At 37.0% G+C, this 144179-nt stretch overlaps 1 pseudogene; it reads right to left on the bottom strand.

Moving 5' to 3' along the window:
• Positions 1 to 25953: 25953 nt before the first annotated feature.
• LOC123607220 lies at positions 25954 to 117077 on the bottom strand (annotated as a pseudogene).
• Between the last annotated feature and the right edge of the window lie 27102 nt (positions 117078 to 144179).

Raw genomic sequence — 144179 nt, 5'->3', positions numbered from 1 at the left:
GTTTGGAGCAGAAATCACGTGGGATTAAACTCGCAAATATTTGATTGGAGAAAATGGTCATGTGAGAGATAAAGGGATGAGACTTGAAAAACTGGAGCCAAAGGACCATGAGGCAAGTTGGACTCTAGAAGGAAGGTTGGGTGGGAGTGCCCTTAAGGGCCATACAGTCTAACAAAGTTTCAACAGGCTGAGGGAGTGTCCTGGGGCTATACTCAGTCATTAAAGGAGTCCCATCTGCCTTAGAATCTCTGCCATGCTCAGTCCTTCACCAGGAGTCACCCATGGGAGATGCAGCTCCAGTGCACCCGCAGCGAAGGATTTCAGAGCTCACCAGCTGGAGCCCTTGATCAGTTACACTCCTCATAATTAGAGGTCTGCCAGATTCATGGTCATGGATGCCATGTATTATGCATAATGCTTCAAACAAATTAAGGTCTTATTATTATTATTAATTATTATCATCCTCATTATAATTACTAGTCTTATTCATATGCCAGCTACGCTATGCAGCCGCCCCCATGTGCTGGCTCTCTTCTGAAATTCTATAGCACATACTGTTTGCATCACCTTCTTCGCATTCATTAGACATCTCTACAAGGACATCTCATGGGAATCCCAAAATTAACATGTCCAAAACAATACCTTCAATTCTGTCTACCTGGCAACATCTTCCTTCCCAGTCACTGCCATCTCATAAATGGGCACCATCATCCAATCCAGTTGCCCAAACCTCTGGAATTATCTTTCACTCCTCTCACACACCACATTTGATTCAAAAGCAAATCTTGTCACTTGGCCTCCTGAATCCAACTCTTTATTTCTTCCCCATGTTCTGCCCTTCATTCCATCTGCCATCTTTCCAGAGTAACAATTTGCACTGAGAAATAACAAATGATTACACTGCTTGAGCCCAACTGCTAACATTGTTACCTATGCCAGAAGCTGGCAAATTTTTTCTTAAAAGGCTAGATAGTAAATATCTTAAACTTAGCAGGACAAGAGGCAAAATCAAGGATTTTATGTAGGTACTTATAGAATCATTTAAAATATAACCATTTTAAAACACAGAAATTATTCTTAGCTCTCAGACTAAAAGCAGTCAATGAAATAGATTTGGTCACGGGTTGTAGTCTGCCAACTACCAGCCCAAACTATCATCTCTCAGCACATAGGTCATCTTTCCTACTTTTTGACTTCCAATAAACACTATTCTTTACAAGACAGCAGGATGAGTCTTTTATAATGAAAATAAATTATATAACTCCATTTCCCTCAACCTTTCAACAGCTTCTTGTAACAATTGTTACAAAATTCAAAATCCTTACTTTGACCTTTAAGAGCTTATTGATTTATCTCCCACTTCATCTCTTTGATTTCATTCTCCATCACACTGCCTCTTAATTTCATCCTGCAGCCACACTGGTTCTTGAGTTACTTCAAATGCTATTTGCATGCTCTGCCTCAGGGCCTTTGCACTGGTGTTCTCTTCTGCTGTCCTCTGAAAGAGCCACCTGACATTTGTCTCTGCTAATATCTTTATTTCTCAGAGAAGTCTTTCCTTAATCCCATATCTAAAATGTCACTGTTCTGTCACCCTCTCTCTTCTTACCCTGCACTGTATTTCTTCACACTCACTACTGCCAGGTAGGATGTTCATTTGTTGGTAGCGTATCTCCTCCACTAACATGTTAGCTACAAAAATACAAGGATTTGATAGTTTGAAGACACCTCCACGTGAGAAGAGTTCCTGACACTGAATAAAAAGGGCTGTAATAATTTTTTAATAAAAAATAGAGTTATATGACTTTTGAATCATTTATTGCATCATGTAGGTTAATGCAAAGCACCTGAAGATTTGAGACCCATCTTTCATTTCTTTCTATTCTGTTACTCTTATTACTTACACATAATTGGTACTAAACATTTATCACCATTAAACCCATCAAGCATATCTCACAGTTATCTCCTTTCTTTCACTAAAACAGATACGTTTCTTTGTTTTGTTACTAGGAAAACAAGTATTTATTGTTTTTCTTTTCTGATAATAAAACTAGTGCATACTGTCCATTAAGAAAAAGTACAGAAACAAAATATATACAAATTAAAACTCCCCTAAACTCTCAGTTCTAAAAGACAATCAGTAAATGAGTTGACCAAGCCCTTTATTGTTTTTCTATGCACAAATTACATCATTTTTACTGTAATAAAAACCGGATCATAGTCCCCATAATGCCTTAATGCTTTGTGACCTTTCGTTGTCATTGTTGTTAACACTAGGTCTCTGATATATGTCCATGACAAGAATTTATAATTTGAGATTTTGCCTTTGAAAAATTAACAAGGAAAATAATTGTCCTATTAATTAGGACATTTATAGATGAAATTATTGCAGAAGTGACAAATAGGGGATTTTCAGTGAGTAAGATGACATTGGGAAGTCAATGGTAGATGGTGAGGTCTAGATATAAAGTAGACATCATGTCATCTGCAGGTTAACAGATTATCTAAAAGACACAGATTAACAGTCTAAATTTTACAGGAGCAGGAATAAGATTGAGAAGTATAATAAAAGAAGTAGCAAAATTGCAACAGAACAGTCAAATGGATATGCTTTTTGGCAGTAATTGTGAAAAGTCTGGAAATGAGTAAGTGGGAACTGCTAGTGGCTGCTCTATAAAGAGAATATAAACAAGATTAAATAGATCAAGTTATAGCATGATGACTTCTTTAACAATCTGGAAAAGGTTTGGGAAACATTTAACCAAAGACACATACTTTATCTGCAAAATTAAGATCAGAAAACCTATTTTCTGGTTAACATGAACATACACATTTCAAATGGTCTGTTACTGCATTGTAGAACCTAAATTATTATTGCTGTTATCTTTTTCCAGGAACCTTAATTTTCAGTTAGAGATGTCAAACATTTTCACATGGCAGAAGTGATACATTAACAAGATAAAGGTCAAAAAAAATTTGTTATCATTTTTAAAGTGAGTTGTTTACATGCAATCATTTTTGGCATGCATGGGGTTATTAGTGTTTATATTGACCAATCTTTTTGCTGTGTGTTTTCTTTAAACTTTTCAATTGCTTTCTGCTCAGATGTTGAGTTTTTACCTTGATTTCATCTCTGTTCAGTGATTCTAGACTAATCCTTTGAGCCAAAAGCTATTGCTGCTAAGGCAGTACTTATGATATGCCCATAACCCCTGCTTGAGATGTAGCCCTTCTCTGTATTTATTCCTCCCCTGGCTGTTGGAGCCATGTGGAAACATTCTAAGTCCCATTATAATGATTTTTTTAATGTTAATTTATTTTTTGAGCGAAAGCAAGTGAGCGTATGTAAGAAGAGGAGGGGCAAGAGGGAGAATCCCACAGATTCAGATCTCAGCACAGATCTCAGGAACCTTGAGATCATAGCCGGAGCCTAAATTACCAACTGGATGCTTAACCCACTGAGCCACCCAGGCACTCCCCCTTTTTTTTAATAATATTTTTTTAATGTTTATTATTTTTTGAGAGAGAGCATGCATGTGAGGGAGCGTGCCTAGGGGGGAGGGGCAGAAAGACGGAGAAAGAGAATAAGTCCCTTTAAATGAAAGCATGCTTAGAATGTGTGGAACCATACATCACTCTTTTCAGCACAAACTATCAAAGGTGGCTTTATGCTTTATTACATGACATCTTATGAGAGCTGTTAATTTTCTTAAGTTCATTCCGTTTACTTTGAAATTGAAATATGTTCTCCACATGTAATCTAAATGGGTTTGAGAATAAAGTTAAGGCAAAATATATTAGCTTAACATGTATAAGTCTAAGATATCCTCACCCTGCATCTCTTAATATTTCTCAATGGTGATCATGGCTTTTGGGGTGATCTCCTGAATTTCAATAACTTAATCTATACGGAATCTCATTTTTAAGTGGCACTCTCATCTGTGGCTATATATAATAATTACAATTAATATTAATAATGTACTCAGTATAGATGAGACACTACTTTTAAGCACGTTACACATACAAACTTATTAAGGCTTTAGAACAAAGATGAATATTATTATCTCTATTTCAGACAATGAAGGTGAGCCTCAGAGAGGTTAAGTAACTCTCCCAAAGCCACACTGGAAGTAAATGGCAAAACTGGGAAATGAACCATGAAATCTGGCTCCAACACCCATTCTGTTAATAATTATGCTCTATTTCTTCTTATTAAATTAAATGATCTGTTGATCATTGGCATCTTTTAGCAGCTGCAATATTATTAATGCAAGATCAGTAAAAGACTAATAAGGTGCGACAAGGGGAAAACAGAGATTGGCCCTGCTTAGTATTATCTCAAGGCATCAAGAATTAGTTTATTTGAGGCAACAGCTGTGTTTAATATTATTATTGGCACATGGCCCATGGCAGGAACTCAATAAAGGGAGGATGAATCCATTCAGTCAACAAATACGCACTAAATTCCTGTTATTTTGAAGCACTGTGCTAAGGTGCTCTCAATATTAGGATAGATAAGCCAACAGATGCCTGTACCCTTAAGGAATTTACATCCCAATGAGAGAGAAAAAAATTCACAAGCCAGTATCAGATGGTGATGAGCTCCATGAATGAAATCAGCAGGGTGACAGGTCTGAGAGGATAGGGTATAACTTAAAAGAGAGTATGTACTCAGAAATGGCCTCTTGGAAGAGATGACATTTCAGCAGACCTGAAGAGTATCAATTTTAACTTGATAAAAGAGCAATGTCTTGCAATACGAGTAGTATGTGATGCGAGATGTCACATAATCACAGGTGAGCCAATGGTTCTTCTCTCTCTGTCTGTCTCTCTCTGCGGGATTGTGGGTACTAGTCTCCCGTGCTTGGATGCTCAGTCTCAGGCCATGGTGTCTGGCAGATCTCAGTGATTTTTCAGAATATTGGAAGGTGCCCACAACTGGCACTAGTGTAATTTTTGTCACTTCCAAGCACCTATGGACAGTCCTTTGCTTTTCCATACAAGAGTAAGCTTAGGAATGTTTTGCTTCATTCTTTGTCAGGCTGCCTGCATATATAGACCCTTTCCTCTGCCAACTTATTGCCAGTTACATTAAATACATTATATGACAAGAGCTGATTATTACTGCACGTTGGTCAAGATGTGCGCAAGTGTATACAATGACTCTCATGCAGAAAATGATGCCACTGAGCCAGGAGACAGCAGTGATTCCGTTAGTGGTAGTGAAAGTCGTCCTACACAATAACCCTCCTCTCTCTTGTCTTCCTCACACCAGCCACAAAGGTTTTCAAAGGTAAGTGCAGGTTGGGGAGGAGCCAAGATGGCGGAACAGCATGGAGGTTTTTTGTGTGTCTCGAATCCATGAAATACAGCCAGACCAACACTAAACCATCCTACACACCTAGAAAACTGATTGGAGGATTAACACAACAATCTGCACAACCTGAACCACAAAATTCAGCAGGTACATGGCACGGAGAGGTGAACTTAGGGAGAAAGAAGCCAGCGGCGGGCAGGGAGCCGCCTTTGCAGGCAGAGAGAGGATGGAGACTAGGGCGGGGGAGAATACGGGAAAAGCACTCCTCCCCAAAAGCAGCTGGAGAGAAAGTGGAAAATTGGAAACAGCCATAGGGACTAAACTAAAAAGGGAAAAAGGAGAAAGGAGAGGGTTTAAATTCCAATAAGACTGTAAACAAGGGGAGCAGCTCCATACCTGGTGGTGCTCTGGTAGGAAGGGCGAATCCCCAGGAACAGAGTGGGGTCCGGGAGGTTCTCAGGCCACAGGGAAAAATCAGTTCCACTGCTGGAAGGACATTTGGTAGAGACTGTTGAAGCCACCTGGTCCCAGCAGACCCCAGAAAATGGCCACATTTGCTGGTGCTGGAACAAGGATGTTAAGGGTGAAACCTGATGCCAGATGTGTGTTGTGATTTTCCATAATCCCTGAAAAGCTGCTGCTACACTATCTCGCGAACTTTTTCTGGGGCTGGCTGGCACCTGGCCACAGTCTTGGGGCACCGGTGGCAGCAGAGTCCAGCAGGTGTTCCGGGGTGCAGCCGGCATCCGGCCATTGCTTGGTGAGACCCTCCCACAGAGGGGCAGAATGGGTCAAAGCCGCAGTCCTTCAGAAGTAAGGGGCCGGGGAAAACAGGCGCATCTGAGACAAAACTCGGTAGAGAGGTACTGCCTGGCGCTTGGTCACAGACAGTGAAGAAGCAGAGAGTGGACGAAAGCTGAAGACAGAGGACGGGTGCCTCAATGCTGATCGGAGAGAACAGAGTTCCCATACTAGAGACTGGGTAGCTGGGTGACACCATTTTCACCACTCCTGCACGTGCGCATATGCACCTACCAGCACTGTAACAATTCACCCCAGTAGGCTAGCAGCGCCACCTAGTGGAGAGCAGACCTGTTACACTGAGCCCCGCCCAACTGGGCTAACTTTGCTCTTCAAGAACACAAGTCTCACCACCGGCTTAGAGTTTATGGACTATAAAGCGCTACCATAGACAGACTTCTAGAGGAAAATGAAGTAATTTCAGTCCTACTTCAATCTGTCAGCAGGTTCATCTATTCAATTTTCTTTCTTTATTTAATTTTTCTCTTTTACACTTCTTTTTCTTGAACACAGAAAGAAAAAATTCATTTTTATTTTCAATTTTTATTAAAAATATTTTTCTTTAATTTTTTTACTATATTTTTTACTTTTGTATAAATTTTTTCAAATTCTATCTTAATTCCATCATTCTATTTTAGACTACTTCAGTGTATTCACTTTTTAAAATTTTCAAATGATTTCCTTGTTTTCTTTTTGCTTTTCCTTTTTCCTCTTTTTTGTTTCTTTTCTTTTTCTTGAATGCAGAAAGTTAAAAACTTCATTTTTAGTTTCAATTTCTATTAAAAATATTTTTCTTTAATTTTTTTACTATATTTTTTTCTTTTATGTAAAGTTTTTCAAATTCTATATTACTTCCATGATTTTATTGTAGCCTACTACAGTGTATTCACTTTTTCAAATTTTCAAATGATTTCGTTTTCTTTTTTCTTTTTCATTTTCTTCTTTTTCTTGAATACAATAAGAGAAAAAAATTCATTTTTTAAAAATTTTTATTAAATTTTTTTTATTTTTTTCTACTATATTCTTTATTTTGTGTAGATTTTTTCAAATTCTATTTACTCCCACCATCTCATTTTAGTCTACTTCAGTATATTCATTTTTTCAAATTCCCAAATGATTTCCTTTCTTTCCCCCTTTTTTTCCCTCTAATCTGTCAAACCACTTTCAACATCCAGACCAAAACACACCTAGGCTCTTGAATCATTTATTAGTTGTGTGTGTGTGTGTGTGCGTGTGTGTGTGTGTAATTTTTTAATTTTAATATTTTTTATTTTAATTTTTTAATTTTAATTTTTCTACTTCATTAATTCCTTTTCTCCATTCAAAATGACAAAACGAAGTAATTCACCCCAAAAGAAAGAGCACAAAGAAACAACAGCCTGGGATTTAACCAACACAGATACAAGCAAGATGTCTGAACCAGAATTTAGAATCACGATAATAAGAACACAAGCTGGAGTCAAAAACAGATTAGAATCCCTCTCTGCAGAGATAAAAGAAGTAAAAAAATAGTCAGAATGAAATTAAAAATGCTATAACTGAGCCGCAATCATGGATGGATGCAGTGGTGGCAAGGTTGGATGAGGCAGAACAAAGAATCAGCAATACAGAGGACAAACTTATAGACAATAACAAAGCAGAAAAAAAGAGGGAGATTAAGGCAAAAGAGCATGATTTAAGAATTAGAGAAATCAGTGACTCATTAAAAAGGAACAAGATCAGAATCATAGGGGTCCCAACAGAGGAAGAGGGAGAAAGAGGGGTAGAAGGGTTATATGAGCAAATCATTGCAGAAAACCTCCCTAACCTGGGGAAAGACACAGACATCAAAATCCAGGAAGCACAGAGGACCCCCATTAGATTCAACAAAACCGACCATCAAAAAGGCATATCTGTCAAATTCACAAAATACTCAGACAAGGAGAGAATCATGAAATGAGCAAGGAAAAAAAGTCCCTCACCTACAAGGAAAGACAGATCAGGTTTGCAGCAGACCTATCCACAGAAACTTGGCAGGCCAGAAAGGAGTGGTGGGATATATTCAGTGTGCTAAATCAGAAAAATATGCAGGCAAGAATTCTTTATCCAGCCATGCTGTCATTCAAAATAAAAGGAGAGATAAAAAGTTTCCCAGACAAACAAAAATTAAAGGAGTCTGTGACCACTAAACCATCCCTGCAAGAAATTTAAAGGGGGACTCTCTGAGGGGAGAAAAGATCAAATATATACAGAGAGAGAGAAATACATACATACATACATACATACATACATACATACCAAAAGCAACAAAGATTAGAAAGGACCAGAGAACACCACCAGAAACTCCAACTCTACAAGCATCGTAATAGCAATAAATTCGTATCTTTCAGTACTCACTCTAAACATCAACAGACCAAATGCTCCAATCAAAAGACATAGGGTAAAAGAATGGATAAGAAAACAAGATCCATCTATATGCTGTTTACAAGAGACCCACTTTAGACCTAAAGACACCTTCAGATTGAAAACAAGGGGATAGAGAACCATCTATCATGCTAATGGTCAACCAAAGAAAGCCAGAGTAGCCATACTTATATCAGACAATTTATACTTTAAAATAAAGACTGTATTAAGAGATGCAGAAGGGCATTATATCATAATCAAGGGGTCTATCCACCAAGAAGCCCTAATAATCGTAAACATTTATGCACCAAATGTGGCAACACCCAAATATATAAATCAATTAATCATAAACATAAACTCATTGATAGTAATACCATAATAGTAGGGGACTTCAACACCCCATTCACAGCAAGGGACAGATCATCTAATCAAAAAATCAACAAGAAAACAATGACTTTGAATGACACATTGGAGCAGATGGACTTAACAGATATATTCAAAACATTTCATCCTAAAGCAGTGGAATATACATTCTTCTCCAGTGCACATGGAACATTCTCCAGAATAGACCATATACTGGGACACAAATCATCCCTAAGTAAGTACAAAAAGATGGAGATTATACCGTGCATATTTTCAGACCACAACACTATGAAACTTGAAATCAACCGTAAGAAAAAAATTGGAAAGGTAACAAATACTTGGAGAGTGAAGAACATCCTACTAAAGAATGAATGGGCTAACCAAGCAGTTAAAGAGGAAGTTAAAAAGTATATGGAAGTCAATGAAAATGATAACACCACAACCCAAAACCTCTGGGACGCAGCAAAGGTGGTCATAGGAGGAAAGTATTTAGCAATCCAGGCCTTCATAAAGATGGAAGAAAAATCTCAGATACACAACCTAACCTTACTCCTTAAGGAACTGGGAAAATAACAGCAAATAAAACCCCAAACCAGCAGAAGACAAGAAATAATAAAGATTAGGGCAGAAATTAATGCTATCAAAACCAAAAAAAACAAACAAACAAAAAAAAAAAAACAAAAAAAAAAACAGAACAGATCAATGAAACCAGAAGCTGGTTCTTTGAAAGAATTAACAAAATTGATAAAGCACTAGCCAGTTTGATCAAAAAGAAAAAGGAAAGAACTCAAATAAATAAAATCAAGAATGAAAGAGGAGATATCACAACACAACAGAAATAAAAACGATAATCAGAGAATATTATGAGCAATTATATGCCAATAAAATGGGCAATCTGGAAGAAATGGACAAAATCCTAGAAACATATATACTACCAAAACTGAAAGAGAAAGAAATAGAAAATTTGAACAGACCCATAACCAGTAAAGAAATCGAATTAGTAATAAAAAAAAATCTGCCAAAAAATAAGAGTCCAGGGTCAGATGGCTTTCCAGGGGAATTCTACCAAACATTTAAGGAAGAGTTAATATCTATTCTCTTGAAGGTGTTCCAAAAAACAGAAATGGAAGGAAAACTTCCAAACTGTTTCTATGAAGCCAGCATTACCTTGATTCCAAAATCAGACAGAGACCCCACTAAAAAGGAGAACTATAGACCAGTTTCCCTGATGAACATGGATGCAAAAATCCTCAGTAAGATATTAGCCAACCAGATCCAACAATACATTAAAAAAATTATTCACCACGACCAATTGGGATTTACACCTGGAATGCAGGGCTGGTTCAATATCTGTAAAATAATTAACGTGATTCATCACATCAATAAAAGAAAGGACGAGAACCATATGATCCTCTCAACAGATGCAGAGAAAGCATTTGACAAAATACAGCATCCTTTCTTGATAAAAACCCTCAAGAAAGTAGGGATGGAAGAAGCATACCTCGAGATCATAAAAGTCGTATATGAACAATGCTAATATCATCTTGAATGGGGAAAAACTGACAGCTTTCCCCCTAAGGTCAGGAACAAGACAGGGATGTCCACTCTCACCACTGTTATTCAACATAGTACTGGAAGTCTTAGCCTCTGCAATCAGACAACACAAAAAAATAAAAGGCATCCAAATCAGCCAGGAGGTCAAACTTGCACTCTTTGCAGATGACATGATACTCTATATGGAAAACCCAAAAGATTCCACCAAAAAACTGCTAGAATTGATTCATGAATTCAGCAAAGTTGCAGGATATAAAATCAATGCACAGAAATCGGTTGCATTCCTATACACCAACAATGAAGCAACAGAAAGAGAAATCAAGGAATGGATCCCATTTACAGTTGCACAAAAAACCATAAAATACCTAGGAATAAATCTAACCAAACAGGTGAAAAATCTATACACTGAAAACTACAGAAAACTTATGAAAGAAATTGAAAAAGACACAAAAAAAATGGAAAAAGATTCCATGCTCCTGGATAGGAAGAACAAATATTGTTAAAATGTCAATACTACCCAAAGCAATCCACATATTCAATGCAATCCCTATCAAAGTAACACCAGCATTCTTCATAGGGCTAGAATAAATAATCCTAAAATTTCTATGGAACCAGAAAAGACCTGGAATAGCCAAAGCGATCTTGAAAAAGAAAACCAAAGCAGGAGGCATCACAATCCCAGACTTCAAGCTGTATTACAAAGCTGTAATCATCAAGACAATATGGTACTGGCACAAGAATAGACACTCAGATCAACGGAACAGAATAGAGAACCCAGAAATGGACCCACAAATGTATGGCCAACTAATCTTTGACAAAGCAGGAAAGAATATCCAATGGAATAAAGGCAGTCTCTTCAGCAAATCGTGCTGGGAAAACTGGACAGCAACATGCAGAAAAATGAACCTGGACCACTTTCTTACACCATACACAAAAATAAACTCAAAATGGATGAAAGACCTCAATGTAAGACAGGAAGCCATCAAAATCTTAGAGGAGAAAGCAGGCAAAAACCTCTTTGATCTTGGCCACAGCAACTTCTTACTCAACACGTCTCCGGAGGCAAGGGAAACAAAAGCAAAAATGAACTACTGGGACCTCATCAAAATAAAAAGCTTCTGCACAGTGAAGGAAATAATCAGCAAAACTAAAAGGCAACTGACAGAATGGGAGAAGATATTTGCAAATGACATATCAGATAAAGGTTTAGTATCTAAAATCTATAAAGAACTTATCAAACTCAACACCCAAAAAACAAATAATCCAGTGAAGAAATGGGTAAAAGAAATGAATAGACACTTCTCCAAAGAAGATATCCAGATGGCCAACCGACACATGAGAAAATGCTCAACATCACTCATCATCAGGGAAATACAAATCAAAGCCACAATGAGATACCACCTTATACCTGTCAGAATGGCTAACATTAACAACTCAGGCAAAAACGGATGTTGGCGAGGATGTGGAGAAAGAGGATCTCTTTTGCATTGTTGGTGGGAATGCACGGTGGTATAGCCACTCTGGAAAACAGTATGGATGTTCCTCAAAAAACTAAAAATAGAACTACCCTAAGATGCAGCAATTGCACTACTAGGCATTTATCCACAGGATACAGGTGTCCTGTTTCAAAGGGACACATGCACCCCCATGTTTATAGCAGCACTATATGTAGCCAAAGTATGGAAAGAGCCCAAATGTCCATCTGATGGAGAATGGATAAAGAACATGCGGGGTGTGTGTGTGTGTGTGTGTGTGTGTGTGTGTGTGTATGCAAGTCTTGCAGAGGCTAAGACTTCCAGTATGTATGAATGTATACACACACACACACACACACACACACACACACACACACACACACACAATGGAGTATTACTCGGCAATCAAAAAGAATGAAATCTTGCCATTTGCAATTATGTGGATGGAACTGGAGGGTATTAAGTGAAATTAGTCAGAGAAAGACAAAAATCATATGACTTCACTCATATGAGGACTTTAAGAGACAAAACAGATGAACATAAGGGAAGGGAAACAAAAATAATATAAAAACAGGGAGGGGGACAAAAGAGACTCATAAACATGGAGAACAAACTGAGGGTACTGGGGGGTTGTGGGAGGGGGGATGGGGTAAATGGGTAAGGGGCACTAAGGAATCTACTCCTGAAATCACTGTTGCACTATATGCTAACTAATTTGGATGTAAATTTAAAAAAATAAAAATAAAACAAGTCAAAGGTAAGTGCAGGTTAATTTGTTTATTTTTCTTCATACTATATTTTGTATTTTATTTATTATTTTTTATTTTATTTCAGTATTGTAATCATGTTTATAGGAATATTTTTGGGTTGTGGAACGAATCATCTGAGTTTCCATTATTTCTTACTCGCTTTGATATACAAATGCTTTGGATTACAAACATTTTCAGAATAAACTATGCTCACAAACCAAGGTTTTACTGTACTTATCTTCTCACATTAGCTCTATTTTAAACACTGTATTTCATTTAAAGGTTTACTTTTGGTCTTCATTAGAGATTCTATGCCTCTGTTTCTCTTTTTCATCTAGAAGAGTTTCTGTGTCAGTAAAGATTGTGTGCCTCCGTTTCTCTTTCTAAACATGTAAAAAAATACATGTCTTACTTACTTTCAAGGGGTTATACAGGGATTGCAGAAGGTATTAGGTGTGAATTCTTTTAGAAAATATAAGCATGGCTATAGCATGCATAGAAGTGAAAACGTTCTCCCTTTTTACACTCCCAGAATGGTCCCTCACCACTTTTCCTCCCAATATCTGGGCAGATATGGTCCAGAAGAACAGGATCTTTGCAAGTTAATGCACATCTTTAAAAAGCTTAGTGATCCTGATAATTGGCAATGATGAGAATAGATGCTTTCCCAATGCTGTTGAAAAGAAGTCTCTCAGAGACCATTGATTTCATTTCGCATTGTCACTTAGAGTCTCATTAGCATGTCCCTTTATCCATCAACTTCCTTGATATGCCATGACAACAGAATAATTTACAGCAATCCTTTGTCTGACTCACAATGAATTCAAATTCAGTGGAGGCATTTGATTTAACACTCTGTCAAAACACTTCTGGAAACAGAACTGTCTTCACCTGACCCCAAATTCTCACATATCCCAGTACCTTACTAATGACACTTTATATCTGTAAATCCCTTTAATCTTTAGCAAAGTACTTTCAGATTCATTGATTTATTTGTTCAATTCAACGTAGGCTTACTATGTGCAAAGCACAGGGCTGGGCGCAGAGAGAAACAACAAAGAAATTATGGTCCTGCTTAACAGGGATCTAACTAGCAAAAGCTGAAGCAGAAGTGCTGAGCCGTGATATTGACAATTATTCTCAAAGTGTGGTCACCAAAACAGCAGTAGACACATCACTGGTGGCACGTTACGAAATGTGTTAGAAAGGTGATGCATTGGGATCTCACCCAGACTGAGTTAGAAACTTGAGGAAAAGTGGGAGGGGGCCAGTGACTGGGGTTTTAATAAGGACCACCCCACACACAGATGACTACAATGCTCATAAAACCTAAGAAACACTGAGATACAGAAGAATATTTTCCAAAGTAAAAACTGGAACAACGTGCTCAGGTATAAGACTACCATAAAACTGGGTTACAATAGATAAAAGACCAGTAACTTTCAACCAGAGGTGGTTTTGGTTAATAGGGGATGTTTGACAATGTCTGAAGACATTTCTGATTGTCACTACTGGGGAAGGAGTGCTACTGCATCCAAGGAGTAAAGGCCAGAGATGCTGCTAAACATCTTTTAATGCAGAACAGCCCTAAAAAAATAATTACATAGTCCAAAATATCAAGAATGCCAAACTAAAAAACCCTGAAATAGAAGTAAAACAAGAGAGTTGTGGGAGCAGAGAAGAAGAAATGATTAATTTGTTAGGCAGTAATTGAGAAACCCAAGGATAAATCAGGGGAAGGTGGATCTTATACAGAACCTTAAAGGAGCAGATTTCTACCAGCTAAGAGAATGCAGTGGGAGGTGAATGTGGGGAGAGTGGAAGAATGGGAGGTTGGAATGGGAATTCTAGGTTGAGAAAACCACCTGAGGTAAAGCCAGGTAAGTAGGAAAGGATGTAATTCTGTTAGCCAATCCCAACTTCTCTCCCCATCCCTTTGACATATGTCTCTGGGCCACTTTTCCTCCTTCTTCCATGGGTAGAATATACCTTTGGATTTCCCCATGTCACTCGTGTCTTGCTTATTAATTAAAGATTCAGGCTACGCATCTATTTTAGGAACACTAACTGTCTGTACTATAAGCCTTATAAGGCTTACAAGTCTGTACTTGTAGCCTTATAAGTAATACTGCTATATTTCAAAATACTTAGATATTTTACCTCAATTGATGGCAAAGAGTATTGGAGAGGAGAGTTAATTGAGGAGAGTGAGAATGAGAATCAAAATGCCCAGTTTGAATCACGGTTCTACGTAACTTCGGATAACAGGTGTAAAGAAACTAACTTGTGACTGGTAAGTCACAGTAACAGCTAAATACATCCTAAGTATTTTTTTTTTTAATTTTTTTTTCAACGTTTATTTATTTTTGGGACAGGGAGAGACAGAGTATGAACGGGGGAGGGGCAGAGAGAGAGGGAGACACAGAATCGGAAACAGGCTCCAGGCTCTGAGCCATCAGCCCAGAGCCCGACGTGGGGCTCGAACTCATGGACCGCGAGATCGTGACCTGGCTGAAGTCGGACGCTTAACCGACTGCGCCACCCAGGCGCCCCCTAAGTATTTTTAATGAAACACTTGTGTGGATATATTTCACCCCAACACTATGAGGAAATAATGGATTTTTCTTTTACACATGCAAAGAAACCAAAGCTCTGAGAGAATAAGCAGCTGATCCCGGATAACAAAACAGGCTTTTGTGGCTCTAGACCCTGGGGCTTGGTAACCTCAAGGCTTTGACTTCTAGTCTACTTTGTCAGGCTCAAACAAATATTCACCATAATTATTCAAATGAAGATTTCAATCTCAAGTAACTCATGTAACTAAAGAATGGATATTGGGCAATCAATAGAAAATGCAAGTGGCTCTCTCTAAGGCAATGACAAATGATGGCAGGGAATGGGGAATTTCATATTGGGGGAAATTGTTTAGATACAATTATTTTACCAACACTACCTGAGCTTCACCTTGTGTCTGGAACTACAGTGGCTACTGGGCCATACTCAAAGAATTTGGAGTCTCATTCAACACAGAGTCTGGCACAAGATGCTGTGGGAACAGGAGGGGTCATCTAACCTGCCTGAAAGTGTTGATCTGGCAAGAAACAGTTTTCCAAGGGAGTTACAGTTGAAGCTGGGAAAGAGGTAGTTACAGGATGAAGTGTGTTTGGCTGGAAACAGATTCTGTTTAGCCTCACCTTATCTTCAGTGCTTTTCTGTCCACTTCTCCAAGATGTACAGAAGGAGAATATGGGCCCAAACTTGCACAGTTTGGAAACACCCCTTCAAGTTCACACTTACCACAATCTCCAGAAAGTAAAGACCAGAAAGGCCACCCTAATGTGTGAATTCTTTTAAACATCTAATAGTTTAAACTATGCATGAGAGAAAGCTTTGAATATATGTTCCAACTGATACTCCTTTGTGCAAAGGTTTATAAAACAAAATTGAGTAAATTTCTGCCTTAGATAAATACAGTGAATATATTTTGGTGATGACTACATAATATATATAACTAATGTTTGCTATGGTCACATTTTTGTTGTACATATAGGAATAGCAAAATGTCCACAGGGAGAGCATATGGGGCAAATGGATTCCAGTCTAAGGCCAATCAAAACTGGGTGTCCTGTTCTGGGTTCCGATGTTTTCTTCTATAAAAAGAGAAACCTATGACTTGATATTCTTTTAGCAACATGTTATTATGCATGGAGTCAGATGCAACATGTAATGATCCTAGAAACAGAGAGTTAATTCCTCTTTTCTTCCCTCTTGTTCAGTCTCCATTCTCCCTTTCCTAAATAACATTTTCATCCCAGTGTATGAATTTTTAGATAATGCTTTAGAAAAAATATTGGGTGTCTGAAAATTATGCCCACTCAGAACTTCTCCACATTCATTTATAAAATATTTTGATTATATATATACATTTCTTTCTTTCTTTCTTTCTTTCTTTCTTTCTTTTCATTCATTCATTCATTCATTCATTCATTCATACAGCAGTGAGTCTCTGAGGCTGTGCTGTTGACAAAGCCAAGGGCCTTTCAATTATGTTTTTTTTTATCTGTGTATATGCTACCTGTGTCAGTATGTGAAGAAGGGCCTGCCTCATAAGGGGCATAGGTCTTTCTCCCAGCAATCCTGGTCTCTCTCACCCATAGTTGTCTTCAGCATCAAATAAAGTCTTGTACTCACAGGTCTGAGCCTGCCTCCTGCCACCTGTCAACCTCCTTTTCCAACAGGCCCAGATGTTTCTCTCACTGAGTCTGGCATATTATTTTGCTGGTAAATGAACCTACAGTATAGATTTACCATGGCAGCCTCCTGTACAAGTTTCTCCAGAGAAACCCCACAGGCTCTCCAGTCCACGAAGTTTCCTTCAACAAAATATTTATTTTGAAATAGAAGTTGCTCTGTTTGAAGACAGAGGATCATAGAAGGTCATATAACAGAAAAGCAAATGGATGCTATAATTCTGTACCATACAAACATGAGCAGAGACACACATCCAAATGCACGCACGTAGCAGCTGCTGTGTGAGAACAAAAGGAAACGTGGACATTTTCTATGTGCACAATCGTCATTACAATAGCATTTGTATTTGAAAGACAATGTAAAATGTCTTACGCTCGAGTGGTGACTCAGCTTCTATCTACCTAGATTTATTTTTATATAAAGAGCAAATGGAAATCAAGATGAAATATTTGAGCAAACCATACTGAAAAATCACTTGAACGATGGTTTAATCTTATCCTCTATTTCAAATCATCTAAAATATTTTGTCTCCATCCTGGGCTTGTCTAGAAGACTGAACACTGAAGGGGGGAAAAATCCCCAGCAAGGAGAAGTAACTAATTCCTGATTTCTAAATATTGAACACTGGCAAATTTTAAAACTATTTTCCACATCACTTTATATTTTCACCTTTATATCTTCCCAGAAATAGTGTCTTTGAAGAGAATGACAGTCAGAAAAGGGATTAAATAGCACATTTCTTTCCAAATGCTGATGCTCATGTCTGGAAGAGACTATATAGTGCTGTATAAATCAGCTGTTGGTTTGAGTTATGGGAAGGAGTTGGTCTTGTTTATATATCTTAGATATCAATAAAACAGTCAAAAGGAGGCAATCAAAGTCAACATTACAGTGATAATATACTTGCCACAGTTTGTTCCAGCACCTATACTATCTGTTCCCCTTTCCTCTCAAACACAGAGGAAAACAAGCCACAAATAAAGCCTCTGAAACTACAAAGTTTCCAACATGTGTCTCAGCCCTGCTCTGCTTCCTGCCCCAGCCATCAATTCTTTTCCCAACATTCACATCATGAGCCCTGGGAAGACATCTGAGACCTAACAGAAGAACCGGGAGGAAAAAGTTTCATGTATAAGGCAGAAAACTACAGGACCACTACAAACGTTAAAAACAGGACTAACCATTCAAGAGAGGGCGAAGCTCAGACAAACAGAAATTCTCATTTTAGTTTCCACAGAAACATGAACTGGGTGAAGAAAAAGAGAAAATGAAAGAGAGAGAGAAAGCAAGCATACTTCTTTGATACTTGGGCCTTACTCCTCCGAGCTAGTTTATCAGGGTAAAAATTGTGACTAAGACTCATTGACTGTATAGTAATAAATACTGGAAATCTTTCCAGACCAGTGTGCCTCCAAATTTAGATTTACCAGTACTACTTTCTTGATTTGGCTTTACTTACATACAATTTATATTACAACCATTTTTTTAATTTAAAAAATTTTTTAATTATTATATATTTTAGAGAGAGATAGAATAGAGCACGAGTGGGGGAAGTGCAGAGAGAGAGGGAGACACAGAATCCAAAGCAGACTCCAGGCTTTGAGCTGTCAGCACAGAGCCTGACACGGGGCTTGAACTCACAAACCAAGAGATCATGACCTGAGCCGGAGTCAGACACTTAACCAAATGAGCCATCCAGGTGCCCCTATATTATTACCATTTCTAAAATCTGGGCTGAGCCTTCTTACTAGATTGATTTAAATAAATATATTTATAGAAAGATACTTCATATCTTCATACATTTCATTACTTTAAAGGCAAAACCACCATCATTCTGGTATAAATTGAATACACCTCTAAAATTAAAGGCAAAGAAAGGAAAATGGTGCTCAGAGAGTCTACATGTGGACAGAAGGCTCTGAGCCTCAGGTCTGGGTCTTTAAAGGATTAACCATCCCCTTTCACCAGAGATGTAGGGGTCAATGCTTAACAACAACTGGAGGAAGGAGGGTGACTTACAGTATTTTATGATTTCTGTGGTGTAAATACTCCTACTATGGATAATTTTAAGGTCTCAAGGTGACATCACTGAACTAAAGGAGAGAAGCAAAGCATCAGCTCTCAAGACATCAACAAGGCAGCTTTAACACAATGCTGCCCTCAAATAATCAGGAGAACCAAAAAGAGAATTAAAACAGTAACATTTTCCAGATTATTTGTTTCCATTTAGTTGAATTCCATTGTAGTATTATACCCAAGATCATATTTAGTGCTCTGCTATATACCACCGCTTTAGAAAACAGAAGTCTTAGGTAACCTCCCAGGCTCTACTTCTCAATTATTTTATTTATTTATTTATTTATTTATTTACATTGAGGCACTTTAATAGTAAGATCTTTCTTTGGAAAAGGTAATTGTTTTCTTATCTCAAAGCCTGATTTCACAGGTAAGATTGTACGTGATACTCATTCCACCTTCTCTGATACACTAAATTTGATCCATAAAGAGTACATAATAAATAAAAATATGAATGTCACAGGAATCAGCATCCGTTTCAACTTTATGAAATACAAGGTAAACACAAGCTAAAAGAGAAAATATCTTAACATCTTTAATATTAACTTTTCCTTTTTTGGAAGGAAAGGGGGGTTTCTCTCTGAACTTATCCGAAATTTTCAAAATGTTGGCATGAGACAAAGTTTTCAGGCAAGAAAATATGTACATATTTTATTCTCATTCAATTCCCCCACTTACACTGTGCATCCTCTTTAAACTTCCTTTACCCTTCCCACTACTTTTCCTATTGTTCTCAGACAGAAAGTAAATTTTAGGAGAGTTTTGTTTATTTAGATGAATCCTAATGGCATTTTCAGCCACCAAATGACACAGCTGAGAATAATGAAGCTCTTACATTAAATCAAAAGGCTCATGATTTCATCCCAACAATGCAGATTCAGCAACTAAGACCTTGAAAGCATCTATACGGAATTCAAATGTGTAAAAGCAAAGAAGGAAAATGTCCTGAATTTCTTCAGAATGCCACATCAAATCAAATAAGAAGAAAGTTACCAGATTTGTAAGAATCTGATGTTCCTTTAATGGGCAAAGATTCAATGGCATCCAGAAATGAGATGTGAACATTCAGAATATAGTAGGGGGAAACTCTGTCCTGTCACTTCCACTTTATGAATTTATGTGGAGATTAAATTATTACAGCCTGCTTCGGTTCCCAACCAGTTCCTCAGGAATACAGGAGAAATTTAAGGGTGATTTAAAGGAGCATTTACATCGACAGAGAGAGGGCATAATTTGTCAGGGGAGACTCTTACTTACTTCCTTATTCTCCATAATGTTCAAGTGAACTGACATTTTAGCAAATTGAAAGGCTTAACTGTTTAAAGAGAGGTTCTGGATTTCAAAAAAATGGGTATAAGCATCGTGAATAATGACTTGTTTGCTCACTTACCATCTCCCTACCTTGGACGCTCTCTTCTTTGCTGATAACCTGGTCTCAAGCAGGAATCCACATGACCCATGGATCACATCTCTGCAATATCCCCCTCCAAAGAATATCCCCCATATCAGCATGATTTCCAGGTGCCTAAAGATGACATTCAAGGTCACAGTGATCTGGTCCCTGCCAGATCATCACTTGTCATTCTCCCCTTGAACTTCACCCAGTAACAGAGCTCTTTTTCTTTTCCTGCCTCAGTAAACTTGTTTACCTACGAAGTTCTTTTCTTCTTCCTACCGCTCTACCCCAATTAATAAGATATTAGCTTATATTTATAGTGTACTCACTACACTCCAGGTATTATTCTAATTATTTCACTTAAACCTCAATCAACAATGACAGGTATGGGCTATTATAATTACTATTTTAAACAAGTTAAATAACTTGCCCATGGTCATGCAGGTAGTTAGTTTTAGAAACCGAGATTCAAAACTAGTGCTTCACCACTAGGCAATATTCTTTCTATTTTCCCTTAAGCACAACCCATCTCTTCAGACTCAGAGTCACCAACTCCAGCAAGATTTCCCCTTTTTCACTCTCCACGTGGGGGTATATAGTCTTTTTCTTTGCCATATATATATTCTTTTGCTTTCTATACTGCATTTGCCACACTGTATTATAACTAATCATTCATGTATCTCTCTATATTTCTAGATCATCAGAGACCATGGCTCATTTATTTTTATAACCCAGTGTGTGCCACCTAATAAATGTAAGTTGAATGTCAATGTAAATAAATATTTCACATTACAGCAAAAAAATCAGAGGCTTGTAAGGCACTTCAGAATATGATATTTACATGTAATTCTCTGTTCCACTATCTTCTATTCTATAGTGCATACACCCAGAGCTTAAGTAAATATTTGTGAAGTGAATGAAAAGGTCCATGATAGAATTTTAGTGGAAACTAAAATCTTTGTAGTAAATATTCAGACTGTTCTAAAATAAAGAAATAGAGTATCAAATTAAATCCAGATAGATGAGAGCCTGTGGGTTAGATATATCTTGCATACAAATTAAATGTTTGGAGGATTTATTAACTGGCCTATGCAAATGGGCTGCATTCAACAATTCTGAGTCAAATATAAACAGGTAAGCCTGCAGGAAATGGTGATTTGATAACTGTAGTTTGGGGGAAAAAATCATCTTCAATTTTTTCCTATCTTACTAAGTATAAATAGGCCACCAAATCAATGCTGGAAAAACTGATAACTTTTTGATTTGTTAACTATTTTGGAAGTTTGTGTGTAGTCAAACAATTGAATATGTATATTAGCCTCCAAAAATTAAATAGAACTATTCCAATAAACAAAATCATATAACACTAAAGTTTTAAAGGAAAATTTCATACTGTAAGTCAGTCAGTATAAACACTACTTATGAAGGGCCTCCTACAGCCCTTGCATTTCCATTATGTTTTCTTCCATTTCTTTTTTGAATGACTAACACATGCACATGGTATACCATCAAAACTTACAAACACGAGGCATCTGGGTGGCTCAGTCAGTTAAGCGTCCCGCTTCAGCTCAGGTCATGATCTCACAGCTTGTGCGCTCAAGCCCCACGTGGGGCTCTATGCTGAGAGCTCAGGGCCTAGAGCCTCCAAATTCTGTGTCTCCCTGCCCCTACCCTGCTCGTGCTGTCTCTCATAAATGAATAAATGTCTAAAAATAAAAAGTAAACTTACAAACGTAACATCCAGGAAAAGTAAGATGCCTTCTTTCTTTGTTCTCCTGTTAGCTTTCTTATATATAAGCACTATTACCCTTTTGTGTGAATTCTTCCAGATATAATCTAAGCCTATACCACCACAAATAGTGATATCATCAAGCTATACCACAAGACTGAATCCAGGATCTTATTCAACATTGAAAGTAGTTCTAACTATTGCAACAAATGTTTGAGTAACGATTCTCATACATATGTCTTTCCGTATTACCTATTAAATTTTAAATTTTAGAGTGCTTGAAGAAAAAATAGAATTTATTAAATCAAAACATACAAGGCTCGAACTCACAAACCATGAGGTCATGACCTGAGCTGAAGTTGGAAGCTCAACTGACTGAGCCACCCAGGTGCCCCAGAAGTTTCACAATTTACTATTGTAACAATGAAAGAGAATGTTTCTTTTTCTATGCCTCTCATGGATGAATGGAAAAAGGCGGTCAATGCAGCTTTCTATGTTTCTATGTTGTAAGTAGAGCCTGGCATCTTCTCAAGTATTCAAAAGCCATAATTTATTTTTCTGTAAACATTTTTTCATCCTACACCTATTTTTTCCCATTGGTTTGGTTTGTATTGTTTCCCAACACATAAAAAAAATCTTTATGTAGTAAAAATGAGTGTTATCTGTATTTATGCTATTTGTTGGAAATATCTTTTCCTAGTTTGTACTCTTGCCTTTTAACACTGCTAGTGGAGTTTCTTCTGTTTTTCTAGGCAAAATGTTGATATAGTTGAATGTATCAATTTTGGGGTATGGTTTTTACCACTTAAGCCATTCTAAGAAAAGTCTGCCTCACTCCAAAACAATAACGCTTCCGTGTTTGCATCAAGTATAACCACATTTTCATTTATATCTTTTTTATATTTCACCCAGTATTCTCCATGGTATTTATCAAATGATCTATCTTTTCTTCCTTGATATATGCTCCATTTTTGAAATACAAAAAAATCCCCTATTTATATGGGTTTATATGTGAACTCTATTCTGTTCCAATAATTCATCTGACATTACTTCAGGTGGATAATGTCTATAGTATGATTTGGAGAGTTGATTCTCATATCTTTCTAGTCTTTTTTTTTTAGAACTTTTCTATTATCTAATGACTATTTTCCAATATGATCTACAGAATCTGTCTAATTCCAAAGGGAAAAACATCCTGTTGTTATTTTTACTGGATTTGCATTAAATGTATAGATTAATTTAGGGCAAATTGAAATCCTCACTGCATAGAGTCCACCTACTCAGGATCAGTATGTTTTTCCCTCCACTCAAGTTTCCTTTTAGGTATCACTAACATCTATAGTTTCTTCAAAAAATATACCTTCAGTAGTTTTTGGTTTATCCATAGTGATTTCATCTTTCAATTTCTATTAGAAGTAGGATCTCTTCTGCCACTTTAAAATACAGCTGTTTGCATACAGCAAGTCTACTGATTTTTTAATATTAATTTTGTTATTTTCTGTATTCTCTCATTTGGTATAAGTTCCCAGCTGATTTTCTTATGTTTTTCAGGCATGCTGTATTTCTTGTCCTCTTCTTTCCAATTTTTAATGCCACACTGATACTTCTAAACAGAACCATCCTTGTTTATATCTTAACTTCCAGAAAAAGTTACAGTATTTTCCAATTAGGCTAAATATAGACTTTGGGGGAATATACAGTTGCAAATACTAATTCTATCTTTTGACTTGCATATTCAAAGCGTTTTGATTTTCATTCCACCTGTATACAATGTAAATGTTTAAGATTATATATTTTTCTCTGAGCACTCTTTTAGTTGCATCTCATACATTCTATATGTATTACTTTCCTTATCATTTTTTGCTAAATGCTGATTTCTTTGCTAAACCAACATTAAGGTAATATGCTCACCTGATCTCTTTCTCTTCATTCATCTCTATCGTATCCTTGCCAGTTATCCTTGATTTTTTTTTTCTCTCTCTCCCCCTCGCTCTTTCATTTATTTTACCAGGTTGTCAGGCATGATTTACAATTTTGATCTTAATTTCTAGTTTTGTTGCATTGGAATTACAGTTGTCTGTAATATTTTGTCATTTATTCTTTTAGTAAGTAATTTAATTGGCACTAGGATACTAGGTACTATCTCTTTCAGGGTATAGATGTTGATATATTTAAATTACATCTACTTCATCTACTTCAATTTGTCATTTATTTTTCTGTGAACTCACCTTTGGTATACTTGATCTTACTTGGCCTGAGATAAATAATTGATTGTTTCCTATGACCAATGTGTTTTTCCTAATTTTCCACTGAACTGCTGTACTTTTTATGAATTGTATTAATCAGAATTTTGTTTCCCCAGTGTATTCCTAGGGCTGCGGTAACAAAGGACCACAATGTGGTCATTTAGAACAAAATGACTGTATTGCCTTTCAGTTTGGGAGTTTAGAAGTCCAAAATCAAGGTGTCAACAGAGCCACTCTTTCTCTGAAGACTCTAGGAGAGGGTGCTTCCTTGATTCTTTCCAACTTCTCATGGTTGCTGGTAATTTTTGTTTGTGGTTTGGTTTGTGACAGGTAAACTGCAACCTCTGCCGTCCATCTTCAAATATCCATCTTCCCTCTGTATAGCTCTGTCCAAACTTCTCTCTTTTAAGAACCAGTCATGGGATTAGAGCTCATCCTAATCCAGTAGGACCTCATCCTAACCTGATTACATTTAAAAGACCTTATTCCCCATGAGTAAGGTCACATTCACAGGTACAGGGATTAGGACTTTAACGTCTTCCATAGGAACACAGTTCAACCTACATCATCTTTATTATGCAATGCTTTTCAATGTTGTGATTTATATTTGTCTGTATTAAGAGCATAAATATTGTATTATATGTGTGGGCTCAGTATGCTGTTACAGTCCTTTTATTTTTAATCTTTCTGCTTTGGATTTATCACACACATACAGTACTGTTTTGCTTGTGCTTTGTAATACAGCCTGAGACTCTTTCCTTTCAATAAGTGTATCCCATTTATATTATAATATATTATTTATATTCATTCCAGCATCATATTTTATGATATGTTTCCTCTTTTATTGCTTTATTTTTTCTGTGTTCTGTATATTTCTTTGCTTTGTTGTGCGTGACTTGGGTAGCATACTATGTTTTGGAAATTTTCTTTTCTCTTTTGGGTCATTTTAATGTTTTATTTTATATCTAAAACATTATTTTGTACACTTGATCTCCTATTTTGTACACACTAGAAACAATGATGGATTGATATATCCAATTCCTTTTTTCCAACACCAGTTTAGTAGGTATTGCTATAATCATTAGTCCTTCTAATGCTTACTCTATGCCTTAAACTATACTCAAATACCAAGTGTTACCAGCTATAAACCCATTAGAGAAATGGACAATTTGGGTCTGTAACAAAGTGCTGTGTTTTAAAGCACATGTCAGTAATTGTATATGAGAGTATACACAGCTATACACAAATTAAATGATCAAAGCACAACTTTTCAACATTCAAAACAGAATAAACTTCCCAGCAAAAGCAGTACCTTGCTAACATTTTTAACCTTAGTATTCCTCTTCCTCTTCACTCTCTCTTTCAACAGAATCCACATCAACCTCTTCAGAATCCTTTGTCAATGGAAGCCATGTCTTCATGAGCCTCAAAAAACTCCTTCCTCCATGCTCTCAACCACATACCAATGAACAAAGGCACATTTACCATACATCAGGCCAAATCTGTGGTCTAGGTGAGCCCAGGCCTCAGCAATGGCTATGGCTTTGCCCAGCATGCACACAGCTCACTCTCCAGACCTTTGGTCAGGTCTCTAAGTACCACAGTGGGAGGCTGTTATTTAATGCTGACTTTGAAGCCAGTGGAGCACAAGCCTACAAACTGGATGGTATGCATGGTCTTGATGGTGACAGTGGCAGCACTGACACCTCTGGGAACCACACTGCCATGGTACAACAGGCAGCAAGCCACGTATTTACCATGGCAAGTCAAATTTTGCCATCTGGTTGGCTGAGTCAAAGCATGTACTGGTAGGCTTTTCATGGTACAGAAAACTGTTCATGGTAGGCTTTCTCAGCAGAGATGACAGGAGCATATGTGGCCAGAGAGAATGGATACAGTGATAGGGTACCAGGGTGGTCTGGAATCCTGTCTGACCAGCATTCAGGGCTCCATCAAATCTGAGGGAAGCAGTGATGGAGAACACAATTTGACCTATCAACCTAATTCGGTTAGTATAGGTTAGGCATTCAATACTGAGGTTTCTATCACAGATGTCCTAGATGACCTTGTTGTCTACCATGAAGCCACAGAGTGCTTCAGGGTGGTGTGGGTAGTGAGGGCTCAACAACAGCTGTGGAAATCTGGGGGTGGGGGAGCGCTGGGTAAATGGAGAACTCCAGCTTGGACTTCTTGCCATAATCAACAAAGAAAAATTCCATCAGCAAGGAGGTGAACCTTGAACCAGCGCCCCATCTAAAGCTGTAGAAAACCAAGAAGCCCTGAAGACCTGTGCACTGGTCAGCTAGTTTCCAAATTCAGTCCCAGACAAGGTCAGTGATCTCCTTGCCAATGGTGTAGCACCCTTGGACATAGTTGCCGGCAGCATCTTCCTCACCTGTGATGAGCTGCTCAGGGTGGAAAAGCTGGCAGTAAGTGGCAGTGCAAACTTCATCAATAGCTGTGGGTTCCAGGTCTACAAACGCTGCACTGAGCACATGATTGCTAGCACCTGTCTCACTGAATAAGGTGTTGAAGGAGTCATCTCCCCCAATGGTCTTGTCACTGGGCAACTGACCCTTGGGCTGGATGCCATCCATGTTCCAGGCAACACAGCTCCCAGGAGGCGTTGCCAATCTGGTTGCTGCTTTGGAGCTGCCAAGCAGATGGTGGAGAGAAAGAGGAGAGGTGGTTGCTTCTTACAGCAAGACTCAGGTGGTCAATAGAAGAGAATCTGCTAAATGATATTTTTAAACTTCTGATTATAAAAGATGAAAAAATCAATATTCTTACATAACTGTCTAATTTCCGTCCGAACTTTTACCAGTCACGTTGTTTCTTTGTTGTCATTCTATTCACATTATATACTGAAACTGATTCACAGGGTTATTCTTTACTTAGTTTTAAAGTTAATTGCATTTTTATGCTCACTTCTGTTTTTTTGTTTTCTTTTGTTTATTTTTGCTACATATCCCTATTCAGTTGATGTTCAGCTGAGGTTTAATCCTTTAACGGTCTTTTCAGAGTAGATTTATAGGAAATAAATTCTCATAGTACCTGCAAGTATCTACTCTTGCCTTTCTATTGAAACAATTTGTCTAGATATAATGTTTTGCTCAACTTTATTTCCTGGATGATTGTGCATTTATCCAAACACTGTTTTTTAATGATGTATATTGTTGGGAACTTTAAGGATAGCCTGATATTCTTCCCTTATAAATTATCTGACTTTTGCCAGAATGCTCAAAGAATTATATACTTATCTTTAAAAGTCATAACTTTACTAGGTTGTATTTCAATTTTAAACATACCTTAAACTCGTTTTTCTTTAGTCATCATGTGCTTTCCAATCTTTACTTCTAGATTGTATTCTTAAATGGTATTTTAGAATATGTTTTCAGTTTCCACCTTGATAGGAGGTTTTTATTCAAGGATACAAAATGTATACTGACACTCCTTTATCTGTTTTTGGTATCCTTTTTTTTTTCCTTATTAAATCCATTATCAGTTTCTACTCTATGTGTTTACTTTCTTTAGCGTGTCTTGTCTTCTATATTTGTATTGTGTTTTAAAAAGTCCCTGAAGTCTCATTAGTTTGATTTTGTTTTGCTTTCAGATAGTGTCTTAATTTCTGAGATAGTTTTATTTTTCACTTATTTCCTGAGCTCTGCCAACTCAGTTTTCATCTGTTTCTGTTGGGCATAATTATAATTTCTTCCTAGAAATCATCTATGCATCAACTTACTTTTAATCTAGGATTGTTTCTTTAAATTTTTCTGGGTTCATAGCAATAACTTTGGTTGTAATATTTTGCAACTCATGGGATTTTGCCATCCCAATGGCAACATTTTTCTGAAGTATGTTCTCTTTTTGCCTTTTGCTTTTCTAGATCCATTCCTCCTTTTCTCTAACCTCCCCCACAGCCTACGCCTGCTCCTTATAATATCTTTATACAGATATTCCTTTTACAATATTGCTTACTTTTAATTAGATGAGTCTTAGTAGCAACCTGTGCATTTCAATCATTTGTTACAAAGTATTGCTATTTGGGCCCCTCTGTATCTTCTTAACTTTTGCTGCATTCTGCTCCAAGAATGATCCTCTCCTGGCACCCCATCAGATCCTTTCTTCCCATGGCACTCCTTCCTAACCATTTATGATTTTTGTGATTTGAAGTGTTCAGGTATCTATTAGTTTGTTTTTTGTTAGTGTCTTTTGTTTTCAGAGTTGTTCCAGATAAAAAAGAATAGAGGTATCCTCATTCTGCCACCCTATACATTATCTTATTGATGTTCTATGTCAAATGCCCAACACATATTACTGAGTACTTTCGCTGCTGATAGCAGAGCAGTAGGAAGAAAACAAAACCAACAAATGAACACAACTGACACATATCCCTTATCCCTGCCCCAATGAACTAAGAATAACTAATTAATACAAATAAATCAATCATTTAATTACATAGTGCCCTCTGCCCTGCATGTATTTCATTTGGCTTGCATAAAATATAATTTCAGTGGAGAAAGATTCGCAAACACACCCATACAATGACTATTCTATCAAAAGTACATTGGGGCGCCTGGGTGGCACAGTCGGTTAAGCGTCCGACTTCAGCCAGGTCACGATCTCGCGGTCCGTGAGTTCGAGCCCCGCGTCAGGCTCTGGGTTGATGGCTCAGAGCCTGGAGCCTGTTTCCGATTCTGTGTCTCCCTCTCTCTCCGACCCTCCCCTGTTCATGCTCTGTCTCTCTCTGTCCCAAAAATAAATAAACATTGAAAAAAAAAAAGTACATTAATAACTTTAAAATTAATGTCCTTGAGTCTAATTTCACCCCCCCAATCCATCGTTGAAATAACAGCCAGAAATATATTATCATACAGCTTGTTTATCTGTGTAAAATACATTTAAAATAATTACCAAAACTGTGTTATTTCTTCCTGAGGAAGAATAATAAAATAGAAGTTGAGGAGTAAATAATGTTTTTTTTTTTAAAAGAAATATATTGAAGAATTTTATATTTAAATGGTTGTAATATGTATCTTCTAGTTTTTTTCATACCATGTATTAATGGACTTTATTGATGTGTCACCTGTAAAAGCTCCAGGATACAAAACCCTAGTTTAGATTTCCCTATGATGACTTCACAAATGTTTGTTTGCCTATTATTTTAATTTTACTGCCAGTTAAAGGGCTGGCTGGAATTCAGATTGTGAGTTGAACTACCTGGCCTCATCTAGAAATTTCCTTGTAGTTCCATGAACTCAGTTTTGCCATTGGCTTTCATGGGGATCAAGCCTGAACCAACCACCTGGGATGCAAGTAAATGTCTCTGGTAATTCAACCTTAGTAATGTCCCTCTGCTTTTTTCCTTTTAAAGAACACTGGAGGTGACTTTTGTTTGTTTGCTTTTATTTTTGAAACTAGTACAGCACTAGTGATTCTTAAAATTCAATTCCTTTTCTAATAAAATTAAAAAGAAGAAAAAAGCATGGAAGTTATTTCTGACAGAGAATGAAGCTATTTGGAAGTATGCCCTGGAGAGAAGATGATAGAAAATTTCCCCCACACTAAACCTGAAATTTTTACATAAATTAACTTCAGGCAATTTAATTTTTTTTTCTGTTGACTTGCATTATCATCATGCTAGGCTAACAGGAGGCTAATAATAATGGTGGTGGGGTTTATTTTTTTATTTCATTTAAAATTTTTATGTTATTTCATGTTTTTAAATAAGATTTTATTATTTTCAGTGCTAACAGTGTCTAATTATCATATTACATGCCATACAAACATTGTTTCATCCACTCTCACAATGAAAATAACCTCATTTTAGAGATTAAAAAAAGTCACAGCTTACAGGAAACAAATAACTTATTCAAAGTTGTATAGTTACAGTTAGTAATGGCAGAACCAAAGTTCAAATCCAGGTTTGTCAAATACCCAACCCCACACTCCCAACCTTTACCTTATACCGCCTCTGTTCTAGTCCCAGACATTGTCACTCTGGAAACTGGGAAAGCATATGAATGCTTGGGCCCCATTTCTAGAATTTCTGACTTGGCAGGATGGGGAGGGAGCCCATTTGTCTGTGACCTCCAGGTAATTCTCTTCTGTATCACTGCTTTAGGAAATAGCTTTATTGAACTAAACACTATAATTTAAAAAGTTTCATATTGTTTCTACACATGAGTTCATTTTTCAACTAAGTTTAAAATAGTCTTTAAAATATAAGACAAGACAAATTTTAAAAATCTCAAAAAAAATATTCCCTTTAACCTCACCACTCAAAGACAGCTATTTTTCATATTTTGATATGTTTTCTTCTTTTTAGGTATAAGCATATATTTTTTATTGTTTCTTTTATGCCATCTACAATAATGTTCTAGATAAGACATTTTTGATTTCTGTATTTAATGTTGTAGTATAAGTAGTTGTATGATAACTATGCTCCTTATAAAGCTTGCATCAGTTAGGGTTTTCTAGTTGTTAAGAAAACATGAATCCAATTGGAATTGGTTTTTATAAAAGTGAGAATATATTGGTTAACGTACTATACCACAGAAAGAACAGAGTGAAACTGATTCAGTGACAAAACACCATCAGATTTGCTGTCTTTGTTTTTTGTTATTTTCTCTTCCCCCTGAATTTCTCTCACACTGCTTCTTGCTATGTTTTGAATTTGCCTCTCAGACTTCCTATTCCCATGATTTCCATGTGGTCAGAACTACAGGCTCCCATCTTAAGAGCTCAATGCTCAAAACAGAAATTTCCTGTGCTTATTTTGATATGGAAACCTATTTTGGCCTTTGTCTTGGGTCAGGTGTCCATCTCTTAGGCCAGCTGGCATAATCAGTAAAAGTAAAGTTTTATGATTCACATAACTTGGTCCCGTGCCTACTTTTGAAGTTGGGAGATAACGTTCTACAACATAACCACAAAATGGAGGTCAACTTACTGTTTAACTTTTTCCACATGGAAAATATATATATGTTGCCAGAAATAAAATTGATAAACCAAAGTTTAAGGATTTGATATAGTTTTCTTAATTGCTTACGACAAATATTTTACTAATTTACATTGCTACAATCACTGCTTAAAAGCACCATGTTTACCATATACATGGTAATTACATTAACAGCTTAATGTAAATCATCTGGGTATATGTACTACAAAAATAATTTCTAGTCATTAGGGCAGACAAAATATTTAAAAGACTATGTAGTTTAGTTATTAGATGATTCCCATGTGTATTTTGTTTATGGATTTTTACATACATGATTATTTTTCCTGAAATTTAAAAACTAAAGGTATATGAATTATTCATGAGTGACATTATTTCATCTAGCTTAAGCAAAGTTCAATTGTGTAGTAGAAAATTGTTTCTCAAATTTTAAGTATTTTGTGTTATTTATCTTGTAGTATGTTTTATGTTACAGTATGACTTTGTGTCATATGTGACAATGTATATAACACAGACAAAGATGACTACACAAAAAAGAGATGAGTCTGCTAGAAAAAAAAAGATATAAGAATATAAAGGCACTTGGTAAAATTCAGATAAATTAAAAATATCAACAGATGCTCACACTGTCAAAAACAAACAACAAAAATGTAATTTTTCTGTTCTGCCATAAATTTGTTAGGAGTCTGTGTTACCTAACTTACATATAGTGCTCATAGGAAATTATGTAATATACATATCTAACACGTAGATCAATATCTGTATATTAATAACCAGTCAAAGTAACTAGGGCTGTGGGAAATTTGGGGGATATAGGAAAATTCAAGATAGACCTAGTGCAGTAAACAAAAGCAAATTAAAATATATGTGGAAATCGTGGTAGAGGAACAAAAGAACTGACTTCAAAAAAGCTTTCATTCTCCAAATGTTAGCAATGAAAAACATTAAGTATTTAATTATTATAATCAACTGAAAATCAATCAAAGCTGTATAAAGCTTCTATGATAATGCACAAGAGAAAAGAGTTTCAAATGTAACTCACACACAAGTTTCCAAGAATTTTCACACACACTTAAATTGCAACTAAATTACATGAGTTCTACACCCAGGTTGTTTTGGTCAAAACTTAAGTTGGCAGTTAAAGATGGCTTAGTTTCAAAATCATAGAATTCAAAATATAAATAAAGAAGTTATATATGATGAAATAAAAGTGTACTGAAATACCACAGCAGTTGGTATTAAAAAAAAATTTTAATGTTTATTTTTCAGAGAGAGAGAGCGCGCGCGAGAGAACATGAACAGGGGAGGGGCAGAGAGAGAAGGAAAAAAAAAGAATCTGAAGGAGGCTCCAGGCTCTGAGCTGTCAGCACAGAGCCCAACACAGGCCTCGAACTCACAAACAGTGAGATCATGACCTGATTCGAAATCGGATGGTTAATCAACTGAGCCACTCAGGTACCCCAATAGCATTTGATATTTTAAATAAAAACTCATAGGTGTCATTCACAAATAAGTAATCTTAACATGAAGATTAAAAATTGCTGAACAACCATCAATAGAAAAATACACAACAAAACACTAAAATCAACTGGGAAATAAGTTATTTATACAAATGTGTGTACACACACACATTGCTTCAGGATATTTCTTCAGCACTACTAATTCCTACAAACTTTTTAAAACAGACAGTTATTTAAAGATGGATAAGGGTCATACTGGATTACACCATCCACTGAAAATAGTCAAAGTGCCCAAATCCAGTGGGTGCACTGAACCTGACTACGAGAGGGTTGGGGGATGAGGAGCTCATACCAAAAGAACTGAAATAATAAATTATATATTAATACTCATCAAAATATTAAAATTATATTTGTAAGATTTAGTAAAAACTAAAAAGACTAAAAATCATAATGTTATGTCTAAAGGTTGTGTACGCTTATAATTTCATGATTCAAGAAACATCTCTCAGCTTATAAAATCTTCTAATCTCGATAAAATTTAAGTAAAGCATCTTCTTTGCCAATATATAACTTCTAAAAAATGGAATATCACTAAAATTAAAAATGAAACAATCCAGAAATCAGGAAATAGATTTTACAACTTATAAATAAAACTGAAACTTAGAAATTCCTGCCTACAAGGGGCACCTAGGTGGCTCAATATCTTGAGCGTCTGACTCTTGGACTGTTGATTTCAGCTCAAGTCATGATCTCATGGTCTTGAGATGGAGCCCCTGGTCGGGCCCCATGGGGCCCAACATGGAGATTTGCTTCTTAAGATTCTCTCTCTGCCCTTTCCCTCTGACCCTCCCTTGCTTGTGCATGCTCTCTTTCTGTCTCTCTCTCTCTCAAAAAACAAAAACAATGACAAAAAAATATTGTGGCCTACAAATTGTAATTGATAGAAAACTTTAAATTCTAGTGACTTTTACATTGTAACACTGTGGTCCTCTCTGGATTGTTACCACCAAACTCAAAGCATACAATGAATCAGCACCAGGTACCCATATTTATTTTGCCTTCAGTAGGTCAAGGAAAATATTAATTTTTAATACCTTGACTCTCTCTATTCAATAATGAGGGGGAAAAAAAAGATTGTTCCTGAAGACCATCGGAAAGACTTCCCTTTAAAAAACTAATTTATTAGCCTTGTCAAAAGTAGTTTCAGCTGGAGGGTGCTGAAAAATAAAAGGGGAGAGATGAGCATACATAGCAGGTATAGAAAACATTTTCAAACATTTTTATTACAAATCAAAACAAAGAAAAGGGGTAACAGTTGAAAGAAGTTTCAGGGTTTAAGATGGGATTTATTTTTAAATATGAGAGGTAGTTTTGTATGATTCTATGTTGATGGGAGTGAAAAAGGAATAAAGAATGAGAGTCTAAAGCTTTCTGTGAATAAGCACAATGGACTGGAGCAATGTATTAATGTTGGCTGTACTTGGGGACAAAGCAAAATCCATTCATTATAACAGGAGGGGAGACAGGTTCAGGAGCAGATCTGGGAAAGGGATGGTGAGGAAGAAGTGGAGGAAGGGACAAAGAAGATGGAATAAAATGACTATTTCTCTATAAAAATGAGTCAGAGAAGGAGAAAGAAGATACAAAATTGTCCTCTGAGAGAGCAGGAGACCATCAGAAAAATGTTAGCTAAAGACCCAGTTGAGATCTGTGGGTAGAAATGTAAATGGCATCAATCAGCCAAGTCATTCGCTCCCTCAGATGTTTAGCAGCACAAGCAGAAATCTAGAAGCAGTGAGGGTTGAAATCTTGCTGAGTGAATACAACAGAGAAAGAGGGGTACAAGGGAACTGTGGGTGTGTACAAACAAATGTTTATCTGAAAGACCATGAAATCTGTACTGGAAAGGAAAGGGGCAAGAAAAGTATGAGAAGCAACTGATAAAACCTCTGATGAAACATTTTGCTGGTGGAGCAGGTACCGTAGAGAGATTACTGCCCTTAACCAACAACAACAACAACAAGACAACAACAGAAAAACAAAAAAACAAAAAAGAACCAGCAATGGCTTTGAGAGGGTGACACATGGTCCAGCCATCAGTTGGAGGCAAGTTGGATATTCATCCCACTTCTAGATCCTGTGCTGTGAAACATCAAGGGGGACAAACAGGCTCCACTGTAGAGGACTACGGAGAAAGGAGAGAGACCCAGGGACAGCAGATTTCAGTTGGAGTAAATGTAACTGGAAAAACAGGCAAGTTTGTCAATGACAGATTGTGAGTGCCAATGGGCACAGGGGAAGGACCATGGGGCTATAGAGGTGTGGAAGATTGGATCTGAAAAACAGTATTAACAGCTTACAACTCACGAATTTACTCAAGGAAGTTGCATCAGGAATGGTGCATACTTCTCTTACACACATAAATTCCCCTTTGTGAAACAAATGCAATAAGGAATAAACCTTTCCAGGCTTCTGGGAGAATTCTGGGTTCACAAACACTGTCACTTTACAGTTTAAATAATGGTACCAAGGAACAGAGAAGAACCTGCCTAGTGGAGCCGCCTTAAATGGACTAATGTTGAATGTCATGACCACTTATCTATGAACCCACAGAATGATTTTTAAAAAGTCCCAAATTCCCTCCCAGACACAAATGACTATTATGGTGAGCAAAATATGATTCTACTTAGGCAAAGAGAGATTCAGACCAGAGAGAGAGAGAGAGAGAGACAGAGACAGAGAGAGACAGAGAGAGAGACAGAGAGACAGAGTTGGGGGCGGGGGGAGAAAGGATATGTGTGTGTGGAAAAGGAATCTCACAGAGGATGAAACAAGCATTACTTTGAGTAAACAACAAAGGTATAATGTAACAACCTTTTCATATTCTCTTAGCCTTTGTTTCCTGCCTTTATTTTAAAGTTTTTGTTTAAATTCTAGTTAGTTAACATACAATGTAACACTGGTTTCAGGAGTAGAATTTAGTGATTCATAACTTACATATAACTGGGTGCACCTCCCAACAAGTGCCCTCCTAATATACCATCGCCCATTTATCCCATCTCAAACCCAACTCCCCTGCATCAACTGCAGTTTGTTCTCTAGTTAAGAGTCTCTCATGGTTTCCCTCTTTCTCTTTTTACCCCTTCCTCTATGTTCATCTGTTTTGTTTCTTAAATTCCACGTATAAGTGAAATCATATGGTATTTGTCTTTCTCTGGCTGACTTATTTCAGCCATAATATATTTTAGCTTCATCCACATCATTGTAAAAGGTAAGATTTCATTCTTTTTGATGGCTGAGCAATATTACATTGTGTGTGTATACATTTACATAAGTATATGGATATATACTTTATCCATTCTTTATCCATTCATCAGTCGATGGACATTTGGGCTCTTTCCATAGTTTGGCTATTGTTGATAATTCTGCTATAAACATCTACATTTTGAATCTGTATTTTTGTATCCTTTGGGTAAATACTGAGTAATACAATTGCTGAGTCATAGGATAGTTCTATTTTTAGCTTTTCTGAGGAATCTCCATACTGTTTTCCAGAATGGCTACACCAGTTTGCATTCCCACCAAAAGTGCAAGGTTTCCTTTTCTCCACATCCTCGCTAACATCTGTTGTTTCTTGTAGTGTCAATTTTAGCCATTCAGATAGATGTGAGGTGGTATCTTATTGTGGTTTTGATCTGTATTTCCCTGATGATGAGCGATGCTGAGCATCTTTTCAAGTGTCTGTTAGCCATCTGGATGTCTTCTTTGGAAAAATGTCTATCCACAACTTCTGCCCATTTCTGCAATGGATTATTTATTATTTTTTTGGGGGGGTGTTGAATTTTGTAAGTTCTGTATAGATTTTGGATAGTAACCCTTTATCAGATATGCCATTTGCAAATATCTTCTCCCATTCCATCTGTTGCCTTTCGGTTTTGTTGATTGTTTCCTTAGTGATGCAGAAGCTTTTTATCTTGATGAAGTCCCGAAGGTTCATTTTTGCTTTTGTTTCCCTTGCCTAAAGAGATGTGCTAGTAAGATGTGCTATAGCCAAGGTCAACAAGGTTACTGCCTGTGCTCTCCTCTAGAATTTTAATGGACTCCTGTCTCACATTTAGGTATGTCATCCATTTTGAATTTACTTTTGTGTATGGTCCAAGAAAGTGGTCCAGTTTGGGGCAACTGGGTGGCTCAGTAGGTTAAGCATGTGACTTGGGCTCAGGTCATGATCTCACAGTTCCGTGAGTTCAAGCCCTGCGTTAGGCTCTGTGCTGACAGCTCAGAGCTTGGAGTCTGCTTCAGATTCTGCGTGCTCCCCTTTCTCTCTGTGCCTCCCCTGCTCACACTCTGTGTGTGTCTCTCTCTCAAAAATAAACATTTAAAAAAAAGTGGTTCAGTTTTTCTTTGCATGTCAATGTCCAGTTTTCCCAACACCATTTTTTGAAGAGACTGTCTTTTTTTCCATTGGATATTCTTTCCTGCTTTGTTGAAGATTAGTTGACCATATAGTTGTGGGTCCATTTCTGGGTTTTCTATTCTGTTTCACTGATCTAAGTGTCTGTTTTTGTGCCAGTAGCATATTGTCTTGATGCCTACAGCTTTGTAATATAGCTTTAAGTCTGGAACCATGGTGTCTCCAGCTTTATTTTTCTTTTTCAAGATTGCTTTGGCTATTTGGGGTCTTTTGTCATTCCAAACAAATTTTAGGATCATTTGCTCTGGCTCTATGAAAAATTCTTTGACAGGGGTTGCAATAAAAGTGTAAACTGCTTTGGGTAGTACAAACATCTTAACAATATTTGCTCTTCCAATCCATGAGCATGAAATGTTTTCCATTTCTTTGTGTCATCTTCAATTTCTCTCATCAGTGTTCCATGGTTTTCAGAGTATAGATCTTTTATATCTTTGGTTAGGTTTATTCCTAGCATCTTATGGTTTTTGGTGTAATTGTAAATGGGATCTATTCCTTGATTTCTCTTTCTGCTGCTTCATTACGGGTGTATAGAAATGCAACAGATTTCTGTATGTTGATTTTGTATCCTGCAAGCCTGCTGAATTCATGTATCAGTTGTAGCAATTTTTTGGTGTAGTCTTTCAGGTTTTCTACATAGATATCATGTCATCTATGAATAGTTAAAGTTTGACCTTTTCCTTGTTGGCCTGGATGCCTTTTATTTCTCTTTGTAGTCTGACTGCTGAGGCTAAGACTTCTGGTACTGTATTAAGTAACAATGGTGGGATTGGACATCCTGGTCTGATTCCTGACCTTAGAGGAAAAGCTCTCAGTTTTTCCCCATTGAGGATGATATTAGCTGTGGGTCTTTCACATATAGCCTTATGATGTTGAAGTATGTTCCATCTAGCCCTACTTTGTTGAGGGTTTTTATCAAGAATGTATGCTGTAATTTGCCAAATGCTTTTTCTGCATCTATTGACAGGATCATATGGTTCTTATCCTTTCTTTTATTAAAGTGGTATATCACATTGATTGCGAATATCCCCTATAGCCCAGGAATAAAACCCACTTGATAGTGGTGAATAATTCCTTTAAGGCACTGTTGGATTCAATTTGCCAGTATCTTGTTGAGAATTTTTGTACCCATGTTCATCAGGGATATTGGCCTGCATTTTTTTTCAGTGGGTTCTTTTTCTGGTTTTGGAATCAAGGCAATGCTGGCCTCATAGAAGGAGTTTGAACATTTTCCTTTCATTTCTATTTTTGGAACAGTTTGAGAATAGGTATTAACTCTTCTTTAAATGTTTGGTAAAATTCCCCTGGGAAGCCATGTGGCCCTGGACTTTTGTTTGTTGGGAGATTTTTGATTATTGATTCAGGTTTTTTTCTGGTTATGGGTCTGTTAAAATTTTCAATTTCTTCCTGTTTCAGTTTTGGTAGTTTACATGTTTCTAGGAATTAATCTATTTCTTCCGGATAGTCCAGTTTGTTGGCATATAATTTTTCATAATATTCTCTTATAATTGTTAGTATTTCTGTGGTGTTGGTTGTGACCTCTCTTCTTTCATTCATGATTTTATTTATTTGGGTTCTTTCTCTTTTCTTTTTGATAAGTCTGGCTAGAAGTTTATCGATTTTGTTAATTCTTCCTCCTATCCATTGATCTGTTATACTGTTTTGTTTTTTCCATACCATTTATTTCTGCTCTAATATTTATTAATTCCCTTCTTCTGTTGGCTTTAGGCTTTATTTTCTGTTCCTTTTCTAGCTCCTCTAGGCGTAAGCTTAGGTTGTGTAGTTGAGACTTTTCTTGCTTCTTGATGTAGGCCTGTATTGATATATCTTCCCTGTTAGGACTGCTTTTTCTGCATCCCAAATGGCTTGGACTGTTGTGTTTTCATTTTCATTTGCTTCCATATATTTTTTTAATTTCTTCTTTAATTTCCTGGTTAACCCATTCATTCTTCAGATTATGATGAGACCGATGTGCTGCCTACTACACTAAGGAAGCAGGTAACCCATTCATTCTTTATTAGAACGTTCTTCAACCTCCATGTATTTGTGGTCTTTCCAAATATCTTCTTGTGGTTGACTTCAAGTTTCATAGCATCGTGCTATGAAAATATGCATGGTATGATCTCAATCCTTTTGTACTTGTCAAGGCCCAATTTGTGACCCAGTATGTGATCTATTCTGGAGAAAGTTCCATGTATACTCAAAAATAATACATATTTTAAACCAAGAGTTGAGCTCATTCTGAAAGATAGAATCATCCTTGTTTTTTGGAAAGTGTACAGTATGCTTCTAATGCTAAAAACATTACAGATTCTTTCTGCCAAAATTTATAATAAGTAAATAAAAGTTGCCCCTAATTCTACCAATCTGTCTACCACACTACTATAATTTTAAGGTGAACTCTTTAATCTCTTTTTATATGTATATAAACATGATGTTTTCATTGACATCATATCTGTACATAATGTTAATAGTTTTCCATATTTTATTTTGTTGTTTTATTTTTTAACGTCAGTTTGTGCAACTTTTCCCATGTCACTTCTTGTCATCAAACTCATAATTTTTAAGGACTGTGGAGCTTACTATAGAAAATCCATATTTATCAATTTCTTATTAATGGATACTTTGTTTCTCATGTTTTTGCTACTATAAAAAAGAAATATACTTAATACATCATTGAATGTCTGATTATTCCCTTGAGTCAAATTCCTAGAAATGAGATTCTGAGGTCATTCTGAACTCAAAAGGTTCATTCTGAACATGACTATATCTCCTCTTGATTTATCGATTTTTAAAGCCTGTCATTGTTTTTAAAGCAGGTGACTCTTAGGGCTCCTGAGACTAGCTAAAAGCAAAACCTTCAGTGGAAATTATTTTCACTAGGACCTTAAAATAGACCTATAAATATATCTATTAAATTTATAAGTAGTCTTATTTCAGCAGCTGCTCAACTTTGGAACAGCCATGATCTGGTTCAGGGTAGTTCAGAGGCCAATGAAAGAACTGTTAAAAATTAATTCAGATAAAACTAGAATCTCATGGGGTGTGTGGGTGGCTCAGTCTGTTAGGTGTATGACTCTGATTTTGCTTCAGGTCATGATCTCGTGGTTAGAGTTCAAGCCCTGCTTCAGTCTCTGTACTGACAGTGTGGAGCCTGCTTGGGCTTCTTCCTTTCTCTTTCACTCTCTCAAAAACAGAAAAAAAAAAAAAAACTTAAAAAAATAGAATCTCTATTGTACATAAGGAACATGACCCCAGATAATACGAAAACATTATGACCTTTGGTACCTACAATTTTTTTTTTATAGCAATGGTTTTGCTTTTAGGACACAAATAAGATGTTCCAATTCACTGTTCAAGTAACCATTTACCTGGTGTCACATAAAATGTCCCCAATTTCAAAAGGAAATTAATAATAAATTTCAATTTGAGGCAAGTCAAAGGTACATATATATTATGGAGCTAATTTCAAAACAATGACACAAAATTAAAATGAAATAGCTTCTAAAATTTGAGAGCCTTTGGACACAGTAAATCTTAGTTATGGGAGAAAGTGAAACATCTGATGATAAGATCCAGTCTGATAAGATGCAATAAAAACATGAAGCATGATACATAAGGTCAGAAGGATCAATATAAAATGTGAAATGAACACACAAATTGCATAGTCCTAGTCACCCAAAGTATTTGGAAGTGACAGGGGAATTAAATACCAAGTAAAGTGGAATATTAAATGAGGTTGAACACACCATACATCATTCCTAAATCTATCTAGGTATTCCTAAAATGTGTGCCACTTTTTCCCTGGAAATAACTAAGATCTAAGCCAAGGTTAAATAAAAACTAAAGTGAGAACATGGATATGATGAAATTTAAATGATGGCAGTGTGTATATTTGAGGGGAAAGAGATGACAAGATGGGGTGATTGGCAGCAGTAAAACAGGGTTTAGAGAACAACAGATATTTATTCTTATAAAACACAGTCTGACTTACTGGCTTACTCTTACACCTAACCTTGAAATTATTATGGCAAAACCCAGAGGAATTCAAATTGGCAAAAAACTACTGACAATGAATCACACAGCAGCATGACATTTATCCCACAAAGACCTCTGACTTACTCACATAACTCTTTAACAAGCACAAAGGCACTTTTTAAAATTTTTTTGCAACATACTCCCTTGGTAGTAAAAAGTGACTTGGAAAGAATACCTTTGCAGTTTGTCATGGCTGGATTTCAGCTCTGTCTTTGCTACTTGCTGGTTGGTAAGCTGGAACAATTTACAGACTCCCCTGTGCCTCAGTTTCCTCATCTGTAAAATGGAGATAAGCTAAAATATAAGCATAATGTCTGTTAACTTCCCCCAAACTGTTAATTTCTCTTTTTTCCTGCCACATTTTAACCTCTAGAAGCTGCAAAAATATGAATTGATTTTAATTTAACTGTTGTCTTTAATTTGAGGATAAAATCAGTTTCTGAGATGAAATGTAAAGGGAGGGGGAGGTGATGAGAAACATGGATTAATGGTACAGACTATAGTTTACATGGTGCTTTTCAAGCCCATCTCAAAATCTCATGAACAGTTAGAAAATGTAATATTATACCATCTTCTATACACAAAACCTGAGGTTGTAGGTGACAATGACTTTGAGACTAATGTTCTCCTTCTCATACTAATACTGTCTTACATGCTCTGTTATGAATGAGGGTAATGTTTAAAAATTGTTTAATTTCTCTTACACTTTTTACAGTACCTGGTTTTCATCTTATTGACAGAATTTCTAGGTATCTATCTGTCCGATAGAATTTACTATAGAAGAAATGCCAAAAGGAGACACTATCGCTGACAGTCAAAATTCAGTAGGACAACAGCCTGGAAAAATATGTTACCGTCCTCATAACAGATCTGCTACATTATTTTCTGTCTTTTCATTTCACGTGACTGACCTAGTCAGACTCACTGCAAAATTCACCCACTGTGTAGAGACCAAGACCTTCCAAATTGCTTGACTACAGAAGGTACCATCCTCACTGTATTCATTGTGTAGAGATCAAGACCTCTTAGTTGCTGAACTACAAAAGGTAGCATCCTCACAGTAGTCAATGGTTTTCTCCAAAGAATGCCATTACATAGAAAACATAAAATGCAAGGAGATACTTCTATCCCACATAAAGTCAGATGGATTTAGACCAGAGTCAAGAAGATGGACGGGAAATGAAGGGAAAACAACTTCTGCTGTCCACTTAGGTGATGCAAAGGAGAAGGCCAGGGCAGAGTCGTTCACGAAGGGAATAGATCAGGTGTCCCAGATGGGAAAATGCATCTGATAGTTCAGGAAATCATGAATGATAGGAATGATTGCCCTATTAATCTGGAAGGGGACTGCCTTGTAGAGTGCTCCCACAACCATGTGGAGGACAGGAACATAAAAACAGAAGGCTGTAGAGAGTTAGGTTCCCGGATGGCCCTCAGATCTGATATGGCAAAGGTATATCTAGAGCAGGTAAACAGGTGGGATGTTGAGCAGATTAGGGGTTCTGTTCCCAGGACTGCAGACCAACTGGGATTGACAGTTAGACAATCAGGGCATGGATAGCACCAGCAAGAGCTCACATGTTTCTGAGGTAGCCAGAAAGTATCACAGGGCCCTGTCTATACCCAGAGGAAGGATGATGGCTATAGTCCTAAATGCCAACAGGGCTGACAGTTCCAAAATGGACAAAGGACATCACTCTGGAGGCCAGGGCAACAGAACAGTGGCAAGAGGAAGCATAAGCAATCCCTCTCCTGTACCCAGACATCTTTTTTAGGAAGGAAGCAGGGATATTTGGGGTAGAGCAGTCTTTGAGACAGAGTAAGGGATTATGTTCAAATAATCTAAACAATTTCCAAATACCTTGAATAAATTTGTATTAATAACTTGTAGATCAGGTTGGAGGAGGCAAATACAAATAGTTACAGAACACAGACAAAAGTTGCATTTTTCTCTCCATAGCTAAGATGAATAAGAATTACCTGAGAAATGCTACTACCCATGAGCTGTGCACTGTTTACATCTGCATGTCTCCTAGAATTTACAAAACACCTCCAAATACATTGACTTTAGAATCAGATTATCAAGCTAGAAAATGTGGATTTTGCCAAGAGGTCTGAGGCTACATAAAACAAGAGAGTCAGGAAAGAAAGATAAATGGGGGAGGTTAGTTATAATAATCTTGAAATGAAAGAATAAGACTGAGATCTTGCTCTGCCACATATGGGAACACACTCTAAAGCTGCAACAATTACATCAGTACAGTGCTGAAGTAGACATGAGACATCAGGACAACAGAGTAGAGTCTGGAATAGACATACATATATATGAATTTCCACATATATACAAATTCTTATATGAAAATATAGAATTCCAGATTAGTAAGTGGAGGATGAACCATTCAGTAGTAGGAATATCTATAATAGGTTATCATCTTGTGTGGAAAAAAATGTTAGATGACTACCTGGCATTCCCCTCCCCCACAGACACACCTTCCAAAAGGAATTTATGACAGATATACATTTTAAAATACTGAAAAAAGGGGTGCCTGGGTGGCTCAGTCAGTTGAGCATCCAACTTCAGCTCAGGTCATGATCTCACACTCCGTGAGTTCGAGCCCCGTGTCAGGCTCTGTGCTGACAGCTCAGAGCCTGGAGCCCGCTTCCAATTCCGTGTCTCCCTCTGTCTCTGCCCCTCCCCCACTCATGCTCTGTTTCTCTCTGCCTCAAAAATAAATAAAAACAGTAAAAAAAAATTTTTTTTAAATACTGAAAAAAATACATATATACAAACACACACATATACACATATTATTTGGAGAAAGCATACTTCCTCAAGAATAAAATAAAAGCCACAAGCTATAAAAGAATTAAATAATTTTCATTTTAATTGAACAATTAATATTCAATTTAATTAAAACATAATTTTTAAGAAACAAAAATTAAATTCCTATATGGCAAATAACACTATAAATAACTTTAAACTCGACAGATGAATCAGCAAATTATTTACAAATATAAAGACTGATGTACTCAGATAAAAACTATTAGATAGAGTATTTATTAGTGTAATTTGTTGTAGGACAATTTGGTTATAATAGTTAACATTTTAATTTAGGATACATAAACTGCCCCATTCACTTACACCAAGACAATACTTTGAGAAAGAAGGGACGATGTTAGGGAGGGAGGTATTTGTGAGAAACTAGGGATTTACACTCAAAAGAGACTTTTTTTCCTAAATGCACTGAATTACATGCTGATTTAAATATTTCTTACTGTTAGCCATCTGGATGTCTTCTTTGGAAAACTATCTCTTCATGTCTTCTGCCCATTTATTCCTTAGATTATTGGTTTTTGGGTGTTGAGTTTGATAAGTTGTTTATAGATTTTGGATACTAACCCTTTATCTGATATGTCATTTGCAAATATCTTCTCCCATTCCATTGGTTGCCTTTTGGTTTTGTTGATCCAAATGGCTAAGAGACACATGAAAAGATGCTCAATATCACTCATCATCAGGGAAATACAAATCAAAACCACAAAGAGATACCACCTCACAACTGTCAGAATGGCTAAAATTAACAACTCAGGAAACAACACATGTTGGCGAGGATGTGGAGAACACTTTTGTGTTTTGTGATGGGGAACACTTTTGCACTGTTGGTGGGAATGCAAACCACTGCAATCACTCTGGAAAACAGTATGCAGGTTCTTCAAAAAATTAAAAATACAGCTACCATATGACCCAGTAATTACACTACTGAGAATTTATCCAAAGAATATAATAATGCTGTTTCTTAGGGGCACATGTATCCCAATGTTTATAGCAGCACTATCAACAATAGCCAAATTATGGAAAGAGTCCAAATGTCCATCGACTGATGAATGGATAAAGAAGATGTGGCACATGTACACACACACACACACACACACACACACACACACACACACACACACACACTGGAATACTAGTCGGCAATGAAAAATAATGAAATCTTGCCATTTGCAACAACGGACAGAACTAGAGGGTGTTATGCTAAGCAAAATAAGTCAGTCAGAGCAAGACAGATATTGTACAATTTCACTCATGTGGAAATTAAGAAACTCAACACAAACATGGGGTAAGGGAAGGAAAAATAAGACAAAAACAGAGGGGGAGGCAAACTGTAAGAGACTCCTAAATAGAGAAAAAACTGAGGATTGCTGGAGGGGAGATGGGGGAGGGATGGGTTAAGTGGGTGATGGGCATTAAGGAGGGCACTTTTCAGGATGAGTACTGGGTATTATATGTAAGAGATGAATCACTGGGTTCTACTGTTGAAGCCAAGACTACAGTATATGTTCACTAACATGAATTTAAACAAAAAATAAAAATAAAAACCTAAGATAAATGAATAAATATTTCCTACTAGTAATCAGTAGGTACATTATTAGGTTTTTGTCACATGGAACAAATGTCTCTACAAATGCATACAGATATGCACAAGGATAAGAAGTGAAGTACTGTTTAACAGGAAAAATAGCAGTTACCTATTACTGAGTAAAACTAACGTAGATTTCCATGGTCTAATGTGGACAAAGTTCAGTAACATGTTCCCAGATTAAAGGAAGTAAACTGTAGAAATGTACATGTAGTATAAAATAGTTTCATAAAAAGTGACAATACAAAAACCCATTATATATATATATATATATATATATATATATACACACACACACACACACACACACACACACACACACACACATTTGTGATTGTGTTTTGTATATGCATATAAAATCTAGAAGGATCTTCACCAAACTTTTAACGGTGTTTACATTTAGGAAGTAAAAATGGAAAGGAGAAATTACTATTTTAATTATGCCTTCTTCATTCTTTTCATTGTTTACTTTTTTTATTTTTCTTCCTTCCCTTCCTTCCATCCTCCTTTCCTTTTCTTTCCCTTCCTTTTCTTCATAATTTAAAACATGAAAAGGGCTGCTATTTATTTTATAACATGTTAAATGACTAAACCATCTTTGTATAACAAAGCAGGGTGTAATCCTGTATGCTGATTAGAATCACAATTTTGTTTAAGAAAATTAGTAAACACACTCAAAGATTTAGTCTTGATTGCAGTTGGGAGGGGGGGAATTGACCAACATATGAATAACTGCTATGGATAATTTAGTTTACTTAATCTTATTTCTAACTCAACACTGATGTGACTACTTTTATTATCCAGAAAAAAAATGCTATTAAAATGACAAAAATTCAAGTCAACTACCTATTTTAAAATATCTCTTTTTGTACCTAATCCTTAGGCAATTTTGAATTGATGACTTAATTTGTTACTTCAGCAAACACTTAAGAAGGTACCTGTCTTAGGCCGAGTCCCCTAGGAGACCCTGAGATCAGGGTTTGATTTGGGTGAAAGTGATTTATTTATTAAGTGCTCCCACAGGATATCAGTAAGGGACTGTGGGGAGAAGAGGAAGAGGAAAGGGAAGAAAGCCCAATAAAGAGGGGGTTTCAGACAATGTCTCTCTGGAGTTTCTAAGTCTATTTCAGCAAGAGATCTTAGGAGCTTTAACTAAATTCAGTTATCCAGCTCCAGACAAAGTGGTTGGGTTTCAGTTATTAGTTGACTAAGGGCCACTGCTGAAGCTGGGGGTAGGTGGGAAATAAACTAGGCAGCATGTGGGTAAAGGATTCCAAAGCCCTAAGGCAGGAGAGGGATGCACCTAAAGAGAGAAAGAGATCCAAGGACATCTGGGCAGAGCACAGGGGTACCCATTTCAGAATTTTATTTTATTTGCAAATACTTCATTTGTCCAAAATATCGAGTTAAACAAAAGACTTTTTTCCTGTTATTGCACAACAGGCCAAAAAAAAATTTTTTTTTTCAAAAACTACCAGTTAACAAAGCAGCAGAAGCAGCAGTTCTAATTTAGGGAGGTTTCTAAGAATTCCCAGAAAGGCAAACAATTTAACACCTTCAAATTTAGTCAGACCAAAGTTCAAAGTTCTTAATATTTCATGGACTTAAGCTTTCCAGTTCTAAGATCAAAACAGTTTCTACTGTTTTGAAACAGTAGCTCCTATTTCTACTTTTTCTTCAGGATCTATTTATTTTTTCAATTGTCAGCATTCTATTCTACCGTCTGGGAAACTTAGTAAACAAATAATGTAAGTTTGTTTTAGAAAACTCTAAATATTTCACAGAGATAATCCCAGTTATTTATTGTTTAATTATCCTAATGCTTCCCTGGACACTAGGGAAAATGAGTGCTCTGAGGCTGATTGCATGCAAAATTTCAACTACAGTGCAAAGGAAATAACTCAAAACAAGATATACCCGAAGATGGAAAGTAAGTGCTCAGAGACCCTACTAGTCGTGATGCTACATGAACATGCTTTCGTTTTCCCCACAGAATTCTTATATTCTTACACATTTCTCCTTGTCACCTTGGGCAAGTCATTGAATCTCTTAACTTCAGTTCCCCTATTCATTTCCTGATAGGGCTGTAGCACGCAGTGAGCACTGAGGAAAGGCTCATTCAGTCTACGAGTAGATGAAGGATATACCAATCTTATTTTGATCTCTGCATCTTAGTGCATGTGGCTCTACACATCTAGAACATACTCATCTTTTTTCTTACCCATCTATATTCCTTTCCGTTGCTACTTAACACATTTCACAAATTTAGAGGCTTAAAGCAACACTCAGGCATTATCTCACAGTTTCCATGGGCCAGAAGTCCAAGCATAGCTGAGCTGAATCCTCTGCTCAGGGTTTCACAAGGCAACAAATAGAGTGTCAGTTGGGCTGCACTCCTTCTCTGGGTCTTCTTCCAGGCTCATGTGGTTGGTGGTAGAATTCAGTTCCTTGTAGGTATGGAACTGAGGCGTCTGTGTTCTTGCTGTGTATGGGCTGGAGGCCGCTCTCCGTTCCTCGAGGGCACTCACAGTTCCTTTCACAACACAGCAACTCACTTCTTCAGAATCAGCAAGGGACGACACTTACCTTACCTCTCACTCTGTAGTGCTCAGATGCAGCATACATATATATGTGTGGGGTTAGAAGCAAGTGAGTCACAGGTCTGCTCACACTCAAGAGAAAGGATCTCCCAGGAGCATGACTCTCTTTTGATTGCCAAACACCAGAATCTAAATAGGACAGAACTAAGATATATCTAGAGTGCTATTTTTCATCAGTTATCACATCTTATAAAACACACACACAGACAAAAACACACAGACACACACACACCACGCATTTACCACTAAGTGGTAAGTGGGTACTGGTTGAGATTTTTCCTACCCTGGAATCTTGGAAATACAGTGGTCTTTACACGTCCTTTGGTCATGCTACCCATCAGCAAATGATGCTAAATTTTCTACAGAGAGACTGAGAGGATTCTAAAAGGATTCATTTCTTCCCGATTCATGTGTCTTCACTCTATTCCAAACCACAAATAAATCATGTCTGAAAAAGCCTCTTGGTTGTATTTCATGCTTCCAGTCTTCCGTAACTCCACTGAACGATACCCATGCTATGCCCTAGACTATTAACACACAGCAATCTCATGTGATCCTTATGGACAGGCCAGATGATTTCTTTGCTTAAAACATTTGAAAGCACTTAAATATCTCCTATTTCAACAGCAGATATATAAAGAGTAAGAATGGTTTATACATTATTTTTTGTTTGGGTAACAAAAACAGTATTAAAATAATGTTTTCAAAAAGTTAAACAGGCAAAGTGTCAAGTGCATATGAATGAAGGCAAGTGACTTATGGTGAAATAAAAGTACATAAAGCTTTGTTTTTAAGATGTATAAACAAGACTAGCTGAGGGCATTTTGTTTTTAATTTTAATTTTTCTTAAAATTAACATGTATAAGAAAACCTACGTTTCTGTAGATCAGTGTGTGGAGCACAAAAATTACTAACCAATCGAGTGTTACCTACAGTCAGCTACGATCTAAATGGGAAAAGCGATTCTACTGAAGTGTGCTGTTTTCCAAGGCTGTCTGCTGAGTCTGACAAAACTCACGTCAGTCCCTCACACTAAGGAAGCTCATCTTAAATACTGATGTTATGAAGTAATTAGTACTGTAATTAGAATAAGTGAAAATTAAATTCTAAGAAGGAAAAAAAAAACCTTTAAAACAGGATCATTGATAGCCAAGACCTATACAATTTGACATAGCGAACAGAACTGACCATTTTCTTCCATCTGTTTTAGGAGTATTAGGCTTTAGCTGTAGTTTTTAAACATGCAAGAAATCGATACATGGTTAAGTTCAGATTTGAAAAACATGGAGCTATTTATTCATTTATTATTATTTTTTTTTTACCATGTGTTTATTTTTGAGAGACAGACAGAGCATGAGCGGGGGAGGGGCAGACAGAGAGGGAGACAGAATCCAAAGCAGGCTCCAGGCTCTGAGCTGTCAGCATACAGCCCAGTGTGGGACTCAAAGTCACAAACCATGAGATCATGACCTGAGCCAAAGTCAGATGCTTAACCTACTGAAAACCCAGGCACCCCAACTATTTATTCATTTATTAACAAACAATATGAGCCTTTCTTGGGGGCTTTGCTGAATTTGGAGAAGTCAAGCAGGGATGTTTAGTATTCTGATGATTCCCCAAAACCTACTTTGGTGACTAATGTTTATTTAAAGCTAAAAAAGATAGGGGTAAATTTGTTAACAAATTAGCATGCCTTGCCCAAGGAATTATACAGAAATGAAATAATTGATTCTCATTCTTCCACAGCTCAAACAAAATTTCTTTTATTAGTATTCATTATTAAATATTTCTAACTACTGATTATCCTGTGGTACATTAGCATATGACTCTAGCAGCATTTCTTGCCCATGGTTAAAGAAAAGTAATCCTCCAGACATGCTAAAATAAAATGCAGCTAAATCTTTCTGGACAGCTGAAAATATTCTTTAATGATCAGTAAATAAATATGTGTGGTAAAAATTGTAGTATCTGATGGTGTATCCTAATAATCTTTTGTGTGTTCATTCTATTTTGTTTTATTTACCGTACCATGAACAATACTGACATTATACCATTTTGGCTTAAAAGGCCCATTCTTAGACTAATGTTTCCTTTTAATTAAATATAACAGTTTTTTTAAAGAAGTGGCCAAAATCCTCTTTATTTTATTTATTTATTTATTTATTTATATTTAATTTTTTTAACATTTATTTTATTTTTGAGAGATAAAGAGACAGAGCACGAGTGGGGAGGGGCAGAGAGAGAGGGAGACACAGGATCCAAAGCAGGCTCCAGGCTCTGAGCTGTCAGCACAGAGCCCAATGCAGGGCTTGAACCCACAAACCATGAGACCATGACCTGAACCGAAGTTGGCATTCAACTGAATGAGCCACCCAGGCGCCCCCAAAATCCTCTTTAGATGTTTCCTTTGCACCATTTATACTATGCCTGATTCAATTTATTTTAGATTCTAATATCCAAGCCTTAAAAATCAGAAGTCATTGTCTTCAACAGACCTGCTCCAATAAGCAGTTTGACTAAAATGTCAAACAAAAGTAAGTCATGGCATGCCTTGATGTTATTACCAATCTACAGGAGTCATCATGCTTGCTTGAGCCACACAGATTTTAAGGGAAACTGTTCTGCTTACCCTTGTCATATCTGAGCCATGTTTTATACCTTGTGTCACAGTCCACTCCTTGGCCTCAGCTATAGAGCTCAGGTGAGTAGTTAACAAAAGATCCGCTATCTATAAATCAGTCAGTATCTAAAAGAAATGAGGTAGGGTAATCTGATCATTCCTTAGGAATTTGAACTAGGAAACACAAAGTAATAGGAACAATTAATAGTAACATAAATGCATAAAAGGAGAAGGGAGAACAGAAAATAAACTCCTGAAAACTAAGAAAAAAAAAAAACAGAAAAGAAAGAAAAATTATAAGGAAGCTGTGACACAAAGGTAGTGTGTCAAGATGATAGAGAAACTCCATGGAAAGGATCCACATGTGTTCCAAGAGAAAAATGAGAATAGCTGATTCACAGAATTGGCAGTTTCTAAAGCTTTTCATCTATGGGTATCTCACAGTAACCTTATTCTTCCTCTGAAGTTTCTTGAATGTCTGTTTAAATCCATACATCAACAGAAACAATAACAAATAATTTGATACTCGTGTCTTGGTGTAATATTCAAACTATTAAATAATCAGTTAGCAACCCGAATGAATGGATGCTAAATGTAAATACGTTTACTCATACATCCAGTGGCCTAAAATATTCACCCTGATAGCTCCATGTAATATATATATATATATATATGTCTAAATCAGAGCTGGTAACATTATACAAATCATCCTCTGTTCACCTTTGCCTTTGCCATCAGTGCAAAAATGATCATAAAGTTTGAAAGTAGCAGCAGGATTCCAATCTGGGCCTCTTTGATTTCTAAGTCATATTAATTCTAATTAAAGATTAGATTAAAAAAACAGGACTAGCTGTCATTTATGGAGTAGCTGTAATATATGCCAATCACTTCATTTAGTGTTTACAACAATTATTACTGTACCCATCGTAGAGATGAAGAAACTGAAAATTTGAACAACTGGCTCAAGGTCACATAACTAATATATTTTGGAAGCAATTTTTAATGATGGTCTAACTCTTGAGCTGCCATTTTTAACTGTGACATGATACTGCCCCCACTAGAAGATATTACTTATGATGTGGCTTCCAAGAAAGTCTAACACAAAACGAGCAATGTAATAATTGTATATCATCGCAGTAGCCACACAGCACTATCAGGGAAGGCTTTGTTTGTATAATTTGACTGCTCTTCTGAGATCAAGAGTGAGCATTAACTGCCAAGTGCACAGTGAACCTAGCTTTGAGTTGTTACTTGTAAGCTGGCACCTATAGTTTATGGGACATAATGCTAAGACATAATGTGACGAGATGGCTCAGCTGCCCCTAAGCAGTCTCAGAAACTGAGAGTCACTAGGTAGCCTAAATCATCTAGAACATTTGAATCATGAGTCTAGAGAGAGCAATAAGAGGTGCAGAGCACAAAGGGAAGAGCCGTTCAAGGAAAACCAACAATCAACAGAACACTTCTTTGTCTTTACCACAATAAAACCTGCATTTTTCCCCCAGTAAGTTGTTCCTGTAGCTTTATGAATTAATGAAGAGTTCCAAAGAGCTAAGATAAAGAATGTCAGGAAATAAATATCCATTATAAACCAAATTTCATCAGCACTTATTTAATAAGTGTTTACTTAATTTAAATATATAATGATGCTGCTGTGTGTCACATTATTCTTAAAGTTCAATAAGGGAAAGGGCAGAATTTTATTTGCTTTCCAATTTTAACATCCTATGGTCACTGAACCAATTCAGTTCAACAAGTATCAGATTAAGCTCCCACCATTTATGCAGCGGTATGCTAAGTGTCCGGGAAAAATGCAGGAGTAAAATCAGACATCATGCCTGCCTCAAGAAGCTCATATTAGAACACTGTTACTACTAACAGCTACTCTTAGTAAAGCATCATCACCAAAGTCCATTCATTTACTCATTCATTTAACAGTACGCATCTCCTTTGTACCAAATGCAATGCTACAGTTTAAAGCAAAACTAGAGTTTAAAAAAGAAATGACAGGTCAGTGAAATATCTGGAAGAGCCAATGAAATACCTGGAAAGTCGAAAGTGAGATTTCTGCTTCCCTAGGCTGACAAAGCTAAGAGCCTATCCAAGTTAAGGGAATTTCACCAGGGACCTTTTAGAAATCAGGGAATACTCTCTTTCTCAGCAAGTATCATGGTCCACTGTGGGAAATGGGAAGCTAGTCAAAATGCCAGTTATCCTTGGAGCCCTGACCCTCTGACTGAGTCAATATATTTCGATTGATAAGATTTGATGAGAATGGAAAAATCAACTGCTATAGTCTTCCACAGTTATTGATGAAAAGAGGTGGTGAGAAGATGGTAGCCTGCCAAGGACTGGATTAATTTGGTTTACAGGGCCCATTTGGTCCAATTAGATTGGCTTACAGAATAATATTCTAATTTCTTCATGCTAGCATAGAAATAGTCCCATTAATCGTGTCTATTCTAGCTAATTTGACTTTATTTCTTTTTATACTGCTCTAATCACATAGATCTCCAGATTACCTCACTAAATTTTCAGCAGTGACAAACTAAAATTTTTGCATTTATTATTCCCTTCTCCTGGAATTTCATTCTGGTTCTTCTTCCTTAGAGTTCCTCTCCATCCTTCCTTCAAGCTCAAATCTCACATTTTTAAAAAGCATTTCCTAAGCGCCTCTAGACTACATCAATCTCATGTTGTCTATGGCATTTTTTGTCTGTATAAAGTATTTTAGATGTACCATACATAAAGCTGTATGGCGTAGCTGTTATAGGAGTCTCCCTCAAAATTCACACGTTGAAATAGCAACCCTCCTCTCCCATTTAGGAGGTGGGGTCATTGGGATATGATTAGGTCTTGAGTGGAACCTCTATGAACGGGATTAGTACCCTAAAAAGGAGGCAAGAGAGGTTGCTTCCTCTCTGCTCTCCATTGTTTGTGGCCACCTGCAAATCAGGAGGCAGGCCTTCACCAGACACCAAATCTGCCGGCACTTTGATCTTTGACATCACAGCCCCTGCAACAGTGAGAAATAAATGTTTATTGTCTATGATATTCTTTTATAACAGCCTGAACTGATGACAATAGCACATTTTTCCTGTATGTATGTCTTCATGCTGCCAGTAACTGACTTACAAGCTACCAGAGAATAGTGAATAAGTCTCATACTTCTGTTCTTTTCTAGGCTCTTTGTGCTTAAGACTGTGTTTATGTCCACACAAAAAAGAGCAAAACTTGGTCACCAATGCTTATGCAGAAACTCTGTGATTTGGAGGAACATTATTAAATGACTCCATCAGCTTTCTCTCCTTTAGGTTGAAAACAAAAAGTCTGATGACATTTCTACCTAATTTTTTTCTACCCAAGATCAATCTAAGTGTGGCTTTCCTACCACACTAGTAGTTACTAGATCCTTTGGCTCTTAAATTTATTGCAGGGAAAGAGTGTCTTAGCAATGGCATATGCTACCAGAATAGCAATAATAATAGTGCTTAAGGAAGAATGAAAACAAAAAGTCAAGGTAGACAGTTTTTATAAAATTAAACCCACATCTGTTTTTAGTTTGGCCCTGGAGATAAATATTTTATACAATATAACTTTTGAAAGAATTCATTAGATTATATAGGCAAAGCACCAGATGAGAAGAAATCAATGAATGCTACAGTATATTCTGTCATTTACTATTTATAGGACCTAACAAGGACCCTTGATAACAATTAAAAAATGACAGAACTGCACTATATAATCTCTATGACTCCTTTCTCTTCTAAATTTAATGAAGTAGTTCCAACTGTTAAATCTCATGTATCTATGCTTATATGGAAAAAATAATCTGCAAATCATATTAGTTCCTATTGATCTTTTGTAATTTTTTTATTGTGGTAAGAACATTTAATATGAGCTTTATCCTCTTGACAAATTTTTAAGTGCACAATGCAGTACTGTTAAGTATCATAATGTTGTACAGGAGATCTCTAGACCTTATTCATCTTGCATAAATAAAACTATATATCCATTGAAGAGCAACTCCCCATTTCCCCCTCTCCTCAATCTCTGACAACCACCATCCTGTTCTGTTTCTATAAGCTTGACTATCTCAGATATCTAATATAAGCAGAATCATGCCTTTCTGTGACTGGCTTATTTACTTCAGCACAATGTTCTCCTGGTTCATCCATGTCATTGTGTATAGCAGAATTCCCTTCTAAAAGAAGGCTAAATAATATTCCACTATATGTTTATGTCCCATTTTATTTATCCATTCATCCGTCAATGGACATTTAGGTCATTTCCATATCTTGGCTATTGTCAATAATAATGCAATGAAATGGGAGGGCAGATATCTCTTTAAGATGCTGGTATCAATTCTTTTGGTTATATACCCAGAAGTGGGATTGCTAGATCATGTGGTAATTCCATTTTTACTTCTCTGATGAATCTCCATACTGTTTTCCATACTGGCTGCACCACTTAAACTCTCAACAACAGTGTACAAGTATTCCAATTTCTCCACATCCTTGCCAAAACTCACTCTTTCGTTTTCTAAGAATTTTTGATCAGCAAGATCTTTAATTAATTTTAAAATTTTGGGGAAAAATTTCACTGTTTAACTTCTTTTAGGCCACCTTCCTTTTTAATAGTGTTTAATAAATGAAGGTAGTTTAATTGACTTGATATTTTCAAAATATTCCCTCCAGTAACAATCTCTATATTTGCTTCCACACTTTAGAATTTAGATCTATGGCTCTTACTTAAGCCCATTCTAAATTTAGAACAACTCCCATGCTATGCAAAAATAAACAAACTTCTGGACTAGTATCATTGTTGGTCAATACTAATTTTGTCACATAGTGATGTTGAATGTATCTTTTCTTCTTACATGAAATCCAAACTCCGTAAAACCTGTTTTAGTAAATGTAGTTTCAGTGGTTAGTTACCTGTGTATTATCAAGCCATCCTTATATTAAGTGATTTACTGGCCATTTATTAAGTATATGAAAAAGCACCATTTATTAATTAAGCATATAATTTTGCGGGTTGGCAATTTGGAATAGGTGGTTCTTCTACTCTTGGTTAGATTCACTGATGGGTATATTATCAGCTTACAGGTCAGCCGAAGATTGGCTGGTCTATGACAACATCAATAGTCACAGCTTCCCTTGTTCCACATGGTCTCTCACCCTCTAGCTTATTCACCTGACAGCATGCAGAGATCCAAGAAATTAAGAGGAAACATGCAAGGTCTTCCAATGCTTAGGCTTAAAACTCCCCCTGTCACATCAGACATATTCTATTGCCCAAAGCAGGTCCCAACCCACAAAGCCAGACCAGCTACAAAAGACAGAGATAGAACTCTACTTCTTGAGGAGACAAGCATGTATACAGAGAGACAGAAACAACTGTGGTCATTTTTTCAACCAATTCCCACATGACATTTCCTTATTTTACTTCATACCTAAGATCCTATCTTGACACTGTATTCTGAGAGACTATTTTCTCCTTCAAAGTTTTGTTGCTCAATCGAAATACAAAAGTCTACCCTCCAAATACAATCTCCATGTTCTGCTTTTAATAACTTATGTCAGACCTTTTTTTCCCCCAGGTTTATTTATTTATTTTGAGAGAGAGAGGGATGGGGGGAATCCCAAGTCGGCTCTGCACTGTCGGCGTAGAATCCAACTTGGGGCTTGATCTCACGAACCAAGAGATCATGACCTGAGCTGAGATCAAGAGTCAGATGCTTAACCAACTGGGCCATCCAGGTGCCCCCAGACCTTTTTGATGTCAGATTTTCACCTGATTATTTTACACTCCTGCATTCTCCTCTAACTGTGCTCCACATACTTACTGGTCTCTAAGCCTGAATGAGTCAGGTCAAATGACCTTCTCATTATTCTCCATTTCAGTCATGTCTTGCATTGCCCTTTCTATGACTGGATGAGCCTCTATCTTTGCACTCACTAAATCATATATACGATAAATGATTCTAAAATGGCTCTTAATATGAAGAATGCAGGGATGTGGTAGGCAGAGAAGTCAGACAGAAAATAAAACTAATGGCTCAATAGTGACAACAGAGTAAAATCCAGTAGAATCTGCATTAAGTCCAGAGGATGGAAAGAAATCATGAGATAGGTGTGCTGATGGCACCACTGCCAACCACAATTTCTAAAATAAAATGTAAGGGGGAAGGAACCTTGTAGTTGGCTCCCTTTAGTAAACCCCAAGTCAAAGATGAGACGAGATGATTATTCTGCAAATACCTGGTTATTCTGAAAATAACCTGGAAAAAGGAATCAAATTAGCCGTTGTAAGTGCCAAGCCAATGATAATGCTTAATGGAGTCTTTCTTAGGACAAGGTTCAAATAACACATGTTACCAAGAACTGGACATTTCATTTGTAGCTTGTATGGAGGCCATCAATTCCAATATAGAAAGGTAGAGGACTGGGAGCTGTGAAAAGCAGCTATTTTATATTTATGCATGGCTCAGGAGTTTGAACAATGTAGAACTAATTATATGTTCAGCGTGAACTCACTTCACCGGAAACTTGTGACCTGAAATTGGCCTGCTTAATGGATTTACCATGGTGAACTAGAGAGTCGTTTTCAACTGGACTAACAAATCACTGATGTGACCTTCAGGGATACAAGTGAATGTTATGGCATTTATTATCCAAAGAAGAAAATAGATTGATGCCAACAATTTAAAGAAGAAATTTGCTAAAGACAGGGGCTGCAGTTGTTCTCTTTGAATGGTGATGACTGGGTAACTTGGTAATAATTCAGAGTCAGAAACAGAAAACTACTAACTGAAGACCCAGTCAGGAATCAAGATGGTCAAGACAATGCAGTCTAGCCAGAGTCAGAAAGACGGAGGACAAGTGGGAAAAGGGCAGAAGGCAGAAACTGGAAGGAGAGGCCAGGGGAAAAGTGTGATTAAGACTTCTAGTACAAACAAGCACTTCTCAGTCCCAAACCCTCTGTGGTCACTAAGAGTCAGGGTATACAAAGTGCTACCCTGAAACTTTTAACACTAATGGTGGGGACATTCACAATTTATATAATTACAGATCTCACTGGTGATCCATACTTACCACCTAAATATCAACTGTTAAACGTACAGATATATTTAAATCAAGAACAAATGATATTCCAAGTATAGATGATATAATGTGTAAAAATGTTGAGTATTTATTTTAAACACAGCCAACTGTAATATGATGCAATCTTTACTTAACAACACTTCTAAATCCTTCATAGTTTTTATATAAAGTTATCATACTCTTTTTTCATTTAATAACCACAAACTATCTAAGAAAGCTTCAAGATCTGAAGAGAAATGAGACTTCCTCCATTGCCTGTTCTCACAAACACATATTTGTAACACTAAGATAGCAGTATGCCCCAATCTCTTTCCACTTTATACATATATGAGAATTTCTAGCTTAGGATCTTGTCCTTCTAGAATATTTAGTATTTCAGAAAGGATGTTATTAACATGATCACTCAAGCCAAACCCATTCCCAACTCAGTGACAATAAACTATGACTACTGGGGGGAAAAAGTTTTCAGCAAGCCATGGAAAAATTCCATTAGATTAAAAAAAATCTTGGGGCACCTGGGTTGCTCAGCAGGTCATAACCTCACAGTTCATGAGTTCAAGCCCCACATAGGGCTTTGTGCTGCTAGTTTGGAACCTGGAGCCTGCTTCCGATTCTCTCTGTCTCTCTGTTCCTCTCCAACTCACATTCTGTCTGTCTCTGTCTCTCTCTCAAAAATAAAGATTTTTTTAAAAATTTTTAATAAAAAATAAAATCTTTATATAATTTAAAATTTTAGTGTTTCAATCCATGTGTGTATATGTGCTGACTATAATCACTTTCCAGAATCTTAATTTATTTCATCATCTGGTTAAACACTGTTTGATGCTGATAACCTTCAAGAAAAATTATTTCCTAGTCTTTTATCAAAAATGGATGTCAGTATGTGATTAAAATATGCATAAGCATAGACGAGATGATTGGAGAGAAAAAGACTCTGAACATGCTTTCATTTGAAATACTTACCATCATCATAATCATCTGTAAATTAATATATATCTTTCTTACTTTGTTCTCTGAAATTGACTAACACATCTACTGTGAAGGGTTTCTTTGCTGGTTAAATGTTCATGATTGATGAGAATTCTGTACTTTCAGATCTATTATGCCCAGGTTAAAATTTTGCAGACCTGATAATTAAAACATGATATTCTTAGTCCTTATAAATTTATGTTCTTTTATCATAATGATATGAATTTATGTGTTTATGATTAAGAGCTAAAGGAAAATGCACAAAATTAGGAATAATACATGTGTCTGAATGGTGAAATTAGTGAGAGGTCTTCCCTCTCTTTTGTCAAGTCATTTTAAAAGTTGTTGGAATATTGATTGATACGAAAAATAAACTATTTGTAATTACTCAAATATCTAAAAATGTTCAATGCTGAACACTTAGGTGTAATTTTATGTAAATGTATAATACAATTGTCTTAAAAATATAATTAAGTGGGGTGCCTGGGTAGCTAAGTTGGTTAAGCATCCAACTTCAGCTCGGGTCATGATCTCATGGGTTTCAGCCCTGCATCAGGTTCTGTGCTGACAGCTCAGAGCCTGGAGCCTGTTTCAGATTCTGTGTCTCCCTCTTTCTGCCCCTCCCCTGCTAGCACCATCTCTCTCTCTCTCTCAAAAATAAATAAACATTTTTAAAAACTGTAATTAAGTAATTATTATATACTAGAAGAAAATGACAAGCTGTTTTATATTACTAAAATAAGTGAGCTATGTATATTAGAAAGCATGTAGAATTTAGTCATATGTGTATAATTTAACCGTATTTAACAATTTATCAGATTTCTAGAAACTTCCATATAACAGATCCCCACACTCTGAAATAAAAAATTGACTAACATCCAAATCTTGCTCTGAATTCCCATGCTAAATCCAAAGGTTTAACTCTATTACTTTACAGCCTATTAACTCTTTGGTAGCTTACTATACTGTATAAACTTTCTTACCTAGTTTTCCAGTCCACGGCAAATTAAAAATAGATAAAAGAAGGATTTGGAGAAGGAATATGAGGTGGAGGAGGGAAATGGTGAAAATGCAATAAAAGCAATAGCTGACAGTCTGGCAGACAGGTAAAAACAGAAATGAGCTGTGTATTATATCATCACCATAAAAAATAGCAACAACAACAATATCCAATATTTACTACATCTTTCTTTTATACTATATACCTTTTCACTATATGCAAGTCACTAAGGATTTGCATGGATTATTTTATTCTGGTTCTCAAAACAACTCTGTAAGATATGTATAATAATTATTACCCTTTTTTACATGATGACTCTAAGGCTAGGAGGAGGTAATGTGTCCAAAGTCACAGAGCTAGCAAGTTACAGAAGTGGAAGTCAAACCAAAACATCCACTCCTTCCACATATTAATGGTATAACTGTGATCAATACACTTTGTGTAATAAAATATGCAATGATCCTTACAAAATGACTTGTGTTAAAAATAAGTAATGCATAAGGACATAAGGTTCAGTTATCCAGAAAACTTACACACATGGGTACATGTTTTCTAATCAATGAAACACTGGTGTTTCTCTTCATTCACTAATTTTTACTTCTAAGTTAAAACACAATTCACCTTGAATAAAATTAAATAAGATTTTCAACAAAGTGTACTTACAGAACACAGTATTTTTCTTTCAAAACACTTTAAATTCTTTTAAAAATTTCCAGAAACAGGATAACAGTTCTCTCCAGGGTGTTTAATAAAGGCTAAATAGATGTTCTTGTATTAGCTTGTAAAATGCTGAGTCAAACACTAAGGGTAATTTAGTCTTGAGAACTTTCAAAAGAGTTATACAGTTAAGTCACCTAGGGGCCATATCCTATCTGCTAGTTCTACCTTATTACAGGCTTTTAAGAGAAAATAACAGTGGTATTTGCTTTCTTGAGCCATATTCAGAAACTAGTATTAATAAAAAGCATGCCTGTGTTTGTGCAGCTGAGTTTCCCAAGCACTAAAGCTTTTTGAAGTGTACCCACTAGAGAGGCCAAAGCTCTTTGTGCAATGGTATGTTTGTTGAAAGTTAAGCCAAGGTGACACTTAAGTGTAAACTGTTGAATCATCTTGTTGGAGTTGATTAGCTTCAAACTTTATTGTACTGAATAGGTAATATTACTAGGATGCCATTTGCCCAGAGTTTCCTGCAATGTATTCTGACAGTTTTGGAGTCAACTGGCCTAGGTCTAGTCTAAGTGTCTTAAAAACCATTGGTGCTACAAAAACTTTCCCTTAGAGAGAACAGAACCTGAGCTCAGCACTCCCCACCAATAGTGGCCTGGGAGTTCCCAGTAGTGCCTGGGAAGACTTTAAGCCATGTTTTACTGGGGGAATCAGCAAAGTCAGATATGCAGGAGTCACACATAGACAGGTATGTCTTACTTCATCTGGGCTCAAGATCCAACTGAAACAGGTATCTACAGCTGAACAAATAATAATGGAAGGTGGGGTACCTGGGTAGCTGAGTTAGTTGAGCGTCCAACTCTTGATTTTGGCTCAGGTTAAGATCTTGGCATTGTGGTATCAAGCCCCACATTGGGTTCCACACTGAACATGGAGCCTGCGTGGGATTCTCTCTCTCTTTCCCTCTCTCCCTCTCTCTCTCTCTCTCTCTCTCTCTCTCCTTCTTCCCCTCTCTCCCGCTCATGTTCCCTCTCTCTCTCTCAAATAAAAAATTAAAAACAAACAAACAAATATGATGGAACCTGCCCTTTAAAAGGAACAACTACATCACCTGATACCTTAGAAGGAAGATAAAAGGTCATAAATAACATTATTTATTATTACTGCTTGATTTTTTTTCATTTTGTTTTTTATTTTAGAGACAGGGGGAGAGAGAACATGAGTTGGGGTGAGGGCCAGAAAGAGAGAGAGAGAGAGAGAGAATAAATGAGAATATCTCAAGCAGGTTCCATGCTGTGCATGGGTCCAGATTCAGGGCTCAATATCACAACCAGGGGATTATGACCTGAGCTGAAATCAAGAGTCAGATACTCAACTGACTGGGCCACCCAAGTGCCCCTAATGCTTGACTATTTTTGAGCTCACGAACTGAGCTCACCTGGTTATCAGAAATACATACATACAAGACCTTACAAAGTCTGGTTTGTTGCCATCATTGACGTTCAAGTTGAGATTAAGGTTACACATAATTTCATGTATACTGGAGACATAACTGGGCATCAGAACTATGTGCCCTTGACAGTTTTGGGTCTTACATAACTTACCTGCAAGTACCTGGACTAGTTTGGTGAATTATTATTATTTTTTTTTTTTGGCATCAGAAGTCTTTTTTAAAATCGGACACTATGTAGAAAACACCAGTTACATTAGAGCTGGTCTGACCGAGACAGAGCGGAGGTTGGAACTCACCCCACCGAAACACCAAGGAAGCTTCCAAAGAAATATGTAGCACAGAGGAAAACCACTAGACTGGATAATCTCAAAGGGTTATGATTGTGTCCCTTTAAGTGATGTTTATTATACTGATCTGCTGTGATTTCAAAACCAAACTTGTGCACAGAAAAAAATAAATCTGCCACATGTAACATATATACTAAAACAGCTGGTCATTCTTTTGCCACTTTTGAGGCACCATAATTTTGGGAATGCGTCATCTTTCTGGACCATGACCTCAGTTAATAAATTTTAAGTCTTTTTTTTTTTCTAATTTAAAAGGCTACATGATTTTTTTGTTAAGTGACATCAGGACATACTACTAAATTTAGAAATATTGGAGTTTTCTCAAAGCACTCAAAAGAGATGATTTTACTGATCACTTGTGAAAAAATCTGTAGGTAAGAGGGCAGATCCCTGAACTGAAAAGGCTAATTTTAGGACCTGTTGAAAAGGAAAAGTTGTGCCATGTTACTGTCTAATTTGATGGATTTTTAAATTTTTGATGGATTTTAATGCTTATTTGATGCTTATTAGAATCACCTGAGGCTCTTTTAAAACATACATGTGTTCAAACTCCATCCCGGCAAATTAAATCTGAGTCTCTAGAGGTGTCCTAAGACATATTTTGTTTTGTTTACGTAACTTTTACCTGTGGAATAGTTGCACATTTGCAAAAGATAACTGAAAAATTTCAAAGATAATTTAGAGTCGCCCTATACCCCACACCCAATTTCCCCTATTATTATCATTTAACACTAATATGATACATTTGTTATAATGATTATACCAAAAGTGATGTGTGGTTATTAATTAAAGGCCATACTTGAGGGGCGCCTGGGTGGCTCAATCAGTTAAGCACCTGGATCCTGATTTCAGCTCAGGTCATGATCTCACAGTTTGAGGGGAAGGAGCCCTGCATTGGGCTCCACACTAACAGTTCCAGAGCCTGCTTGGCATTCTCTCTCCCTCTCTTTCTGGCTCTCCCCATCTTGTGCATGCATGGGCTGTCTCTCTCAGGTATGCACTCCCTCCCAAAAACAAACAAACAAACAAACAAACAAACAAACAAACAAACATTAAGAGAAAAAAATAAAGCCCATACTTGAGTCAGCTTGTCTTAGTTTTTACCTAATGCCCTTTTTTCTGTTCAAGGATCCCAGCCAGGGCACATTACATTTAGTCCTCATGTTTCCTTAGGCTTCTCTTGGCCATGACAATTTCTCAGACTTTCCTGGGTTTTATGACTTTGACAGTTTTGAGGAATACTGATCAGGAATTTTGTAGAACATCTAACAACTGAGATCTGCCTGATTTTTTTTTTTTTTTTCAAGAATGAACTGAAGTTAGGGGCTTTTGAGGAAAAAAAAAAAAAACAGAGATAAAGTACCATTCTCATCATATCACATTGAGAGTACATGTCATCAACACGATATTACTGTTGAAAACTACCTTGATAATTTGGCTAAAATAGCTATTTATCAGGCTTCTCATTGTAAAAGTACAACTTCTTCCATCTTTGTTACTACATTCTTCAGAAGGAAGTCATTATATACACTTACAGAGAAGGTAGTTATGTTATATCCTTCTGGAAAGTGGAATGATTACATAAATTACTTGGAATTCTTCTGCTCAGGAGACTTGAGTGTTTTTATTTATGTATGTACTTACTTATTCATTTATTCATGTAGTCATTTATTTCATTATTTATATTATATTATATATTATTTATATTAGTATTGACTCATGGGTATTTAGTTTATACTTTGGGTTATATTCCAATATTATATTATTTATTTTGTAATTCCAACTGTTGCAAAATAGACTATTGAGAGCTCTTTTATGTGGCTCCTCTATCCCCTTTACATACCCCTATCATTATGTTTTCTGAGCTTTAGACTTATCTGCATATTCTCTGCCCCTGCCTTACAGTAATCCATTTCTTCAAGAAGCCCTGCTTGGTTCCTTTTATTGGAGCATGATATTAGAAGCCAATATCCGGGAGTATGGTGTGCCCACTGCTTCTGAGGTACTGTTGCTTCTAACTCTGTCAAAGAATAGAGTTAGAAATTACATGTGTGCATTACTAACCCATAAATAAGCATGTATCTATAATAAACTAAATATGAGTTCATGCTGATGTCGCCAGCTCTAACCCATTACCCCATGGATGATTCTAGCCTTCTGCTCTTCCTTATCTAAAACCTTCCCTCCACTAATGAGAAACCTAGCTTCAATTATTTACCATCTATTTACTTAATGGTTCAATTCAACTCTATCTATATGTGTATAGCAGCTTCAGGATTATGAACCTGTGCCTCTGTAGACACTAACTTTACCAACTAGAGTACAGTGTTTCTGGAGAGTTTATATTACCTTTAGTCCTTAGCCTCTACTCAATTCTAAAGTTACTTAGTGTAACACCTTTTCCCTCCACCTTATTCAGTAAGGTTATGTATTTATTACATAGTTAGATTCTTTGTTTACAGTCAGCATTCTATCTTGGGATTCTCTGATCTCTTAATCGACACTTTAAGTTTGCATATAGTAAGTTTCAGTGTTTGAGCTGTATAATTTTGTGGGTTTTGACAAATGCACAGTGTGAAGTATCCACCACTAAAATATCATATAGAATATTTCTACCACTTTGAAAATTAGAATGAAGTAAAGCTCACCAGGAGATTCTAGTGTGCACCCAGAATCAAGAACTAGACTTTTCTGTCAAGGTCAGTTTCTGGTGAATCCAAGAGCTTAGTTTTAGTGTTTTGTGTTTGCTTGCTTTTTAGCTCAGAATCTAGAAGAATACTGTGTTTCTTACTGAATGACACTGCCAAGTCAGCTAACTTCTCTGTCCAGAAGTATCCCCTCACTGAGCATTTCAACACCTGCTTCAGAGTGGTTTGAGGTCTTAAATGGATTAATGGAAGTAAAGGACAATGACAAAGTTGAAAAGGAGTAGGTATTTAGTAAATATCAGCCATTAGTGCATTGTTTTCATTAATGCTCCCTTTATTCAGGAGGTATTCCAATCCAGTTTGTCAATGATGTCCCTATAGCTTCTTAACATGCTTTACAAAGACAAAGTCTTCCGTTTTTGCTTTTTAATTTTAATGCATTCTAGGTTAGACACTGACTAGGTCACTGCCCCCAGAATCACTAGGGGTTATAGAAAACCTCTGATGCCTAGTAGGCAGCCAGAGTCACTAAATTAGAATCTCTGATGGTGGTGGTGGGGCAGAGAAACTGGCTTCCGTACTGTGTAATTATCCCCAGGTGAGTTCAATGTGGAGCCAAGTTGAAGAACCACTAAACAGAGTGTGAGGGTTCCTTCTCTATTCCAACTCCTTCAGATTTCTCTGACTCACACTTGAGAAAAGAATTTAAGACGTCACATTATGACCAAAAAGAACAGCATGGCTGAATGTGCACATGAGTCACAGAAAATGAATATTATAGCTGTGATGAGTAACTTTCCCTGACTATAAACATGTTTCCAAATCCAATTCTCAGGACTGTGTTTAATTCCAATAGCACAACATAGTTAAGGTGAGGACAACTTCAGTATCTGTCCCATCAGTTCTTCCAGATCAAATGACTGACTCTCTAACCTTGTCATTATTTCCTATTCCAAAGGGAGGCTATTGACATCTTGATGACGTGTGTTTATACCTCAATGATTTCTGTTCCAGGGTTTTATTTAATACTGATCATTTGTCTGGTGACACAAATATATATATTTTCTATCCTCTCAATTTCTCTCTTGCCCTCCCTCTCCCCTTCTACCACTCACTTCTTCTTTCTCGTCTTCTTTCCTTCACTTCAGCGTTTCCCAAACTATTTTTAAATAACTTACTTTAATGTGAGATGTTAAAAGATTTTGAAAAATAGTGCTGCCTTGGTCTTTTAGGAAATATCATATCCTCCTGCGAACATTTGTAAAACAAGTTACCTTATTAAAAAAAACATGATATTCTCAAACTATATAATTCTATTCATATTAAATTGTCCATTCACATATGATAAAAAATATTTTGGAGTATGATAGGAGAGGGATGCACAGTTCTTATAAAAAATCCTGTACAGGATAGGAAATAATTACATAATTATAATTATATAAGACACATAAGATAAATATCTTATGTACTTCTCCTGTCCCAAATGGTGCAGTTCAGGGTCACTTACAATGTGAAACCCATTTTCTACACTCAAAATCCTAGCCTAACCTACTTTATAAGTTTTAGAATGAATTTATATTAGAAAGTTTTGGGGGCACCTGGGTGGCTCAGTTGATTGAGCATCTGACTTCGGCTCAGGTCATGATCTCATAGTTCATGGGTTCGAGCCCCACGTCGGGTTCACTGCTATCATTGCGAAGGCCTCTTTGGATCCTCTGTCACCCTCTCTCTCTGCCCCACCCCCTGCTTGTGCTCTCTCTCTCTCTCAAAAACAAACATTAAAAAAAAAATTAGACAATCTTAAATGTTCATATTCAAAATTCAGTAAACATTTACCACTTTTCAAGCATTTGTATAAATGCCATCTCATTAATTCTTTACATTAACCTGTAAGAAATTATCCTATTACCAAGAAAGCGGCAGGGGAAAGACTCAGAAAAAGTAAAATATTAGTCTGAACTAGGGTTCTTGACCTTGACACTACCGATATTTTTTGGCCAAATAACTCTTTGCTGTATGAAGGGCTAATTTGTGTTTTCTAAGATGTTAAGCAGCACTCATGGCCTCTACATACTATATCACAGTAGCATGTATCTCCCCCAAGCTGTGAAAATCAAAATATCTACACACATTGCCAAATATTCTAAATGGGATGAAAGTGCCCTGTTAGTTGAGAACCATTGGTTGAAACCCACATAGCAAATGAAACACCAGAAGCCAGTATTTTCAATTTTCTGTCTAGACACTTAGCTGCTTCTCAAATGTAATGCCTTTATAGCTCAATACCTATCACGTATCATTAATTGCTAACCCCTTGCTAAGAAGCCATCATCTTTATCACATGGTGCATTATCTCTTACTGGTAAAACCAGCTAGTGCAAATGAGTTCTGTTCTCAAGTATAACTTGGCATGGGCCATGGAAACAGACAGAAGCCAGTGGCTCTTGCCTTGCAAATGTGTAGCATTGGTACAAACTAAAATGTCCAAATGAATCCCCATCACCAGTAAAACAGATGGTGGGTCTGTAATTTCATCTCTGGATATACAGCACAACATTATAGCTGGATCTCCACAGCATAATAACCTCCCAGAGTAAGTGGCATTTTCCAAACTGGCATCAAGTTTCTTTATCATTATTAAATCCTTCTAACACAATGATGATAATTAGATTTTTCGTTATCTTCCTGGAATTTTTTTAATCTTCTAAATGTTAGCCAGATTTTTGTTCCGTAGATTCTTCTTTATCTCAATTATGGGATTTCTCTTGGTTCTGTAACTGCATTAGAAGTCAACTTCCCTAATTTCTTCATCACCTGCATCATCTTCTTTCTTTGTAAAGCTGCGATTCTTTTTGTGTGGAGAAAGAATTCCCATATTCATTTTTTTGTCTGTTCATAGGTACCTGCCCTATCAATAAATTACCTCTTTCCTGCCTCTGAAAACGCTAACTGCCCAATTTCTACCTTCCCTCATTATGTAATAACTCATCCTCATATCTATATCTATAGGTATATACATAACATACACATACATACACACAGAGATACAAAGATGCAAAGGTAACTTATTCTTAAAATAATTTTAAAAAAAGAATTATGAGCTGACATTTCCTTCCACATAGTTTTCCCAAATAAAAGCTTTAGTTAAGTAGAAATATCCAGTTGAGTCTCTTTTGATACAGAATTTCAGAAGATGCCCAAGTTAAGGCCAAAATGTTTAACTTGACTGTGGTGTATTTTGCCCCAAGGCTGCATTGTGCCAGGTCCAAGATATGAAAAGTAAAGACTATACCGCTCATTTCTCTGGATCTTAGCAGTTTCTAGAAAGACCCAGAATGTTCTGCAGACCTAGAGCCAAAGTGCCTAAGCATGAAAAGATTCCCATTTGGCATAACACAAAGGTTTGTTTTCAAATTCTTTGCAAATTTGCAAATGAACCAGAGATTTTTATAAGTTTTTATTTAAATTTAATTAATTAACACAGTATAATATTAGTTGCAGGTATGCTATATAGTGATTCAATACTTCCATACAACACCCAGTGCTCATCACAACAAGTACATTCCCCATCACCTATTTCACAATACCCTCACCCACTTCTCTGGTAACCATCAGTATGTTGTCTATAGTTTAGAGTCTGTTTCTTGGTTTGCCTCCCTCTTTCTCTTTTTCCCCTTTGTTCAAAAATCCCCAACATTGGAAACTCTTAACTACCCATGAGATGATCTTTTATCAAATATTACTTGAAAGATTCTCCCTACTCCAAACTTCTCCCTACTCCAAACCTTCTTATAAACCTCACCCTATTACTACTACTTATCTTCTTAAAGACTGATTGCCTGCTTCTAATAATTAGCATCAAGATCTAGAAGTTCTTGGTCACAGTAAAAATATATCTTTCTGAAATAATTTTTAAAACAATTAGTAGGTATATTGCAGGGTAGGTTTTGGTTTCCTAAAATTTCATTTTAAAGAGCAACTGTTTTTTTTTTTTTTTAAACAGATCATCTCAAAACTGTTGAAAACACACTTTGAGCCTTCTCCATTCTGAACCTGAGCTATAATACCCAAGTGAGCTTCTCCATCCCCATGGACCTGTGTATTTAGCAAATTCTTTGAAGTCTTGAGATTCATAACCAGATGAAGTTCATAACCAGAAGATTCTATGACTGGAAAAAGAACTCTGGAATGGGGTGAGCTCCAGCACTACAGGGCCAGAGGAGAGAATCTCACAATTTTCTGATCTCAGCATTTGCCTAGCACTGTGCCTAGAACATTATTAGGTATCCAACAGATATCTGTCAAATCATGAAACAATAACATTAGCACAATATGATCAAGAGCAACAGCCACATGTATTATTTATTTTGGGTAAGAAACAGGTTTAAAGCTTTAAATATTTATTTTGTGTCATTCCTACAAAGATTTTTTTTTCAAGACAATAATATTACTGACTTTCATTTCATAGTGTCAATAAACTAAGGCTTAAAGAGGTTGTATTGACTCAGGGCATGCTTGAACCAAGAATGTGAATCTCTAAAACATGCGCTCTAACTACCATACTCCATGGCCTCTGTTTCTCTTGGTCTTCCTTCCACAAGCATTTATTGTTACTGTACCTGTTCTAGGTACAGGGATACAGCAATAAAAAGGGACATACTATCCCTATCTTGTGGAACTTAAATTCTTTTTTTTAATTTTTTTTAAGTTTATTTATTCATTTTGAGAGAGCAAGCAAGCACAAGTAGGGGAGGGGCAGAGAGAAGGAGAGACAGAATCCTAAGCAGGTTCTGCACCATCAGTGCAGAGCTTGATGTGGGACTTGAACTCACAAACTGTGGTATCATGACCTGAGCTGAGATCAAAAGTCAGAGGCTTAACCGACTGTGCCACCCATGTGCCCCAGTGGAACTTAAATTCTTATGTGAAAAGACAGAAAATACCCATGAAACATAACAGGTATATATGTTATATAGTAAGTTAGGAGGTAATAAGCACTATGGAATAAATTTGGAGAAGGGGAGGGGAATGAGGAGTATGAAAGCAGGTAATACCATTTTAAAGAATTGGTCAGCATACACATATTGAAATAATGACATCTTAAAAAGACTTGAAGAGGGAGAGAGGTCATGAATACATTTTCTTAAAAACCAGCGCTACCTAGAGACATACCAATACTTAAGGTCTTAATTCGTTGTACTCAATTCCTATAACAATGGAGACAATGTCCTACGATTATAGAACCGTACAATAAAACCAGGCATTAATCTGAAAACGTCTATCAGTTAGCTTTTTAACCATGGCAAAATCAATCACATACCACCCATCTTATCCCCCTCTCTGACTTTACTTATTTCCACAGCACTCATACCATTTAATGTGAATGTATTTTACTTATTTGCTTATTTTCTTTCTGTGCCATGATAATGTAACATAAATACAATGAGAGCAGGAATTTATCTCTATTTTGTTCATACATATCTCCAGTTATCCAGAGGACTGCCTGACATATAAAAGACCCTCACTAAATATTATGGAGTAAATGAGTCCCATACAATAGATCTGGCAGTGTCAGACACTAGATCAACATCTCCTGGGAGGGTGACCTAACATCTGAAAAGGCGTATCAGTCTACTGCTCATCTGTACAAACAAACAAACAAAAAGCCTTCTTTGTACTACCTCAAGGAGTAGGTGCCAAGTAATGTGCCCAACACAGGAGGAAATGCAGCTGGAACTGTCTTTATGTGCTATCCAACTAATCACTGAATGTTTTATTTCATCACTACATACATTGCTCATTGTCCCTGTTTTGCTAAGTGAGAAAACTCAATCACTCAGGAGTCTAAAGTGATTAAGATTCAAAGTATATGTTCTGGATGAGTAACAGCTGGAGAGCATGTTCATCCTCAGTACCTAGCTCAATGACTGAAACTCAAAATGAATGCTGAAAAGATGACTAAATGGACAAAATTTGCATTTCCTTACTATTAGGGGATAACTTCGACATCTCACTAGCTTAATAAAATCAATATTTATTTCTGGTCATGTGACTTTAGTTTATAGAACAGATGCTTTTCTTTTCCCATTTGGTAGCTCAGAGGCCTCTCTTTCTCATCTGCAAGATAATGGGGTTGATAACATAGATATCTTTTAACTTCCTCCCGAACATCCATCTTTCCCTCTTCTTTTAGCATTGTGAATTTCCATTTGTACAGAAGCCATTTGGGTTCTCATTTGGGTTGTATTGGCTGTACTTCCAAATGAAGGGGTGGGCTCTGAATCACTAAGGTAAAGCAATGCATTCCATCTCCTTGTGATGGGAACCATATGAAAACTGAGAAGGAAGTACATTTTGCAAATGAAGAGTGGAGTAATGGGAAGTGATACAGTTCTTATGAGATTTTGAGCCACTAGATCAAGCCTTTCTTGAAGCTTGACTTCTATTCAGACTACTAATTTACAGAGACCATTAATTCCTTCTTCCTTGAGTTTAAGTCATGTATTCGGTTGCTTGAGGGGAAAGAGTCCTGATAGAGACTCTGGTATAACCTCTAAAGTCCCTTTCAACTCTCAAGTCCTGAGCCTCTGTTTATTTTTCTCCTGATTGAGGATTATTCAGAATTAAAAAGCAAAATAAATTCAAAAGGGCTGCCAAAGACAAACCAAGAGTACTCCAGAGAGATATGGCCAAGGTGAGAAACCTTGGCAGAAAGACTCTCCGAAGGCACATTCATCTGAGGGGAACTGATTTATGGTAGGCTCATGTCTGCAGTATTTTATAACTTTAATGGCCAGTAAATAAAAAGAAATTGTTTCTGTCAGCTTACCACCTCTCTTATCATGAATGGGAGAAGCAGAAGTGCCCAATCTTCTAAAAATTACATAAAAGACAACCCAGGGCTCTGAATGCATCTTCTCCAAGGAGGAAAATAATTTTGTATTTTTACAGTAGATGTAGCATGTTAACATCACATAACAGATTCAGTAATGATCATTACTTTTTATAAGCTTAAAAGAACACTTCACTTGTACTTCACAGTGATGTTTAAAATTTAGATATAAAGATGCTAAAATACATTTCTTACTTGACTGAGTTGTATCATGCAGCTGAGGGGGGCAGGAAATAACTTATTGTTCTAAGTGCCTGGGTGCTAGTGACACCATAGTATGAAACTTCCTGAGACACTGTTAAAATTTCCTAAAACACTTCCTAAAACTATATATTACCTGCACGTATCTCTTTTCCTCACTTTAGATGTAATTTTTATTTATTTATACTGATACAATCTATCTTAAAACTCTTCATTAGTTCATTGCTATGCATTCAATTTATATTTTTTTAATTAAGTGACACTGAATTCTGGTTACTAAATTATTTCTTTTAGTTCACAATGAAATATCTTAGAACCCTGAAGGAGAAACACACTGGGATAGTGAAACATGCCACCAATGAATGTAATATTTAAAACAGTAAATTCTGAAGCCTATTCCCAAATGCAAATTCTACTACTTATGAGGTTTATGACCAAATAAAAGTCATTTCACTCCTCTGTGCCGTATTTCCTTAATTTATAAAACAGGGATTATAATAACAGTGTTACAAGGGCTGTTGTGACAATAAAATGTGTTAACTTACATAAATGCTTAGAGCAGTACCTGGTACAGTTATTGGTTTTTTGGCTCCTGACACTGCATTTCCATTTGTGATCGTCTTTTATAAAGTTACTTCAGTTAAGTGAAATACAATTATTGTGAGAAAAATGTTAAAAGGACACTCAGACTGGTATGTAGAAATGAAAAACTGTCAAGTACTATCTTGTTCAAAAAGAAGATAATAGAAAGAATGAAGGGTAAGCAGAATATGAAGAGCAAATATTAAAGAGTCATATGGATGTGAAAATATGTATTTTATGATTCAGATGTAAAACACATTCCAAGCAGGAAAAATAAAATGTAATTCAAATCTAGGCTCTGTATTATAGAGAGACTTCAGAATACCTTGTGGATTGTACAGAGAAAATAAGAGTTGAATTTGAAAGGCAAGAAAACTAAACTCATCTTAGATTATTTCATACATCTATCCCAGACAAGGTAAGTCTGAAACACCTACTGGATGGTACCAGTAGCAATGAAAATGAAGAGAGTGATTCAGAAAACAATTCAGATGAAATACCAGGGTTTAGAGGTTCATTACCTAAAAGAGAGTGAAGACAGAGATAAGACGGTACCAAAAATGACTGCCAAATTTTAAGCAAAAATACTCAGGAAGCTGTTCTCTAAGACAAGAGCAGAACCAGCATGAGATTGGGAAGATCTTAAGTTCTTGAGTTCTTAAATGAACTCAGGAATATGAGGAAGTCTATAAAATCTCAAGCAAATTTGCCCTGAAGCTTAAAGGTCAAATTTTAGAAAAGATTTAGTAGTTATCAAAATACAGTTGATAAATAAAGCTGTGGGATGAAGTCACCAAGAACACCCAGCAGAGAAGGGGACCAAGAAGAAAATCTTGGAATAAGACTACAAACAAAATATCAAACACACAGAGAAAATCTTCAATTAAAGAATTAGAAAGAGCAGTCAATCTCAGTATCATATAAACCTGAAGAATAAAGAGTTTGGGCAAGTGGATGGTTATATATCAGACTATAAGAAAATGGAAATTCAACTTTAAATTAGTTTAATCATAGGGAATTTTACAGAAATTACACATAGGTCAGTTCTTCAATAGATTGCATTTAAATAGCTTAAAAGTGGCAAAGATTAAAGTTCTGCAAAATTTCTGCTCCACCATCTTTAGCATGTGAGTGCCTTTCAGATGCCCCAGTTCCAGATATAACATGTGTACATCATGAAGCCCAGTGGAACAACAGGCATGATTCATTTATACCTCCTTTTATTCACAGAAAATCTTCCCCGCACAAGCATCCCCTGACAACTGCCCAGGTTCAATGGCTCACCTTGTTTCACTGCTCATTGTTCATGTTCATAGTCTATGCTTATTCCCAAATGAATCAATGGTAAGGAGAACAGATTTCACCTATGATTCACTTAAACTTGATAAAGATCCTTTCCTGGTCACACAGTCTGGCAGAAATGAACCATAAATTAGATTCTGCCAAAAGTAAGGTGGGAGCAAAGGAAGGTTTTAGGTAAGAACTAAGAGTGCCTGCTAAAATGCTTAGAAGGATTAAATGATACACAAGAGTCAAAAGAATTAGAAAGTAACAAGAGACCACTGAACTTTTCCTTAAACAGGTGTTATCTGGCATTTCTTTTATAAACCAGGCACTGTTGAATGTGTGGAATATAAAGATAAGTAAGGCAGAGTCCTTGCATTTAGGTGCCTATGGTTGATAGAGAAGTGTGCAGGACAATGATGAGACTGAGGACCAAGTAGTAGAAGCCCAACCTGTTTATTTTATCAAGGATATTATACCACAAACCAATTTCCACAGAAATGAATTTGCTCAAATACGATTTGAGAACATTATCTTATCCAGCAAGACAAACTTTTATATTTTTGATTTGGAAGAAAGTAAAATCAGGTGGAACTTTCTCTTTGATCATATTACTGGCCAGGTATACTATTTGTAGACAGTGCAACTTAATTTGAGGATTTATACCTGTAAATGCTACAAAGTTTATTTTAGTTTAATAATCAGTTTTTCTTAATGAATATCATATTGAGTCTGATCTTATGGTAAGTAGGGTAATAGGGACATAGGTTTACAGGAGAGAAAAAGGAAAGAATTTGAAGATCGAGGCACTATGCAGTTCTTAAGCACTTATACATCTACATCTATATTTATAAGTATACACCACTATGACACTAAAATTGAAAAAAGAATCAAAATTCACAGCTTAGGATATTCTGTGTTGTTAAAGTTTTATTTGGCCTCATAATATTCATTGTTTGTTCATTAAACTAACAAATACTTTATGGACAAAACTTCATTTTTAATCTCCTCCTATTAACTTAAAAAATAACGGGCACCTGGGTGGCTCAGTCGGTTAAGCGTCCTACTTCAGCTCAGGTCATGATCTCATGGTTCGTGGGTTAAAGTCCTGCATCGGGCTCTGTACTAACAGCTCAAAGCCTGGAGCCTGTTTGGGATTCTGTGTATCTCTCTATCCCTCTCCCACTCATGCTCGCTCACTCTCTCTCTCTCAAAAATAAATAAACATTAAAAATATTTAAAAAAATATTCCCATTACTGCAAACCACCCAGTACAAAGAACAAATGGCCTGTTTTTTCTCTAAATTTAACATTCTATCTACTTATTTTTTTCATCTTAAAGCTTTCCAATACATTAGCATAGCCACTCAAATTTGTCAACTTTTATAAGTGTGCCAAAGATAAAATATTAGACAAGTGAAAGATAATGTAGACTTCTTTTGGAAAAAAATTAAGTAAAAAAATCCTGACCTCAACATTCATAATGTTCTTTTTTTAATTTCTCTCCTATTGTTGGATGAGTACATAGAAGATTAGCTGTAGATTCTCTAATTGGAGATTTCACTCAGATACATCTCTATGAGTCCAGTAAAGAAATTATAAATCATGGGGCATGTGGGTGGCTCAGCAAGTTAAGCGTCGAACTCCCGATTTCAGCTCAGGTCATGATCGTGGTTTATGGGACTGAGCCCATGTTGGGCTCTGTGCTGACAGCACGGAGGATGCTTGGGATTCTTTCTCTCCCTCTCTGACCCTTTCCTGCTTGTGCTTGCACTGTCTTTCTCTCTCTTTTTCTCTCAAAATAAAGAAATATATTTTTAAAAATTGATCCACAAATATATGGCCAACTAATCTTTGACAAAGCAGGAAAGAGAATTTGATGAAAAAAAGATAGTCTCTTCAACAAATGATGCTAGGAGAACTGGACAGCAACATGCAGAAAAATGAAACTGGACTACTTTCTTACATCATACACAACAATACATTCAGAATGGATGCAAAACCTAAATGTGAGACAGGAAACCATCAAAATCCTATAAGAGAAAACAGGCAACTACCTCCTTGACCTTGACTGCAGCAACTTTTTACTTGACAGGTCTCTGAAGGCAATGGAAATAAAAGCAAAAAATGAACTACTGGGACCTCATCAAGATAAAAAGTTTCTGCACAGCAAAGGAAACAATCAACAAAACTAAAAGGCAACTGACAGAATGGGAGAAGATACTTGCAAATATGTATCAGATAAAGGATTAGTATAAAACATCTATAAATAACTTACCAAACTAGACACCTGGAAAACAAATAATGAGGTGAAGAAACGGGCAGAAGACATGAATAGACACTTTTCCAAAACGACATCTAGATGGCAAACAGACACATGGAAAAATGCTCAACATAGCTCATCATCAGGGAAATACAAATCAAAACCACTTTGAGATACCGTCAGAGTGGTTAAAAGTAACAATTCAGGAAACAACAGATGTTGGCAAGGATGTGTAGAAAGGGGAACCCTCTTGCATAGTTGGTAGGAATGCAAACAGGTGCAGCCGCTCTGGAAAACAGTCTGGAGCTTCCTCAAAAAATTAAAAATAGAATTACCCTATGACCCAACAATGTCACTACTGGGAATTTATACAAAGGACACTGGAGTGCTGATTTGTAAGGGCACATGTACCCCAATGTTTATGGCAGCAATATCAACAAGAGCCAAAGTACGGAAAGAGCCCAAACATTCATCAACTGATGAGTGGATAAGAAGATGTGGTATATATGTAATGAAATACTACTCAGCAATGAAAAAGAATGAAATCTTGACATTTGCAACAATGTGGACAGAACTGGAGGGTATTATGCTAAGTGAAATAGGTCAGTCAGAGAAAGACAGATATCATATAATTTCACTCAAATGTGGAATTTGAGAAACTTAACAGAAGACTATAGGGGAAGGGAGGGAAAAATAAGTTACAAACAGAGAGGGAGGAAAACCATAAGAGACTTAAATACACGGAGCAAATCAGGGTTAATGGGAATGGGGGGTGGAGGGGAGGAGGGTGGAGGGTGTTGGACATTGAGGGGGGGCACTTGTTGAGATGAGCACCGGGCATTGTATGTAAGTGATGAATCACAGGAATCTTCTCCTGAAGCCAAGACTACACTGTATGTTACCTAACTTGACAATAAATTAAACAAAAATTATATATATATATATATATACACACACACACACATATATATGTACATATATATACGATATATATATACACACACACAGGTATCGTATATATATATATATATATATATATATATATATATATATATATGTATACACATAACGTGTGTGTGTGTATATATATATATATATATATATGAAATTATAAATCAATTTTTACGTGGAGCCATGACCAACCTATTAAGGGAAAAAGAGAGCTAAAAGTAAGAGGTATGTAAATGGAAATAGATAGGTAAATGTTAATGAGAATAAAGTCCAGAGTATGGCCATGAACCATTTACTCTACACGAGTTCAGTGTTTCTAGTTGTTCTTCCACTGTCCACCACCAAAATTCATAAGTATACAGTAACTGAGCTAAAGTATCCATACGAGGTAGACATTAGTCATAACTAAATTAAAAAAATTTAACAAGCTTTATGGTGTAACTTTATTAACTCAGAAAATACATATTTAGGATTGCCTGGGTAGCTCAGTCAGTTAAGCCTCTGACTCTTGATTTTGGCTTAAGTCATGATCTCATGGTTCGTGGGTTCAAGCCCTGCATCCAGCTCTACACTGGCAATGTGAAGTCTGCTTGGGATTCTCTCTTTTCCTCCCCCTCTGCCCCTCCTCACTCACGCTTACTCTGTCCATTTGTCTGTCTTGCTCTCTCATTCTCAAAATAAATAAACTTAAAAGAAAGAAAATAAACATTTATTACATTTATTACAATTGCTTACATTTTAATTCTACTGAGTTGTACACAATGATTCCATGAAGTGAGACTGAACAGCAACTCTGTGCAAAAAGTTTAAGCTCTCCCATTACTGTCTTTGTAGAAACAACAGGTTATATGAGTTTATGTGTAGAGAGAATAAAGTCATTCTTTCTTTTATATTTCTTTGGTATGGAGAGCACACACCATGCAAATAAAATAATCAATGAAATTAGGTACTAACATAGCAGAGAAAAATAGGCATTCAGATAACTATCATAACATATAATCAGTGATATTGCTTAAGAGAGGCAAGTGATAGGTTATATTATATATTAAAATGTCACTTGTTCCTGAATCCACAGCCTTGCCATTACCTCATCATAGCCTTGGAGCCATGTGACTTTGGGCTCTTCACTTTGCACTTGGTCTATGACCAGCTTTGGCCAAAGATATATGGGCCGAAATGACAGTGTGACAATTCTGAGAAAAGGCTTTAAGAGGTCTTTTATGTTTCTACTTGGCCTTTTATGCCACATTTAGAACCACATTTGGGTGGCAACTCAGTCATCATCACAAGGAATACACACAATAGTTAATCCTATAGTCCCAGAAGGGGAAAGAGGACAGCCACATGTGCTGACCTGTAGACTTGCAATAAAAGAAATGCTACCTACACAATCTGAAGCCCAACCTACCCATAAACACATTAGCAATAATACATGATTATTGTTTTAATTTACTGAGTATTGGAGAAGTTTGTTATGCAGTATTATTTTTACAAAATTTAACCAATACAACACAAAAAAAATTAGAAAATTTAGAAAACAGTTACAACCACCTTGGGAGGGTATTGCAGGTGTTTTTGCTTTAAATGATGGGCAGATAGAACTTGGCCATCTGAGAATGTTGAAGATGGGTGCTTCATATTTAAAGAGGAGTACGTAAGAAAACACATAGGAAATAGAATATCTATGCCTTTGCACACACAGAAAGTAATCTGGGAATAACATGTTTCAGCATAACTGCCTGGCCTTCAGAGGCGTGCTTATTCAAATTTATAAAATGAGATTTGAAGAAGAGAATTGAGAAGGAAATGGAATAACATCTCCCTCTCTTTTCTCCCGCTCTGATGATGTAGAATGGTCATGATAATGAATGTCCATTCATTCATTTCAATGGGGCCTACACTGTGTCCTGGCTGGCTGGAAAGGGAGAAATGGATGGTTCTAAGATTAACTTGTAGATCTGTGATAATGACAGGAAGTGTCTCATACATTATATACTAATGTGGTATTAGGGGATTAACATAATTGCATCATGTTAATATGGTATTAAGATGGTGACAAAAGTCAATTTATAAAATATTTGGTAGGGGCTATAAAATTGGATACCATTCACCAGTCCTTTGGTGTAAATGGAAAAAAATCTTATACTGCCTCATAATACATGTCACTAAGCTCACTTTATTCTCTAAACACTTTATATACAATTTCATCATTAAGGTAAATCTGATAATAGTAACAATAAATTAGAAGAAACTAAAATTGTTTTTATAATTTTCAATTAACTTACATTGGATCTGTCTTCATTTTCATTAGCTTAACTTTATTGACAAAATGTCTACACAAAGTTTAGCTTTAGGTTGCACTAAATTTTATATCATCAGCACACCATTTTATTTGTGTGATGTAACACACTTATTAAGAATGTTGTTCAAACAAGGCCTCAGATTCTCCTGTATAAAGACTATGCACTGAAAGTAAATTAATTAGGCAATTTAAAAAATGTTCTCTACCCTATTAGGCTGCTATCAAATTTGGGAACTTGAAGAAGCACTCTCACTTATTTGTGACACGGTGTAAATAAAACTGGTAGATAATTTCAAATGTCATTTTGGCTACTACTGTTAATTTTCTTTTTCTTTCCCTATGGTTCCTGTAAGTAAGTGGTGAATAGCTGATAGCTGTAGAACTATTCCAAATTCCTATAAACCCAACCATCAAATAGGAAGGAAAGAGGTTTCAGCTTCTGTTCTCCAGATTCATTGCTCAGACTGTCTCCTACCTATGGATCTGGTTTGGCCAATGGTGCCAGAAAAGATAGAATGTCAATTCCAAGCCTCAGCCATAGGAGGTATTTTACAGAGATCTTTTATTACTAAATTCACTTAGCAATTGCCCAGTTTGCTGATTCACATTGTTCATATGCAGGTCTTTGGGACAGTCTTACGAATACTAAGGAACAGCCTGTCTCCCCTCAGACACTCTTCTTTCAGCCACAAAATTTCATGACGGCATCCACTAACATAAGGCTACAGATGCACTACCCCAAGCATGGAATCAGTGAGAGGCTGGGGACCTGACCGGGCTATCAGGAAAAAATACTGAGAACAGATGAAGGACGAAATCAGCTTATTTTCCATCCAATGGATGTCTTTGATTGATTGTATATTTCTTGCCATTGGCATAGAGCCACATTTGGATGTTAACTCAAATTATGGTTAACATTTAAGCCTATTTCAAAATCTTAATCTTTGTATTTGTAGTCAGGGCAATCAGTGTTTGCTGCACTGGTAGGCATTATTATTTTCAGAAAACATCTTGTTGAGTGGTATCAGTGATATATTAACAACATAAAGAAAACAAATAAAGAAAGAAGGATCTTGGGTGAATAACCTTCTTTTTCTTTTTGTAAATTTTTTTTTCCTGAAGGAGGTAGATACCACTATGAACTGTGAATGAAGTGAGTTCCTGTCCAGCTCTCAGACTTAGGTCTGTGGGATCCTAGGTAGAAAATAATGGTCTATCAGAATTACCGTAGTTTAGACATCTAAAAACATCACCTTGTTTTCTCCCCCCATGATAAAGGAGAACATACCTATAGCAAATGCCATTATGTATTTCAGTGACAAATCTTGTTACACAGCAAAGGAGATGAAAAAATGCACATTTTAATCTCTCTCATATTTAACTTCAGCATGCATTTTACACACAAAGCAGCCAATGTTCTTGCTTCAGGAACATACCATACCCCACACCCAATACACATACCACTACCATACACAAGGAAAAGTAACTTATCCTTTTGAAAATATCTATAATTTCTTAAGTTTAAAAAAAAGAGTTGAGAATGTGAAGAAAGCTGGAATAAAGAGGCTTGTTCTGGGCAGATCTGTAAATATGTGCCAGTTCTTAGTTATCCTTCAATCCTTCCCAATCATCAAACTTGCCTCAAATATTTTATTGTGTTACTCTTAATAAACACCCACCAAAAATAGACTTAATAAGGGTTAATAAGAGTTTCTTAAAATAAAAACAACACTTTCAGCAGTTTTGTCAGGCATTTGTTCACATATTCATGCTACTTACCATAAATGCTTATGTAGACTTCTGAAACCTCCAGCTTCTGCATAGGACAAGAAGTGACTCATTCAGACTGCTACTCTTCTCTCTACTCCATGAGGAAAATAACTGGTTTTGTCATTATTTGTTTTTTTAACGCCTGTGAATAATACAGAGATGGAGATTGTATTAGCTATCTATTGCTGCATAACCAATTACCCCAAACTGTTGAAACCTAAAACAACAATAGGTATTATCTTATAGTTTGTGTACATCAGCAATCCTGATGTGGTTCAGCTGGGTCTTTTGGCTCAGGATCATTTGCAAGGCTGCAGTCAAGGAGGTGGCCATGGCAATCACCTCATCCTAATGTTCCACTGCAAAAGGTCTCCTTCCAAGCTCACTTATGTCATTTTTGGCAGGATTCAGTTCCCTATGGACTTTTGGACTGAGGGCTTCAGGTGCATGCTGGCTTCTGGCTGAAGACTGCCCTTAGATGCATGTCTCAGCAGCTCATATCATGGAAGCCTGAATTACCAGACCAAGCAGGTGAGAAGATCCAGAGAGAGGGCACCGAAGTTTTAAACCACCAGGGTTTTTTTTGTTGTTGTTTGTTTGTTTTGTAACTTAATATTTCAAGTGACATCCTGCTATTTTGCTACATTCTATTCAACAAAATTTAGTAACTCTGACATACACTCTGGTGGAGTGGACTACAAAAAAGGCATGGATATTAGGAGAGAGTATCACTGAAAGCCATTTCAGAGCCTTCTACTACAGAAATGGTTACCTTTTGGAGGATAAGGACCTAGAGGGAGAAGAGTGGTTGTGGACTCTTGGTGGAGAATTTAGGAAAATATACAGAACTGGCCACCAACATACCACAATCACATTCCGAGAAGTATTTGCTTAAAACTGTCCTTTGAAAGAGATACTCCTATCATTTCCAATTTACAATGAACAAACCTGGAATTCGTCCAAGAAGTCACAGCCTTTGGGTGATGCTTAAGTATGAACAAAGGCATTTGAACCCCAAAACCCTTATTTTATCAACATAATTATTGTACTGGACGGAAGAAGGCAGGAAGTGTTATAGAAAGGGAGCTATTCAACTGCCAATAATACATATCCCCCCCCAAAAAAAGCTTAAATATTATAAATCTTATCAAACAACAGGAGAAATTTCTTTTCTGCCTCTTCATTATCTTTTTGTCCTGGTTTTATGACAACCAACCTTCATAAGTTGAAGACAACTCAAAGCGGCATTGCTCAAAATAGAGGGATCCGATTCATACTATCTTCACTGAAAATTGTACTCAGATAATTATAGATTTACATGAAGTTATAAGGAATAGTACAGAGGAATAACATGAGAATATATGCACTGCACCCAGTATATGAATTTCCTATTGCTCTTGTAACAAATGACCACATACTTAGTGGCTTAAAGACAGCACAAACGTTACCTGATCATTCTGGGGGTCAGAAGTCTAAACGAAGATTCACTGGGATAAAAAACAAAATAATGGTATAACTGCATTCCTCCTGAAGACTCTGGGGCACAATCTGCTTTTTCTAGCTTCTAGAGACTGTACACATTCCTTAGCTTAGGGACCCCCAGACAGTAATTACATCACTCTAATCTCTGCTTCTTCCACCTCCTTCTTTCCCTTATAAGGACCACTGTGATTACATTGGGCCTAGGTAATTAATTCAGCAAAATATCCCTCTCCTACAGCCTTAATCACATAAGCAAAGTCCCTTTTGTCATTCAGGGGAAATATTCAGGTTCCAGGATTAGGACACAGATATGGGCAGGGGACATTTTTATGCCTACTAAACCTGATGTTCCCCAATGATAACATTTTGCAGAACCATACTATAATATTACAACCAGATTATTGACATTAATATAACTCACCAATCTTATTCAGATTTCCACAGTTCTACTTATCATCATGTATATGTTTAATTCTATACAACTTCATCACTAACGAACGTCTATCCACAACCAATGTCAAGACAATGAAGAGTTCCATCACCACCAAATATCTTGTAGGTATAATATTACCCTCCTTATTCACCCTCCCCCCAATATTTTCAACTCCTGGAAACTACTCATTTTATATCCATTTTAAAAAAATTTTGTCATTTCAAAAATCTTATATAAATAAAACCATACTTTTCCAACCTTCTGGGATTCGCCTTTTCCATTTAGTGTAATTCCCTGGAGAATCATCTACGTTGTTAGACAACTCACTTGCTCACTGCTGAGTAGTACTGCATGGAATGTACGTACCATACATTTTTTTTAATGTTTATTTATTTTTGAGACAGAGAGAGACAGAGCATGAGCAGGGAAGGGGCAGAGAGAGAGGGAGACAGAATGTGAAGCAGGCTCCAGGCTCTGAGCTGTCAGTACAGAGCCCGACGTGGGGCTCGAACTCACGGACTGTGAGATCATGACCTGAGCCGAAGTCGGACACCTAACCGACTGAGCCACCCAGGCGCCCCTGTACCATACTGTTTTAAACCACTCACATGCTGAAGGACATCTGGGCTGTTTCCAGTTTGAGGCTATTAAAAATTAAACTGCTGTGAATATTTGTGTATAAGCTTTGGTGTGAAGGCAAGTTTTTACTTCTCTATGATAAATGCCAAGAGTACAATTATTGGATTGTATGGTTATATGTTTATTTTTGTAACAAACTTACAAACTGTTTTCCAAAATGGCTGTACCATTTTGCTTTCCCACTAGCAATATAGAGTGATCCAGTTTCCTTGCATTCTTGCCAACATTATTGTCATCTAAAAAAAAAAAAAAAATTAGCTATCTCCTTAGGTCTGTACTGATATTTCATTAATGTTTTAGTATGCATTTATTTGATGGCTAGTGGTGTTGACAATTTTTTTCTATGTTCTTATTTGGCCCCTATATGTTCTCTTCAGTGAAATGTCTGAATATTTTTTTTTAATTAGACTGTTCTGTTGTAGTGGTTTTGTTGTGTCTTAATGTTGAGTTTTAAGGGTTTTTTACACATTCTAGATACTAATTCTCTTTCAAATATGAGTTTTACAAATATATTCCCCTTGTCTGTAGCTTGTTTTTTCATCCTCTTCATATGAATCTTCATAGCACAAAAGCTTTTAATTTTTATCGAGTCATGTGTGAATTTTTCCTTTGATGGATTATAATTTTATTACCAAGACCATGAACTTTTTGCCTGAATTCAAATCCTGAATATTTTCTCCTATATTTTTTCTAAAAAGGTTTGTATTTTATGTTTTATATTTAAGTACACAAACCATTTTTTAACTTTTGTATAAGATGTGACACTTAAGTTGAGGATTATTATTTTGTCTATGGATGTCTAATTACACTAACACCATTTGTTTAAAAACTCATCTATCCTCCATTGATTTGCTTTTGCACTTGTGTAAAGAATCAGTTGGGCATATTTGTGTGGAGCTATTTCTGGATTCTCTATTCTCTTATATTGATCTATACATCAATCCCTCTGCCAATAGCAAACTGCCTTGAATATTGTAGTTATGTAATAACCCTACATATCAGGTAAAGTGATTTCTCCCACTTTCTTCTTTGCTAAGACTGTTTTAGGTATTCTAGGAATTTTACCTTTCCATATACGTTTTAGAACAAGCTTCTCTATGCCTGTAAAAACAAAACAAAACAAAACAAAACAAAACAACACAACACAAAACAACACAAAACAAAACAAAACAAAACTTGTTGGGATTGCATTAAGCCTGTACCTAAATTTGGGAATAACTGTTGTCTTTACTATGTTGAATCTTCCAATCCTTAAACAGAGAGTGTTTCTCCATTTGTTTAGGTCTTCTTTAATTTCTTTTAGCAACGTTTTGTAAAAACCAACAAACAGAACCTGAACCTGTTTTAGGGTGTACCTATTTTCTTATCTTTGAGTGGCTGTAAATGGTATTTCCTTTTATTTCAGTTTCTGCACATTCACTGTTAGTATACAGAAATGATTCCTTTAATGTGTTGATCTTATATCCTGAAACCTTGCTGAACTCACATATTAATTATAGGAGGTGTGGGATGGGTTTTTTTTCGTAGATTATTTGGGATCTTCTATGTAAACAGTTATGTCATTTACAACCAGGGACATTTTTATATATTCCTTTTTTATCTGTATGCCTCACTATAATACCTAAAGACTCCAGTACTATATTGAGTAAGAATGGTGATAGTGAACATGCTAGCCTCATTCCCAATCTTAAGGGGAAAACATTCAGCCTTTTACCATTAAATATGATATGAGCTGTAAGTAATTTGTTATAGGGAATTAGTTGAGGTAATTCCCCTCTACCTTTGACTTGCTTGTCTCCTTAACATGAATGGGGTGTAGAATTTTGTCAATTTCTTTTTCTGTGCCAACAAATAGGATCATGTAATTTTTCTTCTTCAATGTGGTATGTCAGTATGGTGGGTTATACTGATTAACTCTTCTCCTCTTCCTCCTTTTATTCTTCTTCCTCTTCCTTCTTCTCTGCTTTTGCTTCTTCATCTCTTTCTATTTTTCAAGGGGTGAACTATATTGATTTATCTTCAGGTTCACTGATTCTAACCCTTATTATATCCACTCTAATATTGAACCTGCCCATTGAATTATTTATTTCTAGCATTGTATTGTTTTCCTTTTTTTTAAAACAACTTCTGTATTTTACATGAAATTTTTCTTTTCTTTTTTTGTTTCCAGAGACTTTGTAATTGATTGCTGAGGATTTTTATGACAGCTACTTTAAAGTTCTCATCAGATAATTTTAACATCTGATTCATCTCAATGATGACATCTGTCATTTGACTGTATTTTTCTCATTCAAGTTTTCATTTTCTTGGTTCCTAGTATGATGGATAATTTTCAATTGTATCCTAGACATAATGTCTATTGGGTTAGGAGATGCTGGAGCCATTTTAAATGTTTCATTTGAGCAGGCAGTCACCCTGTCTCACTGTAACATGCTAATCCTAGTCTATTTTGAGGACTGGAGTTCCTTAATAGTTTAATTTTCATAGCCATTGTGGTGTTACTATTTTACTTTTATTGTTATTTTGGTCTGATGCCCCTAGGGGTCCCACTGGCTCTTAATGGTGCTGCCTCAGGAGGAATTTAGGAGAATTACTCAGGTGGAGAACTGGGTATCCCCTTAGTGAAGAAAGAATTGCCAGATCTAGCAGGGAGATGTTCCGTGGCCAGATGCCAATTTGTGGCTGGATCACTCTATCTGTGCTTCTCTACCTCCAAATGCTCCAGTGTCTCTGTTGTGGATAGAAAAGAAGACCTTGTAGGCCACACACCTTCCATGGCTAGGTCTCTCCTTTCAGTCTATCTGCCTGCACTGGTGTTTCCCAGGACAGGCAGGCATTCTTAGGCCTGCAGGGGGCATTCTTTTGGGATTTGCTATATAGCAAGGACCCCCTGCCTGCAGGGATCTGGAGAGAGCTTCCTAGAACAGGTGGTGTGATGCTCTAATGTCACTGGAAGAAGGTATCTCAGGCCCATGGTAACAAGAAGGCTCTTCTAACTAGTGAGCTGGTTATGTCTCTCTTTCAATATTTCTATTTTCTTTAATATAATTTATTGTCAAATTGGTTTCCATGCAACACCCAGTGCTCATCCCAACAGGTGCCCTCCTCCAATGCCCATCACCCACTTTCTGCTCTCCTCCACCCCCCATCAACCCTCAGTTTGTTCTCAATATCCAAGAGTCTCAGGGTTTGCCTCCATCCTTCTCTGTAACTTTTTTCCCCCTTCCTCTCCCAATGGTCTTAAGTTTCTCAAGATCCACATATGAGTGAAAACATATGGTATCTGTCATTCTCTGACTGACTTATTTCACTTAGCATAATACCCTCCAGTTCCATCCATGTTGCTGCAAAATGGCCAGACTTCATTCTTTCTTATTGCCAAGTTATATTCCATTGTATATATAAACCACAATTTCTTTATCCATTTGTCAGTTGAGAACATTTAGGCTGTTTCCATAATTTGGCTATTGTTGAAAGTGCTGCTATAAACATTGGGGTACAAGTGCCCCTATGCATCAGCACTCCTGTATCTCTTGGGTCAATTCCTAGCAGTGCTATTTCTGGGTCATAGGGTAGATCTATTTTTAATTTTGTGAGGAACCTCCACACTGTTTTCCAGAGGGGCTGCACCATTTGCATTCCCACCAACAGTGCAAGAGAGTGCCTATTTCTCCACATCCTCGACAGCATCTATAGTCTCCTGATATGTTCATTTTAGTCACTCTGACCGGCGTGAGGTGGTATCTGAGTGTGGTTTTGATTTGTATTTCCCTGATGATGAGTGACGTTTAGCATCTTTTCATGTGTCTGTTGGCCATGTGGATGTCTTCTTTGGAAAAGTGTCTATTCATGTCTTCTGCCCATTTCTTCACTGCATTATTTGTTTTTCAGGTGTGGAGTTTGGCGAGTTCTTTATAGATTTTGGATACTAGCACTTTGTCTGATATGTCATTTGTAAATATCTTTTCCCATTCCATCGGTTGCCTTTTAGTTTTGTTGATTGTTTCCTTTGCAGTGCAGAAGCTTTTTATCTTCATGAGGTCCCAATAGTCCATTTTTGCTTTTAATTCCCTTGCCTTTGGAGATGTGTCAAGTAAGAAATTGCTGTGGTTGAGGTCAGAGAGGTTTTTTTCTGATTTCTCCTCTAGGGTTATGATGGTTTCCTATCTCACATTCAGGTCCTTCATCCATTTTAAGTTTATATTTGTGAATAGTGTAAGAAAGTGGTCTAGTTTCATTCTTCTGCATGTTGCAGTCTGGCTCTCACAGCACCATTTGTTAAAGAGACTGTCTTTTTTCCACTGGATATTCTTTCCTGCTTTGTCAAAGATTACTTGGCCATACATTTGCAAGTCCAATTCTGGGTTCTCTATTCTATTCCATTGGTCTAAGTGTCTGTTTTTGTGCCAATACCATACTGTCTTGATGATGAAAGCTTTGTAGTAGAGGCTAAAGTCTGGGATTGTGATGTCTCCCACTTTGGTTTTCTTCTTCAATATTACCTTGGCTATTTGGGGTCTTTTGTGGTTCCACACAAATTTTAGGATTGTTTGTTCTAGCTTCGAGAAGAATGTTGGTGCAATTTTGATTGGGAATGCATTGAATGTGTAGATTACTTTGGGTAGTATTGACATTTCAACAATAATTATTCTTCCAATCCATGAGCATAGAATGTTTTCCATTTCTTTGTGTCTTCTTCCATTTCCTTCATAAGCTTTCTATAGCATACAGATTTTTTACATCTTTGGTTAGGTTTATTCCTAGGTATTTTATGGTTCTTGGCGCAATTGTGAATGGGACCAATTTCTTTATTTCTCTTTCTGTTGCTTCAGTATTGGTGCACACAAATGCAACCGATTTCTGTACATTGATTGATTCTGTACATTGATTTCTGTACCCTGTGACTTTGTTGAAATCATGTATCAATTCTGGCAGACTTTTGGTGGAGTCTGTCAGGTTTTCCATGTAGAGTATCAGGTTGTCTGCAAAAAGTGAAAGTCTGACTTCATCTTTGCCAATTTTGAGGCTTTTGATTTCCTTTTCTTGTCTGATTACTGATGCTAGGACTTCCAACACTATGTTAAGCAACAGAAGTGAGAGTGGACATCCCTGTCGTGTTCCTGATCTCACAGGAAAAGCTCTCAGTTTTTCCCCATTGAGGATGATATTAGCTGTGGGCTTTTCATAAATGGCTTTCATGATGTTTAAGTATGTTCCTTCTATACTGACTTTCTTGGGGGTTTTTATTAAGAAAGATGCTGTATTTTGTCAAATACTTTTCCTGCATCTATTGACAGGATCATATGGTTTTTATCTTTTCTTTTATTAATGTAATGAATCACATTGATTTATTTGTGAATACTGAACAAGCCCTGCAGCCCAGGAATGAATCCCACTGATCATGGTGAATAATTCTTTTTATATGATGTTGAATTCGATTTGCTAGTATCTTGTTCAGAATTTTTGCATGCATATTCATCCAGGATATTGGCCTGTAGCTCTCTTTTTTTGCCGGGCCTCTGTCTGGTTTGGGAATCAAAGTAATGCTGGATTCAAAGAATAAGTCCTGGAGTTTTCCTTCCATTTCTATTTCTTGGAACAGCATAAGAAGGATAGGTATTAACTCTGCTTTAAATGTCTGGTAGAATTGCCCAGGGAAGCCATCTGGTCTGGCCAAGACTCTTATTTTTGGGGAAATTTTTGATAACTGATTCAATTTCTTCATTAGTTATGGGTCTGAATGTTCAATTTTTCTATTTCTTCCCATTTGAGTTTTGGTACTGTGTGGGTTTAGGAATATGTCCATTTCTTTGAGGTTGTCCAGTTTGTTGGCATGTAATTTTTCATAGAATTCCCTGATAATTGCTTGTATTTCTGAGGGATTTGTTGTAATAAATCAATTTTAATTCATGATTTTATCTGTGTGGGCGCTCTTTCTTTTCTTTTCAAGAAGCCTGGCTAGAGGTTTATCAATTTTGTTTATTTTTTCAAAAAAAAAAACAATTCTTGGTCTCATTGATCTGTTCTACTGTTTTGTTTTGTTTTGTTTTTGGATTCTATGTTGTTTATTAGTGCTCTGATCATTATTATGTTTCTTCTTCTGCTGGGTTTGGGGTGTCTTTGCTGTTCTGCTTCTAGTTCCTTTACATGTACCGTTAGATTTTGCATTTTGGATTTTTCTTGTTTTTTGAGATAGGCTTGGATTGCAATGTATTTTCCTCTTAAGACTGCCTTTGCTGCATCTCAAAGGGTCTGGATTGTTGTATTTTCATTTCTGTATGTTTCCGTATTTTTTTTTTTTAATTTCTTCTCTAATTGCTTGGTTGACCTGTTCATTCCTTAGCAGGATTTTCTTTAACCTCCATGCTTTTGGAGGTTTTCCAGACTTTTTCTTTGGTTGATTTCAAGTTTCATAGCACTGTGATCTCAAAGTGTGCATGGTATGATCTCAATTCTTTTATATTTATTGAGGGCTGTTTTGTGGCCCCGTATGTGATCTATCTTGAAGAATGTTCTGTGTGTACTCAAGAAGAAGGTATATTCTGCTGCTTTGGGATGTAGAGTTCTAAATATATCTGTCAAGTTCATCTGGTCCAATGTATAGTTCAGGGCCATTGTTTCTTTGCAGATTCTCTGTCTAGATGATCTGTCCATTGTTGTACGTGGAGTATTAAAGTCCCCTGCAATCACCACATTCTTATCAATAAGACTGCTTATGTTTGTGATTGTTTTATATATTTGGGTGCCCTGAATTCGGTGCATAGACATTTATAATTGTTAGCTCTTCATTATGAATAGACCCTGTAATTATTATATAATTCCCTTCTTCATTTCTTGTTACAGTTTTTAAAGTCTAGTTTGTCTGATATAAGTATGTCTACTCCAGCTTTCTTTTAACTTCCAGTAGCATGATAGATAGTTCTCCATCCCCTCACTTTCAATCTGAAGGTGTCCTCAGGTCTAAAATGAGTCTCTTATAGACAGCAAATAGATGGGTCTTGTTTTTTTTAATCCATTCTGATACCCTACGTCCTCTGATTGGAGCGTTTAGTCCATTACATTCAGTGTTATTACTGAAAGATACGGGTTTAGAGTCATTGTGATGTCTGTAGGTTTCACGCTTATAGTGATTGATGTCTCTGGTCCTTTGCGGTCCTTGCAAAGTTTCACTCACAGACTCCCCCATAGGATCTCTTGTAGGGGTGGTTTAGTGGTGATGAATTCCTTCAGTTTTTCTTTGTTTGGGAAAACCTTTATCTCTCCTTCTATTCTGAATGACAGGCTTGTTGGATGAAGGATTCTTGGCTGCATACTTTTCCTGTTCATCACATCAAAAATTTCCTGCCATTCCTTTCTGGCCTGCCAAGTTTCCGTAGATAGGTCTGTACTACCCTTATGTGTCTACCTTTGTGTGTTAATGCTTGTTTATCTCTAGTTGCTTTCAGAATTCTCTCCTTATCCTTGTATTTGCTAGTTTCACTATGATATGTTGTGCATGAGATCAATTCAAGTTATGTCTGCAGGAGTTCTCTCTGCCTCTTCGATTTCAAGGCCTGTTTCCTTCCCCACATTGAGGAAGTTCTCAGCTATGATTTGTTCAAGTACACCTTCAGCCCGTTTCTCTCTCTCTTCTTCTGGAATTTCTATGATACAGACATTGTTCCATTTGATTGAATTACTTAGTTCGCTAATTCTCCCCTTGTGATCCTGGAATTTTTTTATCTTTATTTTTCTCAGCTTCCTCTTTTTCCATTACTTTATCTTCTAATTCACCTACTCTCCCTTCTGCTTCTTCAAACTGCACTGTGGCCACCTCCATTTTATGTTGCACGTCATTTATAGCATTTTTTAATTCATCATGACTATTTTTTAGCCCCTTGATCTCTGTAGCATTTGATTATCTGCTGTCTTCTATGCTTTTTTCAAGCCCAGCGATTAATTTTGTGACTATTATTCTAAATTCTTGTTCAGTTATGTTGCCTATATCTGTTTTGATCAATATTTTAGCTGTCACTTCTTCCTGGAATTTCTTTTGAGGAGAATTCTTCCATTTGTCATTTTGGCTAGTTTTCTGTCCTTTATGAGTTTTAAAAACTTGTTGTATACTCTGAACCTGCTAGCACTGCTATATTAAAGGGGGGATCATACACTGTCTAAGGCCTGCACCTTCAGGAGGTGTTTTTTGGAGAGTGTTACTTGCTCTCTGTTGTTGTGACTTTGGTTATTTTATTTCCCTACTCCTAGTGATGTTTTGGACCCTCCACCAGGTGTGCTTTGATTTGTTCCTTGAAGTAACCCTACGCCCCTTAAGGTTGTCCCAGTTTCTCCCTGATAGACTCTTTCTCTTTTCCTTCCAGACTCTTGGGGTTCAAAGTCCTTTGGCTTTAGCCCTTCTTTGTTTGAGAGATGCAGGAAGTACAGATACCCCTACTTCTATGCCATGTTGGTCCCTCTCCAAGTAAAATCTCTTATGTTTCTCTTTCAAATGCCAACAGCAGCTTTAGCATCTCTCTTTGGAAGAGTAAGTCTCGCCTCGGGTCTGATGAAAAGGAGAGTGTTTCTCTGGCTTATTGTTAGTGGACCTCCAAATTGATCCTCTTTCCAATCCTGCAAGTTCTGTATTTTCCATGGGGTTCTGGCTCAGTTTGAATGGGAGATAGGGCTATCTGGGCTACTTTCTGTTCCTGGTTTGGGTGTCAGGAAACATTCAATCTAAGTACCCTTCTTCGTGTTGAATGGGGGTCATAAAATACTCTGCAGCTGTGTTTATTCTCTAGTCCTAAGGTCCCTAATTTTAGTTTACCTTCTTACCACATTTCAGAGGTCTTTGATGGTTGTCCCTTGTGCTGCATTCAGGGTTGATAATTATATTTAGTTGCACCTATTTTTTCTTTAATTTAGGGGATGAGCTGGAAGACATGGTTCTATACCATCTTGTCCTGACCTTAACAAATCTATATGTTTTTCAAAACAATTTTTTCCAGTCTGAAAACTGTTCTCAGTATTTAAAATTGAATGTCAAAAAACATGATATGTAAGTTGGATAGGAAAAACTATATAGCATCATTTTTCTTAGTCATTTCCATCATAATTTAGGGCTGTCAAGAGAAAGGGCCATTTATTTAATTAACTTCACAATTCAGAATCTTTAAGTTCTTTACAAAAAGCACTTAACGCTGTCATTATGTAACTCTATATGCATTGCATTGTCTCAGATGAGTGATGCTAAAAGAATAATTCATATAAAAGAAGAAAACACATGAATGTGTGTAACAAGTTAATGTGACATACAAAATAAAATACAACTAATTCCTATATTACTGACAATTCTAACTAACTCTAAAAGATAGCCATAGCTAAGCAACCTAAGAAATTTCATTTGAGAGCACTACCAGAAAGGACTATATAGAAGAAAAATTTAAGAAAATAAAATGTATGCATGTGCACATGTGTGTTTATAGAGATACAACTCCTAATGGTAAATTTAAAGGAATAGCAGGCATCTGTTGATTTTAACTGATGAATGTCATGGCATTCCTGCTAATGATGAAACAAGGAAATTCTGATTGTTGTGTTATCTGCAGCAATGCAAACAGAAGGTGGTTTAAAAGATGATATATAACACCCAGGGAGCCTGAGGATTCAGAGGTGGCATCTATGACCCCAGAAACTTGCACCATAGGAAAAAATATTCAAGTCAGAACCTGAATATGTCATAGAATGCATCAGACTCTGTACCAGGTTGAATGATGGGTCCCAAAAGATGTCCGTATCCTCACCCACAAATCTGTATATTATTTTATGGCAAAAGGGACTTTGTACACATTATTATGTTAAAGATCTTAAAATACAGAAATTAGCCTAGCTTCTCGGGCAGGGTCACAAAAGATAATGACAGAAGTAGGACTGGTGTTATATGAGGGAGAGATCACAAGCGAAGGAAAGCAGGCAGCCTCCAGAAGCTGGAAAGGCAAAGAAATAGATTTTCCCCTACAGTCCCTAGGAGGAACACAGCCTTGCCAAACCTTGATTTTAAAACATCTGACCTCCAGAAATGTTAAGTTACTAGATTTATCTTGTTTCAAGCCCTAAATTTGTGGTAATTTGTTGTAGCACTAATAAAAAACTAATAAAGCCTCCAAATAAGTTTTCCTCAAATTATGTTCACTTATACAATTTTATCAAAACTTCCTTTTAATTCCCTTTCTTATAAACCCATTGCTTTTCTGCCTGACAAATATGAGGGACAAAAATATATTTTCTGGAGTTAATTTTGGAAACCATATTTCTACTATGAATTATACTTTAAATATCCTCTGAAGATACAAAGGAGATTTTTACATCAAATGGATTTGTGTGTGTGTGCATGTGCAGAGTGAGTGCAAACATTACTGACCATCTATATGCACACACACCCTTCTTAGATAATATCAAATATTAACATAAGTTCTATGTTGTCTTTTGTTTGTTTTGTTTTGTTTTGTTTTGTTTTTTCTTGTTCACTCCTAGGTTCCCAGCACTTGGAACAATGAATATTTGTTGAACAATGAAAGGTTAAATTGAATAAAAATACAGACTATTATAATATATTCATTCTGAGTTAGCAGGACTAGGTGTCTTTTGAGTTCAAGCTCTCCAGCTAAATCTAGTTCTTTATTTTTTATATCGAATTATCTCAAACTGACTTTGTATGTGGCTTTAACTCAAAATTACAATGCATATGGTTTTGGGAGGACTTTAAAAGTTTCTATTTACCTATATTCTTACTGCTGACAAATTTCACTTGGTTGTGGTAATGAAAACAGAGATAGATTTATGTTAATGAAAACATGATGAGTAATTTTTTCTATAATTATCAAAAGAGTGGCTCAGAAGGGAGTCATATAGGGTGGAGTACATCCCAATGTTTTTGAAGAGGGAAGGATTAAAAATTCAACAGGGAATACATTATGAAAAATTGATATGGATCAAATCCCATTACATCTAAACCTTTAGGGCATCTGGAGTGTTTACTGTGATGGAAGTTCATCATGAAAACACAGCTGGATATCACATTCCCAGGGAGAGGAGCTAAGTTAATATCACCCTCTCTGGTGAATTTACAAACATAAAAGATTACATTTTAATGGCATAAAGAAGGGAAGGGTTTAATATATAAATATGCCTGCTTCTCCCCCTTTCCTTTTTCCAAGCTCCTGGATCATTGTAGGCAATCTCACTGCACTTTGCTTTAGGTGATGATAAATCCAAATCTTTATGCCAACACTGGTTATTGGAATTTTAGAGGTAAAGGGGAAGAGGAACAGGGAGGTGAGAAACAATTATAACTTAATGAAATACAATATGTATTGTCAAATGGTATATTTTCTTAAGCATCTTTTATATTGACACTAAAATTTACTAAGAGAGAGGGAGAGAAAATAAGTTAAAAAAAAGCATTTGTATAAACCATTATAATCAAATAATAAAAGTACTTTTATGTCACATAAAATAACTTTATTTAGTTACCATCTTTATTTTCAAATTTTTTAATGTTTATTTTATTTTTGAGAGAGAGAGAGACAGAGCATGAGCAGGGGAGAGGGGACAGAGAGGGAGACACAGAACCCGAAGCAGGCTCCAGGTTCTGAGCTGTCAGCACAGAGCCCGACGCGATGCTCGAGCTAACAACCAGTGAGCTCATGACCTGAGCTGAAATAGGATGCTTAACCAACTGAGCCACCCAGGTGCCCCTTAATTATATTTTTAAAAGAACAACTGCAACTACTGATGACATAAACTGACTCATCTGCCCTTCTAAAATATCAATTAATCAAAATTTCTTGGTGAGGGAGATATATATATAATATATATTATATATATATCTGTATATATATATGTATATATATGTATATAATCTATATATATCTATCTGTGTGTGTATATACATATATCTGCAAATATATTTATACTACTTATAAATATATTTATACCACAGAAAGCATTTTGAGGTATCTTCCCAATTTTTGTGACAGATTTTTTTTTTTTGAGGTTTATTTATGTTAGAGAAAGAGACAGAGACAGAGAGAGAGAAAGAGAGAGAGAGAAGGCAAGCAGGGAGGGGCACAGAGAGAAGGAGACAGAATCTGAAGCAGGCTCCAGGCTCTGAGCTGTCAGCACAGAGCCCCATGCAGGGCTCAAACTCACGGACCGTGAGATCATGACCTGAGCCCAAGTCAGACGCTCAACTGACTGAGCCACTCAGGTGCCCCTGTGTGACAGATTTTAAATGAATATTTTATAAAATACTATTTTGCATTAAACCTAATATTGCAGAAAGTTTTACCTACAGTATTGCCAGGTTGATTTAATTTTCCTCAAACATCATTATCATGTCCTCTTTCTGCCCTTCCTTCAGTGGCTTCCTGAGAGATGCAGATTAAACAGAAAACAGTGAAGTCTTTCAAGGCTTCACATGTTTTCTTGTTTGGTTTCTTCTTCCCCTTCCTTCTCCTCCTCTTCATCTCACCCTCTTAACTCAGTCTCTCCAGTTAGTCATTAAGTCCTTGCTATGTGGTAAGCACAATTCTAAGTGCTGGTATCACTACAGGAATAGGATAGTCAGGACCTCTGTTCTCAGGGAGTCCCTCTAATGAGGAAGAACGTTTAACAGAACAAGCAATACTAGGCTTTAGCCAGGGAAGCCCAACTGTAGGAGTTAAGAGCAAAATTTCTGGAGCTGAGTTTCAATACTGGCTTTAGAAGCAATAAGTGCCTGACTTTTTGATGAGTTACTTACTCTTCCTCAGGCTATAAATTTTTCACCTATAGACAAGGGATGCTGTTGTTGCTGCTGATAATAATAACAATAATAATTATTATTATTGCTATTATTATATGATTATGAATGATTAGTAACTGCTTTATACTTTCACCAAGAATACTAAATGAGGTAATACTTTTATTGTTAGGGACTGGATTTAATAACATGTGTATGCTTAAGGAGTTAAGTTGTAGTTGAGAACTACCAACCATCTTCCTATGACTTATAAATGTTATGGTTTTAATAACCAAAAATATTCTCCTGGAATCAAACTTACTTGAAATAGGTAACCAGGATACCCAAAAATGGCCAACAGAATGATGTTCTTCCCAGTGCCCTTCTAAATTAAGGGCGTGAGTGTGATATTGTTATCAGTAAATACATAACATAATGTACTTGTGCAATCTACTGAAACCAGGGAGAAAGCAATGCCCAGGCTTGCAGCCTACTGCTCCTTCAGAGCCAGGTGGCATTCACACAGCACGTGCTTCCCAAATCCTGATTGGCTGCCTGTCTTATCTGCTTCTTTTCAACCTGACAGGGGTCGATAAAGCACTGCAGAGAACAAAGAGGATGTGCAGAATAAAAATGGTGATGAAAAAAATTGAGAATCTTGAATTACATTTGGTTTGGTGAATAAAGGACAGTCCATTCATTCTAGGATACGCATTTATTTGAAGCTCTAATTATTATTATTGAAAGACATGCAAGAGGGAGCATATGAAACAAGGCCTGCAACTAGGCTCATTGTGAGATCATCAATGACCCCGGGAGCAAGAATAGGAGAAATAACAGATAGCTTGTGAAATGAGTTACTGCGAGATCTTATGTTGGGTATTTTCACACAAATTTTTGTCCAGATCCTTTTCTGCTCATTAGTGAAATTACAGTGAAAGATAAATGAAGGGTGTCCACACAAAAAGCTTCAAGATCACCACGGTCATTACTTAAAAAAATGATTTGCATTTCATTGCAAGGATATAATAATTCCATTAACACAAAAAGAAAAAAAGAATGTAGGGCATAGAGGAAATGACTCGGCTTGTGGAACAGTGCCATGTAATAGGAATCATCCTGGACCAGGAATTAGAGATCCTGGTAGGAGTTTCCAAAAATGTCTACCTGGCAGTACAACCCCAGGCCACTTAAGAAATAAAATAAAACCTCTATAATGGGGAATGCCCTCATCTGCTCAGTGCAGGCAGCCTTTAAAACCTATTTCAGGGGCACCTGGGTAGCTCAGTCGGTTGAGCTTCCGACTTCGGCTCAGGTCATGATCTCATGGTCTGTAAGTTCGAGCCCCGTGTCAGGCTCTTTGCTGACAGCTCGGAGCCTGGAGCCTTCTTCGGATTCTGTGTCTCCCTCTCTCTCTGACCCTCCCCCATTCATGCTCTGTCTCTCTCTGTCTCAAAAATAAACATTAAACATTTTTTTTTAAATAAAAAAAAATAAAACCTATTTCATATTTCTCAGTGTCATGCCAATTAAAGAAGAGAGAACCAAATGCAGTTCTCCTCATCAGCTATCACTACAAGCAACCCTGAAGACATTAATAACTCATTTAACTTCTTCCGATGGAGTTTTTTGGTTTGGATTAATACTTTTATCAAAGTATAGTTATGTTTTTTCATCTATAGGTCTCAAACTCTTATTTGACTTATACATGCTTTAATTTTGTGTTGATAGTCACCACTTCTTCTATCCCCTTTCTCATTTTCTGTTTTCTTCTCTGGATGGATATGCTGTAAGCATACTAAACTCTAAAGCCTTTTTATTCCTAGTGTACAAAATATGGGCTGAGAATGGGCCACAGTGGTATCAACCAGAAGTTTCTTAGGAATGCAGACTCTTGGGCTCCCCCCGGCACCCTGATCAATCAGAGTCTGCATTTTTACAAGATTTCTGAATGATCCGTTTTCACATTAGGTATGAGCAGCACTGATCTAAGCACTGTCTGCTTTGCTTTGAATGATATTTTGTTCCATACCCCAGCTGCTGAGATAGGAAAAGAGATCCAAAATGAAGAACAGAGGTTATTAAAGCTAAAATGGGCCTCCCTGGTGGTCTACCCAGCCACCTCATCTTAAAGTGAGGGGAACAGTAATATGCCCAAGGTCATGTTCTTCCTGAGCCAGGAGCAGAATTCAATCTGCTGCCTTGAGTCATGGCACTTTCATGTTAGCAAAGATATACTTTCCTACTTAATTTTTCCATTTTCTCTCTCCAGCCAGGGAAAAGTTAATCACAGGTTCTCTGGGTCACCCTTGGTCTTTGGACTCTCAAGGTTCCTGAGTGCGTGTACTTATTTATAGTAGAAAACAACCATAAACCGTTCATTGGAGACCAAGGCCATCTGGGTAGCTCGAGGGGTGGCTTGGCTAATTCACCACCCTTTGCCTCTGGCTCCTCAATTACCGAGTAGGAGATGATTCATCTCTACAGAGACCTTTGACAGTCTCAGCTGAAAAGCCTCTGAGAAGTGCAAAGCATTACTGTGCCCTGCAAGTGAAAATCATGCCACTCCCCGAACTCTCTGGATTTGGAACTGAAACTAAAATTAGCAGCTGCCATTGGTCTATACAATACATTACTCCACACCTTATTGCCAGGGGTACAGCCAAAGTGGCTTCGCAAATTATTACTCAAAGGTTCTCTGTAAAAGTAACAGTATATGGTAGAGAGTACAATAGATTTGGAGTTAGAAGTTCTGGGTTTGAGCCCCAGATCCTCCACTGACCAGCTGCATGCATTTTGGCTACTATTCCAATACTCTCAGCCTCTTCATCTTCATTTTAAATAGCCTTGTTACCACTTATGTCACCAGATTTTTTTCCTTGTTCTTGTTGTCAACGCCTTTGTCTCTTCCATGTGCCTATGGTCTCAGTGTCATGATCACCTTCCTGCTTCTCTACCATTCATACATTTCCCTTCCTCTTCTAAGACCACCAGTTTTCCATTTTGATGTCCAGGAGACCCCAGGGAGGATGACTCTACTCTCAGCTCCTCCAGAACAGTCAATGACTAAGCTAAAACAATGAGCATATTTGGTACCTCTGTCCATAATGAGTGAGTTCTGTAGTTGGGATGTGAACTAATGAGCTAGCCCAAAAGAGACAGTCTTGGGACTATCCAGGGAATGCTACAATCAAGAGGTCTCTTTCTCTTCACTGTGCTGACACAACATGATACATAGACCTGCCATGTCCATTTGTGTCCATACACAGAAGCCAGCTTGAGGACAAAGCTGATCCACTAATTGTGGCTGAGCTAAAGCCCTAATCACAAAATAAACTTTTGGATAACATTATACCTCAGTGAAACCTTATCCCTGTACTTTTCAGTTGTATGAACAAATTCTCTACATTTTTAAAACTACTTTGAGTCTGCTTTTCTATTTTGGGAAGCCTAAGCATAGTAACAAACATTTCAGTCTCAAGAAAACCTCTAAGTAGCCATGTGTTGCATGGCTTTCCTCTACTACTCATAATTTGTCCCACTCCAAAACAATATGCATATAGTGTCTGAAAAGGGTTCTTTGAACACTGAGGTAAATAAATATATCTCTTTATTTATTTTGTAAATAATAAACTATAAACTGCAAAATCTAAAATACTATTTTTCATAAGACTGTGAGTTTAAGGAAACTATTTGATCTGTGATACTTGCTTCGAGGTCAAGAAACTGATAAAATCCTTGGACCTCATCCCCCCAAATACTGACTATACACATGTATGCAATTTTCAAATAATTTCAAGGAGGTAATAAACAAACTTCACAGGCCATTTATCATCTCTCCATGACTGATCTCCTAGAACTGGTTCTTAATTTGTGGTCCATGGGCCCATGAGTCACCAAGGAGGTTAAGAACCATACACTGTATTAACCACCTGTGAGTTCTGTGAATTCCTCTACTGAATATATCCTATTAGCAAACTCCCACATCTAAGCTATAGTAGAATTGAGTCAAAGCTTCATTACAATTAATGCTTTAATTAGAGATGTTCTGCTGAAACGTTCCATGTTTTCCTCTGAGCTTCATTTACATTTCTCTTTAAATTATTTCATAACACTAAGGATAACAGCAAAGGAAGTGACCCTGATACCAGTCAGACCACTTTTCTCTCATTGGGAATGATCTATGGATTTGGCTCCACAAAATCAATTGAATTGATAGAAAGTTCAACACTTGAATATAAAACGTAATTACATACAGCCAGGTTGGGAAGTTTTTGATAGGCATCCAAAGCACAGACTGAAATGGAAAAGACTAAGATAATTGAACTCAAGATTTCACTTACAGTGTAATTTTATATCCATTTAGAAGCAACTCCAGAGATATCAATGGCCCTGTCCTTGAATCAAGACAGAGAAAAGGAGAGGGTGGCAGCAAGATAAAAGGAATCTGGGAAAGGCGGGAAGATGGCGGCGTAGGAGGACGCTGGGCTCACCGCGCGTCCTACTGATCACTTAGATTCCACCTACACCTGCCTAAATAACCCAGAAAACCGCCAGAGGATTAGCAGAACGGAGTCGCCGGAGCCAAGCGCAGACGAGAGGCCCACGGAAGAGGGTAGGAAGGGCAGCAAGGCGGTGCGCGCTCCACGGACTGGCGGGAGGGAGCCGGGGCGGAGGGGCGGCTCGCCGGCCAAGCAGAGTCCCCAATCTGGCGGGCAAAGCGGAGGGGCCTGACGGACTGTGTTCCAACAGCGAGCGCGACTTAGCATCTGGGAGGTCATAAGTTAACAGCTCTGCTCGGAAAGCGGGAAGGCTGGAAGACAAAGGGAGGGAGAGCTGCTGAGCCCCTGGATGACAGAGCTCAGTTTGGTGGGGAACAAAGCGCTCGCCAGGGCCATCTGCCCCGCCCATCCTCCAGCCAAAATCCCAAAGAGAACCAGTTCCTGCCAGGGAACTTCCTCGCTCCGCGCAAACACCCAACTCTGTGCTTCTGCGGAGGAGCCAAACCTCCGGCAGCGGATCTGACTCCCTCCAGCTGCCACAGGGCCCCTCCTGAAGTGGATCACCTAAGGAGAAGCGAGCTAAGCCTGCCCCTCCTGCCCCTGTGCACCTTGCCTACCCACCCCAGCTAATACGCCAGATCCCCAGCATCACAAGCCTGGCAGTGTGCAAGTAGCCCAGATGGGTCATGCCACCCCACAGTGAATCCCGCCCCTGGGAGAGGGGAAGAGAAGGCACACACCAGTCTGACTGTGGCCCCAGCGGTGGGCCGGGGGCAGACATCAGGTCTGACTGCGACTCCGCCCACCAACTCCAGTTATACACCACAGCACAGGGGAAGTGCCCTGCAGGTCCTCACCACGCCAGGGACTATCCAAAATGACCAAGCGGAAGAATTCCCCTCAGAAGAATCTCCAGGAAATAACAACAGCTAATGAACTGATCAAAAAGGATTTAAATAATATAACAGAAAGTGAATTTAGAATAATAGTCATAAAATTAATCGCTGGGCTTGAAAACAGTATAGAGGACAGCAGAGAATCTCTTGCTACAGAGATCAAGGGACTAAGGAACAGTCACGAGGAGCTGAAAAACGCTTTAAATGAAATGCAAAACAAAATGGAAACCACCACGGCTCGGATTGAAGAGGCAGAGGAGAGAATAGGTGAACTAGAAGATAAAGTTATGGAAAAAGAGGAAGCTGAGAGAAAGAGAGATAAAAAAATCCAGGAGTATGAGGGGAAAATTAGAGAACTAAGTGATACACTAAAAATAAATAATATACGCATAATTGGTATCCCAGAGGAGGAAGAGAGAGGGAAAGGTGCTGAAGGGGTACTTGAAGAAATAATAGCTGAGAACTTCCCTGAACTGGGGAAGGAAAAAGGCATTGAAATCCAAGAGGCACAGAGAACTCCCTTCAGACGTAACTTGAATCGATCTTCTGCATGACATATCATAGTGAAACTGGCAAAATACAAGGATAAAGAGAAAATTCTGAAAGCAGCAAGGGGTAAACGTGCCCTCACATAAAGGGAGACCTATAAGACTCGTGACTGATCTCTCTTTTGAAACTTGGCAGGCCAGAAAGAATTGGCACAAGATTTTCAGTGTGCTAGACAGAAAAAATATGCAGCCGAGAATCCTTTATCCAGCAAGTCTGTCATTTAGAATAGAAGGAGAGATAAAGGTCTTCCCAAACAAACAAAAACTGAAGGAATTTGTCACCACTAAACCAGCCCTACAAGAGATCCTAAGGGGGACCCTGTGAGACAAAATACCAGAGACATCACTACAAGCATAAAACATACAGATATCACAATGACTCTAAACCCGTATCTTTCTATAATAACACTGAATGTAAATGGATTAAATGCGCCAACCAAAAGACATAGGGTATCAGAATGGATTAAAAACAAGACCCATCTATTTGCTGTCTACAAGAGACTCATTTTACACCTGAGGACACCTTTAGATTGAGAGTGAGGGGATGGAGAACTATTTATCATGCTACTGGAAGCCAAAAGAAAGCTGGAGTACCCATACTTATATCAGACAAACTAGACTTTAAATTAAAGGCTGTAACAAGAGATGAAGAAGGGCATTATATAATAATTACAGGGTCTATCCATCAGGAAGAGCTAACAATTATAAATGTCTATGCGCCGAATACCGGAGCCCCCAAATATATAAAACAATTACTCATAAACATAAGCAACCTTATTGAGAAGAATGTGGTAATTGCAGGGGACTTTAACACCCCACTTACAGAAATGGATAGATCATCTAAACACACGGTCAATAAAGAAACAAGGGCCCTGAAGGATACATTGGATCAGATGGACTTGACAGATATATTTAGAACTCTGCATCCCAAAGCAACAGAATATACTTTCTTCTCGAGTGCACATGGAACATTCTCCAAGATAGATCATATACTGGGTCACAAAACAGCCCTTCATAAGTTTACCAGAATTGAAATTATACCATGCATACTTTCAGACCACAATGCTATGAAGCTTGAAATCAACCACAGAAAAAAGTCTGGAAAACCTCCAAAAGCTTGGAGGTTAAAGAACACCCTACTAACAAATGAGTGGGTCAACCAGGCAATTAGAGAAGAAATTAAAAAATATATGGAAACAAACGAAAATGAAAATACAACAATCCAAACGCTTTGGGATGCAGCGAAGGCAGTCCTGAGAGGAAAATACATTGCAATCCAGGCCTATCTCAAGAAACAAGAAAAATCCCAAATACAAAATCTAACAGTACACCTAAAGGAAATAGAAGCAGAGCAGCAAAGACACCCCAAACCCAGCAGAAGAAGAGAAATAATAAAGATCAGAGCAGAAATAAACAATATAGAGTCTAAAAAAACTGTAGAGCAGATCAACGAAACCAAGAGTTGGTTTTTTGAAAAAATAAACAAAATTGACAAACCTCTAGCCAGGCTTCTCAAAAAGAAAAGGGAGATGACCCAAATAGATAAAATCATGAATGAAAATGGAATTATTACAACCAATCCCTCAGAGATACAAACAATTATCAGGGAATACTATGAAAAATTATATGCCAAAAAATTGGACAACCTGGAAGAAATGGACAAATTCCTGAACACCCACACTCTTCCAAAACTCAATCAGGAGGAAAGAGAAAGCTTGAACAGACCCATAACCAGCTAAGAAATTGAATCGGTTATCAAAAATCTCCCAACAAATAAGAGTCCAGGACCAGACAGCTTCCCAGGGGAGTTCTACCAGACGTTTAAAGCAGAGATAATACCTATCCTTCTCAAGCTATTCCAAGAAATAGAAAGGGAAGGAAAACTTCCAGACTCATTCTATGAAGCCAGTATTACTTTGATTCCTAAACCAGACAGAGACCCAGTAAAAAAAGAGAACTACCGGCCAATATCCCTGATGAATATGGATGCAAAAATTCTCAATAAGATACTAGCAAATCGAATTCAACGGCATATAAAAAGAATTATTCACCATGATCAAGTGGGATTCATTCCTGGGATGCAGGGCTGGTTCAACATTCGCAAATCAATCAACGTGATACATCACATTAACAAAAAAAAAGAGAAGAACCATATGATCCTGTCAATCGATGCAGAAAAGGCCTTTGACAAAATCCAGCACCCTTTCTTAATAAAAACCCTTGAGAAAATCGGGATAGAAGGAACATACTTAAAGATCATAAAAGCCATTTATGAAAAGCCCACAGCTAACATCATCCTCAACGGGGAAAAACTCAGAGCTTTTTCCCTGAGATCAGGAACACGACAGGGATGCCCACTCTCACTGCTGTTGTTTAACATAGTGCTGGAAGTTCTAGCATCAGCAATCAGACAACAAAAGGAAATCAAAGGCATCAAAATTGGCAAAGATGAAGTCAAGCTTTCACTTTTTGCAGATGACATAATATTATACATGGAAAATCCGATAGACTCCACCAAAAGTCTGCTAGAACTGATACATGAATTCAGCAAAGTTGCAGGATACAAAATCAATGTACAGAAATCAGTTGCATTCTTATACACTAACAATGAAGCAACAGAAAGACAAATAAAGAAACTGATCCCATTCACAATTGCACCAAGAAGCATAAAATACCTAGGGATAAATCTAACCAAAGATGTACAAGATCTGTATGCTGAAAACTATAGAAAGCTTATGAAGGTAATTGAAGGAGATACAAAGAAATGGAAAAACATTCCGTGCCCATGGATTGGAAGGATAAATATTGTTAAAATGTCACTACTACCCAAACCAATCTACACATTCAATGCAATCCCAATCAAAATTGCACCAGCATTCTTCTCGAAACTAGAACAAGCAATCCTAAAATTCGTATGGAACCACAAAAGGCCCCGAATAGCCAAAGGAATTTTGAAGAAGAAGACCAAAGCAGGAGGCATCACAATCCCAGACTTTAGCCTCTACTACAAAGCTGTCATCATCAAGACAGCATGGTATTGGCACAAAAACAGACACATAGACCAATGGAATAGAATAGAAACCCCAGAACTAGACCCACAAACGTATGGCCAACTCATCTTTGACAAAGCAGGAAAGAACATCCAATGGAAAAAAGACAGCCTCTTTAACAAATGGTGCTGGGAGAACTGGACAGCAACATGCAGAAGGTTGAAACTAGACCACTTTCTCACACCATTCACAAAAATAAACTCAAAATGGATAAAGGACCTGAATGTGAGACAGGAAACCATCAAAACCTTAGAGGAGAAAGCAGGAAAAGACCTCTCTGACCTCAGCCGTAGCAATCTCTTACTCGACACATCCCCAAAGGCAAGGGAATTAAAAGCAAAAGTGAATTACTGGGACCTTATGAAGATAAAAAGCTTCTGCACAGCAAAGGAAACAACCAACAAAACTAAAAGGCAACCAACGGAATGGGAAAAGATATTTGCAAATGACATATCGGACAAAGGGCTAGTATCCAAAATCTATAAAGAGCTCACCAAACTCCACACCCGAAAAACAAATAACCCAGTGAAGAAATGGGCAGAAAACATGAATAGACACTTCTCTAAAGAAGACATCCGGATGGCCAACAGGCACATGAAAAGATGTTCAGCATCGCTCCTTATCAGGGAAATACAAATCAAAACCACACTCAGGTATCACCTCACGCCAGTCAGAGTGGCCAAAATGAACAAATCAGGAGACTATAGATGCTGGCGAGGATGTGGAGAAACGGGAACCCTCTTGCACTGTTGGTGGGAATGCAAATTTGTGCAGCCGCTCTGGAAAGCAGTGTGGAGGTTCCTCAGAAAATTAAAAATAGACCTACCCTATGACCCAGCAATAGCACTGCTAGGAATTGACCCAAGGGATACAGGAGTACTGATGCATAGGGGCACTTGTACCCCAATGTTCATAGCATCACTCTCAACAATAGCCAAATTATGGAAAGAGCCTAAATCCATCAATTGATGAATGGATAAAGAAATTGTGGTTTATATACACAATGGAATACTATGTGGCAATGAGAAAAAATGAAATATGGCCTTTTGTAGCAACGTGGACGGAACTGGAGAGTGTGATGCTAAGTGAAATAAGCCATACAGAGAAAGACAGATACCATATGGTTTCACTCTTATGTGGATCCTGAGAAAGTTAACAGGAACCCATGGGGAAGGGGGAGGAAAAAATAAAAAATAAAAAAAAAAAAAGAGGTTAGAGTGGGAGAGAGCCAAAGCATAAGAGACTGTTAAAAACTGAGAACAAACTGAGGGTTGATGGGGGGTGGGAGGGAGGAGAGGGTAGGTGATGGGTATTGAGGAGGGCACCTTTTGGGATGAGCACTGGGTGTTGTATGGAAACCAATTTGACAATAAATTTCATATAAAAAAAAAAAAAAGGAATCTGAAGGTAGGTTCAGTCTGGTGAGAGTATTTCCATATTTTTCCCACTCAAACACAAACCTAGAATCAACAAATTCCTTGACACAAAAGAGTAACATTATATTTAGGATTCAACTTTGTAGAAAGAGCTTCCTTTAGGGAGTCAAGAAATTTTTATTTAAATTCCAATCTTTCTACTTTCTTGCCATGTGACATGGAGAATGTACCTAACTGATTTAAAACCATTGTCCATCTTTGGTGTTTGGGCAAACAAAACCCCACATGACTGGGTGAAGGGTAGGTACTAGTTCTTGGAAATAGTCAGCACATGATTACTTCACAGGATAGTCATGCTGGAATATGAATGTAAATGCAAGTGTTAAATGGGGAGGTCAACTTTAAAAAAAAGTTAAGGGGCGCCTGGGTGGCGCAGTCGGTTGAGCGTCCGACTTCAGCCAGGTCACGATCTCGCGGTCCGTGAGTTCGAGCCCCGCGTCAGGCTCTGGGCTGATGGCTCAGAGCCTGGAGCCTGTTTCCGATTCTATGTCTCCCTCTCTCTCTGCCCCTCCCCCATTCATGCTCTGTCTCTCTCTGTTTCAAAAATAAATAAAAAAAACGTTGAAAAAAAAATTAAAAAAAAAAAAAGTTAAAATGGGATAGATACAAATGCTATATGATCAGTATTTAAGCTGAGCCCCCAATTTTTATTATCCTGTGAGTCAGAAAGATAACCCATGAGCAACTGAGATTAAGGAGATAGTTGCTAGAATCCACCCAGGAAGCTCACTACTCTTTCATTTCAGGAAATTCCACTTCTGGAAGGAGGAGGATTCTTAGGATCTGTCTCCCGTTTCCTCTAACCATTTTCTTACTTCTCTGTAAATATGCTCAGGATGAGAAGAAAGACACACAACCCCTGATAATAGGTTCTGACACAGAGTGGTCATATTCTTGGAAATTTACTCAGCCAAGGACAAAGCGTATGCTATTTATAAAATACATACCTCCCATTTAGGTTTTTCTTTTTTGGGGAGCTGGGGGATGAATTCTGGTGAGGTTTAGAAAGAGAAAAAGCAGGGGTGGATACAAGTATCTTCTAGAAAGAGAAGGATATAATGTACAGGACTGTTCTAGGTAGACAGAACAAGAAAGAGGGAATCATGCGGATGTTAGGAAGAAGCCTGAAATAGAGGGAAGTGAAGCATGTGCCTACCTAGAGGTATTCCCTCAGCAGAACTCAAATTTTTTCTAGTTTGACAGTTTTTCATTTGTTTGTTTGTTTTTTAATATGAAATTTATTGTCAAATTGGTTTACATACAACACCCAGTGCTCATCCCAACAGGTACCCTCCTCAATACCCATCACCCACCCTCCCCTCCCTCCCACCCCCCAACAACCCTCAGTTCATTTTCAGTTTTTAAGAGTCTCTTATGGTTTGGCTTCCTCCCTCTAACTTTTTTTTTCTCCTTCCCCTCCCCCATGGTCTTCTGTTAAGTTTCTCAGAATCCACACAGGAGTGAAAACATATGGTATCTGTCTTTCTCTGTATGACTTATTTCACTTAGCATAACACTCTCCAGTTCCATCGACGTTCCTACAAAAGGCCATATTTCATTCTTTCTCATTGCCACGTAGTATTCCATTGTGTATATAAACCACAATTTCTTTATCCATTCATCAGTTGATGGACATTTAGGCTCTTTCCATAATTTGGCTATTGTTGAACGTGCTGCTATAAACATTGGGGTACAGGTGCCCCTATGCATCAGCAATCCTGTATCCCTTGGGTCAATTCCTAGCAGTGCTATTGCTGGGTCATAGGGTAGATCTATTTTTAATTTTTTGAGGAACCTCCACACTGCTTTCCAGAGCGGCTGCACAAATTTGCATTCCCACCAACAGTGCAAGAGGGTTTCCATTTCTCCACATCCTCGCCAGCATCTATAGTCTCCTAATTTGTTCATTTTAGCCACTCTGACTGATGTGAGGGAATATCTCAGTGTGGTTTTGATTTGCATGTCCCTGATGACGAGTGACATTGAGCATCTTTTCATGTGTTTGTTGGCCATGTGGATGTCTTCTTTGGAAAAGTGTCTATTCATGTCTTCTGCCCATTTCTTCACTGCATTATTTGTTTTTTGGGTGTGGAGTTTGGTAAGTTCTTTATAGATTTTGGATACTAGCCCTTGTTCCAATATGTCATTTGCAAATATCTTTTCCCTTTCCATTGATTGCCTTTTATCTATGAAAGGGATCTATGATCCCTTTCCATGATTGCCTTTTATTGATTGTTGACTGTTTCCTTTACAGTGCAGAAGCTTTTTACCTCCATGAGGTCCCAATAGTTCATTTTTGCTTTTAACTCCCTTGCCTTTGAGGATGTGTCAAGTAAGAAACTACTGCGGCTGAGGTCAGAGAGGTTTTTCCTGCTTTCTCCTCTAGGGTTTTAATGGTTTCCTGTCTCACATTCAGGTCCTTTATTCATTTTGAGTTTATTTTTGTGAATGCAATAAGAAAGTGGTCTAGTTTCATTCTTCTGCATGTTGCAGTCTGGCTCTCACAGCACCATTTGTTAAAGAGACTGTCTTTTTTCCATTGGATATTCTTTGCTGCTTTGTCAAGGATTAGTTGGCCATACTTTTGCGGGTCTAATTCTGGGGTTTCTATTCTATTCCATTGGTCTATGTGTCTCTTTTTGTGCCAATACCATGCTGTTTGATGATGAAAGCTTTGTAGTAGAGGCTAAAGTCTGGGACAGTGATGCCTCCTGCTTTGGTCTTCTTCTTCAAAATTACTTTGACTATTTGGGGTCTTTTGTGGTTCCATACAAATTTTAGGATTGCTTGTTCTAGCTTCGAGAAGAATGTTGGTACAATTTTGATTGGGATTGCATTGAATGTGTAGATTGGTTTGGGTAGTAGTGACATTTTAACAATATTTATCCTTCCAATCCATGGGCACGGAATGTTTTTCCATTTCTTTGTATCTCCTTCAATTACCTTCATAAGCTTTCTATAGTTTTCAGCATACAGATCTTGTACATCTTTGGTTAGATTTATCCCTAGGTATTTTATGCTTCTTGGTGCAATTGTGAATGGGATCAGTTTCTTTGTCTTTCTGTTGCTTCATTGTTAGTGTATAAGAATGCAACTGACTTTGGGGCGCCTGGGTGGCGCAGTCGGTTAAGCGTCCGACTTCAGCCAGGTCACGATCTCGCGGTCCGTGAGTTCGAGCCCCGCGTCGGGCTCTGGGCTGATGGCTCAGAGCCTGGAGCCTGTTTCCGATTCTGTGTCTCCCTCTCTCTCTGCCCCTCCCCCGTTCATGCTCTGTCTCTCTCTGTCCCAAAAATAAATAAAACGTTGAGAAAAAAAAAAAAAAAAAAGAAAAAAAAAAATTAAAAAAAAAAAAAAAGAATGCAACTGACTTCTGTACATTGATTTTGTATCCTGCGACTTTGCTGAATTCATGTATCAGTTCTAGCAGACTTTCAGTGTAGTCTGTCAGGTTTTCCATGTATAATATCATGTCATCTGCAAAAAGTGAAAGCTTGACTTCATCTTTGCCAATTTTGATGCCTTTGATTTCCTTTTGCTGTTTGTTGAGGCTAGAACCTCCAACACTATGTTAAACAACAGTGGTAAGAGTAGACATCCCTGTCGTGTTCCTGATCTCAGGGAAAAAGCTCTCAGTTTTTCCCCGTTGAGGATGATGTTAGCTATAGGCTTTTCATAAATGGCTTTTAGGATGTTTAAGTATGTTCCTTCTATCCCAACTTTCTTGAGGGTTTTTATTAAGGATGCTGAATTTTGTCAAATGCTTTTTCTGCATCAATTGACAGGATCATATCAGGTTCTTATCTTTTCTTTTATTAATGTGATGTATCACATTGATTGATTTGTGAATGTTGAACCAGCCCTGCAGCCCAGGAATGAATCCCACTTGATCATGGTGAATAGTTCTTTTTACATGCTGTTGAATTTGATTTGCTAGTATCTTATTGAGAATTTTTGCATCCATACTCATCAGGGATATTGGTGTTTGTTTGTTTTAACTTTAGTTATGCTGATTATTGCTAAGCAAAGCAAAGGCTGGCTTGTTTTGTTTTTTTTTGAGCTTATTTATTTATTTTTAGAGAGAGAGAGAAAGAGAGTACAAGGAAGAGAGGGGCAGAGAGAAGGAGAGAGAGGGAAAGAGAAAGAAACCCAAGCAGACTCTGCATTGTCAGCAAAGAGCCTTAAAAGGGGCTCGAACTCACAAAGTGTGAGACCATGACCACAGCTGAAATTATCAGATGCTTTCATCTGACCGAGCCAGATCATCAGACCCAGTCAGATGCTTAACTGACTGAGCCACCCAGGCACCCCAGTTTGTTTGTTTTTTTAAGTTCAACTTATCTCTTCTTGTTTTTGTTTTGTTGTTGTTGTTGTCGGTGTTGTTTTGTTTAAGTGGGCTAAATGCTCAGCACAGAATCCTACACAGAACTTGAACTCACAACCTGAGACCAAGACCTGGGCTGAGATGAAGAGTCATATGCCTAACCAACTAAGCGACCCAGGTGCCCCTCCTTTTTCTTATTTTTGATTTTGGGTCACAGTTAGACAATTTTCCCCCTCCAAGATTATAGTAGAATTTACCCATTTTTCCTAATACTAGTATGATTTTATATTTCACATTTAAACCAATACTAACAATTATGTTCTTGCATGATAATGCAAATTTACTATGTAAAAAAAACTGTATGTGAACAACCCATTTAGTCCTCACTACAATACCAAGGTGCAGATTATATATATGTTCATTGTAAAAATGGAAATTGAGGGTCAGAGAAGGTAAGTAACTGCTATAATGTCAAAGAGCTATTAAGCAGCAATGTGGCAGAGCCATGAATATAGCATACCTTTAATTCTGGAGTACTTAAATGCATTAAGATGCTGGCTTCCTAGAAAGCAAACAGAAGAATAAATTTATAAGACTGAGGTGGTAATGAATGGAAATAAGTGACAGGTTGTGCCATTTTATGAAGAAAGGAGACACTATAAGACAAATTAATTCCCATTAAATATTATATTGTTTGGTTTTGGATATTTCTGCCCACCAATGCAATAATTTAGAAAAGTAATTTTCTTCAATGAATCTAATAATCACAATCAGGATTGGTCATTTTCCACTATATTTTCCACAAATACATTTCCTCAGTACTTGCTTATAAGTACTACCTAAGTTTATTTTCAAGAGGAAAGGGAGCTTATACATCACAAAACCTTGAAACTGATTAAAGACTGTCTGAAGGCATATCTCAAAATCCTGACTTATCCACTTGCTCAGTTTTAGTTGTGATAAATCATACATTATGCAAGAGCAAAGGAAGTAAGAGAAAGTTCAGCAAAAATCAGTTGAACTTCCATTAGGAGAGTGTTACAGCTGTCTCTCTCCTCCATCACACCATTAAGCATCTCATTATCACTAGCTCTCTTTGTCAGTTTTAACAATTTTCTTTTCATCTAAACACCACTTCATTCTCTGACCCAACAAATGCAATTTTGACCTCATTAACCTGGTTGGTATTAACCTTGGAATAACAACAAGTTGAAACTATCCTCCATGAGCATTGTGAACTTGACTCATTCAAGGCAGGCAGGTTAGTTTCCTTGCCTTGATCAAAGGTTGTACCTTTCAAATAGGTCAGCTAGCATGCCTTGGGGATCTAGAGTCTGGGTAAAAGTATGGCAATAAGTAAGTGGATATTAAGTCCTGTTCATTAATAGAAAATACTGTAGAAATAAATGTTCTTTTTTGTAGTGGAAAGAACTCTGATTTAGAAAACAGAGGACCCAAATTCTAGTCCCAGCTCAGATTTAATATACAATGGACCTGGACAAATCATTTTCTAGTTTTTCATTTCTTTGGTAGTAAAATAAAGGTATTAAATTGGAGGGTCTTAAGTTCTCTCCAGTTAAAAGACTCTAGTAGATGTCTGGTGCCTTGCCCAGATCCTCTTTTCAGACCAGTGTACTCATCCTCCAGATGACCTGCAGGTAATTCTGTGACCTTCTTTGGAAAATCACCCTTGGCCAAGAAAGAGAGACACTCCTTGAGAGGTTATACAAGTCCCATTTCCTGATCCACACCTATTGAGGCAGCCTGTGATGGTCGCACACAACAAGCTAGCCTCTTACCAGATGGAGGGACAACTCTGGTACAAATTATGTCCCAGTATACCCCCTCACTCCCACAGTATCACACTAAATCCACACTTTGAGTCCACATAATTTTTTGGATTTACTTCTTCCCTGTCCTGCTTCCTTCACTCCTCACTTCCTGGAAAGCACTTCCTCAATAGTAATAATGCACCCAAATCTCAGCCTCTGGCTGCCTCTAGCTCTGCTCCTAAGGAACTCAAATGAGGATGCTATACCTTGCTGATGATTTGCCAGAATGAGCATTTTAGATGAAAGACTTATCAAATTATTCCTCTCATGTATGATTTTAGAGATCAATAAGATATTTTGAGTAGTGTACTTCTAGACAGAGACTAATATTCATTAAGGTCAAGGAAAGATCTCCCAAATAAATGATATTTTACCAGCCTAGAAAAGTGAATTCTACAAGAAGGAGCATGTCAGACAGACAGAAGAACATGTGAAAAGGATGAGAGGAATAGCAGAAGTATAATTGTTCCAGGAGTGGAGATAAGATGACAGATAGACTTGGAGAGTATAGTCATGTGGTGGGAGAAAAGGCAGGGGCATCAAGAAAATGACATCACAGCTAATATTTTCTAACACTTCACTCTCTATCAAGCCCTATGTTCAGTATTTCCAACCTACCAATGTATTTCATGTATTCAACCACTGTAACAGGAATATATGTCAGACAGTATCAGTTGTTTTTATTTTACAAATGAGGAAACTGACTGGGGCGCCTGGGTGGCGCAGTCGGTTGAGCGTCAGACTTCAGCCAGGTCACGATCTCGCGGTCCATGAGTTCGAGCCCCGCGTCGGGCTCTGGGCTGATGGCTCAGAGCCTGGAGCCTGTTTCCGATTCTGTGTCTCCCACTCTCTCTGCCCCTCCCCCGTTCATGCTCTCTCTCTCTCTCCCAAAAAAAATAAACGTTGAAAAAAAAAAAAAAAAAAAGATTCTTTAAAAAAAAAAAAAAAATAAGGAAACTGAGACTCAGAAAAATTAAAGAGTCCCCAGAGGTAGGAAGTGGCAGACCCTGGAAAAAAACCTTGTCATTTCAGAGACTATCTTATAAAACTGCAAAATGTGGGGCGCCTGGGTGGCAAGGTCGGTTAAGCGTCCGACTTCAGCCAGGTCACGATCTCGCGGTCCGTGAGTTCGAGCCCCGCGTCGGGCTCTGGGCTGATGGCTCAGAGCCTGGAGCCTGTTTCCGATTCTGTGTCTCCCTCTCTCTCTGCCCCTCCCCCATTCATGCTCTGTCTCTCTCTGTCTAAAAAATAAATAAACGTTGAAAAAAAAAAAAAAAAGATTTAAAAAAAAAACTGTAAAATGTGATTGTCTCCCATAACCATTTTCTACCTTTATGCTACGTTAATGAATTTGGAGGACAATGAAGAACTGGAGGATACAAAACCGCAAAAACTATGACTTTACTGAGGTGTGAAAAAATTCATCCTCTTAGCATTTTTTTTTTTTTTTTTTAATTTCAACGTTTATTTATTTTTGGGACAGAGAGAGACAGAGCATGAATGGGGGAGGGGCAGAGAGAGAGGGAGACACAGAATCGGAAACAGGCTCCAGGCTCTGAGCCATCAGCCCAGAGCCCGACGCGGGGCTCGAACTCACGGACCGCGAGATCGTGACCTGGCTGAAGCCGGACGCTTAACCGACTGCGCCACCCAGGCGCCCCCTCTTAGCATTTTTTTATTAGAAACTTCCATCAAAGCAAACAGAAGACAAAATGAAAGTAAAGAGATTAGGAAGCCACTGGCTATTTTAGCCTCAGAGATGATACTGTGAGCTTTAGTCTGCTCAGGCTGCTATAACAAAATACCATAACTGTGTGGCTTCAACAACAGACATTTATTTTTCATGGTTCTGAAAGCTGGAAGTCCAAGATCAGTATGCCAGTTGATTAAGTTCCTGGTGAGTACCCTCCTTCTGTTTTGCAGATAACCTCCTTTCTTGGAGCTTCACAAACAGGAAAGAGAGAGAGCTAGCTCTTTGGACTCTTTTTCTAAAGTACTAATTTCATCTGAAGAGCCCAACTTCATGACCTAATCTAACCCTAATTATCTCTAAAAGGCCCCATCTCTAAATACCATCACAACTGTGGGGGCAGGTATTGCTTCAACATATGAATGGGAGTGGAGTACAAACATTCAATCCAAAAAGTCTCAACCAGGAGGCATAGTAGGGATACTGAGAAGGGGACAGATTTGAGGGTAGTTGTAAATTTTTTACTTCTGGCAGAAGTTTAATAAAATAGTCATGTGAATTTTGTTGCTATAAGGCTGTCAGATTTAGCAAATAAAAATAAGAATTCCTAGTTATATTTTCATTTCAGATAAGCAAATTATAAATTTAACTTATATCCCATGCACTATGTGGAAAGTATTTATACTAAAAATGATGTGTTGTTTATCTGAAATTCAAATTTAACTGAGCATACTGAATTTAATCCAGAAGTCCAAGTCTTGGACCATGTCTGGTTTTGGGATTTGGGAAGCTATACCTGCACAATTATCTGAGAGTAAAATAAGCTCTTCTACTACCACACAGGAAATGTACCAGAAATTGCCTTCTCTATATTCCCAGTATCCCAGTATCTGCCAGACTTTCAGAAGGAGAATGAAAACCTACCTGTAAAATAATGATGTTTTGATTTTTCCAGCCTAGTAGAATATTTAGTCCTGTTGTTCACCAAATGATATTAATGAGAAAGTAGGTCACGGGATTGTTTCCCTGAAGGTCCAGTTAGCAATGAAAAGAATCATGACATTTTACATCTGAAAGGGATCAAACCATAATTTCATACAGTGACCTTCTTTTCAGATGTAGAAATGGAGACCCCAAGTAGTTAGGCGGCTTATCAATGGTCACACAGTGAATGACACTGATTCTGCACCACCCACTGTGCTTAGTCAATAAAAGCACTTATCACTAATTCCTCAACATAACCCCTATAGGTCATGTTATTATCACAATCTTATATGTAAGAGAAGTGTCTAAGTGAAGTGAACTAATTTTGCTTGAGGAAGCAGAGTAGAAAATAGCAGAGGTATGATTTGAAATGAAACTCTCTGAATTCTGAGTCCATTCTCTCTTAATTTTTTCAAAATCTCTCTGTCTTACACATACACACACATACATGCATACACATACCATACACACAAACATATGCACACATGTGCATGCATGTACACATGCATATGCCACACACACACCCGATATCAAACTCTCCATGAACATAACATAGTTCTACTACATAATGTATCACTGAAGGGGTTAAAAGAACTATGGATTTCTTTTCAGTTGAGCATTATTTTTTTTAAGCTTTTAAATTTTAATTCCAGTATTGTTGGAGAAATGAATAAAGTACTGTGCCAAAGATGGCTGATGGGACTAAAACAAGCTCTGGTCTCTAGCTTGGAGACCCCTCCTCCGGGTTCTTCTTGCCCTGTTTCACAAACGCGAAAACCCGCCACAGATATGGAAGCTGACAACTATAAATTACCCTCCCACCCTTCATTCGGGGCTCAGATCTTTGGAGAAACGGTCTCCTTTGAGCCCCCCAGTGTTAAATAAATCTCAGACTCACCAAGATCTCCGAGCACTTGATTTTTCCACCAGCATTCCAGCCTAGTTCTGTAACATATTTGGTTCCCTGACTGGGAAACCCAACTACACTGGCCCATTGTTTGCCACCAGCTTGGGAGAATTGCAAGGCAGAACAAGGAATCGCAAGGGAGAAGGTGTGCCCTGACTGAATTTCGGCAGTCTCCCTCTCGGTTACCTTGGGCCAGCCCTGCTCCACTGTTCCTGCTGGACTTGAGAAGACTTGGCAGGTGAGGACCTGGACCTGACATCGGAACCAGTAAGGCTAGGGCACAATCTAGTCAGGCCTACTAGCAAGAGTGGAAGACAGACCTGATCACTCCCTGGAGACCTCAGAGGTCTCAGAGATAGGAATTCTGTGGGAGGGAATGTAATAACCTCTGGTGTGTATGTGAGTGTGAATGTGCCACTCGGTCTAGCTTGCCTGCCAAGTTTGGTTCTGTGGCTCCACAGGCAGGCACCCTTAAGGTCCCCAAAAGCCTACAGAGTCTGAGTGGGCCCGTCTGTGATTCCAAGGTGAATGGCACACAGTCTATGGTGGCATTGGAATAGTTTCCAATCGCAAGTCACAAAGCTGAGACTGCTACAGCTAAGCATCACCAATATTCCTTTGGGACGCGGCCAGATGGGCATCTGACTGGTCTCCTCATGAGAGGGGGCATCCCTATCCTTCTGTCTGTCTTTGCAACTCTGCCTCATGGGAACATTATGGGGTCAAGACAGAGCAAAGAAGGGTTTTGGGGGAGACTATGGAATTAAGATAACCCCCAGCACGTTAAAGACCCTATGTGAGTCAGAATGACCCACTTTTGGTGTAGGAGAGCTCTCTGAGGGAACCGTGGATGTCCCAATGGTCTGCTGCATCTGGCATGTTGTCTCCAGAGACCCAGGTCACCCTGATCAATTTTCATACATCGACTCCTGGCTTGAAATTGCCCAAAATCCACTGACTTGGGTGCAATTCATCCATAGCAAGCAGAGCCAGGCAAAGGTTTTAGCCACTTTATCCAGAGACTCACCCAGGGAGCCAAAGAAGCAACCCACCGCTCCCCTAGTGTTTGCAGCAGACCCGGAGGAAGATCCCTTCTTTCTACCACTTTATGACTCACGGAGCTCCCTCACCCCTGCCCCTGAGCTTGAAACTCCTCCCCTGTCTGTTTCTCCTCCACCACTACTGCCACCACCACTGCCAACTCTACTCCCCTCTTGGACCCGGAGAACTCTCCCCCACAAGAACCAGCAGCCAGATTGCACCCTCGGCCAGACGCAGGTACTCTCCAGATGCCGGTCCACATCCGCCCATACCAAGAGGCTCTCCTCCAGGGGATCAGAGCAGGGACTGAGAAGCCCATGAATACCACCAGCAGCAAGGGGATAACCCCGATGATTATTATAAGATGCAAGGCTTATACCCTGTTTGCTCCAGAGGTACAAGAGAGCCATGACAAAAGGACAGGGAAAGTCTAGCCACCAAAAGGGGGGAGGCCCAGAACCTCCTTAGCAAGGGGTCAATGAGCCTACTGCAAGGAAAAAGGACATTAAAAGAATAAATATCCCAACCAGGGAAAGTCCCAGAAACCCAGCTGATATCAGGAGGAACCTCGAGAAGGGGACCTTATTGGTCTGGCCGAGATAGAATCAGACTGAAGGGGACACTGACTATCTCTCCCTGTTCCTCTGCCTAATAGATGTGAGGGATTCTCCCTCATTTCCCAGGTTAACAGCTATAATTGGAGCCAACTGTGGTTAGTCTACCTCAGGATGGGGACTATAAGGTATGCTCCCAAGCAGTTGCTGAAACTCATTTGTTTTGGGGAAATTCCAGGTCTTCTCTGGCATAATGTGGACTCCGTATTTCCACTTTGCAGGAAAAAAACATGGTGTCTGTTCTTCTGTCTGAGTTAAGGTTTTGAATTAGGTTTTCCTTCTTTGCCTTCTACTGGCACCTTGCCTCTTCTGCCTTCCCTTCCCCCTACTGTTTCTGCACCAACTTGGGTGTGGTCTATATAACTGGTTCCTCTACCTTCCTCAGTGCCTCAGGCACCATTGGCTCCTCCTCCCATCCTCAAGGTCAAGGAGTAAAGTGCACCCCCTTGGACATCTAGGTCTTTTCCAAATAGAATAAATTGCTAAAGCTTTGATTACTGAATATAAGTTTGTGTTTTTAACTTCTTATTGCAGAGATATTAAGGCAATATGGACCTATTGGAAAACACGATTTGTACTTAATTGGTTCATGAATTTACCATCTAAAAAATTCTGGTGTAAACACCTCTCAGTTGGTCACTAGGTCCTCAATTGGAGACTAAGGTTTCCTAAGAGTTAAAATTCTGTTAAGTGTACTTAAGACTGATGGAAATTAAGGAAAGCAACCCTGTATGTAGGAAAATAGGAGGTATGTAAGAAAGATAGAAGGAATGGAAATACATTTTTGTTGAGGGTAGAAGAAAGTAATTTTATACTAAATGAGACTGGTTATTTAGAGAGAAATGGCTTTGGGACAAAGTTTGAAGGCAAAGTAAAGTTGTAAAAGGTTCATGAAGGGAAATCTTTGGAAAGGAATTTTATGTGTGCTCAGGACGGACTAAGGTTGAGATGAATGGAATTTTAAAGTACACTGGTATAAGGTTGAAATTCTGCTTTTCTCGCTCAAATGACAAAGTTTTCTTGGACTGTTGATCTGCTCTTGATAAAACAATGCAAACAAAGGTTTGTCTTCTGGGAAAACCAAAGTCTTAGGTTTCATCTTTATCAGGTCTTTGATTACTTAGTTAAAACTTCTCAATGTTAAAGGAGCTAGGTTTTGGTAACAACTATATAATGCTATACATTCACCTTCAGGATTTTTCATTGCCACCTTGGTTGAATAAATAAAGTTTTAAGATTTGTAATGATCTGTAATCCTATTTAGGATGTACTTATAACTTCCTCAGGTTTTAACAAACTTCCCAGGATTTAAATGGTAAATGAAGTCTTTTTGACCAATTAGGCCCTTTTATTTGGGATGCTAAATTACTTAGAAAAGCATTGTTGTACAGTGGTAAACCTTAGGTTGTACTGCAAAGGTAAATGCTGTAACTGCCCAAATATATATGCAATTCCTAAAGTTTTAATGTTTTGGTTATAAGGTCATCACTTAGTATTCTGATTACTTGAAGTGTTATGTGTCACAGAAATAACTGAATTTATTTGTCAATTGCATCATAATGAACTCTCATCAGATCTTTAACAATGTCTATTTGTGAGATTTTGTCATTTATAATTGTTCTTATTCTCTCACAAAACATGTTTCCTCTTCAAGAAGATTTATAAAAAGGACTTTGGGGACAAATACAGGTATTCGACATCTTTAAAATTAATACTTTTTAGATTTTACTTTTTAGAGAAGTTTTAGGTTCATGACAAAACTGAGCAGAGAGTATAGAGATTTTCTGTATACCCAACCTATCACCCCCACGGCCTCCCCTACTATCCCCCACCAGAATGGTACATATGTTATGACTGATGGGCCAACAGTGACGCATCATTATCACCCAAAGTCCATAGTTTGCATTAGAGTTCACTGTTATTATATATTTTTGTGACTTTTCACAAATATATAATGGCACATATCTATCATTATAGTTACTGCCTGCATCTAGATTCTGAGTTAGCAATTACAAAGTTGACTCGGAGTCAGATTTCGATAGCAATTGCAAATCAAACTAGAGTTTGTCTTAGAAAACAAGGCATCTTCACATGCTATAGAAATCTTGGGCCACCATACAGTTAATGAAATGTTTGAGTAGGAATTCATAAAAAGACATAAAAGCAGTAGGTACTAGGCAACAGTGTAGCTTTGACAACCTTCACAACATTTCTAAATACTGTCTTAAAATCTGCTTCAGGAAATGTATATGATGTTCCAGTATTAAGTACACATACTTAAACATACAAATAATGAATTTTTCATGGGAGTCCAGAGTGAGTCTAAATTGTTTCTATTGTTTCTATGCTAAGTTTTAAATTTTTTTTTGTAATTACTACCTTGTTTACTACAGACCTATGAACATTAATGTAGCAAGGTAAAGATCAAATTTTGTATTTACTCCAAATGGAAGAATGACCTTTTCATTCTTATTATTCAACTAAGGAGATTAATTTGTAGCAAAATGATCTTTATTATTTTAAAATCTCTTGTGCTAGGCCACTTACGCACCTAAGCAATCTAGCTCACACTGGTGAGCTCACTTTGAATATATGAATGTACCAAAAGAGACAACTTTCTTGATACTGGCTTGCTTTAAAAAGAACAGTTTAGAATTTTATCAGATATTTATAAGGAGTTTTAATTTCTCAAGCTCCTTTTTTTCCCAATACATCTAAAAAATTGTACTGACTTACTCAACCCAGTGCTTGGAATATATGGAATGCTCAAGAACTTTTTGTTTTAAATTTTTTAAGTTCATTTATTTATTTTGAGACAGAGACAGAGAAAGAGAGATAAAGAATCCTAAGCAGGCTCCATACTGTCAGCACAGAGCCCAGTGCAGGGCTTGAACTCACAAAGGGCAAGATCATAACCTGAGCTGAAATCAAGAGATGGAGGCTTAACGGACTGAGACACCCAGGCACCCCTCAAGAACTTCTAAATACCTAGCTCAACATGCCTTAGTATGTTGGACTCAAAATTTTTTTGACTAAATTAAAATGATGTAATTATAGAAAGGAGTGCTAGAATTAGTGGTGTTCACATTATCAACACAATTATTAACAAAAGCCATATCTAAGACATTGAAAAGTCCTAATGATTACATCACCAAAGAATAGCTCAAATCTTTCCATTTGTCTCAATAACCACTTCTACCACTCCTACCCAAATCTGGCAGTTTCCACACAGTCCGCAATAGCCTCCAATCTTCAAATTCTAGCTCCATAGCCCCTCCTGTTCCATCTCCCCTCAATGAAACCTACCACTTATATCGTTCATTGATTATGGGAGTTTTATAAAGTATATTCTGAATCAACTATCCACCCTCAGCTTCCCATTACTCTTAGAATAAAGTCAAAAATCATTCACTGCACTGCAATCCCCTGAAAGATTTATCTTATCATGATCATTATACTACAACCAGCTCCGTATTCACTCATAGTGATCCTTTAACTCATAAGATCTTTTCAGTCTCAAAGCATGTTGTTCCTTCCTTTTCTTTGTCTTCCAGTTAATTCCAGCTCATCCTCAAGTCTACCCTACATGTCTCTGTTCCAGGGCATCCTCTTCTGACTTCCCTAACAAGTCAGGTAGCCATGTTATAAGCTCTCATAGCACTCTGAAGTTTTCTTTCGTCTCACTTACCACAATTTTATTCAAAGTTATAACTGTGAATATCTGTGTGATGTGTTTCTTCCTCCATCAAGTTCCCTGAACCCACATGTGTGTTTTTCATCACATGGTACTTACTCTTGACTACGAATTAAAATAACCTGGAGAGACTTTTAAAATCCTGGTGTCTGGGCCATGCCCCAGGATGAAATAAATCAGAAACCCGGAGTGCTGATCTGGCTATCAGTTGTTTTTGTTTTTGTTTTTGTTTTTACTTAAAGTTTCTTAGTATTTTATTTGTAAAGCTTTTACCACATTTCAAATGGAATTCAAGGTTGAAAAAAATCTGACTTCACCTAATATTTGGCATAAAACAGATGCTCAAGAAGCATTTGTTGTATGCACGAAAGCCTAGCTTAAGAATATGAGACAACTGGGGCGCCTGGGTGGCGCAGTCGGTTAAGCGTCCGACTTCAGCCAGGTCACGATCTCGCGGTCCGGGAGTTCGAGCCCCGCGTCAGGCTCTGGGCTGATGGCTCAGAGCCTGGAGCCTGTTTCCGATTCTGTGTCTCCCTCTCTCTCTGCCCCTCCCCCGTTCATGCTCTGTCTCTCTCTGTCCCAAAAATGAATAAACGTTGAAAAAAAAATTAAAAAAAAAAAAAAAAAAAAGAATATGAGACAACCATAAGATAAGGACTGATAAGGAAGTAAAAAAGTAACCAAGCTTAAATACAATAGGAAATTTTTGAAGAATCTTCTGTGAATTAGGTTGAACTTTGATCTAAAAGGTGGAGATCAAAAAAATAATAATAATCATTATCCCTGTCCTCTAAGAAGACACAATCTAAGTGTACCTAATGCTTGACACATAAGTAAACTGTAAGAGAAGATAAGAAACTTGTTACTAAAAAAAAAAAAAAGTTACTGCCCAACAGCAGAAATGTTTTGTTGGAATGGGGAACAGTGACAGAGAAGAAATTGCAGAGGTAACAGAACTGGGACCACCTGCATCTACATAGTTTAACCAAACAAACCTGAGAAATGAGGAGACCTCCATCAGCATAACTATTTGTTCCAGGGCAATCTTGCCCAGAAAGATAAGATTGTAAATCAAGAGATACCTTCCTTGTTTGCTTCTGTAAATTCCTATAAACCAATATACTTGAACAAACACTTCGCTCACCTGGGCAAATAGACCTCCTATTGGGACATTAGACTGCTCATGTGGGCAAACAGCTCATTTGTCAAATTCACTTCAAGGCTCTCACTTTGCTGTGATCACCCATGATAAACTACTATATTAGGAACTTTGTCCTGTCCTAACTAGTTTCCCACCTTAAAACACTTGTGTTATACTATTTGCACCTAGACATCAAAACCTTCAAAATTTGCTGCTGACCTCCCCTGTGTGAAGCCCTACTAAGATTTTTTAAAGGTGTCACAGAAATAAGAAACCCTTTAGAAAAATCTTTGGCATTGATCAAGGAAAATTTGTATCCTTGAAAGAAACCAGCCTTGCTATTAAGAACACTACTTTTTCCCTGTATGTCTGCATCACAGATAAACACTATGTAAATTATTATGGTCAGGGTTTGTATTTCATTTCAAAGACAGGGTGATAGTGCATGAGCATAGGTATTAAACAAGAGGGGCTTCATGACATTAGAAATGTGACTAACTAAAACTAAGACAAGAGGTCTCATGTCCAATTGAAAGAGCCCCCTGTCCAATGGGAAGTAAAGTGGTCTGTGTTAGAGACTGTCTTAAAGCACAGCTAGTCACTATTTGTGCCTGTATAGAGTGGTACAGAGAGCTCCCTCGGGCCCTGGACATCTTCAACTCAAAAAGAGTTGTAAGAGGCCTTGTTTAAGCTACATCTACCAACTGCACTTTTCAAGACTCCTTTTGTTGATTTCACACTTGTAGGACCCAAAGGGATCACAGAGTAAGTGATTAACATCCTCTATTCCAGCACAAAACACTTTGCTTCAAGTCAGCACTGCTGTATTCATGAGGTACAAATAGATCAACAAACCAAGTTTTTATTTGACCCAAATAATTAGCGTGAAACCAAGACAAAAATATTAGGTTGTAACTCAAATTGTAAGGGTCCCTTATATTTTTTTAAAGAAAAAAAATTTAGAGCATTCTTAGGTTCACAGAAAAATTGAGAGAAAATTTTATTATCCTTTTGACATCTGCCTCCACAAAGGCACAGCATCCTCCATTAATAACCTCTCATAGGGTAGTACAATTGTTGGAACTGATGAACCTATACCATATCATTGTCACCTCCACGTCCACATTACAGTTCACTTGGGTGTTGTAATTTTTTTGGGTTTGGAGAAATATACATTGACATGCATCATCATTATAGGGTCATAAAGAGTATATCCACTGCCCTAAAAATTCTCTGTGCTCCAATTGTTCATCCCTCTCCCCACCCTCACCCTTGGCACCCACTGATCATTTCAGTGTCTCTTTTGACTATTTTAAATTTTCCAGAATATCATAAAATTTGTAGCCTTTCAGATTGGCTTCTTTCATTTAGTAATTTAGTAATATGCATTTTAGGTTCTTCCATGTCTTTTCATGGCTTGATAGTTTATTTCTTTTTAGCACTGAATTATATTCCATTGTCTAGATGTACCACAGCTTACATATTCACCTACTGAAGGATATTTTGCATTCCCACCAGCACTGAATGAAAATTCTTATTGCTCCACATCTTAATCAGCATTTTGTGTTTTCAGTGTTCTGGATTTTGGCCATTGTAACAGATGTATAGTAGTATCTCACTATTGTTTTAATTTGCATTTCCCTGATGACATATGATAGGAGGACCTTTTTGTGTCTTTTGCAAACATTCTCTCCTGTTAATAAGTGCCTTCTCCTTCCTTGACACTGTCTTTTGCAGAGCAGAAGTTTGGTGTTATTGTTTTTGTTTCTTTTAAGTTTATTTTTGAGAGAGAGAGAGAAGAGACAGAGCGAGAGTGGGGGAGGGGCAGAGAGAGAGGGAAACACAGTCCAAAGCAGACTCCAGGCTCTGAGCTGTCGCACAGAGCCCAACATGGGGCTGAACCCACAAACCACATCATGACCTGAGCAAAGTCAGAAGCTTAACCCACTGAGCCACCAAGGTGTCCTTGTTTTTGTTTTTTAATGAAGTCTAGCTCATCAATTATTTCTTTTTTGTACTGCACCTTTGGTGTTGTATCTAAAAATCATCACCATAATTCTATTAGTTACATATTTTGACAAGGGCATTTGAAAACATAAACAAATTGTACCTTAGAGATTTGTTTCAGTAATTATCTTCAAATAGATATTCAAGTTCGTCTGTATCAACTCCCTAGTGTCCACTAATATTAAGGCTGTTCCTTCATTCTTCCCTTCCTTTCTTAATAAGACTACAAGAATTCTTGACTAATGATTCCACAGTGAATTTTTTTTTCTTATATCCATGAGAAAACCTGTCCACTGTTGCCATGTTTTCTACAGTAAAAAACTATATATGACTTACCTTAGACTTTGGGTTTAACAGGATAAATTTAAGAGTATTTCACACAAGGAAATTGTAAATTTTTTCATTAAATAAAACAAAACTCATTTAGGGGCGCCTGGGTGGCTCGGTCGGTTAAGTGTCCGACCTCAGCTCGGGTCATCATCTCACGGTCCGTGAGTTTGAGCCCCGCGTCGGGCTCTGTGCTGACCTCTCAGAGCCTGGAGCCTGTTTCAGATTCTGTGTCTCCCTTTCTCTCTGCCCCTCCCCGTTCATGCTCTGTCTCTCTCTGTCTCAAAAATAAATAAACGTTAAAAAAAAATTTTAAAAAAACTCATTTGATGAGTGTTTTAGAGCATAATTTACTGAGCATGTTTTCTATACTAGGCAATGTGGCAAGGATTAAACACTAAATCTTGCCTAATTTACTCACCACAGCAAAGATATGTCTACTCCAGAGTAACAAATACCATCATATCACCTGCTGGCCTATCTTACCTTTACTTGTAGCATAAGTATGTATTTTTTACCTTTTTGTGTTTATTATTTTGCATCTTCTTAAAATTAAAACCTTAAAAATAACGCTATGAAACAGTAAACATGGTATCTCTTCTAGGGGAAAGTAACAACAACAACAACAACAACAACAACAACGACAACAACGAAACTTCTTTAACTTTTACCTCCTGAAAGAATTTCTCTTTGCCAAGGAAGCTGCCCTCTTAACCATTTTGAATGCTGTGGTACATGTGCGTATGAGTTCAGTAAGAGGGACATCACAGCATGTGAGAAATTATAAGGTAGAAAATGGAGGTGATAATGAAGAAAAAAATCTTTTATGAATAAGAGATTAGTCTATTTGCTCTGGATACAGATGGCTGATCTAAGACTGATAGATAAAGGAAAAGATGTTAGTTCACTAGCAGAAGTGTTCTCACAACTAAACTAACTTAGTAAAAGGGAATGTGATGTCTCATGAAACCTTTGACTCTGGGAATATCAAGTTCTTAGAATAGGTAGCCACTTATCAAGTATGTTCAAGTGAAAGTCAGCAATGGGGAAGACAATATGAGATAATTTTAGTTGGTAGCATTAAGAACTTTAACTATATAACGAAGTTATTCTTCACTCTTCCTAGGTCCCAAGGAGAGAAAAATTCCATTCAGGGCTAGTATGACTCCAATAATTCATAATATTTTTAACTGGAAGAATGCAGGCCTCAGACTCAGAGTATTTAAGGGATAATTATAATTCACTAGGACATAATTACAGGCATACTTCAGAGTTACTACGGTTCGGTTCTAGACTACTGCAAGAAAGCAAATATTGCAATAAAGTTAGACAAATAAATATTTTGATTTCTTAGTGCATATAAAACTTATGTTTACTCTATATGGTCGTCCGTTAAGTGTGCCAAAGCATTAGGTCTAAAAAGCAATGTACATACCTTAATTTAAAAATACTGCTAAAAATGCTGATAATCATCTGAGCTTTCAGCAAGTCATATCAATGAACACAGAACAGACCATAATAATAAGGAAAACAGTTTGAAATACTGCAAGAATTACCAAAATGTGACACAGAGATATGAAGTGAGTAAATGCTGTTAGAAAAATGGCACCAATATACTTGCTTGATACAGTGTTGCCACAAAGCTTCCATTTGTAAAAAACACTATATTCTACAAAGCACAACAAAACAAGGTGTACCTGTTTGTTGTTTTGTTACCTTCATATTCATTTTCATCGTTACCTTTTATTTATGGAAATCATTTTAAATTTTCATTTATGATAGGATATAAAGTTTACTGTTTAAATAAGCTTATGTGCATAAAATGTGAAATGACTTAAAAATATTAAGTAAATGAGAGTATAGTGGCAACAGTTATAGAAAAAATATAAAGTAGTATTCAAACAGTGAAGTTTGGAAAATGTTGAAGTAGATTATAAGTAGATTAGCTTATTCTGAAATCAAATAGCTCCAAGTGTAGTATAGTATTCTACAGGTTTTGGGGGCGGGTAAGAAACATTTCTATTGGCCCCAGTCTTAACAATTTCCAATGTAAATAATATGTAACACAAGTCAGTTAGCAACAAAATAGAAGTGAAAAACTGTTCAGAAGCTAGCTTCAACTATACACCCAAAATAAACAGAATATTTATATTTTGGATGAGGGAGAGTAAGGTTTCTTATACTTCTATTTGTTAATTACAAGTGATTATATGTACTTATTATAAAAGTAATTATAACATTTAATTATAACATATGTTATAACATTAACATAAAGTAAAAGTAACGTTATAATTAATTTTGTAATAAATCAATAAATAAATAATAATTAGTAAAATAATACCTTGAGGAAGTTAAAGTAAGCTATCCTAATAAAAAGATACTGTATAGACTCTATGACAGTTAGGGGTTCCCAGAGAAACAGAACAAATAGGGTGTGTGTGTGTGTGTTTGTGTGTGCGTGTACACTATAAAGTTTAAGGAATTGGCTCATTCAATTGTGGGAGCTGGCAAGTCTAAAATACATAGGGCAAGCCAACAGGCTAGATACTCAGAGAGAAGTTGCTATTATAGTCTTGAGTTTGAAGGCTGTAGGGCTGGCTGACAAGATATTCAGTGAGGATTTCTGTTACAATCTTAAAACACAATTTTTTCTCTGGAAACCTCAGTTTTTGTTCCTATGGCCTTTGACTGATTGAATGAGGCCCACTCACATTCTAAAAGGTAATCTGTTTACTTAAAGACAAATGACTATAGATGTCAATCAAATCTACAAAATATCTTGACAACATCTAGACTCTTGTTTGACCAAACAACTGAGCACTATAGCCTAGGCAGGTTGACACATAAAATGTAACCAACACATATCCTTAGGATGGTATTATAATTTTTTGAAACAGGAATAGATTAGAGACAGGACAAACACTGGCTTCAGACCACTCTTCTTCAATTTTCAAGTTTGTATAAACTTGAATCAATTTCTTGCAACTTTTAAAACTTGTTTTCCTCCAGTGAAAATGGCAACAGTTGATGAACAGATTACCTGAAAAAAGTTCTTATGAAGAGTGAGGCATTGTGCCTAATAGTAAATGCTCAATAAATAGTAGAAATTATTAAGAACAAATATGTAGACATCTTTCTACTTGATAATAACCATTTTGACATCTATATAATGTGTTGCTCTGAGTGAGGAAAATGTCATCTGGAATTATTTAGGATTTATTTCTTAAGCAAAAGCCTTGCTCATTAATAGAGTACTGGATTAGTTTTGATAACTTATTAAAACCTCATTTTGATCCACTAGGTACATACTTTCTCATTATAACATATAGTGTCTCAACACAGAAATTCTAAAGCTGTAGTGTTACTTGGGATGAGTTATACTGTATATTTTGCATTTATTTGTTCTTATTTTACACCTGCTATCTATATGTAGTCTGGTTTGTAATCCATTCAGGTCTTGAGAATTTTTTTTTCTTATATCTGAAATGCATATTCTATACATTTCTTTAATTCAAAAAAGTTTTAAATTTTAAAAGTTTTAAATGATTCAAAATCATTTTAAGTTGATTTTTTAAGATTATTTATTTATTCTGAGAAAGAGAAAGAGAGAGAATGAGTGGGGAAGGGGAGAGAGGGAGGGAGAGAGAGGATCACAAGCAGGCTCCGTGCTATCAGCGTGGGCTCTTAAGTTGATTTTTAGCATGGAGCCCTTAAATTGATTTTTTTTATCTTTGAAGTGTTCATCTATGTACTTTGGAACCATTACTTTTTTTATTTTTTTTTTAAATTTTTTTTCAACGTTTATTTATTTTTGGGACAGAGAGAGACAGAGCATGAACGGAGGAGGGGCAGAGAGAGAGGGAGACACAGAATCGGAAACAAGCTCCAGGCTCTGAGCCATCAGCCCAGAGCCCGATGCGGGGCTCGAACTCACGGACCGCGAGATCGTGACCTGGCTGAAGTCGGACGCTTAACCGACTGCGCGACCCAGGCGCCCCGAGAACCATTACTTTTTTTAAATAATAGCTTTATTTTTATGTATTTTTAAAAAACTGTATTTTGTAAAAATACGAAAGGAAAAAATCATAATCACAAAAATACAAAAAAAGTAAAAAAAAAACCCTCTATTTAAAAAATTACTAATATTGTTCATACATTTCAGACCTTGCTTATGCAAATAAGAAAATACAGATCTTCCTTGACTTACAATGGGGTTACATCTCAATAAACCCATCGTAAGATGAAAATGTCCTAAGGTGAAAATGCATTTAATACACTTAACTTATGAAACACCATGGCTTAGCCTATGCTACCTTAAACATGTTCTTTTTAGCCTACAGTTGGGAAAAATCATCTAACAAACCTATATTATAATAAAGTGTTGAATATCTCATGTAATTTATTGACTGCTTGTACTGAAAGTGAAAATAATGTTCTGGGGGTATATAATAGTTGTAAGTACATCAGTTGTTTACCCTAGTGACTGCAGGGCTGATGGAACTGTGGCTCATTGCCACTGTCCAGCATTAGGAGAGAGGATCCTGTTGTATATCACTAGGCTAGGAAAAGGTCAAAAATTCAAATTCTGGTTCTACTAAATACATTTACTTTCACACCACCATAAAGTTGAAAAATCCCAAGTTTAACTGTTTTAAGTCAGGGACATTTGTAAATAAACCTATGTATGTATTACATGTATTTATGTATGGATAAGTGGTAAGTGGATAAATGTGTGATGGACAGATGAAGAAAAGGAAGACAAAAACAGATAATCAGAAAAAAATGGGGTCATTCCACATGATTTTGGAGGTTTCAGAATAAATTTACTATTGCTTGCATTTGACAGATGAAGAGGATGTTGAAGAAAGGAGGAAGTAATTGCTGCATTGTAAATATTCTTCACTATAAGAAATTTTCCTAAAGTAACCCTCTGAAATCAACAAAAATGTGATTTAAAACAACAAAAGATACAGTCTCCTTATTTTTACTAATACTATATGATATGTTGTTGGAATATTTGTTCATCCAATAATTTGAACAGAATGATGAATGCTGAAGATCACACAGAGTATTACTTACCTCTGTCTCAAGCGGACTCTTTGTCTCCCTGGCACATAGTGGGCACTGAGAATTCTCAGAATATATCAGTGAGCATCTGGAAAGTGGAGAGAAGAGACCATTATAATAATATATAGTTTCGGTAAATTGAAATTTTACACTTAAACCGCCCTCTAGGACTGACTTACCTCAGGGGTCCATTACCGTAAATACCTAACAACAAGATATGGTGGGCAGAAAGAGCTTGCTATTTTATACACATATGATTTTTGGAAGGACTAAATTATGTTACAGACCCTACAACAAGGTCTGGAATATATTCTCAGTAAGTATGATTTTAAGAGTGCTAGGGATGATCTGAACAAATATATATCTTTATAACTTAATCTATGAAACACCTTAGGATAATGTTCTATTATATCCAAAAGTTTAGGCTTCTCAATAGGTTTTTGGAATTATGAATTGGGTAAACATCATGAATAATTCCAACTGAAATAGATTCTTTCCTCTTTCCACATTGGGGATCAAGAAGTATTTGTTAAAACAGATAGGCAAAAAGTTGGGATCCTAGAACCAGGAACTAACTATGTTTTAGACTTGCTTAAAACAAGGAATTCATTACTTGAACAGCGTGTGGAACATTTATAGACAAATTCCCTCTGGCTACCCTGGTATTTTGCAAATATATTGGCAAATGCCAGCAATTTGCATGTTAGAAATATTTTCTCTTATTTAGAATATCAAATAGTTTGGTTATGAAATTATAGTCCCCACATTCTATAAAGACTTGGTATATTTAGTTTAAATATAAATTACAGTTTGCAAAGTACCCAAATAATCTAGGGAAAGCTTATATTTTCAACCGTAGAAGCTGTGTATGTGAAAACATGGTCAGGCATATGGATACAAGTAGAAGATGTCATGAGATCCATTTCCCTCTGGAAGAATGGTTTCATTTTCCTCTCTAGTGGCAATTTATATAAAGACATTAAAATTTTAAAAATTAAAAAAACATCTGGGGCACCCAGGTGGCTCAGTCAGTTGGGTGACCAACTTTGGTTCAGGTCATGACCTCACAATTTCTAAGTTCAAGCCCCCCGTCAGGCTCTCTGCTGACAGCTTGGAGCCTAGAGCCTGCTTTGGATTTTGTACCTCCCTCTCCTCTTTAAGCTCTGTCTCTGTCTCTCAAAAATAAATAAATATTATTTTTTTAAATAAAATAAAATAAAATAAAATAAAATAAAATAAATAATAAAACTTCAAAGCATCACATCTCTATGCTGAATCCTACCTCCTGAAAAGTCCCAGGGCTAGTTGTGTAAGAATGGAGATGCCTAAACAGTACAACAAGCTGGAGCTGACAATTACTACACACCTAGGGTATACCACGGTTTCGTTCTTAACTTCACAATCTCCTGTAATTTTCACCAGAATACTGTGAATTTCTCTACAATGCAAAGGAAGAGAGCTTCAGAAAAATTAATGACTTTTGTAGAGGCAAAGACAAGTAATTCATGGGCCTGAATTGGCACTCAAATATTTTTTAAGGATTTTTTTAAAGATTTTATTTTTAAATGATTTCTACACCCAACATGAGGTTCAACCTTATGACCCTGAGATCAAGAGTCCCACACTCTACCAACTGAGCTAGCCAAGTGCACCAACACTCATGTCTTTTGAGTCCTAATCCAGTTCTCTTCTTACGACTTCTTGTCTGACTCTCTAATAGGAAATGATACTTACAAAATACCCATGGCTACCTATTATAATAAATAGTTAAGAAAATAACCAACCAAAGGTATTTTATCACAGTTAATACTTTATACAATCAGGATTTGATTTCATGTCTGGACGTTTAAGTAATATGGAATAAGCTTTATATTTGTCTTTCCTTTTAGGTTGTAAATGTGTAAGTCCCATGAAATTAAGGAATGTATTCCTGTGTTCACTGTCGAAACTCTGGTGCCTAGCACAATGCTTGTCATAGAGTTATGGCTCAGGTAAATGCATACTAAATCAATATAAACCATTTGATGACAGGTCATCCATGGCTCCAAACTGGGAATTGGTTAATGTGTTTGATAGGATGTTGCATGTAGGGATGTTTACCTTGATTAAGTGCTTCTCTCTTTCTCTCTTTCTCTCCCATTTGCTGACTTGCTTATGAAATCCCAAACTAGTGAAACAATGAGTAATGGAGAGAGAGTGCCCCATTGCCAAAACAGGAACTTCATTACTTGTAAAGCTGGATTTGAGAATCCTTGGAGCATTTAAATTGAACTTGATCCTTTTTCTTTACCCTCAAACCCAGAATCCTGGTATTCTTTTGTGGAGGAGTGGATCTAAAGGCTGCTAGAAGACAGACATGAGGCTGAATCAAGTCTACCTTTAGGTACTTTGGTACCAAGATGAGTGAAGGCAAGAGACAGAGGAAACCAATTAAAGTATCTTCAGAGAGACCACTGAATGGTTCTGTAGCAGTATTATCCATTCCTCTTTCAACAGGGAAAGAATTAGGAGGAGTAGAATTCAGGGATGAGACAGATGTCTTCTCTCCAATAGGAAAGAGTGAAAATTCTATCCTTTCCATGAAAATGCATGGATGGATGCTCTGGGCATATCACTGCCCACAGTGATATGAGATGAGAAACAGAAATGAACAAAGAGGGAAAGAGAATGCCAGAGAAAGCATAAGGCTTATTCTGAGTGCCTTTTATAGCTAGGTGATGTACACATGTTTCTCAGCTGTATCATTCAGCTATTTTTGCCTCTTTTGCCATGTGAGCAGAAAGATAGCAACTCAGAGCTCAGAGCATTTCCAGTGCTGATTGGAAAATTTAACTAGATGTCCTCAAACCTTCTTTTAACTAAGATTTTTGTGATGCAGTGGGCTTGAAAAGCAATAAATAAAGCAATCCCTTTAATTTAAACTAAATAGGGTGAACAGATTTTCAAGTGTAGCAATTTAGGCCTGTGGGCAGGCAGGCACCATGACAGAAAGACAGAGATAAGACAATAGCAGCTGGAAAAGGCAGCCCAGAAAATGTCTCTGCCAAAATAGCCTAAAACCAAGAAAATAATAGTCTCAGGAGAATCTAAGCCTGAGACAGGATTCAAGGTGAATCAGAAGTGAGTATTCAAACAGTAATCTATTTAGAAGATTAGCAGAGAATTAACTGATAAAAGGAAAATCTAAGGATTAAAAATAGGCATTATTTAGAAGATTTTCCCATAATGAGTTGTCTACTTTATTGTTCAATTATATTTGTGTTCTGCTACTTTATTAGATTTATTTTATGCCTAGTAAAAAAGCAATACATGGTTGATGAGTAAAGTCTAAGATCCTCCAATCAGAATTCATATTTTCCTTACCTCTATGGCCAAAGTACAGAGTCTGAATCTATTATAGCACTACTCTCTGAACAGGAATCCTGGAAATAAAGGAAAAAGATTTTTACAACATAGTGATTGAAGAAAAGCACAGCACCAGGAAATTCCAGAGGAAGAATAAAGGGTCCATGATGATTTGGAGGGAGGTAGCATTTTGAGGAGATTTGGGATGGGTGCAATGAGGAAAAAACAAAACTCCAGAATGATGTGCATGCTTGTCTTGAATATATGGCTAATCTATTAGTTCCTTAAAAGCAGGGTCACCCAATCTGTAATGTTTGGCACATCTCTAGTCACATGAAGGTGCTCAATTGCTTGAATTGTTTTGAATAGCTTGTACTAGTGAAAATAATGAAAACATAATTAAAAGCATATTTGTAGCAAAAGACAATTAAGTTCAGTTGTACACATGATAAATGTAAAGTTCTGATAGGAGCACTAAGTGAAAATGTCCCATTACTCATTGGATATGTAGGAATGAGGCAGATGGGAGAAAGAGTCTAGATATGTGGAAGCAGTGATAAACGAGCATACAAATGCTAACTGAAGGCCAATATAATACAAAGAGACCATGCAACCTGAAAAGAGAAGAAATTACCAGGCAGATGACATGGGAGTAACAACAGAGATGTAGAAGGAAGATCAGAGATGTAGAAGGAAGACCAGCAACATATGGTTTCATGGAATTCAAGGGAAAAAAAACTCATAAAGAGGGTACTCAATGGTACATTTCATCGGGTACAAATTCTACGGCAATAAAAAAAAATAATAACTTAGTCCCAGAAATCTTTTACTAATTCATTTTGCCCTGGATTATTTTGCTACTCAAGATTGATTGCCTTAGTTGGTGCACTGAAACAGCAGCCTCTAGTGGTTACGGTGTGGAGAATTCTAGGATTGACAGACCAGATACTGTTTTTTCACTTAGTACATGTTCAACTAAATCTACCTGAAAAAAAAATCAACTGTTTTTAAATCAAGAAGAAATAAATGCTTTGTGTGATCTCCTGCTAGGGCAAAGAATTAACACTGCCTTAAAGTGAAAATCCTGGGATTATACTGGTAAAACAGTTAAGATGGTTTTCTTAAAATATTGATACATGGCACTATCGCTGATTGCCAGCTCTGTGGCATTTTGAAGTTGACAAGAGTAGCTTCATTGCTCTCCCCTCTCTGCAATCTATGTTCTGATAAGAGGATAGCACACCAAGAGTTACGCTTGGGTCTCAGTTTACGGTCAGTTATTTTTTCCTTTATAGTAATTTTTATTAAAAAGCTAAAAAGTTTATTTTTGCCCTAATAAGCCTCACAAGGTTGCCCATAATCTGACATTAACAGTAACAGTTCTGAATCTCAAGTTTCTACCCCACCTGTCAGGGTCTCTTTTCTACCTCCTAGCTCATCATATCTCCCTATACAATGCAATCATGTTCTTCCAAACCTCAAGATTCCTGAGAACTCCCTCTACTAGTTAATGAGACCAAGCACTGGGTCTTGCAAGAACACAGTTTAATAAGTAATGGCTGACCCTTCCTCGCAGTTCTTGATAATGTTTTGTTTCCACTCATCAAAGTTCATCAAGATCAAAGGCTGCTGCACGGCAAAGGACATAATGAACAAAACCAAAAGGCAACTGAAGGGATGGGAGAAGATATTTGCAAACAGCATATCTGATAATAGGTTAGTATCCAAAATCTATAAAAAACTTATCAAACTCAACACCCAAAAAACAAATCATCCAGCAAAGAAATGGGCAGCAGCCATGAGGAGACATTTTTCTAAAGAAGACAGATGGCTAAAAGACACATGAAAAAAATGCTCAACATCGCTCATCATCAGGGAAATACAAATCAAAACCACAACGAGATACCACCTCACACCTGTCAGAATAGCTGACATTAACAACGCAGGAAACGAGAGATGTTGGCAAAGATGCGGAGAAAGGGAAACCTCAGACCTTTCTTAAAAGCCCATCACCCTCAACCTACATTAAGCCCCTCCCTAGCTCTGCCTAACTTTGTCAAAGACTTCTTTGCTTCCTTAATATCCGTTCCTCATCTCTTCCACTGGTGAAAGTAAGTTTCTCTAAATTCTTCACTTATGTTTTGCATTGACATATCTTAAGTCCAGGCATTTTAGCAAAAGCAAATATCCTAAAAGGGAGGGATTCATCAAGAAGAATGCTTCATTCACACCACTGATTGATTATAGTTTTGTAAGTCTTTAAAATCCCAAGTTTGTTTTCATTTTCAGAACCTGTTCATATAATATGGTGAAGCGAAATATCAATTTTTAAAAATATAATTTTACATTTGTTACTACATCTTATTTATTGAAGCTATGTCTCCAGGGCCACCCACCCCACCCCCCCAAAAAAAAGGCTACACTTAGAGTTGCCTAAATCTAACTTATTTAGGAGGCATAATTTTTTTTTTGAGAGAGAGAGAGAGAGAAAGAGTGAGCAAGTGCTAGCAGGGGAGAGTTAAAGACAGGCAAAGAAAGAGAATCTTAAAGCAGGCTCCATGCTCAGCTCAGAGCCTAACACAGTACTTGATCCCATGACCCTGGGATCATGACATGAGCCAAAATCAAGAGTTAGATGCTCAACTGAGCCACCCGGGTGCCCTGCATAAACCTTTTTTTTTTTTTTTGATAGTGATATTATTCCACTGTTTTACTTATATTACTGGAAAAAAAAGAAATAAAACCTTTGCCTTCTAGTTAAAGAAAAGCCAAATAAGAAAAAGTTGTTTTAAAATAATAAAAACATTTATCAGAACAATAAAAAAATTAAAAATAAAAAAATAAAAAAAAAGTCTGGGAGGCATCCAGGAATTCCAGAGCTTTCTCAAGGTGCATTAGGGCATGGTGCAATGAATGTGAGATTCTACCACATACTATTGCTGTGTTTTAGGAAAGTCATGGAGTGTATATTCATGATTCACAGGAATGTTCTTGGGATCAAACAAGATACCATATATAAAAGTGTTTTTTATAGTGTTATGCTCATCCAAAATTGTAGTTAAAGAGAATTATTTAGATGGTGTGGAAACAAGTATGTAAATCAAGCTCCAAAAGAATTTTGCTTTATTTTTCTAACCAGGTTTTATATATATCATGATCCAATGACTTAAATAACCTCCAAGTGCTCCCGATCACTTTATTTTTTTTAATATGAAATTTATTGTCAAATTGGTTTCCATACAACACCCAGTGCTCATCCCAACAGGTGCCGTCCTCAATACCCATCACCTACCTTCCCCTCCCTCCCACCCCCCATCAACCCTCAGTTTGTTCTCAGTTTTAAAGAGTCTCTTATGTTTTGGCTCCCTCCCTCTCTAACCTTTTTTTTTTTTTCCTTCCCCTCCCCCATGGTCTTCTGTTAAGTTTCCCAGGATCCACATAAGAGTGAAAACATATGGTATCTGTCTTTCTCTGTATGACTTATTTCACCTAGCATAACACTTTAAAATAGGACTAAGTACTTTTGTTCAAACCAAGTCATGTTACCCATTCAAATATAATAACTCAAATATTTTGTAATTCAGTAGCCTCTGGATTGAAACAGTTATGTGTAAGTTTAGCCATTGATGCTGACATCTAAAATGAAGGTAAGTACAGCATCTGCCTTGCTTACTCTTTCTAGCATTGCTTAGCAAAATGCTAACACAGGGTATGTAATAAATACAATAATTCTAATGATCCATAAATTAATAGATAAATGAGTGACCAAATGAATGAAAGGCATGCAGAAGTTACAGCACATACAGGCAACAGACATATTGGGTGACTGATATAAACCATAGGTTGTTAATAGCTACTTGAGATGCCTGCCTCACACTTCATCATATGGCAAAAACCTACTTATTTTTGAAGCTCGCCACCCACTGCCAAAAAAAATCTTCTAACTTCTCTAATTCTAGGTAAAAAGGAATTGCTTACTCAGAACTGTGTCTACATCTCTTTAAGAGAACCTACCCCATTACATGACAACTGGCCTTGTCATGTAATGACATCTCTAGAAGAGATGGCTCTTCTAGAACCTAGACTCCCTGGAGGCACAGTTATGTACTTCTAAATACACAGATCCCAGGGCCAGGCCTGACACAGGTAGGTTTTAATAAAAAGGTAAACCATCACTTAAATAAAAGAGTGCTTTAAATTTTATTTCGATTCCATACTGAATAAGCACATTAATAATCTGCTCTTTTGGAATTAAGATAAAAACCCATCAATTAAGTAAAAAGCTCAATAGATCTGGCAAAGAAAAACAGTAAACAGGCAGTTTCAGCACAGCTGAAAAGTAGACACCACCATTTTTCTTCTACATTTGAAACTCTTGAGGCTGCTGTTCCCAGTAAAATTACTATAAACATTTTTATTTATATAATATGAAAAGCCAGTTAGTGTTTTCTTTCTAAAATTTTAACTTATATTAAAGTTATCAAAGAGTCCCTCAGTGGACTCCCCTTTTCTTCCAAAGGCCACAAAAGACTCACAAATACCTTTTAGAAAGTAATCCTACTATATGGGCACTGGATTACAAGAAAGTAAGTTCCTCCCTTCCCCTATATAAAGTCTATAAAGGCAGGATCTTGTCTATTTTATTTTGTTCACTGTTCCTTTCTCAGCATTTTGATCTATACCTGGCACAAAGCAGATCCTCAGTAAACGAACTATTGCCTGAGTGAATATTTATTTGATAATAAAGTTGTGAGTTCTCTCATTTGAAAAATCCTTGTTTTCCATTCTATATATTTCTTTTTTTTCTTTTTTGCATAAGATGGTACCTAAATGTAACCACAGAAAAATAACAGAAAAGTAAAATATGTACATACGTATTAATTTTTTGTACAGTCTCCATTAGTTCTTTATTCCATTTTAAATTTGGAAATTCATATGAAGCAGGATTTTCTTCACCAAATTCAAGAAAATGGAGATAATGTCTTCAGCTTTATTGATTTTAAAATCGATGTGTTTACAGTGCATTTTGTTGAAAAGGAAGTTTTAAGGGTATTTCTTAATGCTTCTATTGTGTAGCTTAATTTTTTTACTGTAAACATGTAACAGTGTAAATATGCAGTGAATCCAAAAATGATCTGAGTCCTTTCATTTTATTTAGCCTTCCCAGAGATGTTTTCCTCTAGCATTAATATTTGATTACATTAAAAGTAAGCTGATCAATATAAAAATCCTGAACAAACTATGTGGCTACTACAGAGTTTATGGATGTAAATTCTGGGTGAAATTTTTAAATTATTCATTGTTACCACTTGAGATATCTGTAATCATACATTTCATAGAGCTGCTAAGTTAATATATTGCAAAAATAAATGCAGTGGCAATTTTTAAATTTCTAAACATTTGGAATATTCCAAATATATCAAAAGTAATCTAGGGGAAAAAAGTAAGAAATGTATATTCATATCCTTAACACATCATAGCTTCACTCCTTGCTTCAATGTTTTTTTGTTTTTTTGTATTTTTTTTTTTTTTTAGGAATAGTTTTTACAGATCTAGCTGAAGCTTTCCCATGAACTATTGCCCAATCACACACCTCTCCCCCAGCCCCACCAACCCTATCCCACGTGCGTACCTCCTCAATTTTGAGCTTATCATTCGCATGTATATCTGATTTTTTTTATAAAAATATTTTCCCTAAATGATATGTAGCAACATTTTGCCTTTTAAACTTCATATAAACGTAACATACAATATGCCTAGCACAGAGTAAGCACCAATTTTTTTTTTTTACCATGCCACATGCTTTCTTTTCTCCTGATAATGCATTTGAAATTTATAATACTGATACATGTAGTTATGACTAAATCACTTTAGCTCTACTATTGGGCTTTACCATATAAGTATGGCACAAAGCCAATCAAGCCCCTCCTATCTGGAATCACCTTTTTCTTTCTCTCTCCTCAGCAATTTCTGGCACCCCAGGCACACCTCCAGGGTAGAACCCCCATGACCACTCCCTATGGCCTGTTTACTGGTTTTGCAAAATACTGGGTTGGTGTGGAGTGATTTTTTTTCTTGTAATTTAAATAGGACCAGCAGTGTTGGTTGTACTTAACAATCATGAAATAATGTTATTGGTCTTACGAAATATGCAGACTACATAATCCAAATAAATGAATGAATAAAAAATACATACATACACACCGAATAAAAGAAAAACCTTCTAATAAGCATATATACTGCATTTAACTTTTTAAAATGTAAATAACTCCACGGTTAAGTCTGCACATGTTTCTTTGCTCATATACTTGGGAGTTTTTATTGAATCATAGCTAGAACTGGTTGGCTGAAAATGTGTAAAATTTTACATACTAGATACTACACAAATGTTCTGCAAATTGGATTTAGCAAGCTATACAGACAATAGGACCTAAGAATTTCCTTTTCTAGACATCTTTACCAACATTTGGTATATTAAAAATTTTAAATGTTTTAATAATCTGATAAGTATGAAACATTTTCTTGTTATTTCACATACATTCCATCAATGTCTAGTGAAGTTGAGAATCTTGTCAATTATTTATTGGTCAGTCCAATCTGTTCACTTCTGGAATTACCTGCTTGAATCCTTTGCCAATCTTCCTACTAGTTACTATCCTTTTTTTTTTAAGGCTAATTTGTAAGAACTCTGCATAAATTTGAAATACTGATTCTGTGTTGTTGATATACATTGCACATATCTATTCTCAGTTTGTGACTTGATTGTTTATAGTATTTTTGTTAAACAGGAATTTTTTTTAAGTTTTAATACAGACCAATATATAAACTCTTTTATTCAAAGCTTGTAATTTTTATCTAATTAAAGAAAACCTTACCAATTTTTAGTTTGTAAAAAATTATCCTCCATTTTATTTTTTTAACATATTAACATTTGCTTTACATAATTAGATATTTAACCTACATGAAATTGACCTTTTGTGTATTTGAAAGGTATGGATTTAATTTTTTCCTGTATTTATAACAGAATGCCTCCAGATTATTTATTTTCTAGTCATTTCTTCTTTACTGATTTGTAATGCCATCCCAACTCTGTATCGTGTTTACATTCACATGTAGGCAACAACATTCTTTTCCTGGTTTAAAAAATGGTAGACCAAGCAGATAGTAACTTATTTTAGTCAGCTCAGAGTGCCGTAACAAAATGTCACAGATCGGGTGGCTGAAACAAGATTTATTTCTCACAGCTCTGAAGGTCAAGAAATCTAAGATAAAGGTGCTGGTGAAAACTGCTTCCTGGTCTGTGGATGGCCACTTTCTACTGTGTGCTTACATGGGTCTTTTCTTGGTGTGTGCTCTGTATGTGGAGAGAAGAAAACTCCCCTCTTCTTTTTCTTCTAAGGCACTAATCCCTTCATGAGGGCATCACCCTCATGAATTCCTCCAAACCTAATTATTTCCCAAAAGTCCCACCTTCAAAAACCATCACAATGGGGATTTGTATTTCAATAGATGAATTTGGAGGGAGACACATTCAGTCCATTAGGTACTCAGTAAATGTTCTGATGTGTCAAAAAGTAATTTAAACTGATTCTCTGCAGCATCTTATCAGTGAAACATCTTTCAACTCATCTTGTCCCTCTGTGGATATAGAACTAACCAAAGTTATACAGAAGCCTCACCATTTGGTACACACTTGGGGACACAAACAGAAGGAGTGAAATAAGAATTGAAGTAGTCTGATTGAGTTGGCTTGTCCTCCCATACACTGAATATAACCAGGAAGAGTCATGAATAGGGAGACACAAATTAACTGTGACTACAATGGGTATCAGTTCCTGGGAACCTCTTTCAGTGAGACCATCTTGCAGTATGTGCAGATTCTAGTTTAAAGATAAGAATTTTTTCACATTCATATTTTAATGCAGAGAGTTGTACATAAATCTATTTACACTGTACTTTATGTCCAACTTAATGGATTTCTAAGTATAATTTCTCCTAGGCATGGATTTCACCCTAAGTGCTGACTTTAAACTCAAATTGCTGAGTCAGACATGGCTCCATTGTACTCAATGTGTCCATGGAATATCACAATACTATTTACTTTAAACAAGAGGTTCAGATAAAAAGCAGCTTTTAATCTTCACTCATAAGCAATGGGGAACCAAGAGATACAGGGTTAAGAATGATCTTGAGATTAAACCTACGTGTCTTAGCTCCCAAAGTAAAGTAGGAATACAAGGACACTGAAAAACTGAAAACAGAGCACTGCTCACCAGCAATATCTGGGCAACTTCTTTTTTTCCCTAAATGAAGAAATGAATTTGTTGACACTATGTATGTTTCAAGACTTATAAAGTGCCAAATATTATAAAGCCACAGAAATGAACATGACAAGTTATGGTGTAAGGTCTTCTCAAAAGATGGCAGACATAAACCTATACAAAGGTTTGGCTGTACCAAGAAGTGAGTTTCCACAAGCTATAGACAGACTCATTTTGCATGTATAGTGGCATTGTTGACTGGGTGATTCCTTTAGAAATACTATTTGTCAAATAAAACTTTTATGATATAGATTGCATCTGTCCTTTCTCTGTTTGATTAATTTACTTCTGATAAAATGTTTTATCATTAGCTTATCATATATCAGGAACTTAATTTAGCCCAGCAGTGAGTTTGAGGTGTTGTCCAGATAACCCATACCCCACATGAAATGCTTCAATGGCATATCTATTCAATAGCAAGTACAACTAGAATAATTCTCTGGATAATTTATTATATCATAATGCTGTTTATCTGAAATCAGAGCAGAACCCATTCCCCATTCTTTAAAGCATGACTCCTTTCAGAATCAATCACAGGATATTAGCTCTAAGAGGTATCTCAGAGATTACTGAGTCCCATAATATGGATAAGAATCTGAAAAGTAAAGGCACTAAATATTCCAAAGTCACTCTGCCAAGAGTCAGAGGTGATCCTGAATACAGTTTTCCTAAATCTTAGCTCAGCGTTAGCATCCACAAAGCCAAACGCCAATAACTAATCAGGACCTTAGCAATACAGCTATTTTCTTACCTAAACAATGTATTACTTCCAGAGATGAAACACCTAAAACTTCATGTTCCCAGGTACTCAAATGGAATGACTCAAGAAGAAAACTATGTAAGTGGGATTATCTACACTGGCCATATGAGAATAGCCATAATTCTTGTTCACTGACTGGGTTATTTCAAAGAGTACCAAGTTTAAGAGGACTTGAGGTCTCAAAAGCATAGAAGACAGATAATTTTCTTCTGAAGCTCATCAAATTAAAAATGACAATAATAATAGCACTGAAAATATAATTGCTAGCACTTGAGTGATTGTTAGTATTTAACTTCTAAGTATCTAATATGTATAAACTCATTTAATCTTCACAAAAAAACCTATGTGTTAGATACTATTTACCAATGAAGAAACTGAAGCACAGAGAAGTTTTATACCTCGTTAAGTACTTGAATTCAAGAACTCCCTAGAGTTCATACCCTTAATCATACCTTAACGAAATAATCCTTTATTTATTTATTTATTTATTTATTTATTTATTTATTTATTTATAATATGAAATTTATTGTCAAATTGGTTTCCATACAACACCCAGTGCTCATCCCCAACAGGTGCCCTCCTCAATACCCATCACCCATTTTCCCCTCCTCCCCACCCCCCATCAACCCTCAGTTTGTTCTCAGTTTTTAAGAGTCTCTTACTGTTTAGCTCCCTCCCTAACTTTTTTTTTTTTCTTCCCCTCCCCCATGGTCTTCTGTTAAATTTCTCAGGATCCACATAAGAGTGAAAACATACAGTATCTGTCTTTCTCTGTATGACTTATTTCACTTAGCATAACACTCTCCAGTTTCATCCATGTTGCTACAAAAAGCCATATTTCATTCTTTCTTAATGAGATAATCCTTACAAAGAATAAGGAGATGGAATACAGAATTCTCATTTCTCTTTCTGGATTTAGATATTTAGTTGACTAAAGAAGTGATTCACTAACTAGTGTGCTGTTACCCTAAAAGAGTTAACAATTGACCAAGGGGGAAATTACCTGGAAGGGAATAACTCACACTATAAGGAAATGGTGAACAA

The sequence above is a fragment of the Leopardus geoffroyi genome, chromosome A2 (assembly GCF_018350155.1).
Source record: "Leopardus geoffroyi isolate Oge1 chromosome A2, O.geoffroyi_Oge1_pat1.0, whole genome shotgun sequence".
Lineage (NCBI taxonomy): Eukaryota > Metazoa > Chordata > Mammalia > Carnivora > Felidae > Leopardus > Leopardus geoffroyi.
The sequence above is the reverse complement of the archived record's forward strand: the minus strand, read 5'-3'. Positions and strand labels throughout refer to the sequence as shown.